Source organism: Vigna unguiculata, chromosome 3, assembly GCF_004118075.2.
Source record: "Vigna unguiculata cultivar IT97K-499-35 chromosome 3, ASM411807v1, whole genome shotgun sequence".
NCBI classification, from domain to species: domain Eukaryota; kingdom Viridiplantae; phylum Streptophyta; class Magnoliopsida; order Fabales; family Fabaceae; genus Vigna; species Vigna unguiculata.
Genome location: NC_040281.1, coordinates 62497738 through 62612682, shown reverse-complemented (window position 1 = coordinate 62612682; position 114945 = coordinate 62497738). Strand labels below are relative to the sequence as shown.

At 30.6% G+C, this 114945-nt stretch overlaps 17 protein-coding genes across 21 annotated transcripts; 10 read left to right on the top strand and 7 right to left on the bottom strand.

Annotated features, from left to right (window-relative positions):
• The first annotated feature begins 2375 nt into the window (after positions 1-2375).
• LOC114177189 (RING-H2 finger protein ATL2-like) lies at positions 2376-3573 on the top strand. The gene has a single exon (XM_028062445.1). It carries the CDS (start codon positions 2665-2667, stop codon positions 3331-3333), a length of 669 nt encoding a protein of 222 aa, XP_027918246.1. The 5' UTR covers positions 2376-2664; the 3' UTR covers positions 3334-3573.
• Positions 3574-8382: 4809 nt separating this feature from the next.
• Positions 8383-10443, bottom strand: LOC114177577 (pectinesterase/pectinesterase inhibitor-like). Its single transcript, XM_028062983.1, has one exon. The coding sequence runs from the start codon at positions 10311-10313 to the stop codon at positions 8499-8501; it is 1815 nt and encodes a 604-aa protein (XP_027918784.1). The 5' UTR covers positions 10314-10443; the 3' UTR covers positions 8383-8498.
• Positions 10444-16508: 6065 nt separating this feature from the next.
• On the top strand, positions 16509-17087 carry LOC114175566 (agamous-like MADS-box protein AGL62). Its single transcript, XM_028060318.1, has one exon. It carries the CDS (start codon positions 16509-16511, stop codon positions 17085-17087), a length of 579 nt encoding a protein of 192 aa, XP_027916119.1.
• Positions 17088-17269: 182 nt separating this feature from the next.
• Positions 17270-19143, bottom strand: LOC114179561 (polygalacturonase-like). The gene is made up of 5 exons (XM_028065942.1): positions 18861-19143; positions 18446-18769; positions 18055-18344; positions 17741-17966; positions 17270-17664 (listed from the first exon to the last, which is right to left on the bottom strand). The coding sequence occupies exons 1-5, from the start codon at positions 19059-19061 to the stop codon at positions 17446-17448; spliced, it is 1260 nt and encodes a 419-aa protein (XP_027921743.1). The 5' UTR covers positions 19062-19143; the 3' UTR covers positions 17270-17445.
• A 2954-nt stretch (positions 19144-22097) lies between these two features.
• Positions 22098-23606, top strand: LOC114176625 (multiple organellar RNA editing factor 3, mitochondrial). Its single transcript, XM_028061723.1, has 4 exons — positions 22098-22540; positions 22632-22729; positions 22941-23006; positions 23089-23606. The coding sequence occupies exons 1-4, from the start codon at positions 22176-22178 to the stop codon at positions 23307-23309; spliced, it is 750 nt and encodes a 249-aa protein (XP_027917524.1). The 5' UTR covers positions 22098-22175; the 3' UTR covers positions 23310-23606.
• A 1171-nt stretch (positions 23607-24777) lies between these two features.
• On the top strand, positions 24778-30192 carry LOC114178472 (trophinin). The gene is made up of 2 exons (XM_028064401.1): positions 24778-26232; positions 29684-30192. Exons 1-2 carry the CDS (start codon positions 24937-24939, stop codon positions 29855-29857), a joined length of 1470 nt encoding a protein of 489 aa, XP_027920202.1. The 5' UTR covers positions 24778-24936; the 3' UTR covers positions 29858-30192.
• Positions 30193-31591: 1399 nt separating this feature from the next.
• Positions 31592-32572, top strand: LOC114176832 (ethylene-responsive transcription factor RAP2-3-like). Its single transcript, XM_028062010.1, has 2 exons — positions 31592-31856; positions 31950-32572. Exons 1-2 carry the CDS (start codon positions 31706-31708, stop codon positions 32441-32443), a joined length of 645 nt encoding a protein of 214 aa, XP_027917811.1. The 5' UTR covers positions 31592-31705; the 3' UTR covers positions 32444-32572.
• A 14417-nt stretch (positions 32573-46989) lies between these two features.
• Positions 46990-47929, bottom strand: LOC114176658. Its single transcript, XM_028061767.1, has one exon. The coding sequence runs from the start codon at positions 47771-47773 to the stop codon at positions 47210-47212; it is 564 nt and encodes a 187-aa protein (XP_027917568.1). The 5' UTR covers positions 47774-47929; the 3' UTR covers positions 46990-47209.
• Positions 47930-49842: 1913 nt separating this feature from the next.
• LOC114175698 (probable protein phosphatase 2C 34) lies at positions 49843-52216 on the top strand. The gene is made up of 6 exons (XM_028060484.1): positions 49843-50080; positions 50263-50513; positions 50604-50912; positions 51112-51229; positions 51430-51653; positions 51736-52216. Exons 2-6 carry the CDS (start codon positions 50268-50270, stop codon positions 51943-51945), a joined length of 1107 nt encoding a protein of 368 aa, XP_027916285.1. The 5' UTR covers positions 49843-50080; positions 50263-50267; the 3' UTR covers positions 51946-52216.
• Positions 52217-54731: 2515 nt separating this feature from the next.
• On the top strand, positions 54732-57882 carry LOC114177014. 2 transcript variants are annotated; one of them, XM_028062232.1, is made up of 8 exons: positions 54732-54987; positions 55071-55201; positions 56029-56106; positions 56201-56245; positions 56341-56385; positions 56494-56545; positions 57092-57188; positions 57501-57882. In XM_028062232.1, the coding sequence occupies exons 1-8, from the start codon at positions 54873-54875 to the stop codon at positions 57664-57666; spliced, it is 729 nt and encodes a 242-aa protein (XP_027918033.1). In that variant the 5' UTR covers positions 54732-54872; the 3' UTR covers positions 57667-57882. The 2 variants fall into 2 exon arrangements, with proteins under 2 accessions (XP_027918033.1, XP_027918034.1); XM_028062233.1 differs by having other exon boundaries at positions 57504-57827.
• A 1128-nt stretch (positions 57883-59010) lies between these two features.
• LOC114177260 lies at positions 59011-63368 on the bottom strand. Its single transcript, XM_028062534.1, has 7 exons — positions 62888-63368; positions 62617-62814; positions 61194-61466; positions 60891-60993; positions 60523-60641; positions 60231-60407; positions 59011-60035 (listed from the first exon to the last, which is right to left on the bottom strand). Exons 1-7 carry the CDS (start codon positions 63341-63343, stop codon positions 59373-59375), a joined length of 1989 nt encoding a protein of 662 aa, XP_027918335.1. The 5' UTR covers positions 63344-63368; the 3' UTR covers positions 59011-59372.
• Positions 63369-66838: 3470 nt separating this feature from the next.
• LOC114178158 lies at positions 66839-68674 on the top strand. Its single transcript, XM_028063906.1, has 4 exons — positions 66839-67515; positions 67602-67653; positions 67756-67823; positions 68037-68674. Exons 1-4 carry the CDS (start codon positions 67366-67368, stop codon positions 68583-68585), a joined length of 819 nt encoding a protein of 272 aa, XP_027919707.1. The 5' UTR covers positions 66839-67365; the 3' UTR covers positions 68586-68674.
• An 82-nt stretch (positions 68675-68756) lies between these two features.
• LOC114178157 (pumilio homolog 24) lies at positions 68757-75866 on the bottom strand. The gene is made up of 17 exons (XM_028063905.1): positions 75562-75866; positions 75302-75355; positions 74761-74822; positions 74558-74639; positions 74324-74447; positions 74167-74250; positions 73179-73293; positions 72374-72524; positions 72163-72276; positions 71995-72066; positions 70565-70615; positions 70436-70486; positions 70154-70261; positions 69873-70067; positions 69646-69720; positions 69321-69568; positions 68757-69217 (listed from the first exon to the last, which is right to left on the bottom strand). The coding sequence occupies exons 1-17, from the start codon at positions 75754-75756 to the stop codon at positions 69085-69087; spliced, it is 1914 nt and encodes a 637-aa protein (XP_027919706.1). The 5' UTR covers positions 75757-75866; the 3' UTR covers positions 68757-69084.
• A 15017-nt stretch (positions 75867-90883) lies between these two features.
• On the top strand, positions 90884-93847 carry LOC114179784 (probable polygalacturonase). 3 transcript variants are annotated; one of them, XM_028066240.1, is made up of 7 exons: positions 90884-91102; positions 91727-91868; positions 91946-92044; positions 92203-92323; positions 92409-92583; positions 92673-92743; positions 92860-93847. In XM_028066240.1, exons 2-7 carry the CDS (start codon positions 91758-91760, stop codon positions 93516-93518), a joined length of 1236 nt encoding a protein of 411 aa, XP_027922041.1. In that variant the 5' UTR covers positions 90884-91102; positions 91727-91757; the 3' UTR covers positions 93519-93847. The 3 variants fall into 3 exon arrangements, with proteins under 3 accessions (XP_027922041.1, XP_027922040.1, XP_027922042.1); XM_028066241.1 differs by having other exon boundaries at positions 90888-91106; XM_028066239.1 differs by having other exon boundaries at positions 91727-92044.
• Positions 93848-95324: 1477 nt separating this feature from the next.
• On the top strand, positions 95325-102371 carry LOC114177704 (WD repeat-containing protein 43). Of its 2 annotated transcripts, none has more exons than XR_003603193.1 (13): positions 95325-95509; positions 95596-95742; positions 95896-96011; positions 96384-96538; positions 96972-97060; positions 97209-97755; positions 98038-98202; positions 99281-99438; positions 99564-99656; positions 100337-100448; positions 100903-100977; positions 101061-101228; positions 101991-102371. XR_003603193.1 is itself a non-coding variant. In XM_028063179.1 (13 exons), exons 1-12 carry the CDS (start codon positions 95420-95422, stop codon positions 101202-101204), a joined length of 1878 nt encoding a protein of 625 aa, XP_027918980.1. In that variant the 5' UTR covers positions 95325-95419; the 3' UTR covers positions 101205-101228; positions 101991-102371. The 2 variants fall into 2 exon arrangements, 1 of the variants encoding a protein (XP_027918980.1); XM_028063179.1 differs by having other exon boundaries at positions 99577-99656.
• Positions 102296-103770, bottom strand: LOC114177705. Its single transcript, XM_028063181.1, has 3 exons — positions 103502-103770; positions 103311-103395; positions 102296-103227 (listed from the first exon to the last, which is right to left on the bottom strand). Exons 1-3 carry the CDS (start codon positions 103520-103522, stop codon positions 102554-102556), a joined length of 780 nt encoding a protein of 259 aa, XP_027918982.1. The 5' UTR covers positions 103523-103770; the 3' UTR covers positions 102296-102553.
• Positions 103771-103900: 130 nt separating this feature from the next.
• LOC114177706 (pathogenesis-related protein STH-2-like) lies at positions 103901-104941 on the bottom strand. The gene is made up of 2 exons (XM_028063182.1): positions 104586-104941; positions 103901-104488 (listed from the first exon to the last, which is right to left on the bottom strand). The coding sequence occupies exons 1-2, from the start codon at positions 104767-104769 to the stop codon at positions 104190-104192; spliced, it is 483 nt and encodes a 160-aa protein (XP_027918983.1). The 5' UTR covers positions 104770-104941; the 3' UTR covers positions 103901-104189.
• Between the last annotated feature and the right edge of the window lie 10004 nt (positions 104942-114945).

Here is a 114945-nt window from a genome sequence, read left to right as displayed (position 1 = left end):
ATTGGATTGGTTCTTAAATAAACAGCAAATGATTCACACATATTTTTTAACATATAAACATGCATTAGATCTCATTAAAACTAAAATTTATTTAACAATAATTTACACATAATTGTGATGCAAAACAAAAATGGTTTGGTGAACATTTTTTAAGAAAAAGATGCAAAGGAAGAAGGGGTCAAACGCCTTTGTGATTGGCGGCATGAGGTTTTCCATGGCCGAAAGGAAACTTTTTTGGGTGTGCATGTATGACAACCAAACAAGTACACGAGCAAGAGTACAAATTCTCTATTAGATTATTTTTTATCTTTTAACATTTCTAATACACTGATATTCATATTTTAATTTATTTATTATATAACTTAAAATATTAAAATAATATGAGTATATTTTGAATAAGAAAATAATTTTTTATTACTAAATTTTGATAATTTTCTTTTATAATCTTAAGTAATTTTTTACTTTTATATTTTCTCATTTTTAATAGTCTAAAATTATTTAGAAAATATCATTCCATATTATAAAAAAATTATTTAAATTTAGTAGTTAAAATATTATTATTTTTTGAATATGAATAAAAAGCAATGAAATTCACGTGCAAGGAAAAGTAAAGTACAAAACAAAGATCGCATTTTAAGGTTCCAAATGGGCTTCATTCCAAAGTTTCCATACTCACCACTCCGTGCCACCTAAGTGGTTGTTTCATACAAAAGTAAATAACTGAATTAAACTATTCATTAAATTTAGATGTAATGTTTAAAGTTGATTAACAGTTAACACCTAATATGTTTGTTTTTAAATGATTTTATAGTTTGTTTTATTTTACTCACCATATATTCGCACTCGTTGTAAGAAAATGATGAATTTATTTATAGTTTTAACTATAGAATTATGTAATTTATTTTTTAATATCATATAAAATTAAAATTAAAAAAGTATTTACATCATATGTTTTTCACTATTATTTTCTTAATAATTTTAATCTTTTTTACGAATTTATAAAAATTATTCAAATCTAATTATAAAGCATTGGTTTAATTCCGATTTTAATTTTATTTTTATTTTTTCTCTAATTAATAATTTTTTATGTTTTATTAGTCTGACTTATTACTAATAAAAAAGTGAATCAGATTGTGTTTTCAACATTGTATAAAAATACATTCAAGTTTTATTTAAACATTACATGATTATGTGTAAATTTTGTATTGATATTCACTTGGTTCATAATAATAATAATGATTAAAATTACATTAAAATAATACATAATTAAAAGAATAAAATTATTATTAAAAAACATTATTCTATTTTTCTCTTATTTATACTTTTTTTTTCTCTTAATTCAAATAACTTCATCTTCTACTAATTTTTACTCTCTCTTTTTTTTTCTCCTTTTTCATTTTTTATCTTTCCTTTCTCTCACTAATATACGTTAAAAAAATTTAAAAAGTTATATTTTTTTGAAAACTATTTTAATAAAATAACAATTTAAATTCTTTAACTACCTCAAAATTCTAGCTAACATCTATCTTCAAACCAAGCACGAAAATATTTAACTTCTAAAATGCATTAAATATTTTAGAAAATATTTATAATCAGTCAAATAGAATATAATCAATTTTCAATGATAACGAGACTAAACCCTAAATCCTAAACGATAAGATATAATTTTTTTAAGCTATTATAGATTGACAAACTTTCTTGTTTAAGTAAAAAATATTATTTCTTGCTTTATTTTAATTAAAATAATAATAATTTAATGTACTTTAATTCTATTTTTAAAAACTTTGTCAAGGTTGTTAAAAAAAAAATTGTCAAAAAGATAATTTTTCAATTTTTTTATACAGTTCCGTACAGACATTTGGAAAACTGATTTTGTGGAAATTTTACAAATAATAAGGTTAATTTATAAAAAAAGTTAATTTTCACTAAAAATTAAAACAAAAATATATTTAATTCTAATAATTATTTAGATAAAAAATTAAGTATGAAATGAATGAATACCTTATACTCGGACGAGCTCATGGAAAGAATAAAAAAAAAAAAAAAACTCTCCAAACCAGTCAACTTATACACAAGCAATGCCTTATTAATGTTTGGGCATTCATTGCAAAATATTATGGAAAGTTACAATTTGGTTAAAAGATTGAGAAAAATCACTTACAAGAGTTGAAACGTGAGAATCCTTAAAGAAGAGTCCAACATGTCGGTCAGTTCAATGCATTAAAGTTTGATCGTATAAATTGGGGGATATCATTTGTGGTAATCAACTAAGCGTTGACCACTGGATAAGTCACAGTCACAGTCACAAACAACAACATTCCATTGTTCTATGGTGCTAGAACGAAATTTCTGCTAGCTGTATATAACTGCAGTTTTAATAACATGATCAACCAAAACTCTGATATTTAACCACACCAAACGCCAACACAATTTCCACGACACTACCACACCAAAATTACATCAAACCAACACAACTTCTTCACTCTACTTAAAGACAACAAAGGGCAGAAGCGTCATTTCTCGAAAACCGCGTCAACCGCATCTACTGGTAGTACAAGTAACACCAAGAATTCAAGATAAATAAACGTTACCAGTACAACGAACCACCACACACACTGCATCAATAAAAAGAAACCTTCGACTCCCACACACAACAACGACAACATGGAAAACGACGACGGCAAGGAAATCGAAGCGAAGGATTACGCGCTTAGCGGCAAGATAATGCTAATCGCCATCGTCGTTCTCTTCGTCATCATCATCATAATGCTTTGCCTCCACGTCTACGTCCGCTGCACCCTCCTTCGAGCTCGCCGCCGGCAACAACTTCGCCGAAGAATCAACCGCCCGCGGTTCGTGTTCTACATCGACCCCGCCGCCCGCATTGCCCTCACCTCGCGCGGCCTCCACCCCTCCGTCATCTCCACGCTCCCGGTCTTCACCTTCTCCGATTCCACCCAAAAATCGGAATGCGCGGTGTGCTTGTCTGAGTTTGAGAACGGGGAAACGGGTCGGGTCTTACCCAAATGCAACCATAGTTTCCATACTGAGTGCATCGACATCTGGTTCCAGTCCCACACCACGTGTCCGCTTTGCAGGGCGCCTGTGGAGGCCATTTCCGACCAAGAAACTCGATCTGAGGAGGCTGTCGTTGTGTGTGAACCTGAAACGGTTGGGGAAGAGGTGGGCCGGTCAATACCGGTTGGTTCTTCTTCTTCGCCGGTGAGTCGGATAGTGTCGTTGAAGAGGATTCTGAGTAGAGAGAAAAAGGGAAGCTCCACAACCACCGAGTTAGATGCAGAACTGGAAGTGTGTGACTCGGTGAGTTGTTGATGAGGATAAATCGGAGGTGACGTGGTGGTGGTGGAATCTGAATTCAATGGAAGATGGAAGACAATTTTACGCTCTCTCATAATTTGCATAATTTGCAGACTGGAAGGAACGTGATGTCATAATTTTTACATGTACAAACTACACATAGTTACTTGTAGTTAAAGAAAGATTTTTTTCTTTTTCCTTTTTGAGTCTTTTTTATTTTCTTTAAATTCAAATAAAAGAGAATCATTTATTATCTTTTTCACCTAAACATAATGTATACTTTTTTTATAACATCAAGAATCTAATCAGAGCTAATAATGCATATTCTAGAAGAATAATACAATACTATCCCGGAAGATCGACCCGATATTTCAAGATGAATTAAATAATGATTTTATTAATGGATATTATTGTGTATGAGAAGTTTGATATTTTGTTATTATTTTTATAATTGTTTTATTTATAAATAAAATATTAATTTCTTTTATCAAGTAGCATACCTTTTCTTAAGTAGTCATTAACTCTGAATTAGAGAGTTTACTTTATTTTTTTATATTTTATTATTCAATTTAAGATACTCAGTTTTTTTATAGATATATATATATATATATATATATATATATATATATATATATATATATATATTATAAACTATATAAGAATTAATAGCGAATTATTAAATGTATCTAATTAGAATATAAAACCTATTATAAATACTATAAATAAATATATGTACAAAATTATATATATTTTTACTTTGTATGTTTTCATGCTATTCAGTAACTCACTCACGAAATATACTTTATACTTTATTTATGTATTCTTTTATACTTTATCATACTCTTTTTTTTGTGTGAAGAAATAGACTTAATATCATATTAATCATCACATTTATATTGATCGTTTGTTATTTTTTTTTTTCAATTTTGAACCACCTATTAACATTTTATAATTAACTAATTCTATAATTTCATTTTATAAGACAGTAAATTTATTCAATCTATAATCTTACACAATTTTAATTTTAATTTTTCAGTCTCTAAAATTCTTCTCAAAACTTTTAAAATATTAAACCAAATAAAGTTTTGAAGACTAATACGATCCTATTCTTTCAATTCATCCCACCTAAAGTTTCTATTAATAATACTCTTATTCATTTCTACATAATATAAATAAGAAATGTGTAAACTAATTAAAAAATATGAAAAAGAATACAAGTATAAATGAGAAAAAAACTCATTAATAGTATTTTTAGTTTTTAAAATAACAATAGTTAAGATAAGGTATTAAGGTAACTCAGCCTGATCAATCTTGACCAAGCTCTACCCATCATAGGTTGATCACTTAGTGAGCAAATTCAATCTGGTGCATTTATTAGCGATCCAAACAAATCTCAACCCGACTCGACTCACATCGGGTTAGTGGATTAAACGGGTTGACTCACAGACTCATTTAATTAAAAAAAATACAATTTTTTATTTTTTTGAGTCAAAACTAGATTATAATTCTAATTAAAATCTAAATAAATTTTAATATAATCCAAATACAAACAATAATATAAATGATCTCTGTGTTGGCTAAAAACAATAACCTAACATGATCCTAATACAAAGTTCAACTTAACAAAAAAAATACTTGTGTGACCCTTTATTTGCGGGTTGGTGAGCCAACCTTGTTCACCACGGGTTCAATCTGGATTCTAGTTGAGCTGGATTCCAAGTGAGCTGGGTCAAAAATCAACTCATATTGAAATTTATAAAAAAATTTCAATCGAATCTGTGATAAGTCGGGTTGGCTCGCGAGTTCTAACCCATTTTGACGGCTTTGATAAAGATAGATAACAGTTATAACTATAATTAAATTTGAATTGAATAAAATAAATTAAAATAGTTAAAATTCTAATCTAAGAATGATGAAGTGAAACCCACCAGGGAAGTACAAAGGAAAGCGTGTGGGGAAGAGCATTGCGTGAGGTTGGGTTTAGTGTGACTACTCAGTGATTGGAGTGTGGCTCTCGAATTTGGATTTTCTGAAGGTTTGTGGTGTTATTTAGTGTTTTTAAAATGTTTTGATTTGAAAATTTAAAATATATTATTTTTTGTAAGTATTTATAGTGTATTTTTAATGCTAATTTTAAAGATAAAAAAGATAGTAGAGAATTTAGACCTTCTTCGATCATCTTCAACCCATAATTTTTTTTTTCTCTGTACCTGGTGTGTCTGCTAGGTGTAAAGTTGCAACAGTACAAAGCGTGTACAGAAATAGAACAGCCAAAACAAACCCTAAAAATTATCACTCAATCAAGATCACTGCTACAACTTGATGCCACACATCACAATTGGATCAATTCATCATCTTTCACACGTTCAAATCACCAGCTAATCATAAGTTGTTAACTTTCCCATGGAACCAACTTTTTTTTTTCTTTTTTTTTCTCTTAATAATGGTAAAATATGTATTTTTATATATAAAAATTTAGCATAATATAAAAAATGACCTATTTTAAAGAAAATAGATTTGCTAGTTAACCACGTTGTTGACATATATAAAAAAAATAAATAATGTTTTTTTATCATATTCATATATTATTATATCAATTATATTTCTATGCCTCCTTTTTCCTTATTAATTCGCACTAACAAGTGAGTGGGAAAGCATTATCCTTGATTAAAAAAATCCAGTGTTATTTGATGGGGCCTATATCATGTGATGTGGTAGAGAATTAAAGTCCAGATACAGTTTTAAGATTCTCTAAAGTGAATGGAAGAATCGGTCAAATTCAAAAGTTTTAAAGTTATTCGTACAATTACGTAAATAATTTTTTTTTTACTTATTTATTTCCAAGTTAAGTTTCTTATACGCTACTCACCAGTCAAATAAAGGTGAACAATTTTACTGGTTTTCTTTTCTTTTCTTATACTTATTTTGAAGGATAATTTTGTTTGTTCTGGTTTTAAACTCTGAATATTTCATTCTTAAAAAAAATCCGGAAAATATTGTGTAAAATTAAGAAACTTGGAACCTTACGGAATCTAACTCAAACATACTAAAAATTTTCCAAACGAGACATCATCAATGTTTAGACTAGATTGACAACTACATTCATGTTTGCTTAAATAGACTTAACCTGTCTCAGAAATTAAAATCTCGTACCTATACATTGTTATTTGTTGTCGACTTAATTTTTAGCCTTGACTTGACTTTTTTTGAAGGTGTAACTTGACTTATTACCTGGTTTAAAAACCTATTTATATTAAAAATTTGAAATACAGTGGACTAAAAGGCTAATAAAGGCAAAAATGTATCATTTAATAAATATATTATTATTTATATCGAAGGCATTTTCCTGTGAAAAATGAAAGATATTTTTCTGATAATTATCTTCAAATTACCGATTTTTTCTTCTTCTAACTTTAGTATTACAATGCTTTTGCAATTATCCCGAAAATTCGCCACCAACCTTCGTGGTTCGAGGGAGATAACAATCATCAAAATATCTATTGGAAATTATATGACACACGTTAAACTTGTTCACATGTAATTTAATTCAATATTACACGAAACCTAAGTTTCCAATCAAATCTAACACGTAATATTGAAAGTAATTTCTAATTGACAAGTGTGAAGCTCTCCCACATTCTTCCCATATAATATCATTTCAATGCAAGTATCTTATTGTGGATTTTTATTTTGTTCTAAATGAATTTGTTATATAAGATTTACAAATTAAATTTAAAAAAATATTTTGATTTTGATATTCACGGTCCAGTTTTAAATTTATGATTTTTTCCAATATGCCTTAATAAAAAAAAAATTATGAGATAAAGGTCTTACGATTTTAACTAATTAACCCATGTATTGGAGATACTGATAGAAACTGAGAACAAAAGAAACATCTTTAAACTAACTTGTAAAAAAGTTTATGATTTCACATTACAATAAGGATACCTAACAAACTGTTTTCACACTAAACCCTTTGTTAGACTTGTGTTTCCAGATGTTTACGTTATGGACAAGTATTTTTTTATGCCACTATCCTTACACCGGTTGATAATTCACTTTTAAGAATATTTTGACTATTAAAAAAGTTAAATTTTATATTTGTAAAGAAAAAAGTTAAAAGATAAAATAGTAGATGTAAAATGTGTAAAAAAATAGTTGAGTGCAAAAGTAATGGTACCTTTCCAATTTTTTGTTGTCTTTCCTTTGTTTCCTTAAAACAATTTCAGAAAAAAAAAAAACTTATTTAACATTTAAAAAAAACTCCTTTGGTACATTAAATTGTATTTCTTAACTGATTTGTGATTCAAATTCAAATTCTAATGTGACTTTAGGAATTATTAACTCTCACATTGGATGTAATTAACTTTTATTTTAATCATGTAACAGTTAATTATCATAAAAGTTGTACTTGTAAGATGAAATGGATTATTCGAATATATAGTTGAGAAACAAAAATAGGAAAATGCGTATTTCCCGAAAATTTTAAGAAAGAAAGACAGTTGAAAAATAATTATATTTTACTTTTTTTTATTACAGTTTCACTGAAGTACGAATATAAACAAGTAGTTGAGTCTTTTCAACCTAAAAGACCTACGAAAGCTACGGTCTTTCCAAATCTTCATCCAATAATTGCCATGCATGTTCTTTCCACTGTACTAAACCCACATTAATGAGTCAACGTTTTTTTCAACAAGTAATTCTCGTATTCCGGTGTAAAAATTATTTTATTTTCTAACCAAAACCTTTTTCTTAACTTAGAAGAAATCCAGTGCATTGCATGGGATACAATGCACCGTGGTGCATACAACAACAGGTGATGTTATCAATCTATGAATAAAAGAAGTCATTGTTGGGCCAGACCCATAATGGAGTAGAATTGGTTTTTGAAGTTGGGCCTGCTTCGACGAAATTGGGATACGATTATTGTCTGAAATTTTTATTATTTTTTATACATAGTAGTATTTTAAAATTTATATAAAAAAGTAAAAACAGATTTATTAAAGTGTAATTAAAGTGGTGAGAAATAGAGAATTCCGAAGCAAGTAAGCGTAAGAAATGAGCAATAGGATTCCTTAAACACTGCGTTTGCAGACAAAACATGGTGAAGCGAGCATGCACCGCATGCAGGGATGTACACATATATAGTCTATTAGATTAAAAAAAATGTGATAAATGAATTAAACTGCGGGCTGGTTGGTGGGTGGTGGAAGAGGACCAAGGGAATAGGGTACCCCAGAGTCAAGGATCCAACCGTCACGTTCAGTGACGTTAGCCAGCTCAAAGAACTTCCCAGGGTAGTAATCATCAGCCTCAACAGGGGTAATCACCTTAAACCCTGGCCACGTGATTCTTCCGGTGGTGTCTGCACCAGGACCCCTGTTGTTGTATTCGTAGTAGGTGCAGGTATCTCTGAAGGCGCTTCCCATCCAGGGCATGTACCCTTCGGGGGAGAAGATGTCATCGATTTCTGAGTCCATTATCACCACCTTCGAGAATACCCTCCAGGGCCTCCCGAGGTACGCGATCTTGGGGGTCAAGCCCTTCAGCTCAGCCTCGCCGGTGAAGATGCAGCTCTGGAACACCAGGGCGCTGGGGCTGTCCACCTTCGTCCTTCCGCCGGCGGTCACCATGCACTGCTGGTCCTCCAAGGGCTTCCTCACGATGAACTTGCAGTTCTGGAACACGGCGATGGCGTCGCCGAAGACAAAGTCGATTGTGCCGGTCACGGTGCAGTCGCGGTAGAACTGCCGCTGAGACTGGGTGTACAGGGTGTCTTGGTACCCGTCCATGTGACAGTTGTAGAACACTGCCTTGTCGGCTGTTACCCTCAGTGCCACAGCTTGGTGCTTCTCCGCTCCTGCGGTGTTCTCGAACCCAATGTTCTTCGCCATGAAGTTTGCAGCGTTGACACCGACGGTTGCGGTGTTGTAGGTTTGGATGCCATCGACGTAGTTTTTGCTGCCGGTGATTCTGGTGAGGGTGGGGCCATCGCCGATCATGATGACAAAGCCCATGTGCTTGTTCAGGTTGACATGCTCCCTGTATACACCGGCCTTGATGTGAATGACAAAAGGCACCTTGTTCTTCTTAGGCACCAGTTTGAGAGCCTCGTGGATTGTTGTGACCTGTCCACTCCCATCCTGAGCCACCACCACGTTCGGTTTGAGCTCAGCAGATTCCAGAATCTTCCTCTGCCCTTCACTCACCCACGAAGGGAACCCATCAACCAAAGTCTCTTCTTCCGAGAGAATCTTCCTGTGGCTGGGGCTGGGGTTGGGGTTGGGGTTGGGGTTGGGGTTGTGGCTGGGGCTGGTGGTGCTGGAGCTGAAGGCGGTGAAGTTGAGACCCTTGAAGAGAGACGACACACCGTTCACTATGTCCAACGCGTTTCTGCTCATCTCCAACGACGTGTTCAGAACCTTAGCCATTGTCTTCCCAGCCTCGGTGGTCGTGTTCTCGAACCCGTCCAAGCATGTCTGCTGGTGGGCAAGGGTACCCGCGATCCAAACCTTGAGGTCATAGGCGTAATCGTTCATCTTGCTGAGCTCAAACTTCTCCAACGTCGCAGCGGATTCGTTTATATCATCCACAGCGTAACCTAGTACTTCCTTGCAAATGTCCATGGCCTGTTTGGTCATGTTGTCGGTGGCCAACTCGTGGTACAGCGTTGAGTTTTGGATTTTCTCGTGAATCTCCTGGGAGGTGGCGTTGAAGGCGGCGATGATAAGTTGCTTCAGGTCAGTGTTATCGTGGGAGGCATTGGCTAGACTCTTCTGGCAGGTTTCTTTGTATTCGGCCGATTGACATAACATGTGGACGCTCCTCTGAGATTTCGCGATGCCGGCGTCGCCTCCTTCCCCGTGTTGCCCATGGACGTCGTCATTTATGCCGACGGCCACCGCGGCAACCATCGCCACCAGGAGGACGGAAGACACGCTCAAAACTGCGAGCTTCTTCTTCCTCTCATGAGCGCTGTCGAATCCAGGCGCCATCCCTAGCCACACGATTACTGTACGAAACTCTTTTCGTTTTTTTTTTCTTTTCCTTTTTTTTAAATTTTTTTTTTTTCCCTGATATGTGTTGTGGACCACTCGGAACAGTGGTCTTGTGAAAGCCCTTGGGCGGTGCTGCTTGCTGCTTGGTGGTCTGAAGGTGATAGGCGTATTTATATAGGGTGGTGTTGATGAAACGAAAGGTCCAGAATGACTCCATTTTTGTGTAACAGACCGTGAATTGCTCCTAATTTGTTAAACTTGGCATGCATGCGACTACGTTAACGCAAATGTGGTGGTTCGGTAATTTTGATCCGTTCAATTGTTGGCAAACGACTATAAATAGCATATCATTTTTAGAGCACTTTCCTTGAATGATGGACTCTGCAAGGAAGATTCAATATTTGAGATTCCTGTCAAGAATGTAAATTCACATAAAATATTTGTAACTTTTAAAGGATAAAATGTAAAAGAAAATATATAATCTTTTATACAATATATTAAAAGTTAATTCATGTATCTTACAGAGACTGTAACTTTAAAAGTAAATTATATGCTAAACCTTTAACATTCAGTATTGTTTTTCTCAAGTATATTTGTTCTTTAAAAAAGAGAATCTAAAAACCATCGACAAAAAGTAAAAAAGAATCATACAAAAATAATATAATATAATATGGAAAATGTTATAAAAAATCATTAAAAATTAATGACATTCTAATATTTTATAAAAAGATAGAAAAAGTACTTTTATCTTTACAATAATCAATAAAAGAATATATTCTTTTAGTAAGCATAAGTAACAATTGAAAAATATATATTAAATAAACTACGAAATTTAATTATTTAAAATTAATATATAATATAATTGAAGAAAAAAATCAATGCATATTAATTACAAGAAAAAAAACAAATTTTTGTGACAAAAAATAGTTAGTCATTATATTGACTAATTTAATAAATTAAAAATTATTGGTTAGAATAGATATTCGCTTAAGTCCACACTCATTTAAGTTTACATTCCGCATAAATTCGCATTTGAAAATGAAAAATTCTTGGATCAATAATTTTGTATCATGCGGAGTCATTTGATGACTATTTTCGATTCGTTCACGTGTGATTGTCCATTGACCATTTTGTAAAATGTGACGAAGGGTAAAGAACATATCCTTAGTTTGATTTAACTGGTATGGTGATAGATAAGGAGAATCTTTCAACTCACTCACATTTACATAAAGGTTGATAACACTTTATGATGATTGGAGGATAACATCGTGTTGGTCAACTTCAACTTCAACTTCATCTAAACTAATTACTTATATTTTATATTTTGTTATATATATATATATATATATATATATATATATATATATATATATATATATATAGTATATGAATAAAATAAAATAACAAGTTCTTCAACCTATCTCTTATATATATATATATATATATATATATATATATATATATATATATCATATACTTATATCTCTCCTATTTTCCTAATCCCTACAAATTTTAAACACCATAATATTTGATATTTGTAATTATATGATTTGTAATATGACTCTTAAAATTTTATAAGTTCGCATCCCAATTAAATATGCATCATACTCTCAATATCAAAATGCAGATTAATTTAAACGAATGTTTATTGTACTACAATAGTCACTATTATGAGTAAAAAATTATAAATTGTCACTAAATTGGTCACTAATTAATTAAAAACCAATTTAGAAACTTAGTCATTTTGGTAGCCAAAACCTAGGTAGGTACTCTTTAGTGACCAATTTTCTTTGCCAGCGAAAACCATGATAGCTATTTTTAAATAGCAGTTTAGTGACCAATTATAAGTTTTTATTCATAATAGTGAGTATTTTAGTACCCAATAATTTTTAGTTTTGTAAATTAGTATCTAAATTGGTTACTATAGTTACTAATCATTATTGGTCACTAAAATTTGTCTCTGTAGAAATGTTTTCTTGTAGTGTGAACGTTATTAGCTATTTTGTGACTAATCTTTCGCTATCAATTTTGTGACAGATTAACTATAAAATTGTTACGAAATGTTTCATAGTTAAATTCAGATAGCTATTTAGAGAGATACAATCTCTTGCTATTTCGTAGCTAATTCATTGTTAATCCCTTGCTGATTGAAGTGAAAATTTTTTATAATTTCTAGTTAATCTATAACTATTTTTTCGCAACTTTGTTCACATAAATTTGTAGTTGTCACAATAATATTCTCGCTAGTTCGCAACTAATTAGTCTTAATTTTGTTCCCAAATAGTTAATAATTTGTCGATTTTTTGTTCTCGTTAATTTTTAGCTAATTTGTCAAAAATGTGTTCTCGCTAATTCGTAGTTAATTTGTCACAATTTTGTTATCGGTAATTCGTAATTAATGACAAAAGGTTTTTTAAAATAAATAATCTATACTTTTTTTTTGTAATAGATATTTTTTAAGAAAAATCACATAGATATTTTTATAGAAAGAATGCTACAAGAAAACTCTTAAATAGTAATCAATTTTAGTAACAAAAAATTGTTAGTTACTGTACATATTAATTTAGATACTAATTTACAGAATAAAAAATTCTTAGTTACTAAAGTAATCACGATTATAAATAAAAAATTATAATTGGTCACTAATTAATTAAAAACTAATTCCATTGGTACAAAAAACCTTTGTAACTAATTGTTAGTAACCAATTTTTTTCGTAGTCAAAACTTTGATAGTTAAATTTTAGAAACCAATTTAAAGACCAATTATAATTTTTTGTTCATAATAGTGACTATTTAGTAAACAATAAATTTTTTATTTTGTAAATTAGGTTCTAAATTGGTCACTATAGTAACTAACAATTTTAGGTGATTGTTGATGAGATTTTTTTTTAGTGAAAAATTGACAAAAAAAAGTTGCATGTAATAATTACATTTTTAATAATTAATGTAATAAAACTTACAAGTATTAGTATTTTTTTTTTTGCAAATAATTTAACAAAATTTTGTAAATATTTCGTGCAAAATGTAATTCTAAAAAAAAAATGCATAGATCTTACTTTTTAAAAATATACTACTATAAATTTATTACAGCTTGATTGTCATGGATTTTCTTTATATATTTATATGAGACAAACATATTTTAATTTATTTATTGATATTTAAATTTAAATTAAAAATAATTTTAAAATATTTAAATTATAAATTATTTTATCGTAAAATTATTATACCGTAAAATATTAATTACAAATTTCTTAAAGATATTTCATAATAGTTTGTTTAGAGATATATACAAAAACAAATAAAAACTAAGTAAAAAATATATTACAGTACTTACTGAAATAAAAATATTATTAAAATTTACAGTAAAACAGTAAAAGAAATCGATATAAAGAAACGTAAGTCACATAATTAGTTATTATAAGATATTATAACATTCAATTACAAAAAAAAATTGCTATTAATAATTAAGTGTCTTTTTATAAATTATTATAAAATAAATAGGATGACTTAAATATGTAGTAATGTGAACCGATTATTGAGTTTATAACTTTTTAAATATCATTTTTAATATATCTAGCCGCTATGTTTTAATTTCAAAAATTTATGTTAATAGATGTATTTGTATACAGATAAACATTTATGGATATTTATATATTTAAATCAAATATTTATATACATCAATAACAACTCACATACAATAAATATATATATATATATATATATATATATATATATATATATATATATATATATATTCTTTATAATGTATATTAATAATTTAAGAGATTTTAAATTGTAATTTTAGTTATCATTTGTTTAATAAAAGATGTCTGGAAAGAAAGAAAAAATATTACAAAAGTATTTATACATATGTATTAAAGAATATAGGTTTAAATTCTCAAAATTTTTCTGTTTCAGAATCTCAATAATTGAATCTTTAGATTTTGAAAAATGTGTATCAAATAACTCTTTTCATTATGTACTACCAGATATTCATTATGTACTATCAAATAACATTGTGTAATGTGTCAATTTAGGATTCTACCGATAAAATATTTTTAATACATATTTTTATTATTATTTTTTAATTTTAATTTATTTTATAAGTTTTAAAAAAATATTGTCACGTGTTCAATAAGAATTCTATTATGTGTTAGCTCGAAATGTTTTTTGATTTTTTAAGTTTTTTAATTAAAAAAATTGATACACTGTCAAAATAGAATTATGTCACGTGTGTTTTTTTTATTCTTTTATTTTTTTTAAACTAAAAAAAACTAACACATGTCATAATAAGATTCGATTAAGTGTAATTGATGTGAAAATTTTTAATTTAGTCATTATATTTGTTATTTTGTCTCAATTTAGTTTCAATATATTTATAAATTGGAGCAATTTTTTTATTTATTTCAAATTAAGACAAAATTTAATTTTTATATAAATTTACGATGATATTTTTATTATAATAAATATTTTTAACTAAATTAAGTTTATTTAAATTTATATTTTGCAGTGAATTTTATTTAAAATTTGTTTTACATATTTATATATCAATAATTTGTAATTTAATATTGGAATTGATTTAAAAATAAGAACTTTATATATAAAATGTAAAATTTTAAATAAAGTTCTTTAGGTTTATAGAATTTATAAAGTTTATTATAATTAGGGTGACACCACATCTACTTATACAATCTATTAATAAGTAGCACATCTTTATAAACATATTTATACACACATATATAATCAATTTAGATAACCACACATTAATTGATATCTCAATGAAATACTCAATTATAATCTATCACTTATATCACTACCAAACATAATTTGAATCAATCAAATATGTCAAGTAACAACAAAGTCAATAAAAAATAAATAAAATTAATTTATTTAGGAAGAATTGACTATATTATGCAAGATTTCAATATCTTAAAATGAGCATATAATATCTTAAAATGAGCATAATTACATAATAAATTAATTTAAAATAATTGATGGATATTACCGCACCAGAAACAATCAATCTAAATAAACTTGTTTCGGGTATTCATAATAGTCCTAGCAAGATTAATTAATTTGAGACTATTAAAAATATATGTATTTTGTCTAATAGAAAATGCTATATGAAATTTATATCAAAAAAGGAAAAAAGTATGAACAATATCTAATTGAATTGAAAGAGTAAAAAAATTAATATATTATCACTATAAAAAAAATCTCTAAATTATGATAAATTTTAGTGAGAAAAAAAATAATAACCATTTTTGATACCAATTTATAAACTAAAATTATTGATAACTAAAATAGTTTTTATTATAAATAAAAAATTAAAATTGATAATTAAAATATTTTATGAATTTGTTTCTAATCAATATATATTAAATACCAAAAGAATTGATATTTAAATTGATTTTTAGTCAGTTATTTAGAAATCAATATAAAGACTAATTTCATTAGTAACTAAAAACTATTGATAATATAAATTATTTTAGCGGTCAATTTAAAAACGAAAAACATATCTTCTCATGGAAGCTATACCTTAAATATTTTTGGCCATTTAATAAAGATATATTTATCATTGTTTTGAATTATATGTATATCACATATTTTGTTTCCATTAAAAAAAGTTAATCAGTCTTACCCAAATTAACCATCAATAAAAATGGTAAATATGGTCTATATTAAAATAAGATTATACAAAAAAGATTATTTTTATTAACAAGATTTTGTATTCTTAAGATGCTATTATGTATAAGAATTATTGTAAATTATTTAAACATAATCTTGTTGACTAAATAACTATACACGCACGTGCCGTAAAGAAAGGAGAAAAACGAGAACTTGTTTTCCATAAACACAATGTTTTTTTTTTTCCAAAATAAGACATCATCATGGTAATTGGAACCAAGAATCTAAATATAAATCTATACCTTTTTTTTCTTACAAGAAAATCTAATTATTTCTTGATTGATTTATAATTCAAGCATGATTGCAGGATTCTGTTATGAGGATAAATCAAGAGTAGGTTATTATAATAATCAATTTATTATAAATTATAAACATGTTAACATATATAATATAATAATATAATAGGTAATAGTGAGATTTTGTTTCAAGAAAGGATAAATCAACCATGCATCCTCAATTATAAATATTATGCATAAATCGTGTGAAGCAAAGTAGTCTTTAGCCATGGAAAACCCTTCTTTTCCTTTAGGCATGAACAACCATGGTTTTTCTTCAGACATCGAAGCGTTTAAGCAGCAGAAGAAAAAAGCAGGGCGGAAGAAGATCGAGATAAAGAAGATCGAGAAGTCTAGCAACAAGCAAGTGACATTCTCGAAAAGAAGAACAGGGCTATTCAAGAAAGCGAGTGAACTCTGCATTTTGTGCAATGTCAATATAGCCATCATCGTGTTTTCTCCTGCTGAAAAATTGTTCTGCTTCGGTCATCCAGACTTCGAGGGCATTGTCGAAAGCTACCTTAAAGGTTCCAAAGTGTTTGATCCACGGGAGTCAAGGGAGAGATCAGTGTCGTATGAAGAGTGCAACAAGCAATACGAGGAGGCACTGAAGAACTTGGAGTTGGAAAAGAAGAATCTCAGAGAAACTGAAACTCTGGTTAAGAAGGGGTGTAACAGAAGGTGGTGGGAGGACCCTATTGATCAGATGAGTGAACGCGAGTTGGAACAGTTTATGCTCTCTGTTTATGAGTTGAGGAGAAAATTAGCCGAAAGGGGTGGTGAATTGTTGATGCAATCAATGCTATAGAATACGATGTTTTCATTTTCATCCAGAACATACTTTTATTTTATTTTACTGCTGTTTGATTTCTTCAAGTGTTCTTTTTAATATGCAAATATAACTTTTTTCACACCATGTTGGTAAAGTTTCAATTCTTTTAAGTGAAAGGTGAAGATAAGAAGAATGAGAGTGCAAGCATAGTAGAAACTGAAGGCGTTTTTTTAACTTGATTTATAGTTAATGAATCAACTGTGAATGAAAACCATTCTTCAAAAAAAACAAGAATAATTTCCCCCACACATACATGCTCCTAGCATCCGTTATAGCTCGATCTAAAAATGATTAGAAATTTGATGGTGTGATGGAACAATAAGGGATGACACATCTATGCGCAGGGTGGGGGCATTAGCAAACCAGCAAAGAGAGGTTGAGTATTGACACATCTTGCGGTTGTTGGGGCATCTCCAAACTTGAGGTCAATGTCTCTAACTGTAACACCCTGGCACCCAAACAGCTTGCTGCACCTTAAGTCCACTGCAAGTGGTGAAGTTGTTGTTCCTTTCACATTTTGGAAATGAACATTTTGGATCCTTACAAGTGATGGCTGTGAAGTCAATGCAACAATTAGTATATGCATGTTCAACAACAAAGCAAAAAGAAAGAAAAAAATTAATTTATACCTTCTTTTTGCAGTCTGGATCACATTCATACTCTTGATCAATGATGATAGGATTCTTCACATTTTCCATGTCAATGTTAGTGAAGCTAATGTCTGAGGCTGCACCTGGATATCTATCAGGCCATGCTTTCACTCTCAGACCATTTGTTGTGTTGATCAATGAGCAATTCTGGATGCGAATGCCTCTCACCTCGTCCTCATCCTCATATTTCCCAAGGCTACCGATACTGCATTGTCAAAATTAATTAGGATGAGAAGGAAACGTTTATATATATATATATATATATATATATATATGTGTGTATCTGGTATTACCTTATACCGTGGCCAGGGCCACACTTGAGTCTGTTGATGAAAACATTCTTCACTCCTTGTATCATAGAGATGCAATCATCCCCTGTTGCAATGGTGTTTCTGGACATAATCACGGTGTCAGAGTGGCTGACATGAATGCCATCGGTGTTGGGGCTGGTTTCCGGGGCAACCAGCTTCAGTTTTCTCAATCTTATGTTTGAACATTTGGTAACGAATATGTGAAAGCCTTTGGGATTCGCAGTCCTTATGCCCTGTACAACCACGTTGCTGCTATCGCTGAAGAAAAGGCTCTGCATAATTATTTTACACACACACACACATGAGCTTAATTAATAAAAAATTACTAATTTACTACTACGACGACATGTTGATGAAATGCGTTGTTGCTTACGCTTGGATTCCTGGCGCAAGCACCGTCATCACCTGATTCGCATTTCTCGGAGTATTCCCAGGACTGTTTTCCCTGGCCATCGAAAGTTCCCCCGCCAATAATCTTCAACCCATTGTGCTTCTGGAATATGAGCCAGTCTCCGTTTTCGTACTCGGAAATATCCGTGGTAGCCATCACATACCCTTTTACTTGAATTGTTATTGGAGGTTGAGCAGTGCATGGTCCACTGAAATACATCGATGAAATCAGGAATCTGCCTTCAGGAACAAAAAGCCTCGCTGGCCCCGTCGTATGGCACACCTTTTGCCATGCATCCATGAACGCCTGCATTTATATGAACCCTACGTGTAAGTAAGCCCTATTTCCGATTGAAATCTCGATGATGATCGATGTAATAAGAGGTTTGTTTTTTTACCTGGGTGCAATCGAACTTGCCATTAGCTTTGGCTCCAAAATCCATGACGTTAAATATTTGCTCGCCAGGAAGTAGCTTATCCTTAGCCACATTTTTATTCTTGAACATGTCAGGACCAACAATAGGTCGTTTTACTGCTCCCTCCACACTGCAGACCACTGCAAAGAGCAAGATAAGAACAACGCTCTTTGCAATGGCCATTGCACCCCAATGATTTACACTTTTATTTCTTTTTTTTTTCGCCTTCAAAGTTTGCACATATAGGCCTCCTTGGGGAGGCTGGGAAATGAGCGCGAAGTAATCCTTGTTTCTCTGCCACTGTTTTATAACATATTTGTTGGCAGAATAAATGGTTGATCTAAATCAACGGGGGAAACTAGCCTTTTAATTTCTGGCTTATTTTGTTTTCCTATATTTAGTCATGTTTCTGTGTCACTTCCTAACAGCAGCTACGGACAAAACAAAAAGGAAAAACAGATTACTCAATTCCTCCCTTCGTTAATTGGTTCAAAATTATATGCTGTCTCCACAACACCAGAAATATATGCCTTCACCACCCAATCATCTCGCACCGCATATTTGGATATATTATTATACTACTACCACTATTTTTATATATCAATACTATTTTATCATATTCAAACCTATAGTCAATCGTATATCTCATACAATATTTTTGTATTTTATAAAATAGTAAATAAATTTTCCCACAAATGGAAAAGTTAGCCGAATATATATTAACATACATGTTAATATATATATTTAAATTACAATTTGCATGAAAATATACTTGATCCTATATTATAGTGAATTTGCCTGAAAATTATATATATGATTTGAGACAGTAAGACTTTATTTTTGAAGATTATTTAATTACTTACTGATAAGCAAATTGGACATCCAATAGCATAAAATTTAACATCAGGTGGTGCTATTAATAGAATATTGGTCTCACACAGTGTGTGAGAGTTGAGATCAAACGGAAATTAAATATTTTTTCTGAGACATCTTTTAAGTACAAGATTACGATGGAACTCTACATTCCAAATCCAACAATATCTTGAAGATGCAGTCATCGTTCCTAATGATCCTGCCGGACCAACGTGAGTTGGATCGGAAAAAATATCAAGATATATTATTGAACTTTAGAAATTCAAAAGAGTCTGAAGCTTGCATATCAGAGTTTGCATTAGCTTTGATTTGTACATAGCTGACAGAAAAAAGCATAAGCCTAGGGAGTTCAATACTTTTTCCTGCATAACACTGAAGACCTTTGTGTGGATCTTCCAGTTGATTCATATGTACTGATATGGTACAAGAGAACTACTGATGAGTACTAACCGTTTGCAAGAAGAAAAATCAGAAGAAAAAAAAAAAGACTACTCATTATACTCCCTTCTGTGAAGATTTTCCTTTGCTGTCACCCAACCAAGCCTCTTTGTTGCAACTCTGTTCTGTTTTCAACTGTGAATCTTGAAGCAGCTTCATTGCATTTGATGTCCTCTACTTTCATCTGGATGGCTTTAGCAGTCAAATAGGTTGGATAAAATTTGTACTGACACAGTTGTTGAGGCTCTGATGAAAGGTTCCAAAAACTCTTCTGCTGGCCAAAGCTACCAATTTCTGCTTGAGTTTTCATTTCTTGCTCAATGCAAAAAGGAATCAAGAAAAGTGATAACTATGTGTATGTTACTGCTTTCTGCAATTTGCTGAATACAAGTCTTAGGCCAAATCCATACATTATATATATGTCAGGGTAGGTCACTGTGTCTTGCACCTTGTGGGACCAAACTTAATTAATCGAATTACCAAAACATCTCTGATCGTTGAAGTCGTTATCCTTAGTAATATAGATTAGTTTTTAAAGAATACTACTTGGCTTGGTTTTTTGTTTTGTTGATATTGTGTGATAATGATATGGAGTTGAAAGTACCAATATCTTGTATGCTAAATTAAGGTTTAAATTCTTAATAGGATCAAATTATCAATATTTACTTTTTTTTTATTGAGGAATCAATTCCTCTGGTATAATTATTATGGATATTGGCATCACTCCATCGTTAACCAAGCCAAAGATATATGATATGTCTATTTGTCTCGTATCCAATTCATAAAAGAATGATATTTTGAAACTTTGACTGTTTTGGTGATATGGAACCCCTTTTGTTCCTTTTAGTCGATTACAACTACAAGAATCACATATCACCCAATGGTCATGGAAGAGTTTAAATTGCTTTGATAATGTTCTTCTTCGCTCTCATATCTTGGTAGGATATATTTTTTTTTTCTTAATACAACTCCAATTTGATTAGATAATATCAGAGATAAGATAAGATTAACTCAACTTACTCATAAAATATATTAGTTTAAATATTATATTTAGGTAAGTTATCAAATTAGAAGTTCACAGCTATCAAATTAAAAAAGTGTTGTACACTATATATATATTTGAACATAATTGTGTCAATATAAATATAATAAAAATGTAATATTATTATTGATGTATAATTATTTGAAAATTATATACCTTAAAATATATGTGATAATACATAACTTTGAATCGATTTGTAAGCAATAATTAATTACCTGGTTAACGGTGTTGTTATATGCATGTTAAATAAGCATCTTGGTGATTTGATGTTAACAATAAAATTATTCCTTTCAATCTCATGAGATAACAGAATAAGGTTTTTTATAGAAAAATGGAAAGCAGTTATTTCATGGTATATGGCATCAAATTCTATACCAAGATAGAATAAAGTGCATGTATTGGCAATTTGGATTGATGAATTATATCCCTATAATGATGATCAGAACAAGGAATGTGGAACAAAAGTGCCAAACGCTTTCATCTCATTGAAGATGAAAAGAAGAGAGATAAATGTAAGAAAAAATGGAAGATGATGATGAAGATGAAAATTAACGTAACAGTATAATGAGTTTGTTTGTGTTCATTCTTTGAAACTTGAAGTATTTGTTTTTTATTTATCACATTTTTTTGCATAACAGTTTAAAATAAATAAAATATTATAGAGATAAATTACAAATAATACATTAAAAAAGTCCAAAGTTAAGCAAAATAAATAAAAATAAAAAATAAATTACGTATTTGTTTCAGAATAAAAGTATATTCAAGTTAAATATATCCACAAAAATAAGAATAAAATAGGTTTTTTCGTTAAATCTTGTAAGATGGTTTTATTTATGATGTAATTTGCTACTAAAGTGAAAATTTATGATGTAAGAATCTATGCCAGCTTTTCTTCCAGAGTTAAACCCTCGATAAACAGAGTAGCGGTGAGAGGTGGGAGGGAAATGGCGTACGTGAACGCCCGGCGCACCTTAGCATCTTCCGTGGCACGAGCGCTTTCTTCGTCACCCGCAAGAGCTTCTCCCTCTGGCTGTCGTTTCGCATTCGCGTTGCTCCCCACCAAACAAACCGTACCCGTTGCGCAATGGGCGAATTTCCCGGTTCGGAGCAAATCGTCAGGTTCGGGTTACTCGCCCCTGAACGACCCGTCCCCGAACTGGAGCAACCGTCCCCCGAAGGAAACCATTCTTCTGGATGGCTGCGACTACGAGCACTGGCTCATCGTTATGGAGTTTCCCGATAACCCTAAACCCTCCGAAGAGCACATGGTCAGCACCTATGTCAAAACCCTAGCCCATGTCCTCGGAAGGTCTTCTTTTACTCTCCTTTAATTATTATCGATTGCTTCAGTTCTATTTTTCTAATTTCACTAATTTCACTTCTGTGAATGTTGTTTGCAGTGAGGAAGAGGCCAAAAAGAAGATATACTCTGTTTCCACTTCTACATACACAGGCTTCGGTGCCCTCATTTCCGAAGAGCTTTCTTATAAAGTCAAAGGTGCTGTAGTTTCGTTACTTTTCTATCTTTCAATCTTCATTTTCGTTAAAATTGTGTAGTTGCTTGAGTTATTTGGTTTTCCTGTCAATAATGTTTTGCTATCATCAAATTGGTTGGAAATTTAACCTTGTGTGGATAATTTCTTTTGAACTGTAATTTTAAATTTGTTCGTCTTTTTGACTTTTGGGAATTATTCCATATGCCTAAACAGAGTTACCTGGAGTTCTTTGGGTGCTGCCAGATTCATATCTTGATGTCCCCAACAAGGATTATGGAGGTCAGTGGAGGGTTTGAATTTACGAAGAGCTTAGTTCATTTTTTTTTTGGGGGTTGTGTTGATCGCTTTTGGGGTATTTCAGGTGATTTATTTGTTGATGGGAAGGTGATTCCTAGGCCACAGTATAGATATTCGGAGAGGCAACCCAGTAGAAGTAGACCTCGGCCGCGACATGACAGGCGACGAGAAACAATGCATGTTGAAAGGAGAGACCAACAGAACTGGAGCCAAGGTCATGGGGGACCTCTGCAGCCATCAACTCCAATGAATAGTCATAACTTGGCTTCTGATAGAGAGAACTAAGAACTGGTCTATACGAACTCTGCCTTAGGAATTACCACATACGGAAACCGAACTAAGTTTTTTTTCTTTTAGAGAGTTTGGATCTAAGTTTCTGAGATCATATTTTACTTGTGTGGAAAATGGCTGTGCCTGCCTTGAATGATATTTGATCATAGTATTTTACACCTTCATTATGAAGTTGTGGACCAGAACGAGTTTCATTTTAATTTTTTCTCTGTATGATTTAACATGCTATTTGGATCACTGACTGTTGATATTTATAGACTTGAAACAAATTTTGCTTTTACATCGGAACCAGTTCTCAATGTCAGTGCCCTGTGATGTTTGATTGAATATGTCTGATGTGTATCATAAAACCTCCAATGGGTCTCTTGACTGCATTTTTGCTGATTTTGATGCACTATTCATCGGACGGCTCATCAGCAGATTGTTGCCATGTTTATCTCCTTGTCTAATTATATATAGGCTGTATCTAGTTAAAGTATTGCTATAGCTTCTTTTTCTCAAAATAATGCCTGTGAATTGTTTCCAATATTCATTGCTAGTTTGGATAATGATTTCAAAAACAGTTTTGGTCAAATTCACTGCCTGGCTCTGGTACACAATCTGCATCTACTTGGATCATGAAAGTCTACCTAGTGCAGTACTGGTATTTATTTTTTTGTATTTTGTTTATGGAGCCTTTTGCTTCATTTCTGTTGAAGTTGGGATATATTAAAGTATATTTATTTTAGTGTGCTTACGAGGACGAGTTAATCGTGAGTTGTTGCTCTGTTTCTTTAATATTTGATTTTTCGTAGCATATGCAGCGGGTGTCCAGAATCGGAATTAATAACGTGGTGCTAATAAATCAATTCAAGAATTACACTCTGAAATAGCTCGCTACGCATATTTCCTAGCTTGAGCAGTGAATATCCTCGAAATCTAGTAGTAGCCTGGGACCTTCCGGTTGCCTCGTACAATTGAAACTTTAAACTTTGTAGCATGTTTTTTAATGAATAATTAGTATTTTGTATTACTTCTTCTGCAACAATATTTTAAAGAAAACAATCTATTGTCAATGACATTTTGATGGGGAAAAATAAGTTATACTGTCTCCTTAACTTAAATTATTCCTAATATCTGTTGTTTTTATCTTTCGTAAACTTTCTTAATCTATGTCTCACTAGCTGAAATGCAGAATTTATTCGGTAATATTTTTATTTGATGTTTATCTATTATCCCCAAAAAATCAATGATTATTTTAAAGAGATGGTGCTGCAGCATGCTAAGGAGTAAATAAAAAGTGCAGAGTTGATAAAAGGGGAAAATTAAGTAAAAGTAAAAGAAAAAGTTACGTGGTCCTTTTATTATTATTATTATTATTATTATTATTATTATTATGGATATAGCTAGTATTTGTTTTTTGTATAGAACACCTGTTAAATTATCATGAAAGATGAATTAAATAAAAAAAGAGGCATTGATGCGTGTCTATTATTACCGAAATTAGCGATCCAAGCTCCACACCTAACCAACCGTTAATCCAGAACACAGAACACAGAACACCTTCCCTTTCTCTCGATTCCAACATCTGATTGTGTTCTTTCCATCAACTCCCTGCGTTCTCCCTCCGTGCATTTCAGAAATGAATTCCAACTACGGCCAATCCAACACGAACAAATCCCCCTCCGTTTCCCTCAACAACTTCAATTTCGATTTCGATCTTGGCATCGGATCCAACCGTCCCAAGTCCCTCAACGACCAGAAAAACCCCAAACCTTCCTATTCCACCACCACTACCACCACCTCTTCCTATTCCTATCAATATTCCTCCGCCCAACCCAACAAGCAACCCTCATGGACCCACCAACCCGCTCCCACTCAGACCACCGCCCTTCCCGGTGGCCCCCCCTCCATGGTCGGAGACATCTTCGGCAAAAGCTGGGGCACCACTCAACCTTCTGCCGCTTCCAAGAACATTGGGGTCGTTGATAAGAACCCTAATCTCTTCGGAGATTTGGTCAGTTCTGCTTTGGGCCAGGGTTCCAAGTCTACTGGTACCAATGTTCCTCTCAAAAACGCTACCCCAACCCCCAATAAAACCTCCTTTTCCATGGGAAACATGGCCAATTCTTTGCCCAAAACTGGTGCCACGCCACAGAGCAGTGCTAGTTGGGCATCATCTTCTGGGGGGTTTAGCGTGAATGCCAACAAAACCCCCAATCTTGGGGGTACTTCAATGAGAAACACGGGTAGTGGAATTGGAACCAGTTCTAATAACAAGGATCCTTTTAGTTCTTTGTCTGGTTTTGGATCCAAACAGTCTGCTACCCTTAATTCAGCTGCCAAAGGGCCGAAGGTTGCATCCAGGGATGATGGTTTTGGAGATTTCCAGAATGCTTCCAAATCGAGCTCGGATGGTTTTGGAGATTTTCAAAATGCTTCAAAACCGAGCTCAGCCGCGTTTTCGTCGGCTGCTTCTCCGGGGATTGATTTCAATTTTGCTGGATCTGCCGCTCCCACTCAGAATCCTGTTCAGAGATCAGGTGGTGGTGATGATCCGTTGAACATGTTTTTCACGGCGGCTTCCTCGCCTGCGGTGGGAGGCGCTGCTTCGGCCTCTGATGGATTTGGAGGACAGGACGATTGGGGTTTGGATTCGGAGTTTGGTGGGGGAGGCCATGATGTGGGTGGCACCACTACTGAGCTTGAGGGGCTGCCTCCTCCTCCTGCTGGGGTCTCTGGTTCCACTGCAAAAGGCAAGGGGATGGACAATTACAAGCAGGGACAGTTTGCTGATGCTATTAAGTGGCTTTCGTGGGCCATTGTTCTTCTAGAGAAAGCTGGGGATGCTACCGCCGTAGCTGAGGTTTTGTCATGCAGGTCTTCATGTTACAAAGAAGTCGGGGAGTATAAAAAGGCAGTGGCAGATTGTACCAAGGTATCACATGAATTTTTTAGCTGTTATTAAATCACTAAATGCCATGTTTTTAATATTGAGTTGTTGGATAATTTAGAAGGCCTGTTTATGCCTGTAGAAAAAAGAAGTTATCTGCAACTTGTTATACTATTGGTGAATTAATTGGCAAAAGTTGGAGACAAAATGTAAAGAAAACAAGGTTATTATTGGCAGGAAGTATTAGATTCTGTAGGAAATGTAAGGTTTGAATACATGATAGGACATCTTAGGAGCAAGGGGATAAAAAGAAAGTTCTTATTATCCTTTTGGGTCTTGACTTTCAACCCATAGAACACATGCTTATATAAAACTTTAAGAAAAGTTTAAGGGTTGTAACGTACTTGAACTATAAATACATAGTGCCTTATTGTAAGAAATAACTCCTGATTTGAATATTCTTTTAGGCAAACTACGGGCTTGGATTTATGGAATGGAAACATGCATTCTGGCTTTAGAAATTTTAGAATTAATTTCTGTCTTATTAGATTCATTGAATTTCACTTTTGCAAGTGCAAGTGCAGTCAATCTATTGGATACGAAGAAAATATGCTACAATTCACCTTCCATGTTTTCTAAAAACAAGCTTCATTCTTCTCCTTTATTGGATAGTTCACCTTGTGATCTTAGTTTCTTCATTTGGTACTCTGTTAAGATTGGCACTGGCTGCAATTTTCAATTATAATAATTTTTCTTGTAAATAAAGCACTGAACAATTGGCCTGTCATTGTTGCTTGACCTTAGAGATGACAATGGGACGGGGTGGATGCAACTTTAATTATTTCATCACCATTCTCATACCTATTGGATATGAAATTTTTGTCTGATTCCTATTCTCATAGGTATGCCATGTTCGTCCACTTACAGTTCTGTTAAATATTTTTTTGCAAAAAAATATAAATGATATTGTTAAGGATTCAACATAAAAAAGATAGAAATTTTCTTTACTTCAATGTCAAATATAAAAAAAGAAATTATAATTGCCTAAATATCAATTATAATTGCATAGTGTCTGTAGGAAAACCTGTGCTCTTCTTGAGTTCCAACAATATAATCAATTTTTATGGCAATCTACTCGGAACTTTTCAAACAATCAGCTTTGTGTTGAACAATGTCTCCATCTCAAATTTTATTAACAATCACAGCTGCGAAATCACATATCTTTTGGTTCTTTTCACACTTTCTATCATGGAAAGCTACTCTTTCGCTTCAAAGTTTTATATTGACAGAAATAAGATTCTCCGTTCCCTCGTGTACTTATTTTGCGACTACCTAAGTTTCTTTATCCTTTTTGAATCATGGCAAGAATTATTGACAACTGCCTGTGCTCAAACTGATGTATATCATTGAGGGAATTTGCATCTCTTTCCAAAGTTCCTTTCTACTGCATTGGTTGATTTCCTTGTAAAGCATCTAGTTGTTGCTGCTCTTTGTATTTTTCTAAAACATTACTAAGATTTTGAGAAATGAAGAAAGTCTTAGTTTGGCCCGCTATAATAGTCGTAATATTCACCATCAAATAAAAGAACATGTCTTTAGGAATATTTAAGACGGGGATTATGTTTAACGATGAGGCTATTGGGTTGGTCAAATAAGAGGCTTGGATGCCACTCTTCTAAAATATCATATACTTCTGAGGAACATTGGCGTGGTACACTTTGGATCTTAGGAGAAAGGGGAATTTCTTGTTTTATCTTTATCATTTTAAAAGGATGATCTTTGTAAGATAGGAATTCTCTTGGGGGAAAAAGCTAGAAACTAGAACCGTTGATCTGAAAATCAATGTTTGGGATTATGGTAAAATGTTTGCACATGTATAACAATCTATGGAGTTATTATAATTTTTTCACTGTTCCCTCTAATTCTAACCCATCACAAAACTGTATTCCTCTTGGTTTATAACACGTACTGATTCAATACGTACTCGAATTGAACTCTTAGACAAGTTCAAAAGTCCTACTTGAATCTTGTGTACACAATGCCTTTGTTTGACACTTTAATGGATAGTTCATAATTAGTTTGGTGCCTTATTTTTGGAAACAAGTGTTTGGATTTATGGATTCAAAACATTTGTCATTACTTTTGAATTTCAGAATTAATTTCTTATAACCTTTTGCTCAAATCTCCATGTTTAGAAATCTTGTTGGCTTTAAATTCCACCAGTAGATAATTGATGTGTGCAAATGTGTTTGCTTAGGGCGTACATACCGCAATATTTACAGTGGGGCTAAGTCCGGATATCGTACCCAAAGGACTAACGAGTATAATTGATTCGATCTGTGAAATATAGTAAACAATTATTTTAGAAAAGGTTTGTCCAATTGTCTGCAAGAAAACAGGGTTAAAAAAGCAGATAACAACAGAGTGAGGATTTAGCAGATAAGAAAGCCTGGTTTTTATTTTCTAGTCATGCAATAGAATTCTCCAATTTCTATTCTAATTGAATTCCTAAAACTCTTTCATTAGTGACTTCTCTTAAATTAGTTAATAGGTCTTCATCAAACGCCACCAACCATCTTTCCCCCGATTCAATTCCCATTTGGTTAGTTACGAATGAAATTTGGGGAAAGTATATAAACCAGAGAGAAAGATTTTAATTTGGCCAGAAACCCCTCAAATAAGGTTGGTCATTCGCAATCTTAGAAGGTTAGTTTGTTCTACAGAGGGCCACGAACACAAAAGACTAATAAATAGATTTCACTAATTCTAATAGAAATTAAAAGCAATAAAGCAGGCTAATACACAGTGACAAGCAGATTGCATCATAACCCTAGAAAATGGAGTTTCAGCCAGCCATAGACATCTGGTCAGATCGATAATAATACCTAAAAGCGTAAAAGAAGGGGAAATATTACAATTAAGAATCCCGTGATAATAATGTTCAAGCACCTTTCTACCCATAACAACTCTCTTAAAGTGCTTTCTCACTTAGAAAAGCCTAATTTTCTATCTTAGCAAAAGTTGCCTTCAATTCAACAATAAACTCTCCCTTCTTTATATAACAAAAAGGCGAGTGACTATTGTGTTAAAATGGCCCTGACTGAGCGTTGTGTGATTGTGTTTATTTTAGGGTCTTCCTTCTCTGTCTTTTCTTTCTATCGACCCTCTGATTTGTTTTTATCATAATTTAATCAGAAAAGTGAGTTTTGTGAAGGTAATACATGCAAACGTTATTATTTTCAAGAACAAATTCATATTAATTATCATCGAAAGCTGGTTTATCAATAATTGCCGGGTCCCATTAATATCTTAGTAAAGACCCCAAGTAGCATAGCATATGCATACAATTCAGTAATTGAAGTTTAAAAAAGCTAGGATTATGGCTTGGCCTGCTCATGAGTTCCACTGCATAAACAATGATCTGAACCATGTCATTTTCTTGATGACTGTATAATAACGAGGGAGAAGAGTGTTCTGATCAGCATTTCTTGTGCAGATTCTTGAAAATGATGAAACCAATGTAGCTGTCCTGGTACAGCGTGCTCTGTTGTACGAGAGTATGGAAAAGTACAAACTTGGTTCTGAAGACCTTAGGACCGTGCTGAAGATTGATCCTAGTAATAGGATTGCTAGAAGCACCGTTCACCGGTTGGCTCAGATGGCTGGTTAGGAATTCATTGGTCCTATTTTTTCCTTTAATTATTATGCCATATAGGTTTTTACATCATCAACAACCCCCTTTTACTTTGCCATGATAGTTAGGGGGTAATACGTATGGATTGCCGTCACCCTAAATATGAAATGTGATGTATGGTTTATTTCATTCTGGCTATGTCATGAAATTAATATTTTCGCTGCCTTCACCAGATTTGAACTTAATAGAATTTTCATATTCTTTTTCTATTCATGTTCTCAAGTGTTTGGATTGTTTGCATATAAAGAAGGACATTTGTTATTTTTTAAAGTTATGAAGAGAGATCTCCAAAGCAGCTGTGATTTACAGAATTTTATTCCCAGTTTCGCTTCATGATTTTGTATGTTTGTGTATTCATGTTCGGCACTCGTTAGTATTTTATGCTAGTTGTTTCCCTAGAGCTGCCAGTTGTCCAGGTGTCACAGTTATTTGAAAATTCCTAGATTCAGTCAGGGTTTGTTTTGAAAATTTTTCCATGAAAAGTTTCAGAGACAAATAAGAAAAAACAATTTAAAAATAAAATAAAATTAGTTTATCTGTAAACAAATTTGTATAATTTCTCTCATATATAGTCTTTCTAATTTTTTATATTTTAATTTTGGAATAAATTAATTTTAATTTATAGAGAATATGTTTTTTCTCTTTAAGCTTTTTGTTAAAAAGTTTAGAGATATGTCCTTAATCTCTTTTCATATTATCGGGGGTTTAAAATAGAATTTGGACGATGATAAAATGATCTCAAAACGTACGTTTATGATGTGTTTAAACGTAATGCTTTTTCTGACGTTTTTAAATTACAATAAAGAAGTCTCTAATTTGTCCAAGTAACTATTATTTCGATTGATGTCTTAATCTCAAAATTATTGCCCCAAACATTTTCATCTCTCACGGGAATTTCTCCCGTAGATATCGCCTTTACTCACAAGTCAAAATGGGCAGCGTTGAAAAGATAATGTATTTCAAAATTGAACAGTGGTTATTTGACACGGTAAATTTACTCTTACTTCCAGCTTACACTTTAGAAAATTATTATTTTATTATAGCATTTTATTTATATTTATTTTTATTATGTTAATATAATATTATATTATTCATGAGTTAAATTCCAGGGAGTGGAAAATATTTAAATCAAATATATGGTCTATTTACATATGAAATAACGACAAAAGAATGTAGAAAAGATGTAAGTGGATGAGAAATAGAGAATGTACTATTTGTCTAGACAGAAAAAAACAAGCAAACGAAGTTCACTTCACTTATTTAAATTAGTTAAAAAAAAGGTAAGTAAATAAATAAATAACTTGTAAAAGACTTGCTAACTTTTACCTTATTCACGCTTTAAAAGTTTTATTTTTTTTTGTACTATATTGTTTTTCTTTGCATAAAGCTTTTCTATTTTACAAATAATATTTATATTTTAAAAATGTAAAACAAACAATCACTTCATCGAAAAATGTTTTTATGTGTGAAAATAACATCTGTGTTAATTGATTCACCCACTCGGTAGTTTATTTAAATTAATATCCTATCCAGATGTAGATAAGTATATAAGACGCATATTATAAAAAAATCATAATATATACATATAAAAATTAGTAGTGTATTATTATGTAAAATAGGAAATCGATTATGGAGATTTACATATAGCAATGTATTGAATAATAGAGAGGCTGGGTAGCGTAAGATGGTGGAGGAAAAACCCGATTTCCACTTGTGTCCACTTGCGTGTGATGTTACTGTATTCTTCTTCCTCCCATTTCTATAAATTGATGCTCCTTCTCCTCACATTCTATTCATTTTTCTCACACTCTCTCTGAAATCAAAATGTGTGGTGGTTCTATCATTTCTGATTTCATAGACGTGGATATCAAGAATGCTCCACAATCCACCACCCAACACCTCTTCTCTCACCTCCACACTTTCCACGCCACCTCTTCTTCCACACTCCAACCATCTCACCACACACACAACAAAGGTAACTAACACCTTCTTCTTCTTCTTCTTCTTCTCACTAACTATAATTTTTGGTATCTTCTTCAAACCATGATTGTTGTTGACTTTGATGCAGTGGAGGACCCATGTGAGAAGGTGAAGAACAAAAGAGCCGTTGCAGAGAAGGGTGAGGCGCGAGTACGGAAGACCGCCTACAGAGGAATCAGGCGAAGGCCGTGGGGCAAGTGGGCTGCGGAAATAAGGGACCCACGCAAGGGTGTGCGCGTGTGGCTCGGTACCTTCGCCACTGCCGAAGAAGCCGCACGCGCCTACGACGACGCCGCCATGCGCATCCGCGGAGACAAGGCCAAGCTCAATTTCCCCCGCCACCACCATCACCAGCACCACTCATCCAACAACAACAACCCATGCCTCAGCCCCGAGTTGACTCAGCCCTGTTATCAACCCACTTTTAATAACCTCGACCAGGACCCTGAACTCGCGCACCATATTTCCAACCTGGAATCGTTTCTCGGTTTGGAGCACGAACAGGTTCCGATGCAGGCGCTACCACTTCCTGAGTGGGACCCGCTCCACGACGTCGTTTTGTCCAACCACCACCTCTTCTGAAACCTTGTTACTGTTAAATTTAATCTTACATGCTTTTCTTTGTGTCCCTAACTGAATTCCCTCTTCTGTTTCACTTCTATGTATACAACTTTTCATACTCTTTGTTTTCTCCTTTTCATCATCCTTTAACTATTTTATTCTCTTCCCTTCCAAAACAAGTTTAATAGAATAATTTCATAGAAAGAAAATGTCAAATAATAAAGGTTTCCCATTTTGAGTTTACTATAGATGATCATGCAAGTTTTTGAGTAAATAAATATATGCATGTCTCTTTAGGATTTCTTTGATAAGAATGAAATAGAGAGAAAAGCAGAAAAATTTTAGTAGAAATAAAAAACAGAAATTTACAAACTCAGTCTCAGGTTTTTATTTTTTATTTTTCGATATTAATCTAACCACTAAATCGACTATTAATTTAGGTCATTAAATCGATGATTATGTATCAATTTTATATCAGTGATCAAGAAAATAGTAATTCATAAAGTTAGTTAACAAATCAAGTTAGTTAAGTTGGTGATCGATTTTAATTATTGGGTTAAATATGTTTTTATTCTTTAGTTTTCGGTGAATTTTGGAATTAATCTATTTTAAAACTTCGAATCAATTTAGTTTTTCATTTATCAAAATATATGAATTTAGTTTTTTTAATCAAATTTTGTTATGTTTATTTGACATTTCAAGCGTATTTCATAATAATATTTTACGTAACATTAAAGCAAAAATGTATCAAATATTATAAACAACTCAAATACAATCCTAAAATATGTACGAAACATCAAATAAACCTAACAAAATTTGATTAGAATTTGAATAAATCTACATATTTTGAAAGATAAAAGACTAAATTAATTCAAAGTTTTGAAATAGATTAATTTTAAAATTTATTGAAAGATAAAGGATCAAAAATATATTTAACTCTTGATTATTTAAATTTTTTTCTTTAGTGACTATTTTCGTTACTTTCATCATTTTTTTCCCTATTTTCATTCTCTCACATTTTACCAGCCAAACATTCAATTTGTTGGAAATAAAATGACGAATTTTGTGGTGTTTTTCAACATTTTCTAATAACTATTTATTTTTCAGATTTATCTTCCATTCTCTCTACTTGAAAAATATTTTCTTTAAGCGGTCTGTATAATTTTTTATTTTGTAAAATATCATATAATTCCATGCAAAGAAGGCGGAAAGACAGGACAAATAAAAGCTCTTAAGTTGTAATAGAAAATGAATAAATAACATATGCAGCTTTCATCTGATGATTAGTAATTAATTTATTAAATTTTATAATAATTATATTAAAAATTTATATAAAAATAATTTTTTTTAACTAATAAAGTTGACGATAAAAGAAACTTAAATAATTTTTTTAATCCTCATAAATTTGCAAATTTTACTTATGATTGTCAATATTTTTTTTTTTGGATTTTCAATAAAAGTTTTACAAAAAGAAGATTCACAGGGGCAACTTTTTTCAATGAATTTTGAAAGTTTGCTTTTAGCTTTTAATATATTATTTTTATTTTCGTCCTCTGTAAATATTTTATCTTTTATTTTGTCTTTGTGTCGTTTATGGATATCTTTAAAATAATAAACTGTTTACTAAGTTATCATATCAATGATTGAATACAATGATACATGTATCTTTTTAAAATATTTTTGTTTTAAAAAAAATAATCTAATATGATGTAAAAGTGTTATTTTTAGGTTAGTGTTTACGTCTCCTATCTTTTGCAATATTTTCATATTCATGGATAAAATACAAAGAAAATGAAGTTAGGCACATGAAAGAGTTTTTTACCTGATTATTAATCTTCTTTCCATTTCACCTCTAAATAAGGAATGCGGAAAGAAAGAAGAATGACAAAGATACTTTAATAAAAAACGGAAATAATATAGTTGGTATCAGATTTGTTAATTTTCTTTTTCAAATAAAATAAATCTAAAAAAATATGTCTTTTACTCATTCATGAATATGTTACTAATTGATAATTTATTAATTAGATAATATTGATAAATAAATAAAAATATTAAAATGGAAATGAAGGTGTTGTGGAGATAAAAATGAATTTTTTTATTAAGAATTAAAAGCAAAATATAAAAGTTAATTAGGAAAAAAAATGCAAGAGGCTAGTCATTCACTATGTTACCTTAAACAAAAGAGATTAAACTATTTTTGGTTTAAATATGTTTTTCTTTGTCTCTTTAACTTTCTCAGAAAATTTTTAGAATTAGTCAATTTCGAAACTTTGGATCAATTTAGTTTTTCATCTTTTAAAATATGTGAATGTAGTCATTTTAACCAAATTTTGTTAGGTTTATTTAGTGTTCGTACGCATTTCAGAATTGTATTTGAGTTGTTTATATACCGTTTGACACATTTTTGTTTTAATGTTAAGTCAAATACTATTATGAAACGCGCTTGAAATGTCAAATAAACTTAACAAAATTTGATTAAAAGGACTAAATTCATGTAGTTTAAAAAATGAATGACTAAATTGGTCCAAAATTTTGAAACAGACTAATTTCAAAATTCACCGAAAGTTAAGAGATCAAAAACATATTTAATTCACTATTTTTTTACTCAAGTTTTCAATGAGATCGTCAACATCGTTAGAATTCAAAAAATATAGATAATTGATTCTCCAATATAGATTATTTAATTAAATAAAACATTTATAAAATAAACATATCCTAATATTTATTATAGACTTGATTGGAAGAATAGAAACATCTTCCTTAATTCCTTAACCCTACTATTCTTCGGTTTAGGAAAGCCTAATACTAGGCTGTATAACAACCTTTGTTTGCGTTCATATTTTTAATACATCAACACATGCACCAACCATGAAATAGGTATCCCAACTTTCTCAACGAATCAAACTTTCATCAACGTGTGTGTGTGCGAAAATATTTAAGACCTCAATTTTATAAAATTTTCTCACTCAAATGCTGACATATCACAAAATGAAATTTAAAATTTTATATTTTAATGTTTTCAGAAGATAATTTTTTTAATCATTTTAAAACTATATGTTTTATAAGATTGTATTAAGACAACAATTACAACAAACTTTTAAACATAATATCGTAACACAGTCAAATTTATAAAAAATAAATTATCATATTATGTTATTACTTTACAATGTACTCCCATCTGCTAATTTTATTCATGGCTCGTAAACAATTATATTCACTCTTAAATTTGATTAGTTTGCTATTCAATTTCTCTTTATACTCTAGATTCATGGAGTTTAAATAATGTTTGTTATAGAGTAGATCCACCAAATTGTCATGTAAAATAAGGTTTGCACCCTTCTATACTTTTAAATCGTCTTATCTCTAGTTAATATGATGAGACTTTCAACACCTCTCTCACGTCAAGATATATATATATATATATCTCGTGCATGCGTGAGACTAGACATTAATGGGTGGTCTGATAATCTTTGAAACAACAAGCTCAAACAAACAATAAACTTCCCGATAGCGGGTGACTCAATTGGCCAAACAAATGACAAATCTTGCTAAGATAAACTCTAACTCATGGCTCTGATGTCATGTTATATAGTGAACTTTAAGCATGCCTCAATATCACAAAACCGACTTGTAAGATGAGATTTGTACCTACTTATATCTTAAATCGCGTTATCTCTAGCTAATATGGAACTTCCAACATGGTTAAAAAAAATTAAATGATATTATTCATTGCTTTATATTTGAAGTTCAACTTGGTAAAATTGGAAAATAATAAGAGAGATTGTGGATTCAATTTTCTTCAATTAGAATTTATAAATGTTACTTTGGTGAATTTTGAAAGAAAGATGAGAGTGGTTGTTAGATCACTTCCTTCAGTAACAAATTTATTGGAACAATTATTTATAAAAAAATGAAATTAAAACAACTTAATAGAAAATATATAAAATTTAACTTAATAATGAAAAAAAAAGCTAGAACAAAATAAAATTAACATTCCTTTCCATATGCAACCAAGAACTCAATCGGGGGAGGATGAGAACCTCAAGAATCATACATAGAAGTTGAAATGCTCCAACACTTCTTCTTGTGCTAAAACGTGGTACGATGGAGACTTTTTAAGAAATCTATCGAAAAGATTATTATAAAGATTTCAGTCATTTAATTATTGTCATTCAACTAACTCTCCATATTATTAAAAAGCTTCATCATCAAGCAAGAAAATTAATTGTTGCAACACATAGTCGGGGAAATACTTTTTGTACCAACCAAGCTCTATGTTAATGACAAACGTGTTGCTCTTTATTTTTACTTTTAAATCTAACAATTAGTTATTAAAATAGTTATAATATTTTTTTTATTTATAATAATAACTATTTTAATAACTAATAATTTTTTATTTTGTAAATTGGTCACTATAATTGTTAGAAGTTTTATCCAATTAAATACATTATAAAAACTAAGAATAATGACTAACGATATTTGATCACTAAAATTAGTTATTAATGAGACATTTTCTTATAGTATCGATTGATTCTTACTTTTATTAGTAGTGTTACACACATACACACACATATATATATATATATATATATATATATATATATATATATATATATATATATATATATATATTAATTGTAAGGATAATTACAATATATACAATTTATAGGACACATTACACAAAAATATTTTTTTTCGAGAGAAATATCAAATACATCTGATTAATCTTAGTTGTTATTTTAAAATAAATTAAAATGTTAAAGTGTAAAGTCGAGCATCATCACCGGATTTACCAATAATTTATGTCAAGTTATATATATATATATATATATATATATATATATATATATATATATATATATATATATATATATATATATATATATATATTATACTATGTGTATATATAACACTTCCTAACTTCTAAATGAAATGATATATTTGTAATTTATAATTGTTTTAAAAATATTTAAAATTACTGTAATTCAATTCATAATACTTTAAGGGAGTTCTTGACATGCTAACCTTATTTTTAGACATAAATAATTTTGGAAATTTAAATGTTAATTTATGATTAGTCTCATCCGATACATTCAACTTGCTTTATGGTGACACACTAACTGGTACTAGGATAGTAGCACAAATGAATAATTAAATTTGAACAGAAGAAAGGTATATTAGAAGGTGCATGAACCAACCCTCGCTTCGGTAAAGTGGGACCCAAATATCTATTACGTTAGATCTTAAGTAAAGTGACACAACACCATGTTTATATTATTCTACTTATTATTTCGATCAAATTCAAACAAACTGAACTTTCTCATCTTAGCCAAAAACAAAAATAGTTAGTATGATAAATGATTAATGTTAAGCTTTTCCTTTAAAAAATTTTCAACATAAAGTTTATTGTATCAGCATGTGATATTCACTCTAATTTTATCATTTATGTGGCTAAATAGCTAATAATAATGGGTTGTAAACTTTCTTTATAGTATCCTCTATTTTTCTGTTACATATTCCACCAATATATTTCATTACTAAAAAGGCAACATTGAATATAGCTTAAGATTAATTGATTTTTGTTCCAACAATTTGTTAAGGCTAAGTAGTTTTGTTCCTTTTTTGTTTCTTTTCTTTGAGATTGTAAGTTGTATATTCTAATTGTCGTAATAAACCAAGAAAAAGTAATGCACGGTAACCTGACTAAGAAAGGGTGTTAAGTTTATAGATCGAAGTGTTAGAAGTTCTATTAGCCTATTTGGAAGATTTTGAAGTCTAGAAGTTTATTTTCTTGCATGATTGTCTAAAAGCATTTGGATATGATTATGTGTGACAAAATAATGTATTTTCGATGAATTTATGCAAAATATTGAAGAAACAAAGCACGATGACTTGAGTTGCAGAATCACGACTTAAGCAAATATAAGACAGTTTATAGAATATTCAAATTTTGCATCCACAACTCAAACAAAAGATATGGTGTATAAGTTACATGAAAAAAATTTCATCATAAAATAACTTTATGCACTAAGTTTTGGAACTCAACCATAGAGGAAATCTACAATTGAAGAAAATTCTATGATCAAACGACAAAACCAACAATCAAGCTTCAAGAAAACCCTCCATGGAAAGAAAGTTCACAAGTTTGACCATCATGATTGGAGCTTCAACCAATTCCCATTCTTTATAAATTGCAGACCCCTTTATTTTCCATTCAGATTCAAATTGAGAATTCTATTGTACATTTAGTTTTTCTTTCTAGAGTCTCTCTTTTCCATATCTCTTTTGAAATCTTAAGTTAGAAGAGACATGAGGAATGTGCGTAATGGTATTGTTTTACTGGTTTATTCAATTGTTTGTTCATGTGTTGGTGATTTGATTTGCATTTCATGTGTGGTGAATTGATCAATCTTTCGTCACATATTTTTTTTAATCAATCTTCCGTCACTAGAGATGTCAAAATGGGTTTCAACCCGTGAGCCAACCCGGCTCACCACGGTTTCGAGCCGGGTTGAGTTGAGAAAAATTCAATTTTTTCAAAAGTGGGTTAAACTCAACCCGACTCACTTAACCCACAGGTTAAACGGGTTCGAGCAGTGTTGAAGGTGCGTTAGCTCACTTAACCCACCAACATTTTTTTTACATTTTTTTATTTTTTTTAATAATTATTTACTACTCCTATATATTATATATATTCACAATTTCATATTTTTAAATGCTAGAATGTTGATCAATAATATTTGAATAGTTTGAACGTTTAATTAATTTGATTGTCAAGTTATATATGTTGATACTTTAATCGTTAACTATAATCTTTATAGTAAATTACTCAAGCAACCATCTTATAAACATTCTTTTCTAAATTAGCATGACCAAAATGTATAGTTTTTTATTTATATTTTGTTGAATAACATGACAAAAAATGTGTAATATTAGCCATGTTTTCTTAGACTATATGAATACTTTCTTGAAAATAATTCATCATCTATCGGTGGTGAGCATGATCAAGACCTTGGTTCTTGATTTCACTATGATTATTATCTCATGGGTTACTTAAAAATTTATTTAAATAATTGAATATTAAAAATTAAATAAATGATTTTTTTTATGTGGGTTGGTTAATCCACCAACTCGTGGTGCGTTGAGCCGAGTTACAAAATTTCTAGCTCTCCATAAAGTGAGCTGGATTGTGTTCACTTATTTTTAACTCGGCTCGTGATGAACCAACCCGTCATATACATCAATCAAATATGTGTGATGAATGTGATATAAAATTATATATATCTTTTTTAATTCTTATCAAATTATGGGAATGAAGGAATATTTATGGCCAAGATAATCAGTGAAATTGTTTAAATCCTCTCGGTGGTTACCACCCAAGAAATATTTTTCTAGAAGATGATTCATAGATAAATGAAAAAGAATAAATATATATATATATATATATATATATATATATATATATATATATATATATATATATATATAGGGATGTCAACGGGGCGGGTAGGGTACTATCCACGGGTAGTAGCTCTCCTGTACCCTACCCGCTGGATAAATATCTGCCTCGTACCCGTACCCATATCCGTCGGGTATCCGTTATGCGGGTATCCGCCTATTTTGTTCATATCCGCGGGTATCCGCAGGTGTTTGCAAAATTATTTAGAAATAGATATTTAATCATAAATTCAAATAAAAAAAATAAAATACATCATTTTCATAAATTTTAAATAAAGTTCAAATAAACTCAAGTTGATACAAGTCCAATAATTGTAAAAGTAAATATAAAATGAAGTTCAACACAATGGAAATTCTTTAATTAATGTTTTGATCAACAAATCCACTCTCTCCGATTAATTCTAAGAAATAAACAAATAATAAACCTCAATTGCCACGTGTCAAGTATTATTATTTTGATTTCATTATTTGGCAACAAGCATACTATAAACATCATTGTCTATATAAGATTTGATGTATATGCCCAAATTCAAAGAAAGAAAAGAGAAAAATGTCAACGGGTGTAAGTTTAGCGGGTACGGGTATCCACGTATACGGATACTATGATATCCATACCCGCCCCATTAACATGCAGGTATCAAAAATACCCGTACCCGCAGGTAGCGGGTATCCATTTTCTATCCATTGCGGGTTTTATCTGCGGATATCCGCGAATACAAATTTTTTTGACATCTATATATATATATATATATATATATATTGATAACACGGTGTAATAAAATGAAATGGAAAAACAAAAGCAGAAAAATGTGAACGAAGAAAGTTGTAAATTGTAATCTCATAATACCAGATAGAGTTACTTTTTTTTTTTTTTAATTTCATATCTCACTTAGTCTGATATACGACAAAAATATCACAGTAAGTTATGTTTTACATTTTTGGAGATGGTAATTGAATACCACAAATTCAAGAGTACATTCTGCAAGTGGATTCTTTGTTCATGATTAAATATGTGGAAATAGATAAAAATAAAATATATTATATTCCCAGTTGGCATTATTATGTCCACTAAAAGGACCTAAAGTTTAACTGAATATGACTAGGTTAACTGCTAAATGCGAACGATTTGTCGTTTTCTAAAAAAATATATCTGTCGCCTAAATTAAAGTTAAATGAACCTGAATATATATATATATATATATATATATATAAATTAATCTGACTCTTAAATTAATATATTATACCTTTTATAAAAAATCTTATTTTGTCTTTATTATACTCTCAGAATTAAAGAATAATTCTCTCCATTTAGTTGTAGTTTGTGAACAGCATCAATTCACATCATATATTATACATCTACACTAACACTATATAATAAATTGTTTCTATAATGTGAGAAAAAAAATCTAACTATTAAATTGGAAGTTCTTATTAAATATATTAAATTTATAAAATTGTGCAAGTAAAATATCAATTGACACTTTGTCCCTTACATTATTTTAATAAATAATATGTTATTTCAAATATACGTAAATATTTTTTGCTACAAGTTACTTAAGTTCAACACTATTAATTTTCTCGAAAAATAAATAAATTTGTCTCAAAATATATCATTAGAATAAATTTTTCTTCATAAGTCATATTTAAAATATCTTATATTAATAATTATTTAATATTTAATTATTATACATCAAAGTTAGCATAACATATACTTTTAAAATACATAATTTAAAAATCTTTTAATTGTATATTTATAAACTACGTGAATTATTAACCATATGATATCAGAGTAATTTACGGTATTTGACATTTTTAGAAAGACTCACTAAATAAGTTTTACTGAAAATTAATATTTAACTCATCGTAAATGATATTGTGTTCTCTTATGTTAAGGTATTTGCTGATTAATATTGTAACTCATCGTAACATGTTATGCTGATTTTCAAAATCTATTACATACTAGAACATTCTTCGATTTCATACCATTTGATATTTTAAATTGTTATTTTAACTATCGATAAAGTTTTAGAATTTATAATTTTTTTATTAAATTTACGTTTTAATATTCTGATCACATTTTATTACGATCATCTCAAATACTCATAATATACACTATAGTGTTTATTTTCTCATGTCATCAAATATATTCTTTTTATTCAACTATTATATTCATACATAAACAACTCACGATAATGATTATATTTATTTTGATTAAGCAATACTATTTCACTTCAGCAATCATCTTCATTAAATAAGAAAAACTCTTTGTTCAAATTTGAATGACCGCTTATTGTTGGGCTAATCAAAATAACATGTCTTGAAAAATTCTACCACATCATTTAAGATAACCAAGAAGATGGGTGTTAATGACTACATAATGAACTCGAAGTTTATGATGTTTCTTGTCCCGGTCAAATACATTTTAAGCTTGTATTTGACTTTTCTTATACTCTTGTAGTAGTGTTGTGAGGTTTGAGTTTAATTCTTGCTTTGGAGAGTGTGAGTGTACTTAGGGGTCAAAGGGATGAGAGGGTAGTCTATATGTTGTACAAATTTTCACATAGTACTATTCTCTGGTGGTTGTGGTTTTTCTTCAATTTTTTTATTGAATTTACGTTTTAATATTCTTATCACATTTTATTATGATCATCTCAAATACTCATAATATACACTATCGTGTTTATTTTCTCATGTCATCAAATATATTCTTTTTATTCAACTATTATATTCATACATAAACAACTCACGATAATGATTATATTTTGATTAAGCAATACTATTTCACTTCAGCAATCATCTTCATTAAATAAGAAAAACTCTTTGTTCAAATTTGAATGACCGCTTATTGTTGGGCTAATCAAAATAACATATCTTGAAAAATTCTACCACATCATTTAAGATAACCAAGAAGATGGGTGTTAATGACTACATAATGGACTCTAAGTTTATGATGTTTCTTGTCCCAGTCAAATATATTTTAAGCTTGTATTTGACTTTTCTTATACTCTTGTAGTAGTGTTGTGAGGTTTGAGTTTAATTCTTGCTTTGGAGAGTGTGAGTGTACTTGGGCGTCAAAGGGATGAGAGGGTAGTCTATATGTTGTACAAATTTTCACATAGTGTTATTCTCTGGTGGTTGTGGTTTTTCTTCAATTTTGAAGTTTTCACGTTATATTATTGTGTTCCTTGTTTTTATCTTATTTTTCAGTTGATAGGATGATTCTTGAGGGCAAAGACAGTAATATTCTTAATTGATGATGCGTTTTTTTCAATACTTACATCAATTAAGCAAACTAAGATCACCTAAATGATATTAGCATTAAAAGTGGCATAAGTAATTCATTTCCACTTTTACCTAAGCAACAAACTCTAGAGAAGAAATAATTAACTAACCTTCTTCCGCTCAAATATCACTTTTTTGTCTAAGTAGCATGATGTCACACAAATCACTAAGTTGTAGAATATTTTCTAACACTTTGAATTTTTATTAAACGATCACTTATTACTTGAGTAATAAGAATTTTAGAAGAAAGATAATTGTTTTGACAACTACTATGTTCAAATAAGTCATAACTTGACCAAAAGAACATTGTTACTTGAGTGACCATTTGTTTGAGTGACAATAAACAATAATAATTCATCACATATTGTTGAAGCAACAATATATGAAGCTGAAACAAAATAAGTAAAATAGTAACAAATTAATAGTTTATTAAGAGACACAACAATTCATCCTAGGTTATGATTCTTTGCATGATTTGACCATGTTAATACACATAATTTACACTCAAATTTTCCAATAAACTACCTCATGCTTAACATCGACTAATCCAAACCCTAAATTAACTCATACAAGTGTTTTCTATTTAAACCAAAAATTCAAATGATTTGTGTATGTTATATTTCACTTTTGTTTTTTTGTCTAGAAAGTCAATCTTAAATGATAATTGATCATTATTTTATTGTAATATGGTTATTACTAATTTAACCAAACTACATCGATTCTAAACTTCAGCACACACATATTTACATCAAAAGTTAAGATGTTTACTATGCAATAACTAAAATACTCTTTTAAGACTCCCATGGATGTTATGCTCTACCATTATACAATTTCATAATTATTCCAACAACCATTATACATTTTGAAACATCGCTTATGATCTCGATCTTGTTTACTTTTTTTCTCATTTTCTGAAGTTGTTCTAAACTTTAAGACATGTCGCTAAGTATTATTATAACTATTAATGATTTAAAGCATGCAAATAAACACATGAGAAATGATAGAAACAAGTATACATTTATGATAAAAACACTTTGGTTAATTGGAAAGCTTATGTTGAGTGAATGCCATGTTGGCATGTAGGGGAGATGTTATGGAGTCTCATGCTTGGTTTGGGATAATTAAAATATGCAATATAAATTTAAGTGTTACATGGTTCATCAACTTGTCATAAAACTACATTTGTTTCTTATTACTGTCGTTGGTTCGTTGATAGCCATTGTGAGAAAGCAAACGTATTAGTCCAATTACAATGATATTACAATTTTAGTTTCTTTGTATATTTTATTTTCTTTTAGTTGATTATGTAGATATTTAAAAATAATAAATTCTATTTCTGTCTTTTAAGTATTTAATGTAAATAATTATGTTAAAATTAATAACTTTGCATAGGTAAAAATTTTACGTAGTTTAACATATTTAAATTTTAATAAAGTATATAATAGTTTATGTATTACAAGATTTTATTTAGAAACAATCTATTCAGGAATTGTGTTTGTTTGACAAAATATTTATTATGCAAATAGGATAATTTTATTAAATAATTTAAAAAAATATTATTATGACTTTGATCTACGTTAATTAATAAGTCTCAAGAATAATATGTAAGAAACAAAACTTATATATTCTCTCATATTCCTATTCTTTTATAGTTTTAAGTAGGAGATGATATCTTCACTTTTTTTTATATCAAATATTCATTACTCATCAGAATTGAGATTTGTTTAAGTAAAAACATATTTTCCTTTCTATTAATTAAATTCATTGATTATATAAACACTTATTCATATCATTTTGTCATCTTAATACTTAGAGTTAAGAAACAATATATATATTTGACGGGGAAACAAACAAAACAACAATAAAAAATACCAAAATATCTGTCCAAAATAATTTTTTTAAATTTGTAACAATCTATAAGGATTAATAACAAAAGATAATAACAACAAGATCATGAATGAAAGAGAATACCAATATTTTGAATTTAGGAAAATCCAACACACATATCAATATAAAGAGTGAATAAAGGAGCGTGAGTCAATTAAGATTCACTAGATCAAATATTGAATACAAGAGTCAAATCAAAAAGTATAATGTTTCCCGTTTTCAATCAATTAATACATCAAAGCATCTCAAATATGAAAAAAAAGAAAAAAACAAAGGAAGAAAAACTTAGAATAGAACAACAGTTCTCTCGTCAGATATCTCTAATTCCCAAGCAATAATAAAAAAATTGTAGAGGTGGTAAAAAATAATATTTTTTATTCTCTCCATCATGCTTAGACAGTGAAACAAAATGAATTTAAGTAGATTGGGCCTTTTAAACAAATAATTGAAATGATTGAGAGTCATCCTAACCATATTCTATATATTTGTTGGGCTTTGGAGTGTCCGAAAGAAAATATTAACAAGAATTTCATATGCTAAGATAAAGATCATTCGTCTTTGATAATTTGCTTACTTACTTTGTTGATGTGATGAAAAATCACACATCCCATAATTCCATACAACCTTATTCAAACCCGCGCATACAAACTTCCAAATTCCATAATCTCTCTAACCCGACATAGAAATCTTATTCAAACCTCTTCCCGATATTTGGAATCACACATTCTTTCATACACCTATATTTATAATTCCTATCCTAAGTCATTTTTACTATCTCACACATTATTTTCTTTCTTACTTTTCAGCCTCATTTACCATTTATTGACAACCAAGACTCTCTCTCCCACCAATTTTTATTCTAAGGAATGTATCGATAAAATGTGAGTTTTATTTACCAACCATTCAAATATAATATCATGCTATTATAATTGTTCATGTTATTTGAAGTATTTATTTATAACACTCAGAATAACATTTACATGATTAATTATAAAAATATTCTTTGTAAGAAAACTATTAGATGAATAATATTGGGATACATTATATTAGATAGGTTACATCTTAACGCTCGAATTAAGGTAAATGCAAACATGATTTTAATGTCCTTAAGGAAGTACTATAATACATGATAATTTATAATACATGATAATTCACACGTAATTAAATTATATTTTAATTCATGATAACATAAATAGTTTTTAATGGAAAAATAGTTCATTACTATTAATTGTAATTCTTGCTTTTGAATTCAGACTTTTTATATAATGTATAAATATGACTCCTATTGATGAAAACTTTATGTCCAATAAACAAACTTGCCAACCTATCTTTGCTGACATCAAAATAAAAGATTTGATATACAAATTAACTTTAAATTATGTAAATAAAGTTTTCATTTTCTTTTATAAATAATATACTTATAAAATTGATCCAAAATAGTCCTGCATATAACTTTCACAACTTTTTCAAGTCAATTTCTATCATTTTCGAATGCAACCGGATTTTTTAAAGAATTAAACTGTAGACTCAAAGCAAACCAAAGTAACAAAAACAAACTAATTAAAATCTAATTACAACCCTTTCTAATACATTATAAAACATGAATTTGAATTCGAAATTCTGGATAAAAACTGAATCAAACAAAAACAACTACCGATCATATAAAAATCCCATATCCCATTCCCTACGAATCATTAGCAAACCAGAACAATCATACAAAACAATCAAAACGAATCAAAAATTTGACAGCACAAAACAAAGGGTAAATTTTTAACACCAACCCCGAATGGACACATTATAAAACACTAATGTGATCAGGACTTGGGATTTAGGTTTAGACTATTGAAGATATAACTGTCAGCAAGAACACCGGAAAATATTTGTCTCTCTACCGGAACAATATCCAAAACATGAAACAGGGACAACCCAAAATGATGTGTAATCAATAACGCATCATAGTACTTCAACTAATCATTACACAATTAGATATAACTACAGACAAAATAATTACTTTGAAATTAGTGAAGTAAAGATTAAATGGCAAATTATCATATACAATGTATTTACACAGCAAATGCACAATTAAACATAAGTGCAATGGGTAATTACGAATGATGATTTGTTCTATTATATCTATGGGGCTCGTTTGAAGATACCAAATCAGCAAATTGGAACCAATCTGGCGGGAACCTTTTCCCTACCGGAATCCACAATCGATCCCGCCGTAACAATTCGAATGATCCTCTTAACCGCAAAATGCAAACAATTCGAAAGCATAATCCACGACAGCACCTGATACACAAAATCAAAAGCAGGATCCGGAACTGAAGACGAGGGTTCATCCCAATTGTGACCACCCCCAAATCTATTGAAATTCCAACCACCGCCACCGCCACCACTGAATCCGCCGCCCCCACCGCCAAAATAACCGTCTCCACCGTCACCGAAGAGGAACCCGTCGTTCCCGGCGTCCCCGGAGTGGTCACCGGATGATATCCGTTTGGTTCGTTGTTTTCTCCGGAGCAGTGTCCGGCGTCGTAGCCTAGTAGCAGGCTTTACGGGCGGCGGTGCGACGGCGTCGTAAGGGTGGATCATGGCGGAGATCTGATCGGCGGCCGAATCGGTGAGGGGAAGGTTACAGGTAGATTGACAGGCGCGAAGGACACCAAGGCCTTTGGCTGCGGTTACGACTACGGTATCGGCGACCATCATGATATTGATCATGGTGAATTGGAACGAGTGGGTACGAGGAGAGAAACACGGATCTGAGAATCAAATTTTTGTTCCTTTTGTTGAGAATTGGAAGAGACGTAATAGAAGTTGAAATGGTTTTCTTGTGTCGTGCACTGGATATTTTGAAGGCTGCACGAAACGTTAGCGTGTCAGTTTTATTTGACCACTAGATTCAGATTTGTCACGTGTCCTTACTCGGAAACGCATGCGGGTGGTGTAGCCATTTTCAATGTTGAGGTTGGGCTTTCGGGTTATTTTCTCTGATCCGCAATCTTGGGCGAAGGTGTGTGAGTGAACTTGGCCCATGATGTATAAGGAAAGGATCTTTCTTCATACACCTCCAAGAATTTCTTTTACACTTCCAAAGATTTGGTGAGAACTAAATAATATCACGGTGTAATAATAATAGTTACATCATCCAATTAATAATAAAATTAAAATTGTATAAGCTCAATTAAAAACTATAACATTTTTAAATATTTGATAGATTTATTACGACTCAAACATACAAATATTCAATTAAGTCTTTATATGGAATAAACTTAAACTTCTCGAAAAAATTATTGGTACTTAAATTAGATGGAGATTCATAAAATAAGTTATACAAATATATAAATAATAAGATTTTACTAATATATTATTCGAAAACTTTGTGTCATAAGTGATATTATATTACAATTTTTCTTTATTGTTTTTAATATCAAATATTTATCAAAATTTTATATTAACTAATATAAAAAAGAAAAAAAAATTACGAACTCTTATAAAAGTGATATATTGATTTAAGTGATTTCACTCTTACTCAATTATTTCGAACAATAAAATATATTGTCGTGTTGTGCTAAGTAAAAAAAAACATTGATTACCTAATTCTCTTGAAGAAAAATATTGAAAATGTTTGTTTTGATAGTTTGGACAAGAGAAAATAATAATATATAATTTTTATTAATTGAATTATTCCTATGTTAATATATATATTTTTACAATGAAGTTATAAAAGGTCGTAACGTCTCTCGTTTCTCGTATAGGACGGAGACCATTATGTCTTTAAATACGTTCTTCCGACATCATTTGAAAATAAGAGCATATAGAAACATAAAAAAATTAAAATTATAGAGCAGCACGAGCAGAGTTCCAGTATGCAGGTGAGTGGAAAGAGAGGATCTAGTTAAGATAGTGTTATGAAGCATGTTTCTGCAGAAGTGCATGGTTGTATAAATTTAATTTTTATCATAAATGAAAAATTAAATTAAATTATCATGCTTTATTTTATTCCAACCCCACCAATCCAGTATCTACTCCTCCCACTATGGTGGGCGGCATATTATTGTCTAAATTGTCATACGTGGTTTAAGATATTGCAATGAGTCCTCCACTCAAACCAAACTTGGCCACCAATGCTTGCTTCGTAGCTTACTAAATCCTTGGTGGGCCCTCACCATAACATCCTATAATGTCACAAATCTAAACTTTTTCTATCATAGATCCTCGTAGAGTCGTGTTCAAAAAGCCTACAACATAATTTACAAAAAAGAAAAATAAATAGATAATATAGATAAATGTGATCGAAAGTTGAAGAGAAAAATGAATTGTAAAAATATAACAAATTTGAGTATGATTACAACCACTTTGTAGAAAGGCGCATTTACATTGACCTTAGCATTGTAGGGCCCTCCAGAGACAACTGGGCAAGCCATAGCCTTGTGTTTGGTACACTCAATCGAATGTGCTTATTAAAATATCTCAAAATTCTATTTTTTTTATAGTGTTCAACCTGTTTGAATTTTTGTTTAATCAAAGATTGAAGATATTTACCGAATAGAACACAAAGAAAAGTTGAAGATCGATTTCTTCAAAGCCAACCACTAGCTATATAAACGAATTGCAACCACAGAATTAAGTTATTTAACTGTCGACTTGTCAATTTGCGTTGTTAAACACCGACCTCGTATGACAATAATTGCTCTTTTATTGTTCTTTTTTCGGTCAATTCTTTTGTCACTTATTGTTTATAATGTCTTCAAATTAATAATTTAATGTTTTAATCACATTTCACTGTCCAAAATACCCCTTGTTCTGTATCTTATGGTGGCCAAAGAAAGCGTACGAAAGGTAAAGCCACCACACATTACCAAGTTACAATTACAAATAAGTCACGTGGATCTAAATACAGCGATTGAGGTTGTAACTTTGTAACTTGCTATCATGGTATGGGAGCATAGCTTGGAAGGAATCATCTCTCAGTTCCTCAGGCTTTGACAGGCTTTAGGATTCTCTGGTGGTGATTACAAATCACAGGCATGTTCATAACTTGTTCTTTTCTTCCTTTTCTATTTCATATGTTATGAAAGAACTAGAACTAGTATATCACTGCACATACACACATCTTTTGTTAGTTATGTTTATGATGAGGTTCCTATCAGCGTAAAAGAATCAGTAACTGTGAGTTTGTATAACCTGCAACAATGATTGGAATGCAGTTATCATGGTTCTTTTTCCATCTTTCGTGAATGGATTGGCAAGAACCGTGTCAATCAAGAAGGAGAAGAATTGTAAGAGGGAGGAAGATGGAAGGACAGCTGCAGAAGATTTGGCAAAGGAAGCAAGGAAGAGTGAACTGTTACTGACTTCATCCGGAGTTGTTAAGTCGACCAAGGCCAACAATTTTGCTTCTGTCTTCACTAATAGGGGCCGGAAAGGAGTGAATCAGGATCGTCTTCTTGTTTGGGAGGTAAGACAACCACTTTTTTCATGCCATTACAAGTTAGTTTGGTGTTCAAATTATCAAACGTTGTACTTTGTTTGCTATTGATGATGCTAGGAATTTGGATGCCAACAAGACATTATGTTCTGTGGAGTTTTTGACGGGCATGGCCCTTGGGGACACTTTGTAGCAAAAAGGGTCAGGAAACTGGTGCCAGCAATTTTGCTCTGCAATTGGCAGGAAAATCTGGCTGCAACATCACTTGACCTAGATTTTAAGATGGAAGAAGACAGACATATCCATGGTTTGGACGTGTGGAAGCAGTCCTACGTCAAGACTTATGCTGCTGTTGATCAGGATCTGAAGCAGCAAACCGGGTTCGATTCATTTCTTAGTGGCACTACAGCATTGACAATTATCAAACAGGTTATCTGCATTCTCTATTTTCAAGTTTTTATATATTTCATTTACTTGTCTGAAATCTCTTGGTTTTCCAACCTAGTCTTTAATTAATAATGAAGGTTGATGGAAATAATTGCTTTTACTTACTGAATTAGTGACCAGATTTCGCTATGGTGTGTAATAATCAGAATTGTGCTGAAAATGTTTGTCAGTGATGTTTCAGGGTGAATATCTTATTACAGCAAACATAGGTGATTCTAGGGCTGTCTTGGCAACCACTTCAGAGGATGGCACATTAACTCCACATCAGCTTACCACTGACTTCAAGCCAAATTTACCACGTCAGATTCATCTCTCTTACCCACTCACTACAATTTATTGTTTGTAAAATTCATCTCTCTTAGATTCATATTAAGATTCAATATAGTTTTTAATTAAGCTCCAGAATCAAACATATGAACATTTATCAAAATCAGAGTAGTTAGTGTTTTAATTCATCTAACATGGATCGAACACTGAGTGTGGTATTTGTTGAATTCAGAGGAAGCTGAACGCATAACACAATGTAGAGGGCAGGTATTTAGTTTGGAAGATGAACCAGGAGTGTACAGGGTGTGGATGCCAAATGGTAAGCCACCAGGACTAGCAATATCAAGAGCTTTAGGAGATCACTGCATGAAGGACTTTGGACTAATCTCTGTGCCTGATGTCACACAAACAAAAATTACAAGCAGGGATCAATTTGTCATATTGGCAACAGATGGGGTATGCGTCTTTCTCTGTGTGTGTTTAATGCAATCATTTTTGCACTTTTAGAAATTGATGAATTCTTTTTGTTGCCTCTCAGGTATGGGATGTTATATCGAATCAGGAAGCAGTGGAGATTGTTTCTGCAACACCACATAAAGAAAAAGCAGCTCAAAAGCTGGTTAAATGCGCCATACGTGAATGGAAGAGGAAGAAAAGTGGCATTGCTATGGATGACATGTCAGCTATTTGCCTCTTCTTTCACTCCTTCTCTTCCCATCAACTCCCACCCACTAAAACTGTTGATTAATAAGAATAATATCATGGTGGTTAAACAGTTGATTGCAGCTTCCTTATAACACAGAAATTCAAGTAAACTTGTATATAAGCTTGTCAACTATAATGGCATTCGCAGTTGTCTTACGACAGAGGTAATAATACTGTGATAATACCGAAAAACATCTTCAAGAAAAGGCATTCTGTCCCAGAACCCTACCATTTCAATTTCAAGTTACACACTTGGTGGCTTTGTAAGATACTACTTCATGCATATATCTAATCTATAGAGAAAATTATACTTACAATAACTAAGTTTGACGAAGTCCCACATCGGTGGGTTTAGTACGCGGGATCGATGTCAAAGTCCCACAACACTGTTGTTTCCACTTCAAAATAGACAAAAGAAATTTGGAATTTTAAAAAGGTAAGAAAATTGATTATATATTTTTCAGGGTGTGATAATATTCCATGCTTTAAACTCATATTACTTGCGTTAAATCACCTTGACATCTAGGAATATGTTTGTCAGCTAGGCTTATGTAGGGAATATTGTAAACTATTAGGCAACTTCACCTCATTTATTTTAAATGGATGTTGCCTAATATATAACATAAAATGGATGTTGAAAAAAAAAACTTAATACTGTTAATATCATAAAAGTGATTTCAATTTTCCGACAACATGAAGATTTGTGTTTATAATTGTATTTATAAATGCTTCATCATCCTATTTATAATTTTTATTTTTGTTTGAAAATTTTGAAAACATGTACTTAATTGGCATTTAAAATATCTTTAACCCATGTATTTATATATGTAATATTGAAATCCATCCATCTCTCAAAATTCATATAAAATGTTCTTATACTCTTTGTACTCTAGTAATGCATGAAATTAATACATGGTGATCGTAATAATTTAAAAAATATATTTATATATATATATAAACAAAAAAAATGAAATTACATCATTAAAAGATAATGTTTTGGATTGCAATTTTCATGTATTACTAAAATATAAAGACACATTTTAGATATACGGACAAATTCTAACTTCTAGATACAAAAACTAAAAATATACTTAATCTTAAAAAAAACTTAATATTATTAATATGATAAAAGTGATTTCATTTTTTCACCAACACGAAGATTAGTGTTTATAGTTGTATTTAACATTATTTTGCTGACAGTAATCGATGCATATATGCATCATCTATTTACAAAAGTAATTTCTATTTTCTCTCTATAATAATTTTTATTTTTATTTGAAAATTTTGAAAACATGTACATAATTGGACATTTAAAATATTCTTATTTTTAATCTAGACTAAGATATCATTGCTTTGGCAGAGGTTTTATTTTGATGATTATAACTTTTTACTATGTCTTTTTAGATAATTATATTCTTAACATCATTAATATAATAATCCACGATCTTAAAAATTTGAAAAAAAAAATCACACAATTATTATATTTGAAGTTCTTGCCCGGAGAATATTGATAAATTTTGATATCAATGAATGATAAACAACGTTTTAAGACAATGGGAGAATAAAATGGTATGGATGGTATTTCATATATAAAATTAATTGATATATATATATATATATATATATATATATATATATATATATATATATATATATATATATATATATGTGTGTGTGTGTGTGTGTGTTTACACTCACATCGATATAGTTTAAATTGGTATTCATGTCAAATTTTAGTCAAATTCATTAATAAGTTCTTAAATGAATTTTCCTGAATGGTTTGTGTAGAAGAGCTCTAGTTTATGAAACTAGACGAGTCAAAAATGTTCTCATAAAGGATTATATTGACTTAACTACAAAATTTTTACAAATTGTGTTTATTGCATATGATACTATAATCAATTGGATGGTAATATATATAAGATAGTGACTTTGTCAATTTTGAAACAAAGATATATTATTATGACAAAAGTAATGAAAAAATCCTTATGACAGAACCTAGTCAAAGAGTTGAAGCTACATCGTTACCATCTACTGTAGCAAACAACAACAATGTTATTCAATTATTCAATAACAAAGTCCACCATAAAAAATAAAAAAAAATAAAAAAAATAAAAAACTAAACACATTGACATTGAGTTTCATTTCATAAAAGGAAAGATTATTCAAGGTTTTTGAAAATGATGAATGTAATCATTCTTACATGATTATAAATTTTTTTTTTCAAATAACAAGTTCCTTTTATTGTTTTTATATTTAACCCAATGGTTCATGATAAAGCCTGTAATATACTTGATAAGTATTATCGCTCAAAAAATGTGTGTTGAACAAAAGTATATATTTGTGAGAATTGATTAGTCAAATCTTATTAGTTTTTTTATTTGATTGCTCCAAATCTTATGATGATTTGAAAAAGACTAGTGATTCAAGTGCATTTATCTTGATTAATATATATGTCTTCATTACTAAATTTTGTGTTCAATTACATAACAAAAAATAAGGTTAGTTAAGCAAGAATTTTCTCTAAAAAAGCTTCAAATTGTGAATTATAGTTCGTAATTAACTGTCATGTTAATTGCATATACAAAACTCGTTAATTACATGTAGAGTTTAATTACAAAGTAGTGGCACTTTTACTTTTTACAACCATATGTAATTTTGGTTGGACCAAATTTATTATTTAAAAAAATGAGTGAGGAGAGAATAATAAAAATTGACGCTTAAAATTTGTTTTTTTTTTTATAAATAAAAAATTTAGGAAAGAATAATAAAAAAAAGGATAAAGTGTAGGTTACTGATACAGTGAAAGAGGTATGGGTGCATCAATGAAATGGACACACTTGTTTGGAATATAAAGACTGTGCCAGATCTGTTATTTATTCCCCCCCAACCCAACTAGTGTCAACCAATCAGCAAGAGAAACTCTTCTTCTTCTTCTTCTTCTTCTTCCATTCTTCCTCCTCCGTTCCGATGGCCATGGCTAAAACCTTGCCCTGTCATGAACTCACTCACCTCTCCGATTTCGATGCCTTACTCTCCTCAGACGATTACATCTCCATTTGCGGTTATGGTTCCCTTCTCTCCGGTAATTACTATATGCATTCTTTCATGTATCATATCTATCCAATCAAATCCTCTTTATTAATTTACTTTCTCTTATTGACACAGAGAGAAGTGCCAGAAGCACTTTTCCCAACCTCGTTAACTTCCGAATCGCCCGCTTAACCGGATTCCGCCGTCTCTTCAACTCCGTTGGAGCCCTCTTTTTCACTCACGGTGTTGCCAATATCAAAACTGAGGTCATTTTCTCTTTTTTTCCCTATTTTCTTTTTTTTTTGTCCTTTTCATCGCCAAGAACTACGAACGGTTATACTCCATGCTTTTTTGTTTATGTTGCAAATTAGATGATATTTTCAGATTTCATAACAAATTTTAATTATCACATTCAGAAATTATAATATGTAATATATTTATTCATTTTTATAATAATAATTATCTCATAAATTATTTTTAGAAAAAAATGCACTTATCTCCCTCCACATAAAGTCAACAGACACCTATACTAACCTCTAGTTTTAAAATAAGCATACACATTTTTTTAATATTTTTCCTTAAAATAACGTTCACATGTCTTTTAACTTTTAAATAAACATTAATTTCATTAATAAGGTCACGCTTACTTTTCTTATTTTATTTACAACTAACATTATTACAAATTACGAAAATTAAAATTCATAAACTATCATTTTATCATATTATTTATTAGAAATATAAGAAAAGTTTATAAACGAAAAAGAATGTGTGTTATTTGTTGAAAAATATTAAAATAATATAAATATTATTTTATTGAAAATGTAATGAAAGTAATGATTATTTCAAAATTAGATGGATTATGAGCATGATTTTATATTAGTAAAGATAAGTGTAATTTCTCATATTTTTGATAGTTATGGTTAAAGAAGCATGTATTTTTTTTTTTATTTAGTTATTAAATTTGACTACTCAGAAATAGAAATGTGAAAGTAAAAAACATAAAAGAATTTGAAGAAGTTTTAGTACTTGATGTGCTAGTTGGCAGTAATTGGTCGTTGGATGTGCGTTTTGTTTTTGGTTGCGTTGCATGCAGGAAATTGCGGGGCTATCTGTTGAACCATGTGAAGGTGAAACAATTATTTTAGTTGTTTTTGAGATAAAGAAAACAGAGGTACTGTCTTTGCAAAACTTTCAATTATTTGAGGAAGATTTACACAAAACAATTATCTGAACAATTGTTCTTTATTTTCTTGGAACGAATTTAGATTCCAGCATTCATCGAAAGGGAACGCGTATATCGGTTTTTAGCTGTGAGTTATTGTTTATTTCTTTGTTCCCGTGATAATAGAATACACCTGCTTCAAGACTTCCAAATATAATTTTGAATTCATTTTGTCTCCCACAGGTTGTTCCTGAATCACTAGATGGAAAGCCCTTTACCAATCCTGCAGTATGTTACAGCTATTTTTAATTTTACTATCTTTTTTTTTCATAGATTATTTGTAACGCATATATGGTGTTTAACTTTGTTGATGGTTTTTGTGTGTTATCAACGCAGGTTCTTTGTGCTTCTTACAGTGACGATGAATTCTTTAAATTTAGATGCAATGGTAATGTTACAAAATCCAAGTTTATACTCAGTCAGAAGTATTAGATTACAAAAACACTGAACTGCCCTACGCTTAATTTTAATTAAATGAATTATATCTTCTATTTTTTAATTTTACTTGATAATTTGTGCAAACATAAACTTCTTTTGCTACTATTTTTTAACATTTTAAACTTCTGTAACATTTAGTTTGAAGACTAAATTCAATTTTCTTACATGTTTGGTTATTTAAGAAATAATACGTTCATAATCATTTACTAAATTTTCTTTAAATAATTATTAACTTTGTAAATAAAACATCGTGACTTTTCTTGAAGTTTAAGCAAAGCTTAAAGCGACGTAAGTGGCATTTTTTTCCTAATTACTTTGAAGTTGAAAAGTAATTGTTGTTCTTGTTAATTAATTAAAAAATACATATTAATTTAAATATGTACTTTCAGCACACATGATATTCATTTTAATGTTGGTTTGAAGAACTAAGAAGCCAATACAACATCGCATGGACATGAAACTATATTGTGTTATATGTTTGACTTTTTTGTAACAGAGGGCAGGGAAAAATATTTTGAACGCTATGGAGAGTATAAGATCCATAAGATCTGGCGGGATGATGTTTTGCCATGCCGTGTTTATCTTCGTCACTGGTAACATTCATTCATTCAGTCAAAATTTTCATCATTTTTAATGTATTAGATTTGAATTGATTTGATTTTTAATGTTTTTTCTAATATTTTTTCTGAGATTTGAAATTATGTAATTTTTAAACTCATGAAAGCGTTTCCATTAAAATTTCTTACTCATTTTGTTGTAAAATATTTCAAGTATTTATTCCATTAACATTAAGATAAAATGTTATAAACAATTATGTTTTAACTATTAATCAAGAACTACAATTTATGACTTCATAAAATATGTTATTATCTTGTGTAATGTGTTGATAAAATGAATTGTTGCAGTAGCCTTGGTGCGAAAAGCCTTGGTGAAGAAGTGTACGATAACTTTGTGGATCATACCTTCCTTGGTGATCGTAAAACAACCATACGCCAGTACTTCGAAAAAGTGGGTTCAAAGATAATGGAAGAAGAGCCACCTGAGTCTTTGAAAACCCGTTATGGTGGTTGATGTCTGTTGTTCCAATTATTTCTTATTATAACATTATTTTTAATTCAGGAGTCGCAGCGGCGAACTTTGAATGGTGGTGACAAGAGACAAGGGAACAAAGCATATTTCTATTTTCTCGGATCAAGATATATTAATAAATTGCATACTGTGAATTAAAGCTAGTACCGGTTCCCATTAAACAAATATTTATTCAAAAAATGTTCACTGCATTAGTTCTACGATACCTCGTGTATTGTATGGTCAGGTGATCTAAGAACAAGCGGTCGTAAGTCATCCGTTAAAGACGAACAATTCTCTGGATTGTTAATGTGACAATCTCTCCAGAGTGTTTTAAGGGAGTTCGCGACCGAACGGCTTCCGTGTTCATTCCAATTGAACTTTATCTCCACAATTATCGGGACAACTGCCAGGACGCATGGTCCTCCGCTCCAAAACTGAATCAATAAGTTAAAAGTAAATTAAAGTAATACAAGTTAGTAACCAAGATTAAAAAGCAATTGGGTCATGATTAAGAAAATCATAGTCACGGACCCATGTCAAAAAACTATAAATAAGAGCCCAAGGTGAGTTGGTGAAGACTTTTACTTCGCATTTATTACCGTATTAATTGCCCTTACTCGGACAAACTCGAACTGATTTAATCATCGAGAACGAGGCAGCGAATGGTGAAGTGTTGTACAAAAAGACTTAAGGACAATTTGAGTATTGGAGATATGTACTTCATTACTATACCCGAAACACCTCCAATTATATCTCTTGTAATACCAAACTTTGTATATATCAAAGAGTAGACTTTACTTATGAAAAAAAATATAAAGATGAAAGACAAGAAAAATTATATTGAAGGAATGTTTGATAGAGATGAAAAGGAAATAAACAAGTAGAAAAATAAAGGTCGTTTAATCGCAAAGAAATAAGAAATTCAAAATTATTCTTTGTAGAAAGTATTATTATTTATTATATTATTAAATAAAAAAACTGGGATAGCCCTTTTCTTTCGGATTTCATCTAATTTTGTTTTTGAACGTTTTCTTTATTGTTCCATTTTAGCTTTACCAAATGATGTATTTATTTATTTATTTATAATGATAACGGTAACTCACATCATAAAAAAAATTGAAAAATTAATACTATACCAAAATTATTTGGTTAAACTGAGCGTCTAGGTAAAAAAATTGTCTTGAGTTTACCAAACAGCGTCCGCAAGACGTAATAAACCAAATAGGACCACCTAATTAAAGTTTAAATAAATTAATTAAATTGCATAAAATTAAATAGTTCGGGTGAAATATTACTCGATGACTTTATATGTATGACGTTATTTGGATAATTAAGGTAATCAAATCACTTGCAAGTCCCATATCGGAGATTTAATAAACTTGAGTGTGGAACTGCGTATATAAATAGAACAAGGAAAAGCTCTAAAACTTAACCTGTCCTGTCAGGGGGTGAAAGGCGACTGGTCAATGATCGTATAGAGACGACTGGTCGTGCCAACACCTAAAATTCGAACACCGACTTTACGGCGGGTGAGTCCTGCCCTACTTTGGTTGGGAATTGCCCGTCAATTTTTGGAAGCTTCTCCTCTGAGGGGAGGCTCTAAGTAATTCAATTCTTAAATTATGGAATGTTTGAAGTTTCTTGTATTCCTTGAATACACAGCTTTGATAAACTTTCAACATGAAAGGGGATTTATTCACTTCTCCTTAGTACTGTTTGACACCATCTTTCTTTAATTCTTGGATTAATTGTTGGATCATTGTCCTATATGTTGGCATGTAATGATCATTTATCATTTTTTTTGGTAGTCTGAACTTGCTATACAGCTGTCTTGGTGTTTCATATAATTTGATATGTCCCTCCTTGGAATTTGAACCAGATTCATCAGAAGGTGCAGAGACCATATGCATAATTTTACCTGGGGGATAAAAACAATAACTATTATCTACAAGGTCAGATGTTGAGATTGAATTGCTAGCATTAATAAGTTGATTTTCTTCCTCAATTATCTCTTTTTCTGCAGCTGCTTCTTCTATCTGAGTCAGGATGTTCAATATAGTCTGTTTTTCAAGTTCTTTCTCCAGTTCATGCCACAATTCACCTTCTGTGATGTGTTCATTGGCATCAATGACTAGTTTATCTTCATCTGCCACATCAGGTTCAGATTTTCCACTTGTGGAGTTTGGTTCATCTTTATTAAGTACAGACACACTCTCAGTCAAAAGAGAATTACTTATATTTTCTGGTTCAAGAGAAACTTTGACCAAGTTATTTAATTTAGATTTCGACAACGGACCAATATTCTGACTGTGTTTAGCCATAGTTTTGACAACAGCTTTTGCAACACTTTGTGCATGCTTTATCACAACCTGCAGGTAACAGCAACATCAGGATCTTTCTTTATAAAAATGCATGCAGAAAAAACCTCACATAAAAGAAGGTATACAGTAATAGAAACAGTTTGAGTATTAGGATCACAGCAAATGCAATTGACCGGTTGATAAGGTATGGTTGGATAACTGAGCACTAGAATGTCAAATAGAGACAAGAAAACTTGAAGTTACCTGGGTACTACTGGCTACTGGCAGTAGAATAGCACCTACACCAGTTACCTTGTCTTTTGCACTGGATATAGATTGTAAGTGAGATCCAAGGGTACTTGCAGAGCGATAGATGACATTCAGAACCTTTGTATGCTCAACCTGATTCCATAAATCATTCAACCAAGAAGATGCAGCAACCTAACAAAACTAACTTCAGTAAATAACAAAGCATTATCTAAAAGATAAGATTAACAAACTCATTAAAATTAATATGTACTCAGATTGGAGAAGTTGGGAGAACCAGCAAATGCACCTCAGAACGAAGATCATCAACAGAGAAAGATGATAATGTGGGCACCATGTCGGAATTATTTATAATGGTGGTGATGAAGTGCTTCCCTGATTCCGCTAACTCCCATGTCATACACGCAGCTGAAAAGGAAATGATAGGTCACATAGCAAAAGTAAGCATTCTTATTTAAATCAGAATATAATTACATGCCATAAATATAATTTCATATCACACTGAATAGCTATGTAAATCTCATTTGCATTCACCAAAATAATCTGACATATTTTTCACCATTATCGAATGAAATGATAATTCATCATAACCTAGATACAACTAGTGTTACTTGTCAATTCAGTAACTTCATAGGTAAAATTAGTATGATCACATGCCTGGAGCAAATGTGACACAGGTGGTTGAAGATAATTCGTTTTGTTCTCTAAGAATATATGTCAACAGTGATGCAGTACCACCACCAAGTGAGTGTCCAACAACCTGTGGTTTCGGATGAGGCAAGTATGCTATGAGTAATGTGATTAAAAAAGTACATATTATTTTTATTTAAAAGAAAACATTAAAAAAGAATGTCATTCTAGTGAAAGGATGAAAAAAGTTAAGGCACAAACAAATGAAAGAAAGAACTGGACAATCACAATCCGGGGCTGTAGCATTTCAAAAATAATATATAACAGTACCTTGACTTTTGAGTCTGGACATTCATTAAGAGCCTTAAGTAATGTAGGAGTGCAGAGTTTTGCAATCCAACGAGCAGCAGCAACCATACCACAGTGTGCATGTCCTAAAACCAAGTTGCTTATTTGTCCATCACTTAGAATGGAATGGTGAAAAGGAACCATAGCACCAGTTGCAGCTGTCAGTGTGTCTTTTATACTATGAGTTCCCCGGATCAACAGAAGAAAACATCTTGATTGCATATCATGTATAATAGTGAAAGCGGGCTTCAGAAGCTGCAGGTTTCATGATATTAAATCAGTTTTTAGTCACAGTTGAACAATAAATTGAATGATGATACATTTAGCGTGAAAAATAGTACATGTTTTGTAACATAGAAATAAAATACATACAAAAAACAACACCGACATGTTTAAGGAGCATAAATTAACATGTGCAATAAACTCAACAGCTAATACTGCCTCCATCTAAAAGAAAATCAAAATTCAATTACATCTGTCAGCACCTCAAAATGAACTTTTCAACCATAACTATGTAAGATTTACAGGAATTGTCATTTCAGAATGGACATGACCAACCATTAACATGAATTTGGGACTGTCACTCCCATTAAGCTAGGATGTTCTTTAAAGATGATCTAGGGTAATGAAGAATTATGAACAAAGGGTCAGACATGTATTTTGAGGCTTTTCTAGGAAGCACCAACACAAAAGATCCACCAGAAGGTGCAGGTATGACACTTGCACTGACATATCTGTGACACACTTCCAACACGGGTTAGACGGGACACAGACCAAGGCATGGAAATCTCATTCCTGGCTACCTTCTATACTCCTACACAAAATTAATTTTAAAGAAGTTAAAATATATTATATTATATAAAATTGTTTGATCTCTTAGCATTCCTTTTGGGCTCACTGTTACAGGACTTTTTGTTTTAAGAAATATGTTTCATCTTCTTATCTGGATTTTGTTTTCTAAAGATTGTATCGTAAAATGATCTCTCATTTGTATTCTTTTATGTGAATATGAAAATTATATTTTAGACATTAACCATGTCCTAAATTCCGGCACTCCAAAGATTTTGCTTGTTCTGAGATAAATATATCAATAATTGTGCATCTGCTGGCCCACATAGACAGGCAAGAAGATCGAGCTTAAAACTTGAAAATTAATAGCATCAGTATAGGTTATTGAAACATGAAAAGATTCAAAAATTGGTTATTTCTGGATATTTCTGAAAAAAAAAAACATAAAAACCATGCATGGGGAGTGCGTCTAGTAATTGCCACTAACAACCCTTATAAAACTAGACCCAACTATAAAGTCAATCATATACCCTCTTTACTTCCATCGAATTTTCCAAGTTAACCCCACAAAAAAATGGAAAAAGAAATAGACAAAATTACAAAAGAGGGTACCTACCTCAGCTTTGGGGCTGTGGAGAAGGACATGGTCCTGTGAGAATCCGGCAGAATCTAAAAAATCGGGAAATGGTTTTTTGGAGAAAAGCATGCACAGAGTCAACAGCCTCAATAGTTCCTCTAAGTCCGCTACAACTTCAGGGCCTTTCAACTCCACACAACCACTTCCACCATACACACTCGCAACTGCCAAATCACCCTGCAAGTGTCGTCTCCAATTTCAAACCTAAAAATTCAAATCCACAACAAGATAATGGGGAAATTGAGTCGACCTGTTTGCGCATGAAGGAATTGATGCCGAAGGCCAAGTCTGCGATTGGCCATTTCCCAATAGTCTCCGAGTAAGTGAATCTCAGCGTCTCCGACAACGTCACGATCGATTCGAACAGATTCGCCGGCGCCTGAGCTGGCCTCACCCTCAGGGTCCGCGCTCTCGACCACTCCTCTTCGGCCTTCTTCCTCCGCCTCAACAAGAGGTACAGCGTCACCGCGGCTCCGGCAGCCGTCGCCATTGCACCGGCGGTCATGTAAGCGACAGAGAAGAAGAATGTGCAGAGAGAGGTTAGGCAGAACAGAAGGAAAATGGAGACATAAATTGGGGTTTGGAATATGGCTTGAGTGTGTGAAACAGAAACGTGTGAAAGGAAGTGAGAATGTTCCTTTCTGGGAACACGAAGCTCAGTTGCATTTCTTTGATGCAAAGATAACATGCCAAGACCATTAGCCATGGATCTTCTGCAGTTTCAAAATAACTCTACCACAGGGAAGCTTCAGTTTATCTTATCTTTCTAATAATATTAATTAATTAATTAACTAAAACATAAACCAGTGGTTATAGAAGATCTTCTAAAACAACACCTGTCCTTAATTAAGGTTAACTAGATTCTTTTTCATAAAACCCTTTTTCAATTTTGTTAATTCAATTTATTTTTAAAAAACAAGTTTGTTGGGCCTTGTATATGTTAGCGGACAGGTCATTTCCTCCTCTACTTCAATAATTTCAATGTTTATTCTCATAAATTTTTATATCTAAATGTATAATTTAAAATATAATTTTTCATATTTTAAATTAAACGTTTTAAAATATAAAATAAAATATATATGAGAATACCGGAAGAAATTTTTGGAGATTCAGGAAGAACGGCCCAAGTGTACATTGAGCTTTTTCTAGGCCCAATCACTTCCTTCCTCAATGCATTGACTATGCTTGGGTGTGCCTATGATAAATCATTATTTTATTTTAAAATTAAATACATTATTTTAATATACTTAATTTGAATAATTTTTAACTCAACTAAAACACATGTCTAAATTAGTTTATGATAATAATAATGATTTATGTTAAACGGGTGTTATTGATTAAAATAACTTGAGATATGGTTTTTAAACACCCAATGGAACTGAAGGTAATTATGGTCATGTCACTTTTAATTAATCCGAATTAAAATTGTTTTGTCAGATATCAAATAAAGTAAATAGAAGAATTTTTGTAGTCAACAGAAAGGTTAATGAAAAAAATCCAAACCAACAATACTGAAAACATTAACATTATTCTAAATATCAACCCAACTAATTATAGTGTATCTTAGCTAAAAGTAACTTTAATTTAAGCTAACTGAGAAATGTATTTGGGGACATTAGCAAGACAAATCATGTCAACTTTGATAAATAAATTAAAAAAATCCATTTAATATGAATTGAAAAATATCCTATATTGATATTTTTAAATCATTAAATGTTATTTAGTATTAAATTATTTTATATTTAACAATAATGGAAATTCAATCAGTTTAAATAATTTATTTAAATAAAAAATTTAAAAATAAAGTAACTCAAAATAAAATCTATTCAAATTAATCCCAATTGGTAAAATTCTATATTTAAACAAATGGTTAGAGTTCTAATATTCACACGAATAGAAATTGAACTATATACTATTGGGTTTAGGATAAAGTAGATAAATGTCAATTAAAAAAAATGTTTTGACGAAGAAAGATACAACTAGAGGTGGAGATAAAAATATATGAATATTTAAATATCTTTTGTTTTATCGTCCTGGATAATGTAAGTATTCACGTTGGTATTTTTGAAATGTTAACAGACAGTAAAAGACAAACCAAGATATTAAAAATGATAAGAAAGAAAATTTGTGGCATGTGTGAGTAAAAGAATGCCAGGAATAGCATAGCAGCTTCATTTTGAATTCAGAATCTTGTAGGAGTCAGGTTTATGCAAAAATAAACTTTTCCAACTTATTTTATTTTACTTCTCCTTTTCTCTTTTCCAAAGCTCTTCAAAGCAATATGCTATGGGGAATTACCAATTGCTCATGCCTATAACAATGTCACTTTTGCTTCTTCTTTTTTAAGTTTTAGTAAAAATTAGAATTAATTCATATTAAAAATTTTAGACCAATTTAATCTTTTTAACCACATTTTTTTTAAGTTTATTTAACGTTCTAAATGTATCTTATAATATCATTCAGCTAACATTGAAGTGAAAATATGTCAAGCAATTGTAAACAACTCAAATGTTATAAATGAAACACGTTTAATAAATTTAACAAAATTTAATTAAAATAGTTAAATCCACGTATTTTTAAAGATAAAAAATTAAATTACGTCAAAAAGAAAAATTAATTTTAATTTTCACCGTAAATTAACCGAAAAAAATATATTTAACCAATTTTTCTTTAACAAGTAATTCGAATTTTTACTTTTTCTTTTATTTCCGTGTATTCTATCATTCTGTCTTAACCAATTTTTGAATTGATGACCTCGCGAAGTGGGCCAGTAGAAAATTTCCAAGGGCTCCTCATGATCAATGTCCTAAAAACAATAATTAAGCAAATAACTAAATAGAGTTGCATAGACTTCAATCGCCACCCTGACCCACAATTCCTCAAATTTCTTGTGCTGGATTTTGAATTTCCAGGACATTGTTGACCTGCATATTGGGCCATGAGAGCTTCAAATTAATTAATTAATTATATCCAATAAAAATTGTACCACTTTACCCTGCTGCAATTTGTCCTATGCAAAACAAAGCCTATCTTGGAAGTTGCAGTTGTTAAACTCAAAACAAGGGTTCGGTTACCAATGTCTAAAGCAATAGTACCACCAATTATTCCATTCAAACTTTACACTCCTAACATTTAATATCTTACTTCAACACTTTAAATGTACAAAACAAATCTCTCTCGAATAAATAAAAAATCACTGGCCTATTCTAACTAACGAATGGTGATGCAAAAACTGTAGTGCAAACATGGAATTTGGAGAAGGAATGAAGCTGTTTAAAGATCGAGTGCAGAACCAACTTGAAGCAGGACAAACTAACTTTCCTCTTAAAGCCACTGCACCAAACGTTGTTACATTTTTCACCTAAGCCTCAACCAATGCATGATAACGAAGATGACGTTTTTGTAAACTTATACACTTTTTCTTTGTAGTTTTTATCATTACAGAAATTCATTCAGTTTACTAAACTATCTATATTCCCTTCTTCCTTCAAGTGTCAAAATTCTTGAGTGTAACGTGTGAACTTCTTTTATCAATATGTTATAAGGAAAGTATTAGAAAGATTAAAAAAAATAGTGATTCGGTTGCAATAGGTTCAACCAAACCACTGGGTAGTGAAGAAGCAACTTTAGCAGGTAATTTCCGAAGAGAAAAAGGTAGGAGATGCATTGTAAACGGCACCCATAATGAATTTTGAGGAGAAGATGAAAACATGATACGTTGTTTTGAACAAAAGGACAGAGGTAGGACCTATAATATGATTTCAGTGTATTTTTTAACCTACTCAGAACACCTTTTTCATTCCTAGCTTCAACCGGGCATTATATGTGTGGGTCACCCCTACTTGAACGCTCCCATCTCATCTTCACGGGTAATTTCTCCTTCAATTTAAGGACACTGTACCAAAATAATATTGCAATCTACCTACCACAACACCATAACCTTCAAACCTCTACGAACCCTTCATGTATTTTCTACCCTAATTGTCACGTTTCGCTGCACAAGTGTATAACGGGTTTCATGTACCAGGGGTGCTTGCTTTTCATGAACGTTTTGTGAGTTTCTAATTTTCCACAACGCCCTCACAAACCTCAACAAATAAAACAATGCTTGAAGTGGATACTGAAAGATGAATCATTAAAAGTGGCCAGAATAACGGGTAGATGGCTTAATCAGATTACACAATTGATTCAACATCTCAGATTTAATATTTTTTACAAAACAATCTTTGGAAAACAACCTCTGAACTTCTTAATTGTCACAGTGGTGTGAAGTTCTATTTTCAGCCTAACATGTTACTACTTACTAGTTGTTGAATGTTGCAACAAATGGTAGGAGGCGGTGGAGAATGGCAACAGCAACTTGGTTAATCTAACTAACATCAGAGGAACATAATATATCATCATATAAAATAGGGTATTTAGTTGGATTTGGGTTTAAATTTGAACGAGAAAAGAAAAAAGAAACGTAAGGGCCAAATGTCCTTCCCTAATACTTCTCAATCAGTGCCATTTGGAGAGAATAACGTTAACCTCTCCATATCTCTAAACTTGTCTGTTCCCACCAACTGATCCAATGTCGAATATCTCCTCCGCAATGGTTGCTATTTTTCCTTAACCTCTGCATCTCTCGAAAACCAACGAAAGGGAACCACCTTCCGTATTTCTAATAACCCCTATTCGCGTTTTGTCCTCGACTTCCAATATTCGCGCTATCATATCACTCTCAAAATGGGGAGAATGGGACAAGACTCAGACCCCAAGTCCAAGTTGGTATTAGAGATTTGCTCCATTTCCACGCGTTCTGTTGTGTGTGTTCATCATAAACTTCTCTCAGAATCAGCTAACACAACTTTCGTTGACTGGTATTGCATTCTTGGAGTAAGTTCTTTACCTTTCTTGTTCAAACAAACCGTATATAGGTTCTCTTTTATGATGCAAACTTTCTCCATATTGGGTTCTCATAGGTGGAAGAAAATGCAGGGGTGAATGCCATTCGTAAGAGGTACCATAAACTGGGTAGGTTTAACTGCTTCTGTGGCTATGTGAAATCTGGCATTCTCTCTCTTTTGTGAATAATGAGAAGCTTCTTTTTTTTCGTTTTTTTTTTTTCTTTTGCAGCCTTACATGTTCACCCAGATAAGAATAAGCACCCCAAGGCTGAAATTGCTTTCAAGCTCGTTTCTGAGGTATTTCTGTGATGTTTTCTTTTCTTTTAATTGGTTAGCCGCTAAGCCTGCAGGTAACATAACACCGAAACAATGAACATTTATCTTCTGTTGATTCTAAACTTTGAAGGTGTCATCAACACCCCCATGTAGACATATACCATAAATTCCTTCCCAAGTCTGAGTATAGTCGAGGAATACAATCTCATCCCCCTGCCACCCTTTTTCTTGTAGGCATATGCATGTCTATCTAACGCAGCAAAGAGAAAAGCCTTTGACTTGGAGAGATATAAGCATTTCTGCATCGAGTGCAAAAGAATTCCGTATACATCGAGTAATGTCCCTGTCAATTCAGGGGGACCAGGTTTTAGGGCATGGAATATCATCACCAGATCAAGATCTTTTAAACTTTGGAGAAATATTAGGGAAATGAGAGAAAGATTCATGGACGAGGCTAATGTGATAGAGAACTGTTTGCGAACAAATTCAATGTCAAGGAAAGAATCTCCAGGCCAGAATCCGGTTGGGTTTCTACCTAGAAGCAAGTCGCTTCATAGATTTGAGAAAGAAACCCCTGTTTTCAATCCGTCGGATTATTTGTACCAAGGCTACCCTCACCTGAGGAGCAATATTTACAAGAATTCTTCAACTTTTTGGTACTTGCAGAGAAATAGTATGCTTCACAATGAAAAGGGAGGAGCGCTGCATGCCTCCCCTGTTTTTGAGGTCCAATCTAGGAGTTTGTTTGCTAGCAAATTCGCTTTTGTCCCGTCAAAATGTTAGTTAGAAAGATTTTTTCTTAACGCAATGTGATTGTCAGCCTCTGGCTTCTTCCGATGATTAATTGCATTTCGTTTGAAATTGTCCTGATATATAATATATGCGTCTTATTATGAAACTCCCAGGCGTAAAATATGCATTGATTAAATATATATATAAGTTAGACAACATAGCTTGAAAAATTAAATTGAACAGTAAAACACCGTAAGAACAACACATACATGTACTACAATACACCGTCTGGTAACATTGCCTGGGTTGCAAAATTGCTGCATTAAATATGCAAAAGTAGATCATTATACATCAAGTAATTCTGGTTGTCAAAATAACGGCATCAGCTTTCCCATTCAAAATTTAGTTTTTGCCTTTCAACTCGTTTTCTACAAATTCAGAAAAAAGTAGATCGTTACTGCCTCCACATCATAACTTGGCTACTGATATCTTGTACCACGCCTGTCCCCTTGAGATATAGTCCATAGTCCCCCTTCTCCATACAAGACAATCATTGGTTTGCTTGTTCTTTAAGCTTCGGGTTCTTGAGAACTCCGCGGTCAATTAGAGGCTTTAGTTCTTTTTCAACAAGTTTTTGCACTTTCATATCTGGGGATTCTAAAAATGCTGAAACAATCTTGCAGCTGCAATCATATTGACATGACAAAAAGAAGACGTAAGAAACCAATCCTTTGCACCCTAATTTCATTGGTGAATAATCTGAACTAAAAAGTAAATGAAACTTACCTATGGCCATGCGCCCATAACTCACTCTTCCCTTTAAAAGCCTTTTCCCATAAGGTGGAAGCAAAGTTGGGGCAATCCAAAATCAGTTTTCTAATGGTCCGACTAGAATGGAAATTTTCAAGGACATGCTCCTCTTGTGAATCTGCTGGTTTAGGCATTGCTGCAAGAGAAGCTACTGCGTCGTGGAGAGAATTTATCTTATCATCCAAAGTTGGGCGCATTATGCCCTCAGAACCCCCTGTCGCAACCTGCATGTGCAATTAAATTTAAATAAGAACGCAATACTTGGTAACAAATTTACAGAAATCAACATCCTCTTTATTACCTCATACAAAATCTCCTTGCCAAAATTTGACCGTAGCAGTTCTCCCACGCTCTCAATACATACATCAAGAAGACTCTGCAAAGCAAGTTACAATAAAACAACATTTTAGGCACAACTTCATAATTCGCCAGGGTTTGAATTCACGTATAGTCAAAATCCGTACAAAACACAGGTGAAACATGTAAAAAATCAAATAAACTACTGGAATAAAAGCCAAATCAACCTACATCTGCAAGTCCACTCTTGATCAATAGCTCCTGCCTTCTAACAATTGGATCTTTTTTCCCACTCTCAGCTAGGTCAGAATCATCCATAGAAATCTTATCTATATTAACTTCATCCACTGCCATGTCTTCCTCGGATTCTTGGTCACCAAGTGAAACCTTCGTAGTTTCAGTAAGAGAGCCAGCTTCTGACTGATCCTGTTAGCATGAAAAATGAAGAATGTGACAAATGTAGTGACTTCTAAATAACAAAAGACCATAAAAAGATAGATTAAAGAAATAACCTTCAGAGATAGAGAAGGTATAGATAAACTCAGAGTAGCAAGATCATCAGGACTGAAATAGCGTGAACTATTAGGATGTAATAATTGGAGTAAGGGTCGCCTTCCATTCTGTAAAACTCAAAAGTAAACAATAGAACTTATAAAATTACAACCAGAAAACACAATAAACATATAGATATCATGAGAAGGATCTAAGAAGTGTTCTATTAATTGATGAAAATTATATTCGCTTCTCCTTCATACTGCTTGTAAACATCAAAGGTAAAGTACAGTTAGACAAACCTTATCCAGAACAAGCTCCTTCAGTACTGACTGAAGCTCACGAATGATAACCTGCGGCATAAATGATTTACTGCTTACAAATATTGACTATTAATGAGAAAAACAGAATCATAACAAAACCAAACAAACCTTTGTTATCAGTTTTGTGTCATCAACAACTGAGAGGATGCAAACCAGCACCTGAAAAATTGATTATAGAAATTTATTCATACAGAAAATCTGAAGGTAACTTAATATGAAAAACTAGAAGTTAGGTGCGCAAACATTTTTCACTAATTTTTTATGTTGGCGTTAAAATTATGATTGTTACTATACTATACAGCTTAAATAAAGCTGCTTTCTAGGTATATGCACCTAGCATAAGGGGTTGAGTGTTATAGGGTATACCTTTCCCTTGTAATGTAATCCTCTATAACACATCAGCTGAGAGCAACTCATTGACTTTTATCATTAAAGTTGGAAATAAGTCAGTCTAAAACAAGTTCTAAAGAAAGAGTCACAAATACAACTACATATGAGAAGCAACTATTGAGTCAATACACTTCCCAGCTATTGAGGAACATGAGAAGCATATAAATAAGTGATAGGTCCGTCGTGTCGTTACCATACTTTAGAAAGCCAAGAATCAAGAGAATGAATTCACACAAGCAAAGTGGGGTTAATATAACAAAGAAGAGAATGGATTCTCTGCATTGACATTAACACTGCATGAGATCCTACTCCTTTAATAAATTTTACCAATATTAGTTCTTAAGAAAATAGAATTTAAGTATAACTCAATCTTACAAAACCGGTTTGCAAGATCTTTTTGAATCTACTAATATTCTATAATTTGGTCCTATCTCTAATGGACATTTTAACACATCCTGTTATGTTGAAGACCGGACATCTCAGAAGTGAGACTTCGGAGAAACTCAAGTGACACGTCCTCTTATAATATATTTCTATAATAAAAGTGAGACTGCAAATTAAAGAGTGGACCTTAACATGACTATCTCATGTTTTTTTTCACTAGAGAAAATTCATTTCCAACAAACAAGATACAACGTATAACAAATTAGTTGTACAAATGTGGGTAGATGTTTGGCAGAAGAAGAATAAGAGAGGAAGTTATGGAATATTTCTAGACAAGGGGAAAGAGGAAAGGTGTGCAATTATTCAGAACTTGTTTTGGTGTTGGCAGGTGTTGGTGCTCTCTTTTAAATAGCCACCATCGTTTGAGAGAATTCCAGTTTTAAATTTCAGAACAAAAAAAATGCGCTAAATAAGCACAGAAACTCATACATACAAACGTGCATGTCTGTCTGAACCCTAGATGTTTTGAAAAAACAAATCCCTATCAAATGAGTTAGGTTCATATATGGTTCACAGCTATTTCAAAAAAAATTATATATTTAATTTAACTGTGAACTGTGTCACCAGGTCAAATACTTTTTCCCTTTTAATCTGTGCCCAGGGATAGACGCCAGTATGACTGATTTGAACTTAGATAAAGGCACAACTAAACCATGAATAGGCTGGACCAACAAAAAACATAACCTCACAGTCAAATTACTCACCATGCACCCATATTGATGATAAGCTGTTTTGTCCACGTGCCCTTTTAATCCTTTGATAATCTTCTTTCTCTCCTATGAATGGAGTGTAAAGAAGACCAATCATATGATGCATTCATCATAAAAAATATTCAACATTTCTATTGATAAGAAAGAAGTTGCTGGGCACACCTTAGCATTTCCATATTTTACACACAGAGTTCCAATTTTGGCTCCATCCTTCGTACCAATCATTCTAACAATGAGTGGACTTGATAACTGTTGGATTATATCTGTGACAGAAGACTTTTAAAAAACTTGATTTAGATACTATTGCCCAAGGTGAAATTTGTTGCAGAAACAAAAGGCGTGAAGAAATATTGGTGAAACGGGAGAGAAGTACCTTGTCAGCAATGCTAAAATATTCCAGCAAGACTCTGTGTAAGATAGAATGGTCAACTATCCCTTTTTCTAGAATTGGCTGAATCACTGATGTCATATGTCGCAAAACAGAACCTTTCTGTAGCTTCAACTTGGACATCACATCTAATAATCTGACATACAATAAAAACTAAGAAAAAACTCCAGCAAGAGAAAAATAAATAAATCACCTTATTGAATTCTTACATGCATTAGAAGTGGTAAAATTAAGAAATTAACATATATTCTGTCAGGAAAAGAACCTATCATTGCAAGGAAAGTGTCCTTGACACTGCTTTATACAGCTTCATTGAATAAAACTATCGATACAAATTTCATGAGAATTTACTCATCTACAAGTATCTAAATGAAAGTTGAGATCCAAGAAAATGTACTTTATTTCCCAAGTAATGAATTGAAAATAAAATTTATTTCAAACCATTCACTGTACTCACATAAAGTAGTGGGATATCAAGCAAATCGTCAGAAATTAATAAATTATAAATTGAATAAATTTTACTTCCTGGCTTCTATAACCATGGTCCTTCTAAAGAAAACCCCAAAAGGCATTCAAATAGAAGCAGGTTTCAAATAAATAAATAAAAGTTGAAACAGAAGGTTCATCTATCTTTTTCATGTAACTTTTGCAAAGGTTGGATATGTCCTTCTGCATTGTCCATCCTTCCATGAGAATTCATAACAGTTACATACTTTAGATTCCAGATATTATTTGTTAAATTAACTTATATTGATGTTCAATTGTAGATTACCAACAGCTGAGTCCTTACCTGCTCTCTTTCAGTGACACTAGATCCTTAAACAACTGAAGTTCTGTGGAGTATAATTCCAAAAGCAGTTCTTGCTTCTGTGCAGCATTTGCTAGTTCATAAGCATGCTCAACAACTGCATCACATGTAGATACACAACTTATTGAAGGAAAGTTTATATTTCATATCGGGTCATGAAAAATCAGCAGAAAATTAGTGAGGAGAAACTATTATTCTATTCCTCCCCCTCCCCCCCTTTTCCTTGTTAGTCACAATGTTTTAAATCTTGGATGGCTGCACATAATAGTTGGCCTCAAAAACACCATACCGAGATAGCACATGGGAGAACTGCTGCTATTTAACACACACACACACACACACACACACACACACACACACACACACATATATATATATATATATATATATATATATATATATATATATATATATATATATATATATGTACATATATATATGTACATATATATATAGTTTATATAATATATACCATATACAAAGAAACTATCAAAGTGATGAAAAAATATTCAAAATTAGTAACATTTATAATTAACAATAAAAAGTCACAGTTGTTTTAACAAAGCACACAAGTAAACACCAATAAAATTCAAATAAAAGTTTCCTGGGTTGCAAATATCAATCATCATCTTCTAAATCCAAGTTTTCTTTACCATATTCACTATCATTACATTAAATCTGTATATTTCAATTTTGGAAACCCTCCCAAATATCTTGATATCTCATTTCTAAGGTGTTTTCTGAAATCAACAAATGGCACCATTCTAGCACCATTATGGTCGATTAAGCCCACTACACCTGCTGAACTAAACTACTCCAGTAGCAACCCCTGTAACAGGCAATGGCCAATCCACACCGCTCTGGTGTGCTATTCAAAAAACCGTGGTTAGTAAATATGTTATCCTAAACAATTCAGATCCAAACCATGAACACCCGCAAGCAAAATACTACCCAAACCGATGTCACATACCAACTGACCCAACCATATGACGAAGAAGAGGAGCAACATGACCATGGAGTGTTGAGATAAAGCCTGCTAGTTGTTTCTTGGAGGCTGCGAAAGTAGAGCTAATTAAAAGAAAGGATGACACTGACAAATAACCACGTATATTTCACATAGACCATACCGTTGTCAAGCATCTTCTTCACTAAGTGAACAGCATAGGCATTGTATGCTAGATTTAGAAAATGTGGAGAAAGCTCTTCAAATACTGCATCCCTTTCAGCTTGTGAACAATGTTTGACACAAGTCTGATTGATTAAAGCAAAAAAAAAAAAGTAAAAGATGTAAACTGCAAGCTCTTCTAGAATTAAGTGAAACTGAAAAATGAAAAAAAAAAACGATAACCAACTAATATAACCTGAAGAATACGGGATGAAATGTGAGAGCCCGCAATCTCTGGAATCTTCCCCTTCATCTTTTGCACAGCTTCTGTTACTAGCCTTCAATCATATGAAAGTCTAACGTAAGACATAGTAGGGACAACAAAAAGAAAACAAAAAGGTTCAGCATGCTATTGACAAAGAAATATCAGTCCCTAAATTTTTTCTTAAAGGAACATACTTAGCTCTGTCCTCTTTAGCAATTTCATGACGTCTCATTTTCTCCCATAGACGTGCAAGCTCCTGTATAGAATTAACCAAAATTAAATAACACCTAGGGAATTCTCAAGAATCGATGTGCAAGAAACTTAGATTACAACCAGGGTTCTATGTTGCGAACAATAACAACTGTTGCACCGCAATGTTGTCAGTGTGCTGCAACAGTTCGCAATTGCGGTATAAATTTTAATCACCTAAATTTAATCTTCTATTCTAATTGTTGAAGTGTGATGGTATAGGATAGTAGGCGAATATGAGAGGCGTTTGGTGGTGGCAATTTGGCCAAATACACAAACTCTTAAATTAAAATAAAAAATGTATACAACCTAATGAATAAAACATATACCAAAAAATTATAATAAGTGCATAATGCTTCTTTCTTTCCATTAAATGGAACCATACAATAATATCCCGCCATGAGCTACTGCAATTTAGAAATATGGTTACAGCGCTCAGTTCACGTGACAAGTAATATTTACAAATTGGAATAAGAATGTTCTCACTTGCTCAAGAGTATAATGTCTCTTTCTCTTCTTTTTTCTGGCATCCGCAAGTTCCTGAGATGAAACAATCACAGCCTCAGCTAATCAATCAAAACGAGTAATCTACAAATTTTTCTGATCAACTAGAATAGAACAATCCAAAAATTGAAAGAAAAAAAAAACTCAAAAAGTATCGGTATGATTAACCTCATTACAGGCACAGATCGAAATCATAAATATGCAACACGCTAGTTCAAATGATTACAATAAAGGGGAAAAACCTTGGCATGAAGACGACGTTCTCGGCCGGTAAGAGGAGGCTTCTGCTGCTTCGTGTCTTTGGCAACAGAGTGTGGTTTGTGCCTCTTTGAGGCATCGGAATTGGAAGTCTTGGACTTAGAGGGAGATTCGTGAGTTTTAGTATCGAGTAGCTTTCTCTTTTTCGTGTTCCCGGCGTCCTGCTTCTTCGCCGCCATTGCTAAAGCTCGGAGGTTACGCTTACCGTGTTGAGTTACTAGCACCTATCGCTCAGAGGGAACCCGCGGGTTTAGGATTACTAGGGTTTATACAAATTTTCATATATCACTAACCGGGTTGAGATATCAAAATATATGTTTTCAACAGCGTTATTCTAAAATGTCTTTTTTATCCTTTATAATTGTTGTAGTTTATTTTTTAGAAAATTACACATCAATCTCTGTATTTAAAATAAATTATGCTAAATATTTGTATTATTTTACTCTAAAAATCTCTGAATGTTTCTCACTATGCATAGCATGGTGTGCATATTGTGAAAATAACTTTTTAATGATTAAAATTCAGTATCTTGTATTAATATTTTTGAATTTTTGCATATGAAAATTTAAGACAAATTAGAGGACAAATTAGAAAGTGGATTAGATTTATAAACGAAGAAGCTTCCGCCATAAGTCGAGATATATATAAATTTAAGAAAAAATCAATATTTGAATTAAAAAAAATAAGAATCAATAATAATTCTTTAAATTTTAAATAATTTTTAATGCAAAAGCATAAAGTTTTATTTATCAATACCATATTTGTAAAGGGATTTTTTCTTCTTTTTTTTTTTGTCACATTTTGTTTTTCATTTTTATCAATAACCATTCTTCTAAATTTAATTATTTTTTAATTATAAATTATCTACAAAATAAATAAAAACTACTTACAAAAAAAATTACAAATATTATTTATATTTAATTTTATAATTATAATAATAACAATAAGCATGATTTTATTTTATTTTTATAAAAATTAAATAACACACCATGTATTTTTATAAATAATTGAATAAAAAATACAAATAACCAAACTAAGTAGATTTAACTAATAAGCTCACGGTTCAACAAGTTATATAATAAGTTCACTGTTAAAAAAAATCATCATAAAAAATTAGCAAAATCACAGAAACATATTTATGATTTTTAAATTAATTTGAATACTTTTTTTATTTCCTTAGAAGATATTTACTACCTACAAAAGAGGGTGTTATTGTACTGTTCAAATTCTATGAGAACAAAAGTGTATTCATTTTTATTCTAAGATGAAATAAGAAAAAAATATCTACGAAGAGAGTTAAATGTATATGAATGACAATTATCTATTTCTTGCATGTCCATGTCCATTCACCTTTCTCTTCTCAACAAAGAGAAGCATAAAAGAATTATGCATGTAACTATGTAGCTCACAAAAAAATAACATAAACATGGTATTTTTCAAGACAAAGTATTGAGCAAATCAATACATGTTGCAAATAAATTAAAAGAATATGTCTAAATAAAGTGTAGGTCATATTTTACTTATTTAATTTTTTTCTGTTTACCTGTTTCATCTCCAAATTATGTATCTCTATGATACTTTAAGTTGAATTTTTCTAATAAAAAAAATAAACAGGTGTTTGTTCCTATGATATTCCATTGTGACGGAACACATGTTTTAAAGTAGACAATACTTCAAATATATTGTGATTGACAATGATTTTATCATTACATTTGGAATCGAAACATTTACGTGGACCGATAACAAGGTTCTAAGATGAACCATCAGTCCCTTAAGCCATCCAGCGGGGATGATTCATCATTTCCCTTAAATCTCGACTGTGGGAGTTATGTTCCTTTCTACCATGCAAAATAGTATATTAGAAGTTGAGATCAATGACATTTTAAATACTCATTTTACCCTCTGATATGTCTTTTAAAGACAAAATCATGTTAAAACAAACATTTTAAAATAGACAATACCTCATATGCATGATGGTCGACTCTAAGATGTCACTCAATATACTTGAGATCATAACAATGTTTAAATTACAAAAAGGTTAAAATATGAAGCTCACAAATATTTATATATTTAAATAATTTTAATACGTTAAAATATTTATTGCAATAATCTAAATCAACTAAAAATGTCAATAACATGTTAAAAAAGTTGTTTTAATCAATTAAACACAACTTATCACCAAAGCTTTAATATATTTGTAAAAATTTTCTAATTAATACACACCAAATTCGTTAAAGATAGAACATACAATCATTTTACAACTAACACAACCTAACCTAAAATAAGTATACATATTTATGATTATTTTCAAACTTCAAATTTTCAAAGAGAAATGTCGGATTTATCAAGTATATGAAACATAGTTTCAACAATATGCAATTTAAATATTTGTCACTTATATTCAGTTAAATAGAAGCAAACAATATTGAATACATGCATACAAATGGCACAAATAAAAACATTCAAAACATGGTTGAGTGTGGACAACACAAAGTGGTACAAAATATTGAAAATGATGCAAAATTGCATGTAACTACAATAAGAACAATTGAGATTTTTAACTTCGAATTAAGTCTGAATCATAACTGTACGTTCTCAATGCTCGACGAGTATGAAAGTTATGTTTCTTGTTCATTCCAGTAGATAATAAGTATATTTGTATCCATGCTTATACTTATCTATATATTTGTTAAGTAATAGATTTCCTTGAAAAAAAAAACAAATTTAATGAAAGATAATATTATTAAAAATTCAATGTCAAAATAATATTTTTGTTAATAAAAAACAAAGTATAAAAAAAAACTAATAATGTTTTAGTATTTTAAAACAGAGACAATGATGGAGCATGTATGCATTTGCTCATCTTTATTTCCATATTTGGTACTTAAATGGATGTTCAAGTTATTTTGCATATTTCTTTGTGTCATCAAAATAACTTTTAATCATATTCATAAATATGATTTTATTTGTCATTTTTAATTTGTCGAAATAATTTAATATATACTCTATTAGCAACTCAACCCCACAAGGTGAAATAGAATGTTCAAAAAAGTTCGTTAGGATATACTATAACCAGACTCTGATATCATGTTAAAAGTAAGTTTTAAGCCTAACTCAACCCCACAAAACCGGTTTGTAAGGTGAGGATTGCACCCACTTATACATTTTGAATTGGTTTTATCCGTAGTCGATGTGGAACTTTCAACATAAAAGTTTATCAACAAATTATATAAATGTTCTAACTATAAAAAAAAAAAAGTTAAACGTGATAACTTCAATTAAAAATCCATGTTTGAAAAAAAAAATATAGTTACAGTTACATTATTATTGATATTTTTTCTTACTCATGATTTTAATTTAATTTAAGATTAAATATGTTTTTTTTATTTAGTTTTTAGTGAAATTTTATTCAATTTAATCATTTAATCTCAGAAATACATGAATTTAATCTTTTCAATCAAATTTTATTTTAAATTTATTTGGTGATTCAAATATTTTTTTACTAACATTAGAGATGCGTTTGAAATATAAAAAATAAATCTACACATTTTTAACTTAAAATATTGTTTTGCTACAGAAATTTGACAGCTGAAACAAAAATTGAAATCATTTTGGAAAAGTTTAAACATAATTCGCATAGGCCACATAAATTAACTAATACATTATTTTCTATAGTCGTTGTCCTTTCTCAGTTTTAGTTTGGAGTATTTCATTACATTAATTTATTTGGAGGAAAAACTTTGTTGCATACAATGTTAGAGGTGACAAAATTTTAGTATGTCCTGTCTGCAACTTGCGAAAATTGATTAGGATAGATTGACACACCAACTAACAATACACTGAAAATTTTGGCATATTTCATTTAAAGATAAGTTAGGGGCTCATCCACCAAAAAAAAAACGAATTTCCATTTCATTATATCATTATAATTTTACAAATTTAATTAAAATACTTAAAATACAGATATTTTATTCTAATTTGATTTCAACATAAATCCCTACATGCCACCAAAATTTTGGAATCGTTTTAAAAATTATGATCCTTATTAACCACCAAAATTGTCACCCCTGCCATTACGTCTTAGTAAAACATAAATAAAATAAAAAATAAAAAACTAAAGTCATGATTTGATGACTTGTTCCTAGTAAATTCGTTCACTTAAGAACGCCTTATATAAATACTCAAATTCTTAAATTCCAAAAAGACTTGCACTATTTTAATGCAAAACTCTTGAAAATGAAGAATTTATTGACATTATTGTAAGTCAACATCACCACCAAATTACTGATTAAAGAAGATTAATTACATTATATTTTTCATTCCTATAATGAACGACAGCAGTATTACATTACTCAAGAAAGAGAATAAACTTAATAAAATTTGTCAATGATCATGATACAATATTATCCCAATAACTATATTCAATCTCTGGTTACAGATTGATTCTTTCTGCTACATACATTACAACAAATATATCTCACTTTGATAAACTTTGAGATCCCTTACCCTTATACCCTTCGAAGGATTTCTCACTTTTTCCAGACTAAGAAAATACAAATTACAGCAAAATTGGAGAGACACAACTTTCTGCCTTCAATTCAAACTACTCTATATTACTCCTGAGTCCTGTGAAGTAATCGAGTACTTTGAAAAAAATAAAAATTCAGACAACTGGATCATTAGATCACTAAAGTTACCTGTCAATAATTGATGAGTAATCATTTTTCAAATATTACCACATATGTATACAAGGTTTCCAAGTTTGAAAGAAGAAAAACGGTTTTCAATCCCACAATCATCATTTGATTTGAGAAGACAGGGTTAAAAACACTAAAACATAACCTAAGAACACGCAGCGTTTAAAAGTTAGGACTGCAATTGCAGAAGCCTCTGCACCATCGAGGAAAAGGATCTAATAGAGAAGCCAATTTATAATTGTTTCTTGAGGCATATTTAATCGTGAATTATTCTTCTTTGGCACTTGTCGGTACTGCCATGCTTCAAAAGAATCTCCCCTGAATAATTGTTTATTGTACGTTAAACTTGTTATATTGACTCTGATATCAATTATTAACATCAAGTATTTATCATTAGATAAAAAATGATAGTCATTAGTTAAGGTTCAATTATTTTTATTTAAAAACATTACGGTGTAAGTGTTACGATTTGGTTGTGACTCGATCCACGTGACCTTTCTGACCTGCAACACTTCTTTTATTTATAATTAAGCATGCATGCTTTGCCACTGTAACATGTTTCGTTATTTTCTCAGTCAATGGTTTGGAAATGCTTGTCAGTTGTCACGCCGTGGTATCTAATATGGATGTAGGTATATATATATTGTGTGCGCACTTTTATAATCGTTATTAAATACAATCCAACTAATACTATGACTTGGTGCATGCATCTGCACTGTGGAGAGGAATTTGAGCTTTGTGATATTCCACACACTATGCCTCCAAAGTTCATAGCAGGTCAATAAAAAAACTATGGATGAATTTGCCTCGAAGATGAGGACCGATGCATGTAGCAAAGAATAATCTTGTTGGTCTCTGAAATCTACTCTTGGTAGATTTTGGCGAGATCTGAGGCAGAATATTTGCCTCTTAATAAACTTTGGACTGGCGTTAACTTCGCTATAGGTTGAGTTGAGTGAATTTTTCGTTTCTTTCTAATTGTGGTCCAATGAATGACCAAGTTATAAGACTGTTCTTTAAATTGATAACAATGCTTTGTTTTTATTATAAGGAGGCCAAAAAAAGCCTTAATGGGAATAATGATAATGAAGGACCTGAACATAAATTTGTGTCCCCCACCGCACATTGTAAAGCGGAGTTTTATACACGTAAATACGTTGACCACTACAAAGGAAATCCTCACATGACCGAACTTTTTTTCTTTTATATGGTGAAATGAAACTACCTACGGGTCTTGGATCCCATAATTATTTGGCGATGAAGAGAAACATAAATACGAGTACGTACCAGGAGCGTTGTTGGGTAGTATAGTTGGGTGAATAAGGTTTAACTCTTAGCAAAGCATGAGGTCTTTTGGGACAAATAATTGGGTGTGTTCTGTTTGTCTTTTGGTTGAGCACATGCACGTAACAGTGGCAGAAAATGACTTGATGTGAGGGACCTTGCTGCTTCCATCTACAGGATTCGGATACACACACTTCTTCTTGCATTGGCCCCATAATCCATGATGAGACCTTCTCACCTTCAGCTTTTTCTATTCCCCACCTTGTCTTCACACTTCTTCAAAAATCACCTCCTCTTTTCAACATTTAACTCTTCTACGCTACCATCTACATATTCAGACCAATTTGTGGTTCAGATTCTTTGCCCTTTTCAACCAGGTAGATTCATTTCCAGTCACAGTAATCAAATAATGCTCCTCATTCAAAAGCTCTCCTTGTATAATCCAAATATTTTAGAAAAGAAAAAAGTTGTGCAATATCTGTCATATAGGTATGCATTTTTGACTTTTGTAGCTTTATTCTAGTTTCTTCTCTCCTCCCCAAAGGAAAATCAATATAAAACAGCTAGCTCCCAAAGATTTCCGATTTCAAAACCCAGCCAGCTAGTTCAATTAGTGGACACAGAGCAACTGTCTAAACCGGGAAAAAAGTAATCGATTGCAAAACAATGCTCGGAATGGAAGGTGCCGTTTTTAGCTAATAGCTGAGATATAAATGTTTGCCAAATTCTAATGTTATTTCTCCTTAAAAGTTACTGTGTAAATTCTTTTTCACTTTATAGTTACTGTGCCTATAGACACGACATTTGGTATCACTTTTCATATTTGCGCTAAAAAACAAATCATATGTGAGAATATATTATAAATATGTTTTACGATACCATAAGTCAAGAAACTAGTTGATTTGATGAGTTACTTTCTAACCTGTACAATTCTAGTTTACAAGTTTCAACCAGTAAGCTGCCTCATTGGATTTAGAAATGGCAAATAAACTCGTCTCTATAAGTATTGTTCGAATCCATCCCCGTTTTAACGGGAATTCCTGCATTGATTGGGTATGGGTATGGAGAATCCCCGACTTTTTCAGTTGGGTATGAGGATGGGTATGGAAATGTACATATCCAAACCATCATATTCGTCCCGTCATATCTCCGTCCTTGTTTAAATAATTAAAATATTCACAAGTAACCATATATATATATATATATATATATATATATATATATATATGTATGTATTTTCTATTTTTTTATTTCTTTTAATTATTTGGTTTGCTATGAAACTCATTCGCATCTCCAATATATTTTTCATCTTATCATAACATTTATGTAATTATATTAAAATGATGTATGTTAATTACAAATTTTTTATGCCTCACATTTGAATATTTCTATTATTTTTTAATATTTTTATTTATTATATATTTTCCTTTCACATGAGAATGTTTATACTCTCAATTTAAGGTAATATAAAAAAAATTCTTTACTTATTATTATTAATTTCTGTTTAATATGAAGAACGTTAAAATAATTTTCGTTATTTTTCAACCATTGAGTATATATCTTGATATTTGAAAAGTTTTCTTAGTTCTCTTAGGTATTTTTCATCTTATTATACCTTAATTATACATTTGATTTCTTTTGTGCGATTTCTTTCAATAGTTTCTCAAATTATTTCTAAAACACACATTTGTTAATTTTTTAATATTTTTATTTATTGTTTATTTTCATCATGTAGAATAATATTTCGATATATTTTATCTAATTATTTTTTATTTCTAACTCATTATTAATCATATTGTAATTTTTTCACTTTAATTATATAAATAACTTTTATTTACTACGATATAAAAATTTAATATAATTGCTATGAATATTTTTTTGTCACTATCCAACATATATTGAAGTTCAAAAGATACAAAATCTATGTCAAAATTTTATTATTATGTTTATTATTTGTTTTTTGTATCATTTTGATCAAGTGATGTATTATAACTTTTATTCGTGTATAAAAAAGAGATTTATTAGAATTTAAAAAATTGGAGTAAACAAACATTTAAAATATATTGTGATTTGAATATTTGTTTTCCTTTTATATTTGTTTTTAAATATTTTTTATTTTATCAACTAAGTTTCATTAATGTTTGTAGTTTACAAATTTAATAAATGTTTTGGTTCTCATGAAATTTTATTTGGTATATTAATCTAAAATGTAAACGATTATAATTTATTCAAAGTATTTGATATGAAAGAAACAATCATCCTCCTACTATTGAATATTTAATAATATTATGTTTTCTTTACCGTAATTTGTTTTCTTTTATAAAAATTAATATTAAAGTAGTTAGAACACGAGTACGGGTATGGGTACGAAATTATACTCGTTACCCGATGAGAATGGAGATGAGACAAAAGTTTGATACCGGTTGGATTTGGGTATGGGGATGATGATGAATTTTTTCTGCAGAAATGGGTATGGGATAGCGAAACTCGTCTCCGTCCCGCCCCATTGTCATCCCTGATTGGATTATTAATATTTGGTATTTCATAATCTAACTACAAAATGAGATAATAAATGCAAGACATATATATATATATATATATATATATATATATATATATATATATATATAGAGAGAGAGAGAGAGAGAGAGAGAAATAAATTTTATTATATAAATCTAACTTGTATTTTTCTTTTTAAAACTGTATTATTGAAAGTTGTTACGAACATTATCTATGTATTTTTTCGGGGTGGATTTGCATTGGCAGGTAAATTATTTGGAAGGAAAAAGGAAGGAGATTATTCAACACGAAACTTGATTTAACGAAGACTTTAATTTGGCGGGTTGCTAATAATTAGAAAATTGGAAGTGTGGGTTAGATAGTCTCTTATGCTAGGTAAGCCACTAACCCCACATGGACAATCATTGGCAACAAGCAAATGTACCATCCTTGAATTTTCAATCTCCTAATTACCTTTTGTCATGCTCCTTTTAAAGGATTTAAAGCATCTAACATTCTATTAAAACCTTATCCACCATCACAAAGGAGACTGTGTTTAAACAAGTGGATTTAAATGTTATAATCATGCTTAATTAGTTTGATGATATTCACTTTTGTTAATATGTGTCAGTTTGATACCCGCTTTTAAAAATGTCTCAATCGAATTTTAATTTTTAAAAAATTGTCTTAAGTAGGTCCCTTTCAAAAAAAAAATATTAACTTCGTTAACTTTATTCGTGACTTACACTAAATTTTAACATAAATATCAATACTTAATTTTATAAGTCATTTTAAATATCAATATCGTTAACCGCGTTAATAATCTTTTTTTAAGGAACCTAATTGAGATATTTTTTCAAAAATTGTGACTCAATTGACACATCTTTAAAAGTGGGTACCAAATTGATACATCCGAAGGAATGTGTGTACCATCTGACTAAAGTTTTAAACAAAAAGTTCCTCTTATCTCTCTATGTATGTATTAATAAGAGATTATAATATTTTGACCCTATTTATCCTCGTATATTTCCTTAACTTCTCACGTCTTTATTTTTATCTCCAAAAACTATCTCTTTAACTTCTCAAATCCTTATTTTATCTCCAAAAATCTATCTTTCTTGACTAGTGAGACAAAGTTAGGAGTATTCATTAACGATCAATCTCACTTGTTCAATAAGCTATTTCTGAAAGTACACTTGGTCAACAAATCATTCTTTTTTAGATCTTTGACTTTTTTTACAAATTTATTTTTTTCTCAGAGAATTGACTCACCCAACAAACAAATAGAGTAAAAACCCAATAATTTCATTTAGCGAGACCAAAGACCCAATCACCTTGAGCTCTTTAGAAATTTTATTGAAGTACTTTTCTCTTAACAATTTAACGCTCAACATACAATATGAAAGCTTTCATCAAAAGCTCATCCTATATTTTAAAATTTTATTTTCGCTCGATAACTTACTGGCTTACTCAAGTCAACTATCATAAATTTGACAAATATATTATTTGATCAACTGACTCCGACATGTGTTTTTATCTCCTTTATAAACCACGATAATTCACCACAAGCCAATTAATTCAATCTAATAATATACTTATTCTCATTTTGTTTTTCAATCATATACAATATTTTTAAATCAACATCTTAATCCTTATTCAACAATCATCGTTTTTATTGTACATATTTCAATAACAAACAATATTTCATCAAAATTCTCACTCATACAACTCAATCGGTCGATATAAGAAAATAAATAACAAAATAATTAGATTATTTTACTTAAACTTGATCTTTTAACTTACCCAACTCTAAGAACTCTAATTTTCACAAGATATTTTACATTGAATATAAAAAATTCATATCAATAATAGGAACATACTTTAACAATTTTTATCAAATAAAAATTCATTCTATACCCTTTTTGAGCCAAAAGTAAATCTAAAGAAAAAGAATTACCTTAAATTGTTGGATGCACATGATGCAAGGTAATGAAATCATTTAAACTACAACAATTTATCTTTCTTTATTAAATTTGGGGGTGAAGCCTATAATCCATCTTTTACTTCTTTCTTTTCATGTCAACTCATCCAAAACAAAAGTAATTTGCATTTTTCTTTTCTCCTTAGGAGTACAACACTGGATAAAAAAAATATTAATAATAGTTTTTTTTTCTTAAGAAAATATAATAGTTAATCTTTTACAGAGATCATATATATATATATATATATATATATATAACACTTCATATCAATAAAATAGTAATAAAACTATATTAAGGAACCACACACCATTAAAGTTAAAAATCAAGGTGAATTTGATTTGAGGTTTCATATATTTATAAGTTTTCATATTAAATCAATAAAGAGTTTTTTTTTTTTTTTCAATGTAACATTTTTTTAAAATAAAAATTAAAAGTTAAATTAATGATTTAAGCTAATATTGTAAGTTTTCATTCATTTAAATGTATAAGAAATTTTGTTTCAGATAGTTTAAATTGAAATTTTAAATAAATATTATATATATATATATATCATCTATTAAAACGATAAGAAAATGTATAAATTCAAATTAGAAAAATATAAATTAATAGTATATCTACAAAATAGAAAATAAATTTATAAATTTATTAATGGTAAATGACATATTAATTGTTTAATAGTTTATATAACATTTATTTAAAAAATATTTTTAAGAATTAAATTTTTCATAACTATAATTAAAAAAAAAAATGATAACGTAAGTGATAATTGGGTTCTCTATTTTTGTTTATTGATGTGTCAAAATGAATGCCAACAAAATTCTGACAATGAACGTAAACATTACAGTTTTAATAAATATTGTGAATAATATATCATTTGAAAAAACTTATTGAAAATGATGTTACTCGAAAAATATTACCAATAATGGACACTAAACAGTGTTTTTTACATAAATATTATAAATAATAAATCATCACTTTTTTTTTATTAAGAACCACATCACTTAAAAAAAATATATAGAAATAAGATTTAAGTAAATTTATATGTAATTACCAATGTATATTGTATATTGACATTCCTACTAACTTATATATAGGAAAATATCAAAGTTATAAAATAAAGTTTCAATGACATTTATAAGAGATTTTCAATCATGTTTTTTATATCAACCTTATTCGAAAAATTTATTAAAATTTAAGATGCCAGCGATAACAAAATTTTATTATTTCTTTATATGAAATTGTAGATTTTGCTTTTCTTAATTTAACCATGTTATCCTTTTTTATTTTATTTTACGAAATAAATAGTTTTGGAAAGAAATAATATTCTCATGTTAAAGTTTTCGTAAATTCTAACAATAACACGTGTAAATTTGTACCAATGTAATAAAATAAGTTTAATTAATAATTTAGTTTTCATATTTAAAATTTTATGTAAATTTGTAGTATTGTAATAAAGAAAGTTTAATTAATAATTTAATTTTTATATTCAAAATTTTATTTAATTTGATCTTTATATTTTTTGATGCAATTGAATCTTTATTTAAGAAAAAAACTCAATCGAATCCTAACTTCTCTTTAAAAATCAATATGATCTATTTGGTTAAATTAACTTAACACTCTTCCAAAGTGTTTGTATAAAAGTCTCAATTTGTCATATCATTTTCTACTCAGTGCCACGTATTAAAATTAGAAAAATTTCAAAATAAATGATGACTCAAATTATCTCAATTAAATAAAAAAAACATAAAAAAAATAAAAAAGCCTAAATATAAACACAAAATTACTTATTATACATCATTAAACGTAATGTGTCTTGCATCTCCTTGTCGGTTTTGTTTTTTCTTTTTTTAATAAATCATTGAAGATTTGGTTTCTCTAACTCTTCTTTTATGTACAATACAAATAAATAAGCATAATATTAATTTTGAATTACAGAAGTCAGTTTATTTTTCAACTGCAATGAATTTTGATAGCTTGTAAGTGGTTAAATATACAGGAAGTGAAGACATAATAAAAATAATTTAAAATTGTGTAATATTTGAAATAAAAAAAATTAAAATATGAAAATAAACAAATTAATGTTATTTAAAATACTTACTTTTAATAATTTTGTTAATTTATAATTGTCGTATGTTATTATTGTTGGGGTGGGGGCTCTCAATGCCACTTATTCCATAAAGAGAACTATATTATGATCTGATTAAGAGATATTCAGCAATATTCACGTGGTAAGTCGATTGAATATTTAATAGGATGATAATTAAATTCATTCTTTTTACGAATGTATGTATGACTTTTACAAGAAACTTTTAATATTGGTCCAAAATGAATGTAAGTATAGGTATAGTAATACATTTAAGTTTTTAAAATAGTTATAAGAATAACACGATATATTATTTAAAAATTGAGATTAAAATTATATATATATATATATATATATATATATATTATTTGCACAAAGTATTTTTAAAAATAAATTCGTGATTTTTAAACTTTACAACAAATAATATTTTAAATATAGCGATGGGTCATAAATATTATTGTTTAAGATGAATTTACCAAATATTAGAAATAAATTAATATGTAATTAAATGTAATACGTTGTCAGAATAAACAGTAAGGATATATATTTACTAAAACTAAAAGTCTTCAATACAAATTTCCTCTATTTATATTCTTTTACTTAAACGAAAGGTAACGTGTTTGTTTTAAACTTTTTCACATCTACACGGTTACATGAAAAAAAAAAATGTAATATTTGGTCATGATATTCTTTTGCACATAAACAAAACGTTATGGTAAAGTTTCCTTTGATGCTTTATTACATCTCTAAAAGTCGATAACTTATTTATTAAATTAAATATTCAAAGAGAAAAAAAAGTTAAGTAAATTTTATGAATTTAGACCATCTATCTAACTTTAAAAGATTTCGATCCTTCCACTGTTCTAATTTTAGTTTATCTCTTAATCAGTATTTAATGTAAAAATGACGTGATTACACATCAGGATGACATGCTATTACATTATTAAGCACTAATTTAATAAATAAATATTTTATTTGATTAAAACAACGTTAAGATAAAATTCAGGGATAAACATAAACTAAGATACAAATATAGGAGAACCAAAACATATAATTATTATTTTTTTATTGATGTGACTTATAAGGAACACTCAAGAACACGGATTATGATTAGCGTAAAAAGATATGCAATTATTTTCTTTTTGCAAATTTAGTAAAGGAGATTGATAAGTATAAATTATTTCGAATTTTGGTTGACGACACAGATCAGAAAAATGACTTGTATAGTTTAAAAGCTGGTAAGAATTTTTGATTTAAAATATATTTAATGAGAAATTATATCTAAGTATATGAATTTAATTTGAATGTATAAAAGTTGCAGAGTTTGAATTAATGAAAATATAATATTAATAGGTATGTATAAAAAGAAAGTTATTATATGATAAGAAGAGTGATATATAAATTGACGGCACGCCAGGCTAGCATGTTGAGCATGATTGATGATTGGTGTGGGGCCCAGTCTCCTTTGTGTTCTGTCAATTCCACATGCATTTTCTCATTATTATTCCATTCCTTGTTCCCTCACCCACCGTTTCACAAACTCCCTCCTACTACTTCTTACGTGTTCTATCTCTCCACTGTACACTCTATGCCACGTGTGCCATCTCACACAACCTAAGAACATCATTGGTTGCACACAAATTCACATTAAATCACAATACCACTTCATTTTTAAATTAACTGTTATTACTATATTTAATTTAATTATTTTTGTTTTTAATATACGTATAATGAGTTTAGTTAATGCATTTTTTAATAACTTCATTGGTGCGGAATGTTGATTATTGATTGACTAATCTTCTGGTAAATTTTTGTTTGTGCTTTAATAAACTTTTCTTTTTAATGACATTTTTCTATATTGAAAGAAACTAAGCCTCGTATTAAATTTCTTATTTATAAATATTTATTTTGGAAACAAATAACATTTGATTTTATTTATATTTTAATATAAAAATATTCCATATTAACTACTATGAAAGCTACATAATTACGTTTTTATACTGAAATATAAACCAGATTAAATTTTATTATTCATAAACTTTTTCAAACAATTTTATACATTCTTTTTCAACCGTTAAGAAATTATATGATTCTTTTAAGGAAACTATCATGTAAATTATTAATTTTATTATAAATGACAATTTACGATTAAAATATAATTTATTGATAAACTTTAAATTAAGATAAAATTAATTTAAAAATCTAATGTTACATACAAGTATATATATATATATATATATATATATATATATATATATATTATCAAATATTTCTATAAAGAAGTTTATTTTGAATATTCTTCAAATAAGCAATGGCTGAATTATTCAGCATTGTAAAACAATGAATCGAGATTTGAATTTTTAGTAGAATATTTTCAGATTTAGTATTTTATTATATTTCCAATCAAATTACCTTTAATAATATATATTTGTATTTATTGGTACAAATAAATATTAATAATTCTATATACATTAAAAAAATTACCTTTTTGTAGTTTTATAATTATTAGAGTCATAATTTTGAGCATTTAATAAGTAAAAACACTCCATTAGTATAATTTTAATATTTTACCTTTTAACATTTCATCATTATTTATATCAATTACTTGTCTATTTTCTCTTCTGATTTCTCTTTTTGTCTACACTAAATAAATATTAATTAGTTTTAATATGAATTACCAATGTAGGATGATATGATATAAGTTTACGGTTCGGAATATGAAAAACATATATATAAAAGTGTGCATACATGTCATGTAAGAAAAGACCATTAACTCTCTCCTTTCCTGTCATTTACATGATTAATGCTTATAATATTCAGTAACTTGCATAAAGCTGTCTCTGTCCTTCTCTTCTCCTTTCTTCTTCTTCCTCTCCTTCAATATTCTTTCTCTGCCCCTGCAATTCTTTTTTATTTGGTTCTTTCTTGCTGATTGTGTCCCTTGTGCCTCTGTCACAAGTTTTCACCCAAGAACATGCTAGTACGTATGTTTCTCTGCTTGATTTTGTTCTGTTGTCTTATATTGCTGTTGGGTTTATAATTGTGCAGCAAATCTGTTTTCAATTTTTAACCTTTCTGCGTACTAGATGCTTGAATTAGTGAGTGTATATGTCTACCCCATTGGGCGACGTGTTTGATTTCATTTGGGTTTGGTCTTGCTCCTTTCAGAGGCAATGGTAGTAGTTGCTGTCAATGGCAGACTTCAATATGATCTGTAAAACTTACACTTTATATATTTCAACCCTCAAATAATGCAATTTAAAACACTTATTCTTCTGTTCCAAGTCTCTCTCAATTGTTTTCAATTCATTGAGGCATACCTTTACATTCATCTTGACTGAGGAGAAGAGTGTTTTGCTTTGATTACTCTCTTTGCTATCAATTTCGCCACTTTCAGACTTTCTTTTAACTGAGGTAGTTGCGCATTCCAATAGGAAATGCTTACTGGTAAAGGGAAGTGAATTATGCATTCATATAAGTCGATTCTGTATCTGTATCTGTCTTGAATCAATCTTGGACTTAATCCTAAGAATCTGTGAATTATTATTGTATTTGTCGGACATCTTGTGAATTGATGTTTTAATTTTTCCTCCCCAATGTTCAGGTAGCATTACTCTTGCTGCTGTCGCTAAGCAATGAAGTCAGAGTCAATGGTGATGGTGGTAACAGGCAGTGTGAGCATAACCCAGCACCAAAGCCAAGACCGCACACTGTGTCCATCTTGGAGTTTGGAGCGGTTGGGGATGGTAAAACATTGAACACTATTGCATTCCAGAATGCCATATTCTATCTCAAGTCATTTGCTGACAAGGGTGGTGCTCAGTTATATGTGCCACCAGGAACATGGTTGACTAAAAGTTTCAATCTTACGAGTCATCTGACACTGTTCTTGGAAAAAGGTGCTGTCATTCTTGGATCTCAGGTATTTCACCTTTTTCTTTTTCTTTTACCGACTTCTGATCATTGTCCTTTTTACCGAGGATAGCACATGTCACATATTTCTGTCTGGGGTTACTCTTTCTGATAAGTGGGTTTCCTTATTCTTGTTTTTCCTTTCAAATGCTATTGTTGTTTTGGCAGGATCCGTTTCACTGGGATGTTATTGATCCATTACCTTCTTATGGTCGAGGAGTTGAAGTTCCCGGGGGAAGATACCAGAGTTTAATAAATGGATACATGTTAGATGATGTGGTGATAACAGGTTTTTTCCACTCCCAACATCTTTTCTTTTTCCTCTTACCAAACATCTTTTCCCTAAATTTTCATATCTTTGCGGGTTTTACTAGGTAACAGTGGAATCATTGATGGCATGGGATTGGCGTGGTGGGAATTGTTTAGCTCTCATTCCCTCAACTATAGCCGACCCCATATTATTGAATTAGTGGCATCTGATCATGTGGTGGTTTCAAATCTCACATTCTTGAATGCACCTGCATATAGCATCCACCCAGTTTATTGCAGGTATGTTATGTGCTTCTTCTAAACATCACTGTAAGTAATCCCTATTTTCAAAGCACAACTGATATGATTTGGTTTTGTATTGCCAACAGCAATGTACATATTTACAATGTTTCAATTTCTGCTCCTCCAGAATCCCCTTATACCATTGGCATAGTACCAGGTGTGTCACATATTATATTTAGTCAACTTTGTTTAGTGTCTCTCAAATTTCAATATCTTATTATAAACGTTGCCAGTAGTCACTTAACTAATTGTCATGCACTTCAATGTTTTCAGATTCTTCTGATCATGTTTGTATAGAGGATTGTGTCATTGAAACGGGGTACGATGCAATTGCCCTGAAAAGTGGCTGGGACGAATATGGCATTGCCTATGGCAGGCCAACAGAGAATGTACACATCAGAAGGGTGCATTTGCAAGCTTCTTCTGGCTCTACTATTGCATTTGGCAGTGACATGTCTGGTGGAATTTCAAACATTCTTGTGGAGAATGTTCATCTTTACAATTCAAGGAGTGGCATTGAATTCAGAACTATGAGGGGTAGAGGTGGTTATATAAAGGAAATCGTGATATCAGACGTAGAAATGGAGAATATATACACTGCAATGGCCGCCACAGGTTATTGTGGATCTCATCCTGATGACAAATTTGATCCAAATGCTCTTCCACATTTGGACCACATTATTTTGCAAGATATGATTGGCACAAACATCACTGTTGCTGGAAGCTTCGCCGGACTACAAGAATCTCCCTTCACAAACATATGCCTTTCCAACATAAATTTGTCTATAAATTCTGTTGCTTCCATTCCTTGGGAATGTTCAAACATCTCTGGATTTTCAGATTCTGTTCTTCCCAAACCGTGTCCTGATCTTGAGATCCTTTCGGATTGTCTCTCCCTTCCGAGTGTGAAGGGAAAAACGGCGGACATGTGATGTGACAATAATCCTCTGTCAACAAAAAGGTTCATATTCTTGAATTCCCTGCTTGAAGGCCTTGAAAAAGTGATTAGCCATTGGTATATCAGATAAAGCCACATTCTTTCAAATAAGACAGATATTGGGATCATTCATTTTTCCATTCTTCTTCCATGCTGCAAGCAGCACAATATTTGTTGTACAGCTTCATTTCTTCATTCATGTGTAATGAAATTTTGGTAGTACCCACAAGAGGACTCAATTTGATGATACCTTTACTGCTGCATGTCCTTTCAGATACTGTGATTTCACTGTAAAGCATGTGATGGATTTCCTTCAGTCTCAAATTCATGTTATTTATCCATGTAAATTTTATTGGTTCAGTTAGTAAAACACTATCGGGAAATAAAGGAATTAATAATAATTTTTAGGTCGCTTATCACTATCAATTGAAAAAAAAAAGGTTGAATATGCTTTTGGTTTTTCTCATTTTTTTTTTTCATTTTTGGTTTATGCAGTTTTTCCAGGTTTTATTTTTATAATGAAAAGAAAAAGATTAGAAACAAAAGAAAAAAAAATTGCATCAATTAAAACAAAAATTAAGATATTTGCAAGAAAAAAACTATTACTTTGAACTCCTTGAGCCTAAGTATAACATTGTATTTTTCTTATTCAGTTTTCGTTATCGGCATGCTACACAAAATGTATATATAATATCTATTTGTATATCTAATGACTGTATTGTTATCCAATCGTATTAGAATTTTATTTCAATGATCCACACAATAATTTTATTAAACATCATCATCATAACAAATGAAGAACCCCAATTCTGATTGGAATTCAATTTGATTGTATTTCTTAATATATGAAAATTAATTAGTTGAATTATTTTTTATATTGAAGTTGTTTGTAATAACTCTTTTTGGCAGTTATAGTTAGGGTTTTTATGTTGTTATTGCACTGTGTGAGAATGGTGGTATGAAAAAGTTTTGGAGTGAGTACATCGAAAGTATAGATTGTTTCAGAAGTTCATCTCCTTTTCACTCTAATTAAATATTTTACTCCACTTCCATCTCCTTTTCACTCTTAATTTTGTATTCCAGAATTAGAAAAATGAGAAGGGAGTAAATTTTAAAGTGTGCAAGAAAATGGAGGTGAATTGCTTTCTGCAGTCCTATGTTTTCTTACTGCACCTGCATAAGCAAAATGAAAGGACAAAATTGCCCTCATCTTCCTCCACCACCCTACTTCCATACTTTTTTCCACCTCCGGCTTTTTCTTCCACCTCCACCCTTTTCCTTCTTACACTTCCATGTCCATCTCATCTTATACCTCCACCCAATCTTCTTCTTCTTCTTCTTCTTCTTTATTGCAACCCTTTAATTATTCTCGTAGCCTCTTTTAGAAGACAATTTGTAATACAAATTTTATTCTTGATTATATAATTCATAATATAAATTTATATTTCAAATTATATCATTCATAATGAAAACTTAGAAGATACAAATTATATTCTAGACTGTACAATTCCAAATATGTAAAATTAATAATTTTGAATTCAAGATTGTGTAACGTGAAATATCCACAAATTGCACAATCCAAAACTAAAAATTTAATAAGATTGTAATTGGAATTTAAAAAGTGTGGGGAGTGTAGGAAGAAAAGATAGGGATGCCGGAAGAAATTCCCTAATTTGAGTTGGGTCAAACTTTATAAAGTCCACATTGGTGAACAGTGTAAAACGGAGCCCAGTGTTAATGGACTATTTTTTTTTGTTAAAAAATATAGATGGAAAACAGTTAAACCAAAACCGACCCGACCCACAGCTAGCTTGTTTTGTTTCCCTCTCTCTCTTATTGCGAACGGGAACCCTCTTTCGTTCTCCTTGAGACGTGCGAGCTTCGAGTGTTTGGGTAATGGCTTCAACGGACGTCAGAGGAATTTTGACCGCTTTCAATCCTTCTCAGGACTTCTTCGCTATCACTGCCGGAGACGGTCGCGTCAAGGTTTTCTCTCTGTCTTTCTTCTAATCCTTTTACTTCTTCAACTCTTAGTTAACTTGTTCACACATCTCAACAATTTCTATGCATAGATATGGGACACGCTGAGTGGCCAGGTCCAGACCGAGTTCGCAGATATTGCATCGACTCATTCAACAACTACGTCACAGAATAAATCTATTAACGGCCATCTTGCACTAGATTATACCTGCATCAAGTGGTTCTCCTTCGAAAGAAAGGTTCCTTACTTTCTTTTTGCAATTATACGCGCATGTATGTATATGTGTATGTATATGTATGCGTATGTATTATTTGTTTTATAATTTTATATATGTAATATTTCTTTTGTAATGATATTTATGTATGCATACCTCACATTTTAATTATTGCAGAGGAAACGGAAGCATGTATCCTCGTTGTTAGTACTTGGAACTGGTAGTGGTGATGTTCTCGCACTTGATGTTGATGCTGGTCATTTGAGTTGGAGAATTACTGACTGTCATCCCGGGTAAGTTATAACATTTTTTTTCTCCGCTTTATTGAACTTAGATATGATAGCTTAGGTGTTTTAAATATTCGATTAAAATTGAATTTACTCCTTGGAAATCGACTTTTAAGATTGACATTAACCGAGCAAATTATTAAGGTGACATTCTAATATTTTACTGGAGAACAACACCAGAGAGAGTTGCATCTGTGTTATGTTCAATTTATAGTTATTACTGTATTTGAAAGGATGGTTTGACCTAATGCTCTGTATATTTTAAAATTTGTAACTCCGTGATAGTTGGAAATGGTGTCTCCCAGAAATGTAAATTCCTGGATTATATGGGTTTTAGTTCCTAATTTATGATTCTTATTTTGTTCAACTCAACTGCAGAGGTGTGAGAGCGATTGCATCTTCAGCAAACGTGTCAAGCATTTATACAGCTGGTGCAGATGGGATGGTATGTGCGATAGATTTCATGACAGGAAACCTGTTGGAGAAATTTAAGGCTTCTACCAAGGCGGTGTCCTGCATGTGTGTTTCTCCGGGTATTTATCCTTCACAGCTTTTATAGAAATATTGGTTTTTTTGGTGGGACCAACTGAAGCTAATTTCTTGCTGTCTAGCTGATTTAATCAGAATTAGACACTGTACGTGGTGTGTGGTATAATTTGATTGAGATTTCCATGGGATTCTTTAAACTTCTAGTCTAGTGCATTTTATTTGACCATAATAGAAAGCTCAAATATAATTGTAAGGTCGATGATCCAAATTTAGTTAGGTTGAACATCTACTCTGGAAGTTAGTTCTTTAATTATTGTTAAAATTAGAATGAGCTATATCATTATCAATAATTCATGAGTTTGAGTGAGCCAGATGGACTTCAGTTAATCATGATTTTGATTGATATTTAATCTGTAGGGGTATTGATACTACTATTTTTATTACTGATTTTGGTAGCTGCTTCTTTACTTAAATCAGATGGGAAGACATTAGCTACTGCAGCTGCACAATTGAAGATTTTTAATTGCTCTGATCACAAAAAGATTCAAAAGTTCTCTGGTCATCCTGTGAGTCTCATATATATTTCCCTATATACATGCATATACTGTATCAGCGCGCTAGTAATATGCCCTAAGAATAAGCAAGGCTGTTTTTTAAAGTTGTCTGCGTTATGATTTTATTGTTTGTATAACATCGTTTTAGTTTTGTTAACAGGGTTCTATTCGATGCATGGTTTTCACTGAAGATGGCAAGTATATCCTCTCGTCCGCTGTTGGTGAAAGATATGTTGCTGTTTGGAGGGTAGATGGTCCTAAAACGCAGTCAGCTAGTTGTGTTCTTGCGATGGAGCATCCTGCTGTCTTTCTTGATAGCAGGTGCATTGATAGTGCGGAGGATGACATGCCTGGCATATGTGTTTTGGCCATTTCAGAAATTGGCATTTGTTATTTATGGTTTGGTAATAGTATTGAAGAACTGCGTAATGCAAAAGCCACAAAAATATCATTATCTTTAGAAGACATGCCCTCCAGAAATTATAGAGGAACTCTGCCAGCAATATATGCTGCAAAATTACAAGGCATCCAGAAGCCAGCCTCTGGGCAAGTTTTTCTTGTTTATGGGTTGCTTGTAAAGCCATCATTCAGAAAAATTCTTGTGCATTCTGGTACAGATGTAAAGTTGAATGTCTCTCGTGATGGTGTTCTTCTACCAACTAGTCAAGCTCTTGTCAAATCTAAGAAGGGAGCAAATGCACAAACAGGTAAGACATTGTGTGTTTAGTTAACTTTTTGTAACTAGCATTCTCTAATTTTGTCTATTTTTGTCCATACAAAACTACTTGAAAAGTTTGAGGTATTAGGTGGGAAACCTAAAACTTGTGTATATTGCAATCTTCTTCAGTGTTTCTTTGATGTACACGATTTTTCTATCTGATCGTATATCTAATTTTGAACTTTTGTCCCAAAATAAGCTGATCTTATTTCCTGTTAGCTCTATTCCTGATCCTATTGTAGGTTACTAACTGCTGCTCCTATATTGACAGTTACTGCCCTAGACCGAGCTAATGCTGAGGATGCCTTGCTTCCGATTCCTAAGGTTTTTGATTCCCATGAAAACGAGAAAGAGAAAGCATTTCAAAAACCTTTGGACAAGGATATAATTGATGATTTGTGGAGAAGTACTAATGATGATTCTGTTGAGACGGAAGGTATATAGTATTTTCTTGAACAAATGCATGATTGAGTTAATGCTTCAATTGTTGCTGAGACTGGACTTATCTCTTTCAGTTTATCACCATGTTATCTTACTGAGCAATAAATTAAACACTTCTACTATTTTCCTCAAAATGGAATTTATAGCTTAATATGTATGTTGACAAATTGATACCAATCCAGAAATTTCATTTGCCTAATAACAATTCCACCCTGCATGGACTCTACAAATAGTAAAGTAAGAAAGTCAATAGGTTGAAGTAATGGAAAGTTTCTCACGTGGTTGATTAACTTCTAGGTATTTGTTTGTGTTTACATATCTGAGTGACATTCATATTGTTTGTTACAAAACAGTGGTTTTATATATTTTTATTCGTTAATAATTTTAAGAGACATTTTGTAAAGGACAGTCTAATGAATGCAATGCAATGCTATTGCATGCGTAAGAGCTATCTAACTTTTTAAATACCTCATCTTCAACCTTGTCAGTCATTTGATGTGAAAACTGTACCATAACTCCTTATGTGCGCAATATTGTTTGTTTTTTAAAACAAAAACAGCGCATAAAATCACAATATAGAGACATCCCAATTAGGTCGTGTGTGCCACTAACAATTATCTGCAACACACCATAAATTTACTAAAAAATGATGAAAGAAAGAGAACAAGAAAAATTTGGGGGAGTGACATAAACCAAGCCCATGAAAACAAAGATCAATTAAACTTATAGTTGGGAAGATCAACCCTGTTCTGGTTAAAGTCCTCACTGCTGAAACTGGGAATTAAATCCCACCAAAAAATAGTCCTGTTATAGTAAAACCATGAGAGGCTAGCTTGTCTGCATAAAACTCCTTATGTTGAGGATTATGATTGCTTATGATTTGTAACATTTTTCAACCACCAATCAATATGGTAGAGCATTCTTCCATTGTAAATGGCATTGGCTTATAGGCATTTTTAATACAATTTGCCTGTCTTATGTTCATTGCTGCCACTAAGTATGTTCTAGAATAGAAGATGAACTGACACTTCTTTTCTGCTTTGCTTAATCTGTTATTTTACCAATCTATGCAGAAGATATGGCCCATAGTGAGGCTGATGACCTTTGCATGGAGGACCTGCTAAAAACACTAGGGATGCTTTCCAGTGAAAGTGAATATGCATCAAACATTAAACTTTGCTCTAAGTTGTTGAAGGGTATTGATGTGGAAGCTACTGTTCCAGTGAAAAAGGTTAGTTTGAGTCAATGTGACTGTCATTTAGAATTGCTTTTGGTTCATGTTAATTGTCATTGTGTTATATTAATTGTCCATATTTTTAAAGGTTGTGCGTAATTGTTTGTGCCTAAACTTTTAAGATCCATTCATTAGATAAGAGCAGCTGTTTTGTCTATGGAGCCAAGCAAAGCATTCATGCTACTGGAAGCGTTACTGACTGCATGGGAATCAAGGTTTTGTTTCTATACTTGGGCTATCATCTGAAATATTTCTTGCCTACGCCTGCATGCTCTCAATTTTCTGTTGTTTGTTCATTGTTTTATCACTATATTTAAAGAGTGAATGTCATTCTTGGAGTGGTGTTAATTTATGGTAGCATTGGATGTCTACTTTCTTCCCCCACATAGAAATGGAAAGCAAATGTTTTGTGAACCTAGAATAGGAATGGGAAAGTATGGAGAATAGGAAATATCTCTCTTCAGAGGATTTCCCTCTCAATGGATTTTTTCTTTTACAAGGAGCAAAAGCTCAATTCTCTAATGATGCAAGACTAAATGCCTCTTTCCTGACATCCTTCTTTGGTTCATGTGATGTTCTAAGGGGTAGCATTCAAAAGCATGATTGATAGTTGTAGGAAATATAATTCTATGGATTATATTTTAATGTTAGCTTGTAGTTATGTTAAGGAAGATGCTACTTAGCTAATTCCTGTTTGGTTTCAGAAAACATTGTTTTGTTAATAAGTACAAAAATACTGCCTTGTTTTCACATTCCTGTTTCAAAATATTTGGTGTAGAGACAGTGGAAACGAGCAATTGTGATATCTTTCACTATTTATTTTATTTACCCTAAATGGAAAAGCATATACATTCAATTCTCTCGACATTGACATTGGTAAATCTTTATTCAACAGGTCATCTAGTGGAAAGTACATTCTTCCATGGATATACAGCATATTAGTGAATCATGCTCAAAATGTCATTGCTGAGGGATCTGATACACGTACGCTTGATACCTTAGAGAGGGTATGACAGATTGAAATTTCTCATTTATTTGCTTATTATCAGCAATCTGAACTTTAAATTCATCACGCTCTATTTTCAATATAAAATTCAAATATGCTTCTCCAAAGTTAGTTTTGTTGCTTCTCCTGTTATTCCTTGTATGACAAATGCTTCACTAATGATGTGTTCTACCTATGTTGACTTTCGTCAATGGTTGTCTTAGTTGATGTTATTTTACAGTAAAAGACTTGAAAGATCATGAAATAGCCAAAGGATAAGTTAATTTAACTTGGCTTTGTTAAACTTATATTTACTACACGTAAAATATTTTCTTAATAAAGCTAAGGCTACTTTAATTTGTTTCTTCTGGTCGTTCTGATTTTCTGGGGATTTCTGATTCTGTTTGAGCGACGAGGCATATGTCTTCACTTTGATAAATGTTTGAGAATTTTAATTGTTTACCGCCTCTTTTCAGATTAGCAATTTTAGAGGGGCAGCTCTTCAGCCTTTGTTACAATTATCAGGTCGTCTCCAACTGGTGACATCACAGGTATAGTCCCATTTTCTAAAATTAATTTGCACGTCTGTTGAATGTTGTTGGTTTTCAGGGGCCTTAATAAAATTTGCTTTCAGATTGACAAAGCCTCTCAGACTATAAGCCATTCGGGGCATGAACTCCAAGCGGAAGAAAGTGAAGAAGATGAAGATGAAACTAAGGATGAATATTATCACGAGGGAGATGATACTTCTGAAATAAGTACTGATGATGAAAGCTAGTCTCATTTTTCATTTTTTTGAGAGGTAATTACATAAAAAGCTTTTATAACTTGTACATTTTGGTAATACCAAAATTGATAAATAGTGTATTTGGATTGGAAGTGAGGAACCCAAAATCTTGGAGGCATCATGAAAAACTGGAAGCAACTGTGTTGCCTTGTCTTTAATGTAGAAAATCTGAATCATTTTTGGCAAAAGTGAAGCCAAACCAAACATAAATTGTGGTCGGATAAACATTTAAAGTTTTTAACTTGGGTCTGGAGATCCTGGGACATCCATTCTAATACATCATACTTGGGAATCATAATTCAAGATTTCTTTAAATTATGGTTGACAATGATGTATGGTTTTCTTTTGCCATTTGTTTGCCAATTAACCTTTTCCACGCCATTATTTCTTAAAACTCTAGGAGGATCTTAGTCATGTTCTAGGGTTGGGCGTAATTGATATTGGCAAGCAAAAAGTACTTGATTTATGTAATTTTTTATCAACCTAAATTATGCTTTGCTTATTAGCTTCATAAAAATGACTATTTTGCGATAGGTGGCCACTGTCTGAAGTTGTCTCTTTGAACTTTGGAGAACCAACCCCTGTATTGAATGTCAAACTGTTCAAATATTTATGTCTCGTCCTTATCTTATTTTTTGTTTTTATCTTAGAAATTGTGGTATTGTCTCGTGATGTTGATAATTTTAGCTATCATAAGTCCGTATAAGCATATTAATTGGACTTTTTTTTTTTTTGGAAAATTAGTAATTGCAGTTTTAACTTATTAACTTTTTACAGGTTGACCCTTTTGCGGCTAACAAAGATAGAGGAATTGCGGCCGACAGAGATATAGAGGAATGGAAACTGTATTTCATCCAGCCTTTCACAATTTTGTTGCTATATAGATAGATAACTCCTCAGAAAGAAATTTTGGTGTTACCCACAGAATTATTGAAAATGACGCTGCCCCTAATTTATGTAATTTCAGTTTTTTTACCGATAAGTAAAAGTAGACGAACATAGCTCGGACATATATTTACATGTTTGAAGACATACTCAGCTTATAATGATTAGGAGTTTGTATAAACCGGATCTAGGACATCTTTGAATATACAGTTATCTACCTGAACATGTATCTTTCGCTCTCACGAAACGAATCCAGAATACATTTTTCTAGCACCCAGAAGTTAGGAATATTCTCCATTCTCTGATCACATCCAAACTAAAGTATTCTTGTTTTCTGCCTTCATATTATATTTTTGTGAATTCTCTTCCAGAACACACTTATCAAGACATATACGAAAGCACAAGAGACTTTCTCTTTAGTTTTCGTAATCATCTCTCAACATTGTAATTTCTAACTAGACAATGCAACAGGCATTCGGATTATCATCGCTGAACATTGAAGCGATGTTAACATTGCCGTTTTGGTAATCTCCACTGTAGTAATGTGTGTGCATTGATGGTGATCTAACGCATTCGTATTCAGTGACGTTTGACGAAGGCATGTGTGTATTATAGCTGTGTGTCACATACATTGACGGTGACGGCTCTTGCAGAAATACAGGGCCATTATCGTATCTGTGCCAGTGCTCGGCATGGATGTGGCCAGAACTGAATCTGTTTGCGTAGTTAGACGAATGGTGTGTCACATGAACCTGCTCTAGATCTTCTCTTGTGTTATTCTGCCACTGCCGGGCTGCGTTGTGCTGTGTTAGTGTAGGTGTGGATGATGATGGTGTTGCTTCAGGAGGTGGTTGCCGCGGTGGTAATTCTAATGACTGGCTTGCTTGAAGTGGTGGTAATTCTGATGGGTGGCTTGCTTGACGTGGCGGTGGTTGCGCTGCATTAGGGGCTGGTGCATTTCCTTTTGGTTTTGGTTCTGTTGGTTTAGACGGAGGTGTTAGTTCAATACTAGAGCAAATTGTGGCATTCTTCTTTGTCTTCTTAATTGCTTTGACAACTTGTTCTGGATCTGCCCACCCAACAATTGTGAGCTTCTGTCGATTTAAGTCAACACGAAGATCATGTATACCTGTAAAGGGAGAAGATCTTGAAATAAATTGATGGTGTAAGTGCGTGATACGCAAGGGAAATCGCGTATATACATAGACCTACCATGAATGCCATTTAGTGCCTTCTTGATCTTCTGGACGCAACCCTTGCAGTCCACCCGGACCTGTATCTGTGTGACGCGAGGTGCCTGCATTTGACGGATTAGCCGCTCTTGAAGATGGTGCTTGCCATTTGTTTAAATTTACCGAAAATGAAGAAAATATAAAACCAAATATTACATTGTTGGATATTACCTGTGACTCCTCCCGAGCCATGGAGCTGTAAAATTAGAGAAAGAATGGGATGTGTTTATGTTTTAAGGAAGTGGATAACGGATGGAGAACCTGTGCTTGGAATCTGTTTATACATGCCTTGCACGGGCAAGGAATATGCTAAAGGCAAGGGAAGCGGGAAATGCAAGGAATCTTGAATTCAGGAAGAGGGGTGATGATTCAGGAAAGAATTCAAAGGTTCTCACTGGACATTTCTAAACTCTGATGCCGAATTGAATAACCATACCTTTGTTTGATTACGTGAATGCCAAAAAGGTGACTTACGTGGTCAGTGCGAACTTATCATATACAAATTTAAATTCTTGATGTTAATACCATTGCAGCATCATATGGATTCCCGTTTACAACCATCCAATCATGTGTTTACTCAATAGAAACGAATTATTTCTTATTTGTTTAAGTACATCGGAATTCATGTAAAGGTAAAACAAAACACTCTTCACCTCTGTTACTACCAAAGTACAAGTATTTTTTCCACTGCCCTTTTTGGCTATTAATACAGCAGGGGCTTATTAAGGAATTCAAGTCTTTGCAACCATTCTAAAACAACCCTATAGTTGCAAACTGTAACTAAAAATTTGAATAAATTTGTATATCTTATGAAACATGAAACAATAAATAAACTAACAAATTGCACAAATTTGTATAATTAAGCATATACTTGTGGATTCTCCAGCAGGTATGACTCCACAACTTTGTAAATTGCAATTGTGCTCTCCCTTCCTTCCTTTAGTTCTTCCTCTTTAACATCAAACTCCCCAATGGTATTGTAATTGCTTGTCATTTTGCAGAGGCAACCTCCATCACTAGTGGCCTCAAACTTTACCTCATAACCTATAGACTCAAGTCTGTCACCTAAAGGATCCCCTTCAATCATAGTGTATTTGCAAACCAAGTTCTCCTTATCAAGCACATCGATCCTGTGTTTCAGATATTTGAAGGGGCTAGCTGCATAAAACAAAGGCATAACAGGTTAATTAAAAAACATAGAGAAGAAAGTAATCCCCTTTCAGTTTAGCGTGTCTATGTTAATTTGATTACCAACCTTCATTGAAGTTTACTTGTTCAATGCTTCCAGCTTCTCCATCACCTTGGATTACATTCACATCTTTCACAAATTGAGGTAAGAGCTTTGGAAGCAAATTCTTGGAGTCTACGATCAAGGCCTTGAACATGCGTGATGGGGCAACAGTGGATGAATATTCCTGTGTGTAGGTTGTGATTCCCATATTGAATTTTGTAGATTGCAGAGATCTCAGGGAATCAAATTTCAGAATGATGATAGATGGTAGATGTTTGATCCAGAGGGAAGGACTTTATTTTATAGGACCAGCAACACCTATATGAAATGAGTTTCGTGGAAACGAGGTTTTTGATTGATTTGGATATGTTTGGAACTTAGACTTCAAATAATAAAATGGAGATTACATTGGTAGTTAAGAATGAGAATTTTCTTATTTGATGACTTAAAATGCCAGTGGCTGCTGCATGTGTTTTTTCTGTATCATATAATATTCAAACTTTTGGTCCCACATCGGTGGCAAGTTGATGAATCAGCCCATTTGCCAACGTTTTGGATTGCATTCATTTAGACCGCGATGATGATAGTTTCTTACCTACCCGAGTATGCCGAGAACAGAGGGTGTTAAAATGCTTTTTCACCAAATCTATGATTAAGTTTATCAATGTAATTACTATATCATTTGTACCACGCTGTATCATCACAATTTTATCTTATAATCTGAAGTAATATTTTTAAGCGATTTTAAAATATAAAAATATAAAAAATAAAAAATCATTTAAAAATATTATTTTATGGTTAAAATTTAATTATTAAAAAATTATTTTTTTACCATTTTTTCACTTATTTTGTTGACGTATCATTATTTTCTTTGATATATATACTTTGTGATTTATTGTTTACATTATTGAGGGTTCTAAATATTATGTCCCTGTTTTTTTTATTAAAAATCGAACTCTAAAAATGTTTCTTTTGTTAAAAAATTTCCCTAACTTATTGAAAGGGAATATAAAGTTGATTAAATAATATTTAAGTGCGTGTAAGTATTGTTGTTTGAAGAAGGAACAGTTGCAGCAGCTTTTAAAACACTTATATTATGGGACCATTTTAAAACATGAGAATTAAGTTTGAACGCATGAGTGTTTGTTTGAATTTGACCTAATTTTAACCATTTTTTATTTTTATTTTACTTTGACCAAGTTTAGATTAAAGTTTTCTTTGATTCTTGAAAGGAGAGTCCTGTACATACTCATCACTTTGGATTTTACTTCCATACATTCATAACACATATTAGCACTATAGTCATTATTTTAATAATTAAATAAAATCTTAATCATATTAAGATTATAAATTTAAATAGTGAATTTAACTAAATATATAATTTAATCCTTAAAATGTATTTGGTAGTTAGCATTGGTCAATGGATCTTATTCAATAAACAAAAAATAAATAAAAATTGATGGATGGGTTTCCTAAAAAAATGTTGAATGAGAATTTTCTTATTTGAAGGCTTTCATAGGAACCTCCATGCAAGCAAAGACCTAGACCATATATATATATATATATATATATATATATATATATATATATATATATATATATATATATATATATATATATATATATATATATATCAGGTCATTTGCCAACATTATAGACTTGAAGAAATTGGATTCACAAAAAGACTAAAAAAAGTCAGAATAAGATATTATTTACCTTATATGCAGAGAACAACAGGTATTTATCATTGTAAAAGAAAAAAAAAACTGGTGATATCCAAAGGCATTTTTTTTTCTTCTTATGACAACTGCTGCTTTTTTTTTTTTACCAACACAAAAGTTTATAAATAAATAAATGTCATAAATTCTTTTTTATTTAAACTAACAATACTTGTAATTTTTAATTGAAATAGATTAGCGTTGTATATATTGATTAAAATTACATCCATCATACATTATATCAAAACACGAAATTTTCAAATACGGGTTAATACAAAATATTTAATTTCTTATAACTACAAAAATATAAAATTTATTGATCACTTTTATTATTATTTAAGACTTTTACTATCTTAGATTGATATTCGTATGTTTAGATATATGAGTGAAAATAAAGTTTTCAACAAACTTCTTTAAACAAAGATTGCAAAGCAAGAAACATAAAAAAAAATGAAAAATAATGGTTTTTAATTGTCAAAAATTGTGATATATTTTATGATGGTTTTTTAGTGTAAAAAAAGAAATTGAATTTTATTACAATTTTAAAATTTAAGAAAATATTAAATAAAAATGAGAATAAAAATATATTTGTGGTAATTTATAACCGTTAATAATTTTTTTTGCAACAAATTTATCAATATTTAAAATATTTTATCATAAATTATTTTTGACACGTGTAAATTTGATGGTTATTTTAATTTGTAATTTTTACAAATATGTATTTTTGTAGTGATAATCAATTTATTTTGTAATAAATTTATAGTTAAACATTTAAGTAAATACTCGATTAGAAGAACTTGAATCATGTTACTTTAATTAAAATGGAAAATTTTGTGTATAAAATTTGATAAATCAATTATAAGAGAAATGAAATATTTTTCATCATAATTATTGCAACTGTATTATGGTAACTTAACTGTCATTCTATTGGGGATGGCAACGGGGCGGGACTGGGACGGGTTTCACTATCCCATAGCCATTTTCGTAAAAAAAATTCATCCTCATTTCCATATCCAAACCCAATGGGTATCAAACTTTTATCCCATCCCCATCTCCACCGGGTAACGGGTATAATCTCGTACCCATATCCGTACCCGTTTTCTTACTACTTTAATATTAATTTTAATTAATTTTTATAAAATAATAAAAATTTACGGTAAATGAAACATAATATTATCAAATATTCAATATTAGGAGTATGATTGTTTCTTCGATATCAAATACTTTGAAATAAATTATAATTATTTACATTACATTTTAGATTAGAATACCAAATAAAATTTAATGAGAACCAAAACATTTATTAAATTTGCAAACATTAATGAAACCTAGTTGATAAATTTTAAAAATATTTTTAAAAAAATATAAAAAGAAATTATATTTTTTAAATTAAAATATATTTTAAATGTTTTCTTACTTCAATTTTTTAAATTATAATGAATCTATTTTTTATACACTAATAAAAGTTATAATACATCACTTGATTAAAATGACACAAAGAACAAATAATAAATATAATAATAAAAATTTAATATAGATCTTGTATCTTTTGAACCACAATAGATGTTGGATGGTGGTAAAATAATATTCATGGCAATTACATTAAATTTTTATATTGTAGTAAATAAAAATTATTTATACAATTATAGTGAAAAAAATTAAAGTATGATTGTAATGAGTTAGAAAATAAAAAATAATTAGATAAAATTTATCGAAATAGTATTCTACATGATGAAAATAAACAAAAAACAAAAATATTAAAAAATTAACAAATGTGTGTCTTATAAACAATTTGGAGACTATTGAAAGGAATCACACAAAGAAAAATAAATATATAATTAAAAGTATGATAAGATAAAAAATATCTTAGAGATCTAAGAAAACTTTTCAAATATCAACATATATACTCAATGGTTGATAAAAAATGACGCAAAGAACAAATAGTAAACATAATAAAATTTTATCATATATCTTGTATTTTTTAAACTCCAATATATGTTGGATGGTGATAAAAAAATATTCATGACAATTACATTAAATTTTTATATTGTAGTAAATAAAAATTATTTACACAATTATATTATAAATATTAAAGTATGATTGTAATGAGTTAGAAAATAAAAAATAATTAGATAAAATTTATCGAAATAGTATTCTATATGATGAAAATAAACAAAAATTAAAAAAATAAAAAATTAACAAATGTGTGTCTTATAAACAATTTGGAGACTATTGAAAAGAATTGCACAAAGAAAAACAAATGTATAATTAAGGATATGATAAGACGAAAAATATCTTAGAGATCTAAGAAAACTTTTCAAATATCAACATATATACTCAATGGTTGAGAAATAACAAAAATTTTCTTAGCGAAATAAAAGAGTTTTTCAAATGAAACAAAAATTAATAATAATAAGTAAAGAATTTTTTTTATATTGCCTAGTAAATGAAATGTTTATGCTATTAAACACTTAAATTGAGAGTATTAAACATTCTCAGGTGAAAGGAAAATATACAATAAATAAAAATATGAAAAAATAATAGAAATATTCAAATGTTAGACATAAATTTTTTTTAATTGACATACATCATTTTAACATAATTACATAAAGGTTATGATAAGATAAAAATATATATTGGAAATGCGAATGAGTTTCATGACAAACAAAATATTTAGAAAAAAAAAATAGAAAAAGTGTATATATATATATATATATACATATATATGGTTACTTAATTAATTGTGAATATTTTAATAATTTAAATGAGGATGGAGATATGGCGAGGACGAGTATTATGGCGGGGATATATTCATCCTCTTCCTCATCCCCATCCTCATACCCAATTGAAAAAATCGGGAAATTTCCCATACCCATACTCAGTCAATGCGATGACAGGTTCGGACAATACCCACGGAAACGAATTTATTTGCCATCTCTTCATTCTAGTAATCAGAAAAAATTGTAGATGTAATGCTATAACTATATGAATAAACTTTACCATTTTTATTTGAAGAAATCAAGCTATTGTACAAACCTTTGTGGGTACATAATTTTAAGTTTAAGTGGTTTTATTTTATTTTTTTCTGAAAAAAGTTTACACTAAGGTTTAGTATTCACAACTATTTTTTGAACCCATAAAGAATATTAGTTTATTATTTAGTGATTCAATTGTATTGAATTAGGATCTTTATTTTTTTTCCCGTTGTTTTATAATTGGTTAATTAGAGTTTATATATTTTCGTGTACACGATTGTCCTTTTAATCAAATTTTGGACTCTCGTGATTGAGTATCCATTATTGGGCCATTGTTTTCTTATTGGGCTATAGACTTGATGGTGTCAACTCTTAATGGTTTAACAAGAAACATTTTTCCATTAAGGAATAAGGAAGAGAGAACATGATTATTAATTATTAATATAAGAAAAAAATACTCAACCATGCTGGTTTGGTTACTGTTAAATTACAAGTGAAAAAATAACAAATTTGATTTTGAACAACGTTGATAAATTGCATATGTTTCTATTTTATTTTCTCATAAATACATTATTTTTCTAAAAGTATTCTATGTCTGGTCCATGAACTTCTTAAATTGTCCAAACTTATTAGATCACAATATTAAAACCGTCATATGTTTTGCACCTCGTGATTTCAGGCTTCAACTCTTTTTGTTTTATCGTAAGTTGTATTTTTTTTCTCTCCACATATAGGAGTTGAGCCTGTGATTATTGCACTAAGTAAGCCATGAAGTAATAATAATGTATTCATATTATAGTTGAAGGCAGAGACGCTCCTAAACAAAAGGGTAAAACAAATAGAACCGATGATGATGATGACCACTTTGGAAGAATCTCAGAGTTTTTCGATGAAGCAAGGTCAAACGTTAATTATTGAAACTTAAAGCAACAGAACAGGATGAAGAAACACAATGGAAAAGTAGCATATAACACTGGATTATATATATAGTTGGAGATGGGTTAATTGTAATGAGGATTAGCTTTTGGGAAGACAATGACTTTGAACAACTTTGCAGCGGAGACTATAAGTAATTTTTTACTTCAATTAAACATTAATTACAAATTTAATGGAAGATTTTTTTTTTCTTCTTTGGGTTAAAAGTTTAATATTATCAATTACAGAATGACACTGCACTTCACGCTTAAAAACTTAAGACTTACATTAAGTCTTCAAAATTTATGTTTTTAGTTAATTAATTAATAGTTGTAGTTGTGTTTATGATAGTGAATAAATATGCTTGCTAACTTTTCCGTTTATGGGCCTAACGCAAAAAGGCTTAATTGGTCTCACTGTAACCAGTACACTGAATTTATTTATTTTTGTTATTTTTCTCTGTTTCTATCATGGTATGCTCTCCACAGTTTTATAGCTTAAAACTGCACCATTGTTTTATAATTTGGTTTGAATCGATTTTTTTTATCTCTATAAAATTATGATCTTTTTACAAAAAAAACATTAAGAGTGTATTTGTTTTCAACGATGGATTTGAGAAAAGATAAATAGATGAATTTGAGGAAATGAAGAGACGAAAGTGAGATTATTTGTTTGAAGGAATAAAGAGGTGAGAGTGAAGAGATTTGAAAATAAAATTTATAAAAATTTGTGAATGATTTGATTGATCTGATAAATATAAAATAATGTTTTAATATATATTATTATATTACAATTTTACTCTTATAGTTAAAATTGGTATATCCATCCATCCACTCTCATTCAAATTCATTATTGAAAGTAAACACATCCTAAATATTTTATAATAAGAAATTGTCCTCTAAAATTACTTATTGTTTATCTTTTATAATTGTTATCATATTTGTAGTTTTATTTATGTCATATTTATAACTAAATTACACAAACTAACAATTAAAATTAAAATTCAATTTTACTATCATGCTTTAGTTAATATAAATATATTATAAATACAATTTAATAAACTATAAAAAACTATATATTTATTTATATCAGTTAATTAACTTAACGCATATTATATTTAAACACAATAAAAGAATTATTTATTTCGATTTGATAATTGATTTTTTATGAAATTCAAACTTTGAGTATATAGTAGATATCAAACTCAATTGAATTGGTTAGATAAATTTTATGTGAATACATTTTAGTCGGACTTTGAGTAAAATTCTTTATTGTTTATAATTTTTATACTGTTCTAATCTTATTTTGTATGTAGGTTAATTGATTTAGGTGAAAATTATTAATTTTCATGAAGATCTTAAAGCCCGCCTAACTAGTATGTCTTATAATATTAATTAAGTTAAAGCTAGTGTGTAGGGTGAGTGATGACGATATCTCAGTTTGAGTTTGTCTTTGATTAATCCAAATCCATAGAATTTGACTATAATTCACATGAGTAACAGAAAAAAGAAAATCATAAAACTAAAAAGTGTTTAAGTTCATAGATGAAAATGATTACACAAATTTTATGGGTAGGCCAATGCAAGAGTAAATTTTTTTAAAGTATTTTTTTTTAAAAGGGTTTCACAAAAAAATTACTTTAAAAATAAACTTTTATATATATAAAACGATTAATTTGTTGCAAACTTTAATTATTCACATCACTAATATCCTAGTTAAATATAACAAATCTCAAATTACAATAAAAAAATTATTTTCATGCTAAGAACGAAAAAAAAAAAACTAATATTTTTGCATCTTCATGCAATAATAAAAAAATTAAATAAAGTTATGATTTTAAGTTAATATAATCAAGAAAAACTATAACTAGTCACAAAAGGTATGTAATTCATTGTTAAGTAATAATAGTTTATAATTAATTTATTAAAAAAATGTATTTATACATATATCGGGCTAAAAAATATTTTAGATACTAGAGATTGGTATGACGCGATGCTAATTTATATAAAGATGCAAATATATTTTACCGAAATAAATTTATCATGTCCGTAATATTAAGAAATTAGAAATATTAATAGTTAGTTCCTGTGAAATTTCTATATCCAACAATCAAACTAATTAATCTATTTAACATATAAAAACTCAAAGAGAATACCATTATGAGCCATTAATGGTACAATTTGTTCTTTTTTACAAAAAAAAAATTGCATTTACTTAGAAATTAATTTTTATGATAAATAGACACAATTTGAACATATATATATATATATATATATATATATATATATATATATATATATATATTCAGGATAATCGAATTATTTTTATTTAATATATTTGTTATTATTTATTAGGTAGATTAAATTATTCATTAGAAATGTAAAATATATTTTATATATTTAAAAATGTGTAATTATTTAATTTTTACAATTCATTTGTAATTAACTTATATAGTTATCATAAATTTTAGTTTTATAAAAACAAATGGTCTTGGTGGTGCATTGAATGAAATACTTAAAATAGAAAAGAAATACTCCCACAACACAAGGCACGCGTTTGACTCATAAACATGAACAGAGAATGGTAGATCGTGTCTTTGCTCTATCAAACCATCAAATCTCGTGAGTTGAGACTAATACTCACACTTTACTATGGAAAATAAGTTGTATTACTAGTTCACACTTTTTGACTAATCAATGACTCATGGTAGGTAAAAAACATAGTGTATTAAAAAGATGAATATTTTAAAGACGCATGCTTATTTCTTTACTTATTAATGTGGGTACGTATAATCACAGTAATTAGAGGCTAATTTTGGGATATACTGCAATTGTTGATCGATAATAAAGGAGAAGCAAAAACAGATAAAATAATGTTTCCTCGACCTTAACTCAATTATAAACATGGGTTAGAGAACATGCTAATGAATGTTCCACCGACCAGACACTTGTTAAAGAAATAATTTCTTGTATGATGTTCAATGTATTTCATAAAATAAATTGTACTTGTATCCTTGAGATTCTTTTGGATCGTATACAATAATCATCTTCCTAATGATACATTAGTAAAATTTTGAAATAGTTAGAGATCTATGAATGTAATATGGAACAATAATTAAGCAAAACTGAATGTTGAAAAGCCGCCGGCGGAATTGAATAAAAGATTTGAAAAAGAGGTTGTAGTGACAGATTTTTCAACGAAGAGATAAGTTAAGAAATTAAGAGCAGAATAGTTAAAATGCAAGTGTTGGTGAAGGTCGTTGTTGGGAGACCGTCTCCAATATTTTAATGCATCAATTGCCCTTCCTTTATCTAATATTGCATTCTAAGTGTCAGTAAAGATGTTTTAACCATAATCAATTCATTTTAAATTGCAGATTACTTTTTAAGTTCAACTTACTTTAATTATCTTCTTTGTTAAACAGAAAGTCATATTAATTTTCATTATTTACTTACTTTGTCACGATTAGTAACATAAAGTCGGTCACTTGTCTCATAGTGATATTTTATTTTATTTTATAATGCCTCTTTCCAATAATTTTCTTTTTGTCCTCATAATATTCTAGTCTATGAAAAAGTCAGTACGTCAATTTTTTTTATAATACAATATATATATATATATATATATATATATATATATATATATATATATATATATATATAACGATAAAATCTTACTTAAATAAATATACTTTTAACAATTGAATTAACGATTATCTTATATTTTTTTAAGGATTAAATATGGTTTTAGTTTCTCAAGTTTCATTGAAATTTGAAATTAATTTTTTTCGAAATTTTAGACCAATTTAGTCTTTCATCTTTAGAAATACATATATTTAATCCTTTTAACCAAATTTTGTTAAATTGATCTGACTGTTTCAAGCACATTTCATATTAGTATTTGAAATGTTTACACCTGCACATTTTCTCTTAAATATTAGCTCAAATATTATCGTAAATCGTATTTGAAATGTCACATAAACTTAATAAAATTTGATTAAAATGACTAAATTCACGTATTTTAAAGATGAATGACTAAATTGGTCTAGAGTTTCGAAGAGAGACTAATTACAAATTTCACTGAAACTTGAGGAACAAATACATATTTAACATTTTTTTAAAGTTAAACTCCCTTTAAATAAATCTATCTAATATACACAACTTTTTTTTATCAAGTATTTTATTAAATAATAGAATAGTATATAAATTTGGCCCAGTTTTTTTATGAAAATATTGAAATGAAGTTTTCTATAAAATTGAAATTAATTTTTAAAAGTTGTTTTATATATCTTTTAAAATTTCTTTTAATTTGTACACGATCAATTTTAACTTGTGAAAAGTGTATTTTTTCTCATTGGAAAGTTTTTATGAAAAAAGTTAGAAAAAATCAAACTAGTTAGACTTATTTTAATAGTTGGGTGTCATAGTAACACTCTTCACAAGATGACATGTATTTGGGTCATAACATTCTATCAATATTTGTTATTAGAACTTTAATATTTGTCGCTATCTTGAATATGTTTGTATGTGAAACATAACATTTATAAAAAAAAAAAAATAATTAAGTCAATTTTACTTAAATAATTTTTAAGGCAGTTTTGCTAAAAAATATTATAAAATATCCATCTAGCAGTAGATACTTAAATTTACCTTTTTAATTCCTTACAAATAATAATACATTCACATAAATTATATGAAAACACTAAATATAATAATCAGAATATGTAAAATTGTTAATAATTGATTATTTTATTTAAAATATACCTTGAATTTATTA

Excerpts from the sequence above, each read along its gene's own strand:
- LOC114177189 (XM_028062445.1), top strand. The coding sequence starts at position 2,665 with ATGGAAAACGACGACGGCAAGGAAATCGAAGCGAAGGATTACGCGCTT.
- LOC114177577 (XM_028062983.1), bottom strand. The coding sequence starts at position 10,313 with ATGGCGCCTGGATTCGACAGCGCTCATGAGAGGAAGAAGAAGCTCGCA.
- LOC114175566 (XM_028060318.1), top strand. The coding sequence starts at position 16,509 with ATGGAAAACCCTTCTTTTCCTTTAGGCATGAACAACCATGGTTTTTCT.
- LOC114179561 (XM_028065942.1), bottom strand. The coding sequence starts at position 19,061 with ATGGCCATTGCAAAGAGCGTTGTTCTTATCTTGCTCTTTGCAGTGGTC. Across the intron at positions 18,345-18,445 it reads CTTGCGCCAGGAATCCAAGC|AGCCTTTTCTTCAGCGATAG; the intron begins GTAAGCAACAAC and ends ATAATTATGCAG. Across the intron at positions 17,967-18,054 it reads GGCCCTGGCCACGGTATAAG|TATCGGTAGCCTTGGGAAAT; the intron begins GTAATACCAGAT and ends TTGACAATGCAG.
- LOC114176625 (XM_028061723.1), top strand. The coding sequence starts at position 22,176 with ATGGCGTACGTGAACGCCCGGCGCACCTTAGCATCTTCCGTGGCACGA. Across the intron at positions 22,541-22,631 it reads CTAGCCCATGTCCTCGGAAG|TGAGGAAGAGGCCAAAAAGA; the intron begins GTCTTCTTTTAC and ends TGTTGTTTGCAG. Across the intron at positions 23,007-23,088 it reads CCCCAACAAGGATTATGGAG|GTGATTTATTTGTTGATGGG; the intron begins GTCAGTGGAGGG and ends GGGGTATTTCAG.
- LOC114178472 (XM_028064401.1), top strand. The coding sequence starts at position 24,937 with ATGAATTCCAACTACGGCCAATCCAACACGAACAAATCCCCCTCCGTT. Across the intron at positions 26,233-29,683 it reads CAGTGGCAGATTGTACCAAG|ATTCTTGAAAATGATGAAAC; the intron begins GTATCACATGAA and ends TTTCTTGTGCAG.
- LOC114176832 (XM_028062010.1), top strand. The coding sequence starts at position 31,706 with ATGTGTGGTGGTTCTATCATTTCTGATTTCATAGACGTGGATATCAAG. Across the intron at positions 31,857-31,949 it reads TCACCACACACACAACAAAG|TGGAGGACCCATGTGAGAAG; the intron begins GTAACTAACACC and ends ACTTTGATGCAG.
- LOC114176658 (XM_028061767.1), bottom strand. The coding sequence starts at position 47,773 with ATGATCAATATCATGATGGTCGCCGATACCGTAGTCGTAACCGCAGCC.
- LOC114175698 (XM_028060484.1), top strand. The coding sequence starts at position 50,268 with ATGGTTCTTTTTCCATCTTTCGTGAATGGATTGGCAAGAACCGTGTCA. Across the intron at positions 50,514-50,603 it reads ATCGTCTTCTTGTTTGGGAG|GAATTTGGATGCCAACAAGA; the intron begins GTAAGACAACCA and ends TGATGATGCTAG. Across the intron at positions 51,230-51,429 it reads CTTCAAGCCAAATTTACCAC|AGGAAGCTGAACGCATAACA; the intron begins GTCAGATTCATC and ends TGTTGAATTCAG.
- LOC114177014 (XM_028062232.1), top strand. The coding sequence starts at position 54,873 with ATGGCCATGGCTAAAACCTTGCCCTGTCATGAACTCACTCACCTCTCC. Across the intron at positions 56,246-56,340 it reads GCGTATATCGGTTTTTAGCT|GTTGTTCCTGAATCACTAGA; the intron begins GTGAGTTATTGT and ends TGTCTCCCACAG. Across the intron at positions 56,546-57,091 it reads CTTTAAATTTAGATGCAATG|AGGGCAGGGAAAAATATTTT; the intron begins GTAATGTTACAA and ends TTTTTGTAACAG.
- LOC114177260 (XM_028062534.1), bottom strand. The coding sequence starts at position 63,343 with ATGGCTAATGGTCTTGGCATGTTATCTTTGCATCAAAGAAATGCAACT. Across the intron at positions 61,467-62,616 it reads TCCACAGCCCCAAAGCTGAG|CTTCTGAAGCCCGCTTTCAC; the intron begins GTAGGTACCCTC and ends TGAAACCTGCAG. Across the intron at positions 60,408-60,522 it reads TTGATGATCTTCGTTCTGAG|GTTGCTGCATCTTCTTGGTT; the intron begins GTGCATTTGCTG and ends TAGTTTTGTTAG.
- LOC114178158 (XM_028063906.1), top strand. The coding sequence starts at position 67,366 with ATGGGGAGAATGGGACAAGACTCAGACCCCAAGTCCAAGTTGGTATTA. Across the intron at positions 67,516-67,601 it reads ACTGGTATTGCATTCTTGGA|GTGGAAGAAAATGCAGGGGT; the intron begins GTAAGTTCTTTA and ends GGGTTCTCATAG. Across the intron at positions 67,824-68,036 it reads CTTTCAAGCTCGTTTCTGAG|GCATATGCATGTCTATCTAA; the intron begins GTATTTCTGTGA and ends TTTTTCTTGTAG.
- LOC114178157 (XM_028063905.1), bottom strand. The coding sequence starts at position 75,756 with ATGGCGGCGAAGAAGCAGGACGCCGGGAACACGAAAAAGAGAAAGCTA. Across the intron at positions 74,640-74,760 it reads GCTAAAGAGGACAGAGCTAA|GCTAGTAACAGAAGCTGTGC; the intron begins GTATGTTCCTTT and ends ATATGATTGAAG. Across the intron at positions 74,251-74,323 it reads GAAGAAGATGCTTGACAACG|CCTCCAAGAAACAACTAGCA; the intron begins GTATGGTCTATG and ends CTACTTTCGCAG.
- LOC114179784 (XM_028066239.1), top strand. Across the intron at positions 92,045-92,202 it reads CTGTCATTCTTGGATCTCAG|GATCCGTTTCACTGGGATGT; the intron begins GTATTTCACCTT and ends TTGTTTTGGCAG. Across the intron at positions 92,584-92,672 it reads ATCCACCCAGTTTATTGCAG|CAATGTACATATTTACAATG; the intron begins GTATGTTATGTG and ends TATTGCCAACAG.
- LOC114177704 (XM_028063179.1), top strand. The coding sequence starts at position 95,420 with ATGGCTTCAACGGACGTCAGAGGAATTTTGACCGCTTTCAATCCTTCT. Across the intron at positions 97,061-97,208 it reads AAAAGTTCTCTGGTCATCCT|GGTTCTATTCGATGCATGGT; the intron begins GTGAGTCTCATA and ends TTTTGTTAACAG. Across the intron at positions 100,449-100,902 it reads CGCTTGATACCTTAGAGAGG|ATTAGCAATTTTAGAGGGGC; the intron begins GTATGACAGATT and ends GCCTCTTTTCAG.
- LOC114177705 (XM_028063181.1), bottom strand. The coding sequence starts at position 103,522 with ATGGCTCGGGAGGAGTCACAG. Across the intron at positions 103,396-103,501 it reads TGGCTCGGGAGGAGTCACAG|GCACCTCGCGTCACACAGAT; the intron begins GTAATATCCAAC and ends CGTCAAATGCAG. Across the intron at positions 103,228-103,310 it reads GGCACTAAATGGCATTCATG|GTATACATGATCTTCGTGTT; the intron begins GTAGGTCTATGT and ends CTCCCTTTACAG.
- LOC114177706 (XM_028063182.1), bottom strand. The coding sequence starts at position 104,769 with ATGGGAATCACAACCTACACACAGGAATATTCATCCACTGTTGCCCCA. Across the intron at positions 104,489-104,585 it reads ACAAGTAAACTTCAATGAAG|CTAGCCCCTTCAAATATCTG; the intron begins GTTGGTAATCAA and ends TGTTTTATGCAG.